Source organism: Nansenia antarctica, assembly GCF_963989245.1.
Source record: "Nansenia antarctica genome assembly, chromosome: 3".
In the NCBI taxonomy this organism is placed as follows: Eukaryota; Metazoa; Chordata; class Actinopteri; order Argentiniformes; family Microstomatidae; genus Nansenia; species Nansenia antarctica.
Genome location: NC_137688.1, coordinates 30,652,999 through 30,778,771, shown reverse-complemented (window position 1 = coordinate 30,778,771; position 125,773 = coordinate 30,652,999). Strand labels below are relative to the sequence as shown.

The 125,773-nt window shown below is 45.2% G+C and overlaps 3 protein-coding genes across 3 annotated transcripts in view; all 3 read right to left on the bottom strand.

Moving 5' to 3' along the window:
* Window positions 1-22,464: 22,464 nt before the first annotated feature.
* On the bottom strand, window positions 22,465-74,174 carry LOC308153979 (uncharacterized protein). Its single transcript, XM_080527160.1, has 25 exons — window positions 74,119-74,174; window positions 60,117-60,251; window positions 59,894-59,968; window positions 59,036-59,172; window positions 57,750-57,984; window positions 56,856-56,942; window positions 54,061-54,138; window positions 53,771-53,904; window positions 52,289-52,433; window positions 51,954-52,013; window positions 51,364-51,849; window positions 47,178-47,252; window positions 46,942-47,010; window positions 45,734-45,808; window positions 45,522-45,590; window positions 44,541-44,674; window positions 40,301-40,429; window positions 40,081-40,138; window positions 36,645-36,725; window positions 36,481-36,552; window positions 35,604-35,687; window positions 33,029-35,198; window positions 31,777-31,851; window positions 30,707-30,819; window positions 22,465-22,971 (listed from the first exon to the last, which is right to left on the bottom strand). The coding sequence occupies exons 2-24, from the start codon at window positions 60,226-60,228 to the stop codon at window positions 30,708-30,710; spliced, it is 4,752 nt and encodes a 1,583-aa protein (XP_080383286.1). The 5' UTR covers window positions 60,229-60,251; window positions 74,119-74,174; the 3' UTR covers window positions 22,465-22,971; window position 30,707.
* Window positions 74,175-82,331: 8,157 nt separating this feature from the next.
* Window positions 82,332-116,603, bottom strand: LOC308153978 (uncharacterized protein; the record flags this gene model as incomplete). The annotated part of the gene is made up of 31 exons (XM_080527159.1): window positions 82,332-82,364; window positions 82,756-82,857; window positions 83,947-84,039; window positions 86,236-86,378; window positions 91,565-91,813; window positions 92,014-92,094; window positions 93,052-93,100; window positions 93,222-93,341; window positions 98,884-99,020; window positions 99,356-99,418; window positions 99,703-99,760; window positions 99,924-100,040; window positions 100,332-100,471; window positions 100,568-100,633; window positions 100,740-100,757; window positions 100,868-100,892; window positions 101,012-101,080; window positions 101,188-101,237; window positions 103,445-103,525; window positions 103,617-103,674; window positions 108,808-108,966; window positions 109,104-109,246; window positions 109,916-109,984; window positions 110,617-110,674; window positions 111,816-111,932; window positions 112,046-112,188; window positions 112,846-112,902; window positions 113,774-113,791; window positions 113,908-113,932; window positions 114,377-114,445; window positions 116,577-116,603. The coding sequence occupies 31 exons, from the start codon at window positions 116,601-116,603 to the stop codon at window positions 82,332-82,334; spliced, it is 2,637 nt and encodes an 878-aa protein (XP_080383285.1).
* A 3,958-nt stretch (window positions 116,604-120,561) lies between these two features.
* fkbp9 (FKBP prolyl isomerase 9) overlaps window positions 120,562-125,773 on the bottom strand; it is a 16,612-nt gene continuing 11,400 nt past the window's right edge. The window contains exons 7-10 of the mRNA XM_080526096.1: window positions 123,892-124,081; window positions 123,006-123,151; window positions 122,683-122,846; window positions 120,562-120,751 (exon numbers count right to left, since the gene is read on the bottom strand). Of these exons, the coding sequence (XP_080382222.1) occupies window positions 120,575-120,751; window positions 122,683-122,846; window positions 123,006-123,151; window positions 123,892-124,081 (677 nt within the window). The 3' untranslated portion in view covers window positions 120,562-120,574. The remainder of the gene's footprint in view (window positions 120,752-122,682; window positions 122,847-123,005; window positions 123,152-123,891; window positions 124,082-125,773) is intronic.

Here is a 125,773-nt window from a genome sequence, read left to right as displayed (position 1 = left end):
GAGACCCCCCCCACCGCCGCTGCTCGTAAAAAAAAAGAAGCAGAGGCCCAGACATCTTTTTTTGTCATCTTTTACGGCCATTTTAAGCGTGTCATACAAGCCGGGTCAAGTGGTTTGACCCCCAAAAGGTCAGGCGATTGTTGTAGGCCACTTAAGATGGAGTGCCGGAGCGTACATGGGAGGACCGGCTGTGTCTCGGCCTCCCCTGGAGTTGCACTTTGGTACTTTGCAACAGGTCGCCAACCAACGGAACCTTTCAGACTTTTATTCGGAAAAATGTCAATATATGTCAGCGTCTTTGAAAACCAATGACACACATCCATTGCGTTGTTGCAATGTTTTGGCTTGGCTAGCGAGTATGTCATTGATTTTCAACGACGTTGAGATTTATTTAAAAGTTTCCGAATGAAAGTCAGAACATTTTGATTGGTTTGCTTGTTCCCGGTTTCACCAGCTGCTGTCATATTTGCGTGGCATACTGTATCACATTCCATCCATTCCAAGGCTTAACGTGCTTGACATCATCTGTGTGTCTGGTGGGAAAGTCCCCAAGTAGGGCAAGGTCATTTTTCAGTTTTTCAGTTTTTCATTTTTCTTTTTTACAGATTATGAAAGCCTTCAAATGATGTGTCATGCAATCTGAAAATTGTTTAAGAAGATGTGTTTATTTGAATGTTGGTCCACCTCAGACCAAATACCGGAGAAACTCACGTTTGACAGACGCATTTGCTACCATCGCATTGGTAGCTAGCTAGCAGCTAAGAAGGAGCATCGCTATGAACATATAACTGCATGTTTAGCACATGACAGCACGCTGATAGAACATCAACATGCTAAAAACACATAACTACACATACCGGTAATTAGATGATCGCACAGTCCAGTGCATGCGGAAGCTTACCAGCTGGAGGAAATCCACAAAGACAGAGAGGGTATGTCTTGATCAAATATGTGACAGGGTTTGATTAATAGGTCCCCATCTCGGCAATTGTGAAACCTCACAATCGAGCCAAACATGTCTTGTTGTGAAAAAAATAGTTTTCCGGTTTTTGGCATAGGACGACAAACGAAGCGATGAAGAGCCCACTCGATATCATATCCAACAGTTTTACATTCACTAAATACCTACATTTAGTTAGCAAAGTCGGGTGGGGGGTATTATTCGTATTAGTGTGGCAGTGTGTGTAGCCACGCCCACCCCAGCTCTATGTAAGGAGCCACGTGTGTGCGTCTGGACCTGTTGACAAATTTACAAGATGGAGCTGAACAGGGTTCGAGTTATGTGGGAGCCAATGGGAGCTGAGCTCCCATAGAGATGGTCTGAGGCTCTCTGAGCTCCCATGAAGGCAGTAAAATCAAAAATCTGTGGGGGTCGCTAATAATACATTACCACAACTATTATTTGATCAAAATGTCAATGTAATGAATATTATTTAATTTATATTATAAATATTGTAAAATAAACACGTTTTTCAAAAGAACTACGCGCACCATTAATCTCCTGTGAATGACAGTATGCCTTTGACTGCCTGCACTTCACCACCAAGACACCATGGGGCGCAGTAGAATATTGTGCAACAGCAAAAGGTTGATTAATCAGCTGTGCGGTAAACCGTTGGAACACACAGTGCACAGCTGATTAATCAATTAAACCAATAGAGTGAGACACCAGTTGCCTTTCAGGAAGTAGTGAGATCGTGCACCTAGCCTATTATTGAGAAGCAAACATTCATTAATTAGCTATACAGGAGTATATACATACAGTAGCTACCATGCCGCCCCAAAAAAGGCCACTGCTGCCGACCGGGTCATCAAGCCTAGAAAATGTCGGGTTTTTATCAAAGAAACCTGCTATGACACCTAACGTTAGCCCTGCTGCTACTACTGTTACTACTACTGCTGCTACTACTGAGGACTCTGCTACCTACTGAAAACAGACCACTCAGCCTACTGAAAACAGACCACTCAGCCTACTGAAAACAGACCACTCAGCCTACTGAAAACAGACCACTCAGCCTACTGAAAACAGACCACTCAGCCTACTGAAAACAGACCACTCAGCCTACTGAAAACAGACCACTCAGCCTACTGAAAACAGACCACTTTGGTCTATCTTGTCTCCGTAAAGGTAAGGTGGCTTTTACTTTTTACTAACCTAGTGTACTAACCTGTACCATGTATTTTTCGCTCCTTCTGTATAGCAAAAATAACAAAATTATTGGCCGAGATACATGTGTGACTATCGCTTTTATAGCTGTTGTTTCATGTGGGGCTGTTGATGTGGTGAAATGAGTAGCCTGCAGCTGTAGCGTCAGGATATGTTGGGATTTGAGGATGAGGATGATGTTTCTGTACCGGTACCGTTTTTAAAGTATCGATTTGTCACCGGTATCGAATAAAACCCAAACTGTACCCAACCCTAACTATATGTTTACATGCCAACTAATTAGCTAATTCATTTCTTTCATTTAGACCTGAGGGGAGCAACAGAGAGACGGACAACAGGACAGCAACAGAGAGACAGACAACAGGACAGTAACAGAGAGACAACGGGAGAGGAGAGCAATAGAGACAGAACTGAATGCACTGAACCTTTTTTTTATTCTTTGCATTATTAACACTGTTGTGTTATTGTGTTATTAAAGTGTTTAAGTGTTTTATGGTAAATAGTCCTTGGGCCAAACCATTTTTCATTACCAAATTCTGGGCAAATCCTAGATGTGATTTTCTTATTCCTATACATCCCTAGATTATGTTTTGATATGATAGACCTTTTGGATTGGCAGCTTATTAGTAGTTATCACCTCGTAAAGGTACGGAGTGCTTTTTTCAAAACCGGAGTTTTGCCTAGAAAAGTCCCCTGCCATATCCTGCTCCCCTTCGCATGATTCGCGCCTAGCCAGGGGCGGACTGGGATCAAAAAACAGCCCTGGCATTTGCGACACAACAGCCCTATTTCCAAACCCAACACGCAACACGGATTGTTAACATAAAGCTTGAGATAATCAGACTGACTAGAATCCAATGTAGACATTTGGAACACAAATGTAACACACACACGCACACGCAACTGACACACTACAATCGCTGATGAATTCAGAGTGCCGACAACAATCCACAGTGACTGACTTAACCTGAACTGTGGCATCTATCTTAGCCAAAAGGACCTTGAGGCCCAGTTAAGCCTAATAGCTTACGTTAATATAGACTCGGTGTAGCTAAATGAAGCTGCTCGGACACGGAATACAATAACATTAGCAAAAAAAAGCTACAGTTACATGAACCATGACATGTATGAGCCTAAACAATACACCAGCCACAGTGCATATTACATTTAGCTTCACCAAAGCAGAAAAAGAGCACTGCACAGCCACAGTGTAATAAATGTGTCTTACCTTCATGTAATTAGCAGACTACTAAGTAGCATACCTGTCAACATTGGGATTTGAAAATAAGGGATATTTTCCCAAAAATAAGGGAAAATAAGGGATATCCCCCCTGCGCACCCCCGGGTCATCCTCTCCCCCCCCCCCCCCCACCATCCACAAACCATACCCCTTACATTTAGACAAGGGTACACACAGTCAATCCTAACATCACCACTAGACAACCATAGGATACCCCTTACATTTAGACTGTACACACAGTCAATCCTAACATCACCACTAGACAACCATAGGATACCCCTTACATTTAGACAAGGGTACACACAGTCAGTCCTAACATCACCACTAGACAACCATAGGATACCCCTTACATTTAAACAAGGGTACACACAGTCAATCCTAACATCACCACTAGACAACCATAGGATACCCCTTACATTTAGACAACGGTACACACAGTCAATCCTAACATCACCACTAGACAACCATAGGATACCTCTTACATTTAGACAAGGGTACACAGTCAGTCCTAACATCACCACTAGACAACCATAGGATACCTCTTACATTTAGACCAGGGTACACAGTCAGTCCTAACATCACCACTAGGCAACCATAGGATACCCCTTACATTTAGACAAGGGTACACACAGTCAATCCTAACATCACCACTAGACAACCATAGGATACCCCTTACATTTAGACAAGGGGACACAGTCAATCAACCACCTGCTTCAGTGCAACAAGAATTAAGTAGTTCCTACATTAAGTAAGTGACTACAGGTGGTCAGAATCAGATACCTGGTTGAAAGTAAAATACTTTGAACATCCCTGCATATATATACACATGAAAACACAAAAGGGCATATAAATTCAGCACATTTATTTATACATTACTTGACACCATGATGTCAATGGGAAAAGAGCGGCGCAATGCTACCAGCAATCATATCAAAACGGAGATAACCGAGGCTGCGTTCGTAAACACGCTCTGGAAATCTGATCAACACTCATGGAATGCCTCTTGTCCAATCAAATTACTTGGTCCCTTTATGACGTTGCACCTAGTGTGCGTTCCGGAACTCTCAGAGCAAAATTACGAACGCAGCCCTGCGCGGGGGCCGATATCAAATTACAAATATATATATATATATATATATATATATTTTTTTTTTTAATATAATACATTCTGAGCGGCCCAGAGTCTCGCGGCCCTCCTGGCATTTGCCAGGCTTGCCCGGTGGCCAGTCCGCCACTGCGCCTAGCTGTGCTGTGATTGTGATAGAGACATGAGCCCTTTCATGTTCTTTATGCGCCTGAGTCTCCTAAACACGTAGAGAACAACCCCGAGTCGATCAATGATTCCTACGATGAGCTATGGTAACTTTACCGCACCTACCCCCTACCGATGAATGCCTAATTTTTGCGGTTTTCCGGAGGTATTGTGCGGTAGGTGCGGGAAAGTTACCATAGCTCAGCGTAGGAAGCTCTGATCGACTCGGGGTTGGTCTCTACTTGTTCAGGAGACCCAGGCGCATAAAGCTAACCTGGCTCATGTCTCTATCACAAGCACAGCCCGAGCTATGCGCGACTGACGCGAAGGGGAGCAGAATATGGCCGGGGACTTTTTGATGGGTAAAACATTTTACCTAATAGATATCACCATGAAACTTCCCCAGTTGATTACTTACATTGAGACAATAATTTTTTGTATTACAAGTTTTCAGAAATGTTCTGTTTAAATATGCAAATGATGTATTATCTACTTAAAATATGAGTTAATTTGCATATCTTTAAAGAACATTTGGACCACAGATTGGATAAAGACAGTAATTAATTACTATACATCCCTAGATTATTATTTGATGTGATAGACCTTGTTGGACCTTGTTGTTAGTAGTTTAATACCTTATCCCCTCTTAAAGTATGGACTGCTGTCATTTAAAATGTGTGTTAGCCTACGTTCTGTACGGGAGTGGACCCGAATGCAGGACACTGAGGCGGAGGCAGATGAACAGTTACATTTATTTAGCCCACAAGGCAGTGAAAGCTATAGGTGTATGGAGTCCGGTGGTAGGTGTGGTCCAAAATTGGGAGATGTTTTCTGATTTCTGCCGCCCTCAACAAAGTTCTCCATAAGTCCAGGTTTTGGGGTGACACCAGGTTTGAGTTGGAGTCATCATCAGAGCAGTGGATGATGCTGTCCATCATCAGAGCAGTGGATGATGCTGTCCATGATCAGAGCAGTGGGTGATGCTGTCCATGATCAGAGCAGTGGGTGATGCTGTCCATGATCAGAGCAGTGGATGATGCTGTCCATGACAGAGCAGTGGATGATGCTGTCCCTCATCAGAGCAGTGGATGATGCTGTCCATGATCAGAGCAGTGGATGATGCTGTCCATGACAGAGCAGTGGATGATGCTGTCCATGATCAGAGCAGTGGATGATGCTGTCCATCATCAGAGCAGTGGATGATGCTGTCCATGATCAGAGCAGTGGATGATGCTGTCCATGATCAGAGCAGTGGATGATGCTGTCCATCATCAGAGCAGTGGATGATGCTGTCCATGCCGCTTTCTTGGCAGGTTGCTGCTGCATTCACCTGAAGTTGGATCCATCATTAGACTTACACTTACTGCTGATGATGTGGGTCTCTGAAATAGAGGAATACATCTAGTTTGACATTAAATTACCAACCTTATTCTAAACTAAAATATTGTCAGGGTGCAGTAATTGGGGCAGATCTCATTACAACTTAGAGGGGCTACAAACAAGGAATCTTCTGTAAATTTAATGTAAATTAAGTTACATTAATATTACTACAATATAAAACCCTGTCTCGAGCCTGGGTACACAACAGGCTACTTTGCTAGTTTAGCTAGCTAACTAAAGTGTTATTAACTATAAATAATAATAATGCATTTTATTTGTATTGCACTTTTCATTCAAAAGAATCTCAGAGTGCTACAGAGTAAAAAAAACTAAAACATAATAAGTTAAAAACATAGTAAAACAACTCAAAATAAATCACAAAAATGAACACAGTTCAACAGTCAAAGGCCTGTCTTAAAAGAGTCCAGGCTCTGTACTGCCCATAGCTGGCTAGGAAGGCTGTTCCACAGGCTCTGTACTGCCCGTAGCTGGCTAGGAAGGCTGTTGCACAGGCTCTGTACTGCCCTTAGCTGGCTAGGAAGGCTGTTCCACAGGCTCTGTACTGCCCTTAGCTGGCTAGGAAGGCTGTTCCACAGGCTCTGTACTGCCCTTAGCTGGCTAGGAAGGCTGTTGCACAGGCTCTGTACTGCCCTTAGCTGGCTAGGAAGGCTGTTGCACAGGCTCTGTACTGCCCTTAGCTGGCTAGGAAGGCTGTTCCACAGGCACGGCGGAGCCGAACAGAAGGCTCGGTCCCCCATGGTGCGGAGCCTGGTATTGGGGACCTGGAGGAGCAAACTGTTTGAAGACCTGAGGGTGCGGGTGGAGGTTTGTGGAGTGATGAGTTCTTGTAGATAGGGAGGTGCGTGTCCGTTGATGCATTTGTGGGTGAGAAGAAGGACTTTGTAGTCAACCCTGAATGAGACAGGGAGCCAGTGTAGTGAGTGTAGAACAGGGGTTATGTGCTTGTATTTGTGGACTCTCATCAGGATCCTGGCAGCGCTGTTCTGGATGTATGGCAGCTTCTGTATGCTTTTGCCAGGAATCCCGATGAAGAGCGGATTGCAGTAGTCAAAGGCATGGACAAGTTCTCTGCATCTGACAGGGTTAGAGTGGGACGGAGTTTGGAAATATTTCTGAGATGATAGAAGGAGGTTTTGCACAGGTGTTTTATATGGTCACTGAAGGTCAGGTGAGGGTCAAACCTAACCCCCAGATTTGAAACTGAGGAGGAGAAGAGGATGACTTGACCCTCGAAGGTGAGCTGTGATATGGGCGAAGACTGAACCTGGTGTGGGGTGCCAACAAGACGAGCTTCGGATTTGTTACTGTTTAACTGAAGGAAGTTGTTGTTCATCCATGCCTTTATCTCCTCAAGACAGGTGGTGAGACATGACATGGCTGCAGAGGGGCTTGGGGTAGTTTTAATGTAGAGCTGTGTGTCATCAGCATAACAATGGAAAGACATCCCATATCTGGTGATGACACGACCGAGGGGGAGCATGTAGGTGATGAAGAGGATGGGGCCGAGAACCGACCCCTGTGGAACACCACAGGTAACAGGGAGAAGTCTGGACTTGCATCCTCCCAGTGAGACGTATTCAGTCCTGCCAGAGAGATAGGACTGAAACCACTTCAGTGCAGAGTCTGAGAGTCCAATGGTGGTGTGGAGGCGCTCTAGGAGGATAGTGTGATCCACCATGTCAAATGCTGCTGTCAGCAGTGGCGAAGCTACCACGGTGGCAAAGGGTGGCAGCTGCCACCCTTGAAAAAAGTCCTGCCACCCTACTTGCCACCCCAGTTACACAGACCAACTGATATAATTTGTTGTATTATTATTATTATTGGATCTTTATTTTTATTTTTTAATTAGAATTCAGTGTAAAATCCCCAAATTCTCAAGCTTGACAAATAAACTCAGTGTTCCACTCCTCCGTCCCGAATGGTTGCACCCTCACACGGGGAGATTTGAGTTTGCCTGCTGAGCTGTATCTTGTGCTGTGCCGTGTGGAGCCTGTTGTTCAGGTAATGTTAAATGTGGTTTTAACTAATTATGTTATTACGTTTAGAATTCATTACCTAATGGATATGTTTAGTAAATGAATTAATGTTTTGTTCATCAGTGTAACGTTATTTGTTGAGTTATGAAGCGAAGACGTTTTTGCAGTTCAGCTGTTTACCACTTAGCTAGCTAGCTCTCGTTAGCTACACAGATACAGCTTTTACTTACTGTTTAGCTAACATTAGAATTATTATAGTTAACTTATGTCATTGTAACAAGATTTTCATGTATGTTGAAAATATGTTGCAGGAAGGGTACGTAAGAAGTCTTTAACTGGGTTGAAGAAGCAAACTACTATATTGGTTGTTGGTTATAATTGTATATTGGTTGATGTAATGTTTAGACCACCTACTGCCACCTGGTGGTAGACTAGATACACTGTCAAGAGTCAAGACCCGGTCATGCGCAGTCTGGAGTCAGTCAATGCATATGCTGTAATGCGAGCACGTCGAATAACTAAAGAGTCCAATTGATATCCAGCGTGTGTCTCATCATTTATACATTATATTCTTGCTACACGTCAGAATATCACAATGGCGACGAGGATTCAAAGTGGAAACGCCACCAGTGTCGATTTTTGAAGGAGGAAGAAGAAGAATCCGTCCGGAAAAGTCGAAGTGAGTAGTTAGCTAAGCTACCCAGGCTAACGATAGCATCATGCAGTCGGCATTTTCGGGCCACATGGCCATACAGCCATTCGACACAGAAACCGATCCCAGTTCGCTTGGAACGCGATGGAACAAATGGATCAACCGATTTGAAAATTACACCGTAGCCACAAACATCACTCAAGAAATAAGGAAGAGGGCACTGCTGCTTCACTTAGCTGGAGAGAGAGTCCATGATATCTACGACACGCTGGCTGACGACAGTGATGACTATGAAAACACAAAAACGAAGCTCCACGGATATTTCTCACCGAAAAAGAACACACAATACCTTGTGTACAAGTTCAGACAAGCCATACAGCTTCCCGGTGAGTCTTTAGACACATTTCATACCAGACTTAGGATGCTAGCTAAAGATTGTGAATTTGCAGATGCAGACAGAGAAATAGTCGCGCAAATAATACAGAGCTGTACCTCAACACGGCTGCGCAGGAGAGCGCTCAGAGAGCCAAACATGACTTTGACTAATATGTTAGACCTAGGAAGAATGTTAGAGATCTCTGAACAACAGGCAGAAAGCATAGAAGAGAAGGCTGTCACCGCAATTAATGCACTGCATCTCAAGGGCGCCAAACAGCAACATGCAGCATACAGGCGCAAAGAGAAGAGCTTGCAATGTAGAAACTGTGGAGGAAATTATCCACACGAGGGTGACTGTCCAGCCAGAGGGAAGGACTGCAGGGCCTGTGGAAAGCCTAACCACTATGCCAAACACTGCCGTGGTCAGAAATTAGCACATCAAAGCCAAGAGGAAGACACAGCTCACTACAAGCAGCGGAGCACTAAGAAAGTGAACCAGGTGACAGCATGCTCCGAGACCAAATCAAGAGACTCATCAAGTGGAGACGAAAGGTATGTGTATGTAATCAACAGCACAAGTATACAGCAACCCCAGACCAACATCAAGCTGAATGGTGTCAGTGTTAAAATACTGATTGATTCAGGAGCAGCTGTCAACATAATTAATGAAGATGTGTTAAACACACTTGACCCAAAGCCTATGCTCAGCACAGCCATGATCAAAATATTTCCATATGGGTCCAACAACGCTCTACCTATCATTGGTAAATTTGCATGCAAAGTACAGGCTACTAACAAGCGGACAGAGAGTGTGTTCTACGTTCTCAGAGGCGACGCCGGACAATCTCTGCTCAGCTACGCAACTGCCAGTGAACTAGGGCTGATCCAGATCATCAATATGGTGAACACGCCGCCAGTGATGCCACCCAGTGGGCGTACTGTCGCAGATGAACTCGTGCAGAGCTACCCAGAGCTTTTCACCGGAATCGGAAAGCTGAAAGACTTCCAGGTGAAACTGCATATAGACCCCGACATCCAACCGACGTGCCAGCCGCACAGACGGGTCCCTTTCCATGTCCGTCAGAAGGTCGAGGCGGAGCTTCAGAAGCTGGAGAACGACGGTATCATTGAAACTATATCTGGACCAACACCCTGGGTTTCCCCGATCGTCACACCACCGAAGCCAAAAGACCCTGATAAAGTCCGAATCTGCGTTGATATGCGTCAGGCGAACACAGCAATTCAGCGAGAACGACATATCACCCCAACAATGGACGATGTAATACACGAGCTGAACGGTGCCAAGGTATTCTCGAAGTTGGACCTCACAGCAGGCTACCACCAGCTCGAGCTGCATCCAGAGAGTCGTTACATCACAACGTTCACAACACACCTCGGGCTAAGAAGATACAAACGCCTGAACTTCGGTATATCATCCGCCGCTGAAGTGTTCCAGAACGCCATCTGCCAGACGCTGCAAGGTATACCGGGCGTGAAGAACCTCAGCGATGACATCATCATCTATGGCGTCTCTCAGGAAGCACACGACGACACTCTGAGAGCAGTGTTTAAAAGACTGAAAGACAGTGGTTTCACACTCAATCGCAACAAATGCGAATTCAACAAGCAGCGCCTTGAATTCTTTGGGTTCATTTTTTCTGCCGACGGGATTTCTGCAGATCCAAAGAAGGTGTCAGCCATTCACGACGCCAGCGACCCCAAAGATCCAGGTGAGATCAGAAGTCTTCTGGGCATGGCCAACTACTGCGCCAGGTTCATAAAGGACTACTCAACCATCACTGCACCGCTCCGTGGGCTCACGAAGAAGGACGCTCCGTGGCAGTGGGGCAGTGATCAAGCTACGGCACTCCAGACGCTCAAGGACAGCCTGACGAGCGACACAACAATGTCATATTTCGATCCCAGGAAGGAGACGGAGCTCATTGTTGATGGAAGTCCGGTGGGGCTAGGCGCCATCCTCTGTCAGAAAGGAGGAGGGGGAGAGAAGCGCATCATAGCCTACGCCAGCCGCGCACTCAGCGATGTAGAAACGAGATACTCGCAAACAGAACGTGAGGCCCTAGCCATCATCTGGAGCTGCGAACATTTTCACCTGTATCTGTATGGACATCCATTCACCATGGTAACCGACCACAAACCATTGGAGATGATATGGAATAACCCGAGATCAAAACAACCTGCACGGATCGAGAGATGGGGCCTCAGACTACAGCCGTACAACTTCAGAGTGGAATATAGAAAAGGAGCTGACAATCCAGCTGACTACATGTCTAGACACCCCCTCCCGGTACAGTCGTCACAGAACACAAGAGCATCCAAGGTTGCAGAGGAGTACGTTAAATTCGTAGCACTTCAAGCAACACCCAAGGCGATGACACTACAAGAGATACAGCGAGAGACATTGAAAGACACAATCCTGCAACAGGTCAGTGCACACATCATAAATGACTCATGGCGTTTCATCACAGACCGCTCACCAGGTGCTGCTGCACTGAAACCATACAAGCTCGTCAGTGATGAACTCACAGTGTCCACAGGTAACGACATCATACTGCGAGGCACCAGGATTGTCATACCTGCAGCTCTACAGCAGAGGGCGCTGCAGATTGCTCATGAAAGCCACCAGGGCGTAGCTAAGACAAAGGCCCTACTCAGAGAAAAGGTATGGTTCCCTACCATAGACCAACAGGTAGAGACCATCACCAAGACCTGCCTCCCATGTCAAGTGAACACTCCAGTCACCCAGACCGAACCACTCAAAATGTCTGAGCTGCCAGACGCACCATGGCACAGTGTTAGTGCTGACTTTTATGGCCCACTCCCATCGGGAGAATATCTGTTAGTTATAGTCGATGACTACACACGATACCCAATTGTTGAGGCTATTCGATCTACCTCAGCAAACACAGTCATACCAGTCATGGACAAAGTCTTCTCCATGTTTGGAATCCCAAGAGTTGTTAAGACTGACAACGGACCTCCTTTCAACAGCAACCAGTTCGCTGAGTTTGCCAACTACCTAGGGTTCAAGCACAGGAAGATAACACCTCTATGGCCACAAGCTTATGCCACAGCTGAGAGATTCATGCGCACCGTCGGGAAAGTAATCAGAATCGCCCAGATGCAGAGGATGCCATGGAAACAACAGCTGCACGTCTTCCTGCGTGAGTACAGGTCCACTCCCCACAGCACGACGAACACGTCACCTGCCGAGTTACTATTCCAACGGAAGATGACCACCAAGCTACCCTCAGCAGACACAATCACCATCCCTGCTGACGAAGAGATACGCAGAATCGACAGAGAGGCCAAGGCAAAGATGAAAGCTCTTTCAGATGCTCGACGACACGCTACGCCTTCTAACATCAAGCCAGGAGACACCGTCCTGTGTCGTCAACCAAAACAGAACAAGCTTACTACGCCTTACAACGCAGAGCCGCTCACAGTCATCGATGTCAAAGGTTCCATGATAACAGCTGGAAGAAGTGGTTACACCACCACTAGGAACAGTTCATTCTTTAAGAAGATTGTCCGAGACAACCCAGACACTCTAATGGACTTAAGTTCAGAGGTCAGTGAGGAAGTAGGCCCAGCTACGCCTCCACCCGCACCTCCGCCGAGGTATCCAGTTAGGGAGAACAGACAACCTCCCGAATACCTGCGTGACTTCGATTAAAGAGCAGGAGTACCAAAGGACTGTTAACATGTTCTTCTGAGTTAACAATGTTCCAAGTTAATGGACTGTTTGAATGTTATACATCTATATAAATCTGAGAACAATAGACTGATTAAAGTAACACAAAGAATGTATTTTGATTTGCTACTTTGTTGAGAGCCATGTTTTAGTTCAGGAACCAGTGTATGTGCTAAATGTTATGCACTTTATCATTTATTAAAAAAAAGGAGTGATGTAATGTTTAGACCACCTACTGCCACCTGGTGGTAGACTAGATACACTGTCAAGAGTCAAGACCCGGTCATGCGCAGTCTGGAGTCAGTCAATGCATATGCTGTAATGCGAGCACGTCGAATAACTAAAGAGTCCAATTGATATCCAGCGTGTGTCTCATCATTTATACATTATATTCTTGCTACACGTCAGAATATCACAGTTGTATTCTGGCGTTGTTTTCTTGTTTTGCTCTGTTTGTAGTCTACTTGATGTCTTTTTATCATCAGTTAAATCACCACAGCGGTTAATCCACTAATAGAGAAGATACCAGATTGAAAATGCACGTAGCCAACTACTCTATAGCTCGTGCCTGGTCGCAGCTATTGCGAATTGTGAATCACCACAGGTGCTTGAAGCTTGTTGCAGAAATGGATGACGAACGGCTGATACTTGAGGTGGAAAAATCTATATTTTTATATACGACAAATGACGGTGGAGCAGGTACAACGTCAAGTTAATGCAACGCCGATGGCGAGGTGACGCAACGCTGGTAGTGGAGCCAGCCTGTAATATTCTACAGTAGCTAGCTATCAAGATAACAATGACTGATGCCTTCTTCTGTTTACACGAACACAGCCCATTGTCATATATGCATTCTTATCATTTCAATTGATAGGAGACATGCTGAAAATAAGGTATTGTCTTGTTTTACTTCTGTCTACAACTACTATTTCCTGCAACGACAACATGTAGGCTACAATTTCCTCAATCTCACGTAAGTCATGTATTATGTCATCACAATATGGCCTCTACCTCTACCTCTAGTAGCGGCACCATTAATTGGGACCTATGCTGTCTCTGCCAATGAGATGCTGATGAAACATTGCAAAGACCCAAGATACAACGACTTGTATCACTAGAAAGGGAAAAAAAGATTTCTTAGCTATTGCTAATGTTCTTCCTTCTTCTGTTAATGTTACAATTGATCAGTTGAATGACAGTTCGGGTATTGCAGCAACGCTTAAAACACATAATGCTATGTATCACAAACGCTGTAGAAGCTACTGTAGTAGTTGTCGTGTCAAAAGGGCTCCTCCTTAGTAGTGAGTCCTAAAAAGCTTCGATAATGTCAACCCAAAGCCTGTGGCATTCATTGTGTCATATGTGAGGGGGAGATATGGATGACCTTCACAAGGCAGTAACAGATAATGTTGATTCCAATCTGAAAAGCTGGGCAGAATCCTGTAAACATTTTTAGCTTCTTGGTAGATTAGTTACACAAGCTTCCGATGTGCACGCAGCAGGTGTGTACTACATGCCAAATGTTATCTCATGTTGCGAAAACGGCAAGCATCTCATGACACTGCCAGGCCAGGGTGTCAGAAGGGGAAGCATCTACCAGTGAGTGGGGGACAACCTTTGACCATCTAACTATTGCACAAATTGTTGCCCTGGTTGAGGTTTCAGATCCTCCTTCACAATCTCCTATTACGGCAACTCTACAGGAACCTTATGAAAGAACGCAGGTGTTTCAAGCAACATCTCCTCAGCTATCTGCCTGAATAGAGTGAACACCAGAAGGGGAAGGAAACCTACATCGCAAACAAGGAACAAGTGGCTAAGAGGAACTCTCGCTCAGGATGAGGCAATTCTGTTGATGACTGTCTCAACATCCAACTGTCTCACAACATCTGTTGCTGAACCCTTACGAGTGTTCAATGATATCGTCCTCCATGGTCCAGAGTTCCTCAAACCCTGCGCAGCTAATACAGAAGATGCCAACCTGCAACCGAGAATGTCAATGTCAGAAGTACAATGCATTTGGCGCCACCCATCACACCTGCAAGACCGACGCAATACGTCACAGCAAGGAAATTGACATTTGCCAATCAACCTGACCCAAAAGCCAAACAAAACCAAAAAAATGCATTATGCAAATTAGGGGTCCAGACACACCCAATCATGAATATAAGCATTCTAATGTGTTTCTAATAGTCAAAAAACATAAAACAGACACCAGGCTTGTATTTCTAGTTCATTTGGTTCAAAAGTTATAGCCGAAACCTTTTTCAGAGGGCGGCCATATTGATTTGGCCGCCATGGCGACCCTGGTGGTCGTTGGCTCGGGCGCCCTGGCTAAATCATTAGAGCATACTCTGAGCTACATCTGGGCCAAATTTGGTGCTTTTACACACATTTGCACAAAAATATCCCTTAAGGCCCCCAACTAATTCTTATTATGTTTGTTCTGACGATCAAGTTCAGCGCGCCCACACTCCGTCGCGCATTGTTCATGTTCCTTGTTTATTGTCTCTGAATGAAAGAGATAATAAAATGTTTTTTTTCTACCACAAACCTATGTCTTTGTAATAATTTACTGGATAAGAGAGAAACCTGTACACATACACACTGGTGTGCACACACTAGTTCTATACTGTATGTAGAACAGGCAATAAGGGATGATAAATATACATATATTAATCACATATTAAGATGGCCACAAATTATGGCCACACTAAAATATCTGCTTGCCACCCCTTTGCCACCCCATGTATAAATCTCTAGAATCGCCACTGGCTGTCAGGTCCAGGAGGATGTCATTAGCAGTTCATTCGTCACCCTTAGCATAGCCGTTTCTGTACTGTGGGCTGAGCGAAAGCCTGACTGAAATCTTTCAAACAGGTTGTTGTGTTTGAGGTGATCCTGGAGTTGGGAAGCAACTTCCTTCACTAGCACCTTGGACAGGAAGGCAAGGTTGGTGTATGACTTGAGCAGAGCAGTGGGAATGGGGTCCAGGGCGCAAGTGCATGATTTCATTCCTCTAAGGATTTCCATAATGTGGCTCTGTTGAACCTCTGTGAAACATGGGAGAGATGGCAAACTCCCAGGCGAGGGGTTGGTAGCAGAGGGAGACAGAGAGGAAGAGCTGGGCATCAGAGAGCGAATGTTGTTGACCTTGGATCTGAAAAAGTCAATGAAGCTGTTACATCGCTGCTCTGTAGCCTCAGTAGTGGGAGATGGTTGTGGCTTCAGGAGATGATTTATGGTAGAAAAAACTAGCTAGCTAGTTATAATAATAATAATAATAATAACTTGCATTTATATAGCACCTTTCAGGGAACCCAAGGTCGCTTCGTTATCTAACCAGTAACCAGCTATACATTACCACTAACTCTAAACTAGCTTGCTAACTTACCTCTAAATATGGATCTGGCTGGGGCTAAGTTAATTTATTTGAGGAGGTAAACACACACTTTATTTGTTTTAAGCACTTTGTTTTAGATTTTTATTCTGGAAAACTATGTAAATTAACGCATATTTTAAGTAGATAATGTATCATTTGTATATTTAAACATACAAATTCAGAAAACAATAAATGTACCCATCCATGGGTTTGACCTTTCATCTGACTCAGGGTCCTGCATTCGGGTCCACAAGTCCCCTGCCATATTTTGCTCCCCTTCACGTCAGTCGCGCATAGCTCGGGCTGTGCTTGCGATAGAGACATGAGCCAGGTTAGCTTTATGCGCCTGGGTCTCCTGAACACGTAGAGACCAACCCCGAGTCGATCAGAGCTTCCTACGCTGAGCTATGGTAACTTTCCCGCACCTACCGCACAATACCTCCGGAAAACCGCAAAAATTAGGCATTCATCGGTAGGGGGTAGGTGCGGTAAAGTTACCATAGCTCATCGTAGGAATCATTGATCGACTCGGGGTTGGTCTCTACGTGTTTAGGAGACTCAGGCGCATAAAGAACATGAAAAGCCTCTTGTCTCTATTGTTAGGGATTTGTATTAAATACTGTGTGTTCATTTAAATAACATGTGACTGAGATCAGTTGAAGGCTCCCAGAACCATAAAAGAGAGGTTCTGCTTTTGAGCGACGTGGGGGGAAGGGGCTCCTGACTGGGAGAAAAGTATTGTGGTTCAAACCGCCTGTAGATTGCTTATTTTTACCTATGTACTAACAACCATTTTGTACCTGCTGTTATGATATCCTATTTTCCTATACTCATTTTATACTATCATAACTAATGATTAATGATAAGTCTATTCTTCAATATTGTATTTTAAACTTGTTAATCGAATCCCAAGCCATGGGAATCTGTGGGCCTGGCAACAGTGATGTTTACACAAGCGATCCTGATAAGGACATAGGACCATATAGACCTGGTCATGGAAGGAATGTGTTTGAAGATTAAATAACTGGCCAATTTCCTTAAAAAAACATTAGAATGTGTGTGTGTCTAAGGTCGTGCTAGGCTGTGCAAGTACCGTTGCAGACAGAGTGTCCAAACACTCCCACCATGACAAACGACTGGGGGGTCAGAAGAAGAAGATAACACACTCGCACGGACACAAGGAGTCGAACGCCACATTCAGACATAAAACAGACGTTTACCATAAAACCTACAGAGGGACAGCCCATCCCAAAATGTTAAAGAAAAATTGATATAGACTGTGGACCGAGGGAAAACGTGGCTCTTCTCTGGTGAAGCTTCTGCAGCTAACCAGCTAATCCTGGCCTGTGGAGGTGAAGCTAGATAAAGACCCCTTTCCATGGAATGAAATGCTATTGTATGCTGATATTATTGTTTGCAGATGTGCTCGAATAAATATTCTCTTAAAGAACAGTTCAGTAGTGGTGCCGAATATTTGATTGGATCATTTTATCTTAGAAGTTATATCAAGGACGTCTCGTTGAGAATAAACGGACTCGCTTGTAAGTGACGACTCAATTAAATCAATTCTGGAGAAGTTGACCACCTTACAAAATCAAAACCACACCACAGCTAGGCGCAAATCATACGAAGGGGAGCAAGATATGGCAGGGGACTTTTCTAGGCAAAACTCCGGTTTTGAAAAAAGCACTCCGTACCTTTACGAGGTGATAACTACTAATAAGCTGCCAATCCAAAAGGTCTATCATATCAAAACATAATCTAGGGATGTATAGGAATAAGAAAATCACATCTAGGATTTGCCCAGAATTTGGTAATGAAATTTTCAATTTGGGGGTTTGGCCCAAGGACTAAAAGCATTATGAGTGGTGTGTGTGTGCAGGGTGCTCGTGAGTTGTATATTTTGGGGAGGGGGGAGGCTTGTGTATGGGGGCGGGGGGTCCTCACACAAAGGAGTAGCCTAGGGCCACTGACCACCTTAATCCGCTACTGCCTATAGCTAATTAAAACTTGTAGACCCCTACGGTCTAGTGGCACGGAACTTTTAATAGTGCCAGAGGCTAGGACAAAGAGATTTGGAGGATCAGCTTTTAGCATATATGCTCCTAGATTGTGGAACACCCTACCTGAGGGCCTGAGGTTGTCTAAAACTCAGGACATTTTTAAGCGTGACCTCAAAACCTACTTATTCAATGTCGCCTTTTGATACTAAGGGAGACATTGGACATTATAGAACTAGGATCACTAGGCCATTACACCATACTCGTGTTTTTGAGATTTGTGTTGACAGGAAAATGGACCCGGGTGCTGATGAGGCACTGTCAGCTCCAAATAGCACCTAGAGCAGTACTGGAACCGGTACAAGGGTGTACCAGGACCACCATCAGGTTGTATTGCTGTCATCTTTATTGTCTCTATTGTGTTGTTGCATCATAACTGTGCTTAAGTTTCTCTTTTGGCAGGACCTGTGACCATACTGGATGCAGAACGATGCAAATACAACACAAAATGTATGGACAGTGTGTACGCCGATAATATGCAAGGAATTTTTCCTGGATACATGGTGTACAGGTTTTTGCCCTTGCTTGCTTGCTTTGTGCCGGTGGTCCTGGCCTCCCCTGGGGGACCGCTGGGTACTGGTAAGCAAACTGGCTAGTAGTCGCTCTATTGGTAGAGGGCTGCAAGGGAATTTTTCCTGGTTACATAGTATACAGGTTTTTTACTTTTGCCTGCTCGCGGCTCTGTCAGTATTGATTGATTGATTGACTGATTGACTGAACATTTTCATTGTGTGAAGCGCATTGAGTTGCATCTTGTAAGAAATGCGCTATACAAATAAAATTTGATTTGATTTTGATTTGTAAGTCCCATCGCTGTGTGGGCATGATTCGCGCGTGCATGAGAACATTTCGCACTGTTATTTTGGAGACCCCCACAGAGTTCAGCTTATAACTCGAACCCTGGAGCTGAACCTCTCGCTAACGCTATCAACATAATTTCAAAAGCAGGCAGAAATATTGACAGTGGGCAATTAATGAACTCCTTCATACTGGACTATACATAACGGGAACTCCGAACTCCGAATCTGACGATGACAGATGACAACGGAATTTCAGACATTGATCTCCACATCAGTTCACCATTCTTGGGACAGTCGTCTGCAGACAGAACTTCTGCTGTGTTCTTGGGTAAGTTTTAGTGAGTTACATGTGTTGTTTACTAGGATTTTGTGTTGTTTACTTAGGATGGCCAAACAGTTATTTGTTGTTTTGTGAGTAAGGTAGATAGCCCCGTTGTTAGCATCAGTTATCAGACCACTGAAACTGCTCACCACAATTATGCCACCCCTCTACAAAACGAATAGGAGATGGTGGGAGGTAGAAATAGGTTGTCAAAGATAAAACATAATGAATAAATACATTTGTTGGAGACCTACTAAACATGCAACATACTGTACAGTATGTTTCATGCACCATTTTAGTGTGTTTGTGTGTACCAGCTAGCCAAACAAGTGTTAGCTTGTTAGCTAGCTAGCTAGCTTTGTAATAGATTATAGAAAAAGTTAATGCTTTTGTAATGAACTATGTGTGGAATCAAAAATAATGATTAATTCATTGATATGTAGATTTGCTGTAGAATAATACTGTGAATTTAAAATATTTCACTAGCCTACTTCAGTACAACTTGTACAAGTACAGTACACTGAGTCTATGGGAAACCTACACTAGCAGTGTGTCCACACCTCTGACCTGAAATTTGTGTTACAGAATGAGGAGGTGAGAGGTTCTCAGGGATGACACCTTGATGAGAGTCACCAGCACTTCAGGTATTTGTCATTGTCATTGTATAAGTAATTCTATTTTATGAAGATAGTAGTAGGCTATTTCGTTAAAAGTGGTGTTGGTAACAGTGGGCAATCATTTTAAATGTACTGTCTTCTTTTTTTATTACAGCTTTGATGCCCAGATGGGATGGGAAGGAACTACACCGAAGTCCCACTAGATGCTTTATGGACTATAATGATAAATGCATGTGCACACGGACACAACATTATTATTTTTTACCATTCTATTGTATTGCTCAATTGTATCTTGCCTAATTTTTTCCATTGCCATGAATTTTACTCTCTTGTAATTGTAATGGAATGTAATAAACTTTTGGCAGACATGGCAATAAGAAATCATGAATCTTGAATTATTATTATTATTGTTTAGCTATTTAAACGTGTCAGCCCTGAAACAACCCCACTGACAGATGACAGGTAGATAATGACAGGTAGTGTAATGGGGGAGTGGTTGTCTTGAGGGTGTGGTTGTCTTGAGGGAGTGATTAGGGTGGAGTTAACCAGCTATTGTTCCCACCCATTACCTCTGTGAAAAATGTCTCTGAAGACTTATCTCAGTACGGTGGTTCAGGGGGTATCAACATTCAAATATCCATGACTTCTTCAACTTGTTTCAGATTTCAATGTATGACACATAATTTTAAAGCTTACAATCTACCCTTTCATAATCTGGAAAAAAAAGAATAATGATTTTGCCCTAGTTGCGGACTTTTTAACCATGCCCTGTCACATATGTCAGTGCATTATGTTTGACGAAATCAGCTGTCATGTTTCTTCATCATTAGGTGTGGACATCAGACATTATGTGGTTCAGTAGTGGTGTCAGGGTGAATGATAACTGTCTAGACATCGTATTGGCCTAAACTAATCCGGAGTCCTTATTTTCATTGCGAGTGGGATAGATTGTTACCAGAGCCGTTGGTTTCATCCTTCAGGCCGTTACTGAAACTTACTGAGGAAGTTGCGGCAATTTAGCTGCCAACATGCTAACGATGTCGGCCCTTCTCACAGGAAACACGACACGTGACTTATCACTGTGGAGATTCATGTGTCTTTTCCCTGTGAACCACCACTGGCTTGTCTTCCTCTTTAACATCCTTTCAACCCCGTGTCAAGGGGTTCCGTCACTCTTAAAAACCATCGCTTTATTACTTAATCAATGTAGGGTTACTTATTATTATTATTGTGTTTTTTTTTATCTGAATGCTGCAATGTTGATGTTGAGGGACCAAAGCATCTTGTGTACTTGTACAGTAAGATGGAATAAAAGTGATTCTGATTGTTGTGAAGAGTGTAGTCAGCAGCAGCATAGGACTGCGACGTCCTCCCCATGCTGTCATAGGTTTATATGTAAAATGACCATTAACTTATATATTAACTCATAGGCTACTATATTGCATCATATTCCATTTCCATATTGTACCCTGTACAGCATTTTGCACTGCTGTTTCTACTGCAGTACGACTGGTCCCGCTGTAGTACGACTACCATCACTTTATCACTTTATTATAACTTACTTTACTTATTGTACTTTATTCTGTTATTGTTGAGTTTGTATCTTGCTGCAATGCCAATGTTGAAGAACCGAAGCTGAAGGTTTTGACTCTTGTGTACCTGTACGTTGGATGTAATAAAAGCGATTCTGATTCAGATTCTGATGACAGTGTCTCCTCGCTGCAGACACCACCCTGAACAAGGCTGCTCACTCACTTACACACACACTCACACACAAACAAACACACATTAACTATGTGTCCTCTCTGCAGACGCCACTCTGAACGAGGCAGCTCAGATCCTGCGTCTGCTCCACATAGAGGAGCTGAGGGACCTGCAGACCAGGATCAACCAGGCCATCGTAGCCGTGCAGGCCATCATCGCTGACCCCAGGACAGACCACCGCCTGGGCAAGGTCAGCAGATGACCTGCCCCTCCCCCCCAGCCAGCTTGACCCCCCAAAACTCCAGCTTGATGACCCCCCACCCCACCCAAAAAAGAAAAGGAAACCACACACATGGTCTTCGTCCACACAGATCATTAACAAAGTCACAGTCGACCAAACTATGAACATACAGCGGCCTAAATACCCTGTCTTTATTTTATTTTATCCCCCCCCCCCCCCAACGACCATGAAGAAGCCTTTGTTGGATTGTTTGTTTTCTGAAGGATTGGGGGAAAGATTTGAGTGAAATGGACGTCTTTTTGTTTTATTAACAACAAAGCCTTTTCCTTAATGTATGGAAGGAGTTGGGGATGGTGTGTTTGTAAGAAGTGGGTTTCAAACAAGAAGTGTGTGGTTGGTTTGTGTTTGTAAGAGATGGAAGTGGTTATCTGATGGTTCTTTGAAATGAAGCTTGAGTAGGAGGATGGGTTGAGTAGGAGCCAAACCAAAGATTGAGTAAGACAGAGTATATACATATATATATACAAGTCCTGAATCACATTTTATTGTTATAAATATCACATCTTACAAAAAGATACAAAAGGATAAAAAAAATAACTGGTAAAAACAAGTATTTGGCAAAACGTCAATGCAATTTCATATATGAAATACAAATTCTTATTAGTGCACAACATACTCAAATACTGCATTGCTGTGTGTTCATTCATACACATTAACAGTTACAACAGGACTTGTGGCTCAATTATAGTATTTTTTATTTTTTTGGCTTTCTATATAAAAAAATCTAAAACAAAAAAACAACTCACATACAAAAATACAGTAGAAGAAATGAGGTATAAAACAAATTTACAAAACTTTTATTTGGAAGGGGAAATAGTCACGGTTGGGCATTTGTAAATTTGCTCTTGTGGTCGTCGTGGTTGCGGGAACCCTTGTTCCTCTTAAGTTGAGTGTCCTTCTCTCCGTCTCCGTAGCAGTCTGTGAAAGGGTTCTCACACGGCAAGCACTTCAAGACTCGCCCAGAAATAGCACCAAGAGACCTGGTCTCTGTCATTAGAGTCTCCCTGTAACAGATAATAACCACATTAGGTCACCGGCCTCCTCCGAAACCTCACAGGAACACTCCCAGAAACACCTCACATCCTCAACACCTCCACTCCCGTTGACAGCAGACAGCCACAGAACAAACATTACATCCAAACTTGTCATTTTTTTTACCACCCATAACAGTAAAATACCCCTCTTTTTAAAAAAGATCTGGGAGTGTAGTTTCCACAAACACAGACTGTGATCTTCTCCAGGCTGTTGCCTCAGGTTTGCACACACACACACACCAGGGTTTCCGTTAGAAAAAATTGCCGCCGGACACTGTGACCGGGAAGATTTCGATTTACCGGACAAACGTGATATATTCCGGTCATCATATTAAAATATAATATAGCTGTTTGTCGCGGTGATTACTGTTGTGTAGCGGCCTATATACAGGGCTTAAAGTGGGAAAAAATCCTGTGCCTGAAACTTTTTCTTGGGGAGGGGGGTCACAGTTTGAGATATTGGGAGAGCGGGTACAGAAGACAGCTTCTTGTCTCAATGTTTAAATGCATTAATACTATTTAATAGTCAATACAACATATATGTCTAGGGATGCACGATATGCATTTTTTTCCAACTGATACCGATACCGATGTTTACCCGCTTCTCGTGGCCGATAACCGATATGAGAACAGATATAATTTCACAGTTGATAACCTGTAGTTCATGCACACCTGAAGGTAAGAAAGGCTATGTAGTGAGCAAAGATTGATGATTTAATATTCCATAGTGATCTCACCAAATCTCACTATTGTTAACACAACAAAGAGAACACTTCTGACTCTTCAAATGTTCATTTATTATTTCCTCTAACAAACAGAATCTGTTATAGACAGTGCACATAAATGCTTTTTTTAGAGTGTCAAAAATAAAGTGCATCTTGTCTATCTATTTTTGTATTGACTATGCACTTTATTTATTTATTTTTTGATATGTTATTTATGCATTTTCAATTTACAGGGATAGACAAGATGCACTTTATTTTTGACACTCTAAAAAAACCATTTATGTGCACTGTCTATAACAGATTGTGCATGAGGATGAGGTAGGTTGTGATAAAGCCCATCAAATGTTTTGCATAAGAATTCGAAATAAATTGCACTGACATGGGAAAACAAAAAGTGCATGTTTTCCTTGTAAACAACAAATCTCACTATAACAATACAGAGTGCATGTTTTCCTTGTAAACAACAAATCTCACTATAACAATACAGAATAAAATATATACATGTCTTTAAAAGAACAAACTGATTACTTAAGCCACTATCACTTATAATCTCCTTCTTTTTGGGTCATAAACAAAGCCCTGCAATTTCTCAGAGACACTCCTTTTCAAGGCATTAAGTGTTCCAGGGGAGACAGAGGACGCTTTGAGTGGTGCAGTGGAGGCAGTGGGTGGTGCAGTGGAGGCAGTGGGTGGTGCAGTGGAGGGTTTGAGTGCTTTGGGTGGTCCAGTGAAGGCTTTAGGTGGTGCAGTGGAGGATTTTAGTGCTTTGGGTGGTCCAAAGAAAGCTTTAGGTGGTGCAGTGGAGGATTTGAGTGCTTTGGGTGGTCCAGTGAAGGCTTTGGGCTTTTCTATATCATAATAGATGTCATTGCAGAATCCTTCCACCTCAGAGGTAAATGGGCTCATCATGGCCTTGGCGGCATTGTTCACCATGTGAACTGTATCTCCACATATGTCGAGCAGGTTAGGGTTCTCCTTCCTTGCTTGTGTCTCCAGTCCAGTCTTCTTTCCTCTCATCACTGCACAGTTGTCAAGCAGAATACTGATGACAAGTGACAAGTCAACACCATTGGACTCCAGGATATCTTTGAGCTCCTGCATGAGGGCTGAGGAGTTGGCGATGTTTAGTTTCCTGCTGGCTAGGTGTTGTGTCGTTACCTTGCCCAGATCATCATCAAAAAAACGAACAAGGACATTGAGGATTTTGTCCATGTTGAGATTTGTAGCTTCGTCGATATTCATCGAAAATGTAGCTTTTTTTAGCTTTTCACATAGCCGTTTTTTAAATTCCAGGGCAAGGCCATGTGTGTTTAAATAGCTGGCGTGCTGGTTGGAAATGGACAGCTTTGACAGTGCATTTTTATCTTGTGATAGCGTCTTACACAAATCGACGAGTGGCTGAGCCACTGTAAAAGACAGATCATATTCGGCTATAAACGCACACACTCGGATCTTTTGCTCGCAAACACGGTCGGTCATTGAAGATAAAATGGTACCTGTAGCCGTCGCTCCCGGCAAGGTTGTTGTGTGAGCGAGTGCTCGAACCGATGCTTGGTGACCGGGATCTGAGGCGTGTCGAGCGATCACCTTCTTCCCACTACTGCCGTAGAGGAGTCTCTTCGAGCACGGCGTACAGAAACAAGCACCCGGCTCCCTCAGTTTGAGGCACCACGTCCCATAAGGCTTCCCGTCACCACTACTCTCCTCTATCCATGCCCAGCGCCATTTATTTTTTACTCCTCGTTCTAATATAGCTGTGTCTTCGCCAGTTTTGAGAAACTTTGCTTCCATTTTAATAGACAAAAGTTAGCGAGACAGCGGGCTGCTAAAAGCGAACGTCTCTACAAGCTCACAATACACTCAAACTTCTTAAGGCCCGCCCCCACTACTCTGCCTCCGATTGGCTAGAAGTCGTTGGTTGGCTTGAGCAATACCATTGGTAGGCGGAACTGTCTCTTTGCTGAAGATGACTCTTTAAATTACGATGTAAACCAATAGCGTGTGATATATATATATATATATATTTTTTATTCCCCCACGCCGGAAATCCGGCACTGTGCCGGAGTACTTTAAGCCCTGTATATATGCCATTTAATGTCTATTTCTCATCCGATACGATTAGATGCGAGCTATATAATATATAATAATATAACATGATTCGCATGCGCGCTATGCCATTATGTCCAGCGCTGAACGGGCGCCTCACTGGGAACTGAACAGACAGCATCGATCAATGAACGGACTCCACATTACGTTAACTGAAGTTTGTTAAATTGTTTGGGATTAATGTGTGTTTTCTATTTTCTCTTTCCAGTTTTACCCTTTTTTTTATCAATAAAACAATGTCATTTCTATAACCAGGGGGGTGTTCCATCAACGTCGCTAAAGGAAAATCTAGGCTTATTTCGTTAAGTCTCGCGAGACTCTTAAAAAGATCCAGGCATATCTTGATAGATCTCGCGAGACTTGTCAAAATAAGCCTAGATTTTCCTTTAGCGACGTTGATGGAATACCCCCCAGGTCTCGCTGGTTGGGAAGGCATTTCGTTTAGCTGCCTGTCAAATCATACTTAATCGGACTCGGGAGTATGACAATGAGGAGAAACAATTGATAGGCAGGCTGGGATACGTATATAAAGAAATACCACAATGTCTAGATCAGGGGTCACCAACACGGTGCCCGCGGGCACCAGGTCGCCCCCAAAGACCACTTGAGTCGCCCGCAGGCCTGTTCTAAAAATAGCACAACTGACTAGTGAGCTGCGTCTAAAATGTATATATTATTTATTCTATAATATATATTTTATTCTGTTGCTTTTCTTTTTTAATCACACTTGCATTCATATAGATTTAAAAATGACAATATCTTAAAAATATGTTTATTATACATACGTTTAGATAAGTTTAGGTGAACTCTGACCTACTCTAGTTCTAACGTCAGTATTGTGCACGTGACAAGTGGAGAGTAAGTTGGCGGGCGCAGCGAAGATGGGCGCTTAATGCAGTTTATTACCCCAAAAACATGGCAGAAAAAAGAAAGAAAACGTATCACTTTCACATCGAATGGGAGGAGTTCTTTTTTACGACTGTGAAAGAAACCTGCGTGTGTCTCATTTGCGGGGCGACTGTGGCCACGGCAAAGCGGCACAATGTGGAGAGACACTTCACTACCTGTCACAAAAGCTACCATGCTAACTACCCACCAGGGAGCGCACTACGGGCAGAAAAAGCCCGCGAGCTAAAGGCAGCTTTGGGTAAGCAACAGTCTTTTTTCACGAGGCCGGCGAAAAAGTCACAAAAAGCAACCGAAGCCTCGTTTAGAGCTACCCATTTTCTGATCAAGAAGAAGAAGGCATTTTCAGACGGAGAAGTTGTCAAAGAAGCGATGCTTATAATTGATAACACTGTACTAAAAGACGAGAAAAATGGAACCGATCTAATCTCCACTCTCTCCGACGTCCAACTGGGGGCATCTACGATGGCTAGACGAGTGTCAGCTATGTCTGGTAACGAGTCCGTGGACAGCAGCAGTACAGCGCAGCTGTTGGTTTTCATCCGGATGGTGTTTGAAGATTTCTCCACAAGAGAAGAACTCCTGACACTACTGCCCTTAAAGACAACTACGAGGGGAGTTGACATTTATAACACGGTGAAGAAAAGGTACCGTTGGAAAAGCTGGTAGCGGTGACTACAGACGGGGCTCCTGCTATCATCGGCCGACATACAGGTTTCATCGCTCACTGTAAAGGTGACCCAGACTTCCCAAAATGTCGGCATTACCACTGCATTATTCACCAGCAGGCGTTATGTGCAAAGGTGATCGGCTTTGGGCACGTGATGACTCCCGTTGTGAAAATCATAAACAACATCCGCTCCAAAGCAAAACAGCACAGGATTTTCAAGGTGCTATTGGAGGAGATGTCAGCTGAATATGGTGACCTGCTGCTACACACAGAAATCCGATGGCTCAGCAGAGGACGAGTTTTACTTCGTTTTTTGTCACTTTTGGGTGAAATCAAAGAGTTCATGCAGTCCAAAGGCGAAGATGTCTCACTGCTAGAGGACACAGAGTGGACACTTGACCTTGCATTTTTGACGGACATTACTGGGAAACTAAACAACTTGAACTGCGAGCTGCAAGGCAAAAGTAAGACTGTTGTTGATATGATGAATGCATTTAAAGCCAAGATGAACATTTTTTCTGTGGATATACAGAGAAAAAAGGTGCTGCACTTTCCCTCTGTGCAGTTGGTGCTGAAAGACAATGCATCTGAGACATTTGACAAATTTGCAGAAAAGTACTGTGAAGTCATAAACAGACTTGGGCAAGAGTTTGAGAATAGGTTTTGTGACCTTCATCAGCTTGAGCCATGTGTGTCATTCATTTCCAATCCTTTCATGAATGTGGACACAACATGCTGTGCTGAGAAACTAAGTGCAACGTTCAACTTGGATGCTGGACAGGTGGAGATTGAAATCATAACATTGCAAAATGACCTCCACCTCAAAGCCTACCAGGCTGCACCAAACGTTTGGTGCCTTGTTGATACAGAGAAGTACAGTGGTGTATGCACAGCAGCTATGAAGGTTGCCAGCCTGTTTGGTTCAACCTATCTCTGTGAATCAGAGTTTTCTGACATGAACTTCATCAAGAACAAACACAGAACACGCCTCACTGACGCATATCTGAAAGACTCACTCACAGTTGCAGTGTCAAGTTACACACCAGATTACAATAATATATATATTATACTGGTGAACAGCATGCAATGCCAGTCTTCCCACTAACAAAGAAACAGATACCAGATGTTGTCAGTGGCAACATGGCAAAGTTGAATTAAAATATTGAAGAATTGTGTTCAATTTAAAAGTGTGTTCATGACATGTAACAGTTATAATTTGTTAAAAATGCAGCAGATTTGGTCATTAGTTCAAAATGTGACAAGATGTATTTAAAAATATGTAAGTTGATTTTTCTTTAACATTACATAATTGATAACTTTTTGAAACATGGTGCAACATAGTAACATGATTTCTTAAAAGGGTTTGTCAGTGGCTAGTGAAAATGGGTAAATTTTCCTATGAAATGTAGTGATGTTTTCTTAAAAGTGTTTGTCAGTGGCTAGTGAAAATGGGACATTTTTCCTATGAAATGTATTGATGTTTTCTTAAATGTGTTTGTCAGTGGCTAGTGAAAATGGTAAATTTTTCGTATGAAATGTAGTGATGTTTTCTTAAAAGGGTTTGTCAGTGGCTAGTGAAAATGGGTAATTTTTCCTATGAAATGTAGTGATGTTTTCTTAAAAGGGTTTGTCAGAGGCTAGTGAAAATGGGAATTTTTTCCTATGAAATGAAGTGATGTAAGTGATCATCTGAAAATGTAACAATTACTGAGATTAATAGAGATAAAGTGCAGAATATTGATATCTGTTTCCCACCTTGTTGTCATTTTTGAGAATTATTGTGAGAAATCATTAACGTGATCAGTGTCTTCACATAGATGAGTATCATTGATCATTATTAATAATATATAACTAAAGGCAAACTGAGCAAATTTGTTATTTCAGAAGAGCGTATCAAACTGGTAGCCCTTTGTATGACTCAGTACCGATGAAGTAGCTCTCAGTTTAAAAAAGGTTGGTGACCCCTGGTCTAGATGTATAACATTTTATTGAACAGTGCAAGCATGTAGGCTTCTGGCGTGACACGGCTAGCCTAATTTCCGTTCATATGCCTTTTATCAGATAAAATAAAATAGAATAAAACTCTTTGAAAATAAATAGGCTTTAAATTAACTTGCAATGCGTATAGGCTAATTTCCGTTCGATGTTACAGCCGGCCTATGCCTTTTCTCAGATAGATAGGGGATAGCCCTGTAAGCTCATACGGGTCTGTATGTCGTCCTGAAGACCGGCTGTTAGATCATATCGCTGAAGTTTGTCTCCATCTTAGTGTAAATGTTGTCCGTTTCGTTTGTTATCCTTGTTATTGTGCGATAAAGTTAAGGCGCTCCGCTTCGGGCCACCATTTTCAGCTGAGCACCAAACACACAAACACTCATACACACACAACACTGCCCGAGAGAGAAGGACCCGCCCCCTTTAGTATAGGCTAACTAAAGGGGGCGGGTCCTTCTCTCTCGGGCAGTGTTGTGTGTGTATGAGTGTGTGTGTGTTTGGTGCTCAGCTGAAAATGGTGGCCCGAAGCCAATTTGAATACAAAATGTGAACTTTAGCGAATTGTATTCAAATTGTGCTTAGAGGGAATTATTTTCACCGGACATTATGTCCGACGAGTTTTCAATTTGTCGGACTTCAACAAATTTTACCGGACAAAGACCGGTAATTACCGGTTAACGGAAACCCTGACACACACACACACACACACACACACACACAGGTTCTTTGAAGTGCTTTGAAGTACCCTGCGATGACCGGTCACATTTCGTCACCGGGGTCTGAAGTACTGTGATTTGGCAGCAGGTGCCTTCTACTTTTTTCCAGCGAGAGAGCTTCCTAGTTGGCTGGTTTCTGTGTGCGGAGGCCTTTGTGTGTCATGTCTGTCATTTGGCTCCTAGGTTTCTTTCTCTTGCAGGTGTCAAGTCAGCTCAGATATATAGTACTGGAACACTAAAACTAAGTATGGGCCCAGGACCCAGTTGTTCCAAACGTTTAATCTGGATCAGAATCATCCTGGATCCGTTTTTTTGCTATCCAGGATCAGATCTATCTGGCTGATTTTGAGTCGTATAGGGGGGAAATCAGCCAGCCCGATCTTGATCTGGATCGGAGAAAAGAATCGTGATCCATTCTGATCCAGATTAAAGGTTTTTGAACAACTGGGCCCTGGGTATTAGATCTGCCCATCTCTGTTCCCGCCAGAGGGGATCCAATAGAGCTCTGACACACCTTGTATGAAAAGGCAAAAAACAGTGAACGACATTACCTCACAACGTGAGGTAGGTAAGATGTTTGGCGTTACCTTATAGGCAGTGGGCAGTTGCTATGGTGATGCCGTACAGGTGAGACCTCTGTTCAGGTAGGTACTCGTCCGTAAACAGGCTGCTCTCCCGACTCAGAGCGATGACTCCGTCCCTACAAACACCACCGCAGGAGACACGTCAATCAACTGCAACAGACTCTTCATACAATAACTACATAGATATTTTCCAATAACAATCTACAACCTGAATGAACAAAACTGTACTGATACTGCCGCGTGGGGATGAGTAAAGTTGTATAGAATGGAACTGAATTTAATAGTATAAACTCAACTATTGCAGTCTTGTCTGTCTTTGAGACAATAACTGATCTGAACTCGAGGACGAAATCTCCCTGAGGCAAAAAAAAAAGCCCAAACCGCAGTTCTTGTGACGTATGAGGCTGTCACATGTTATTTATGCGCCTGTTGTTCCTCTGAGAGTGGGGGTGGGGGGAGAGAGTTGTGAGAGGAGTGAATAAACTACGCATTTTGTGCTTTTCACCGAAAAACAAATCTCAGATTCCTTTGTTCCTTTCGACTCTACTACCATTGGAGTACAAGAACAAAGACAACGACACTCATTTGGCATCTAGCCAAAAGCCATAAAGATATATGTACAGTGAGAAATGTATAGTAAGATATATGCAGTAGATATGTACAGAGCAAGCTCTATTTATACATCTGTACATACCATAATGTACATACCTTAACTGTACATAGTTCATAACTGTATATACCTCTAACTACTGTACTTGCCATACTGTACCTATCACCATTTATTTATGGTAGAAATGGAGGTAAGGACATAACAAATGGCGTCAATATTGCAGAACTCATCATTACTCTAAGAAGAACATCGCTTCAGTTTGCTTCTCCGCCCGCCCACCAAACCCCCGGAAGTAATCACTGATTTAGCATAGTTGGATAGGTGTGAGCAAAGGTTCCATTACAGGGCTTTCACCTATCCAGCCATGTGAGATCAGTGATTGCATCTCAAGGAAGGGAGGAGGGATAGATGCATCTGAAGAGTATTGGAACATGGTCCTAGCCATCTCCTCTTGCTTTCTTACAAGTGTCCAGATTCCCCTGCAGTGAATCTTTGAGCGACTGGGCCTGCTTCACTTCCTGCTCCAGCATCCTCTTTCCTGAGAACACACACACACACACACACACACACACACACACACACACACACACACACACACACACACACACACACACACACTGTTTTACTTGTGTTGGTTACTGGGGAAGTATTTGTTATTATTCAGGAGTACCTGAAGCCCAGGTATCAGTATCGGTAGTGAGACAAATCATTCAGAGCATGAGCATTTCCACAGGAATGTTATTATGTTTAATCGACCCCCCCCTGGTCGATTAAACATCCGTCTATCGAAAACTTGTGTGTGTGTGTGGGGGGGGGGGCACATTAGAAATCTTGCTTAGATTTTAGATTGTTTTCCTCAAAAGTCCTAGGACCGGCCCTGGTTAGGAGCCCTTTTAGCATCTAAACAGATATTAAGCCAAACATGAGTCAGTCAGGGGTGACAAGGAGTAACAGAGGTTTGGGTTACCATACAGAATGACGTTATAGATATCTTGAATACAAATTTAGACTAGTAAAAATCGAATTACGACTAGTCCTGTCCTGTTCCTGTAAGCACTCAAGGTCTCCTTGATTAATACTTGGAGACGGTCCAACCAGAACAAGATATTGTCCAACTAGGGATCAGAAACTGCTGGACGACAAGGGCCGTGTAACGCTGGGAACCATCTGACCCTGCTGCCTGAAACATCTGAAAAGAACGTATGAGCAGAACTAAACTATATGTTAAGACCACCCAAGCTGGTGGGCCTGAGGCAGGTGGGGGTCTCTTGTCTCTGTCCTAATATGGCCGAACAGCAGGCGTCACCACAGGACCACTCCTCCTAGCGGCCACGGTCGCCGTGCCGACGGCAGCGAGCGGAGCAGAAGAGTTGGTGAAGGCAGTGGAGACACTCTGGGAGGAGTTAGCGCTCCCGCTAGCAGCGTTCTCCAGAGCGTAGGGGAGATGGGCTGTAGTAGGAGAGGTGTTAGTCATCAGGGAGGGGTTAGCGTAAGGCGTGGAGAGTAGAGAGTGCGTCAGGGGGGGGTTAGAGGGGAGTGAGAGCGTGGAGAGTAGAGAGTGCATCAGGGGGTGGTTAGAGGGGAGTGAGGGCCTGAAGAGTAGAGAGTGCGTCAGGGGGTGGTTAGAGGGGAGTGAGAGCGGGGAGGCGGTATTCGGGGTCTGGATCATCCAGTGGATGCCCAGTGGCTGCATGTGACCGTGGTTCCACTGGTACCTGCAAGTCCTTAAGTCGGTGTCCAGGGTCCCGGTAGCCCAGGCCTGGTATCCCTGCTGCAAACCCGTCGACGCCACCAGCGACGGATGGTTGGTCATCCATTCGGGTCGCGGTCCCGGGAGATGCGGGTGGTTCGCTGGAGGCGTCAGAACCGTGGGTTGAGCTGGAGGGTAGAGCCAGCCCCCTTCTCCTGGCACCACCGCTGACCCCGGTCCTGCCCCAGGGTAGGCCTGCCCCGGGTAGCCCATCCCTGGGTAAACACCTTCAAGATACCCCCCCCCCACTCCCTGGAAAACACCTCCATAAGAGAAAGCTTCAGCATAGGCTGCTCCGGCGTAGCCCCCATAGAACTGCAGGTGACTGGGGTTCTGGTGAAGGTCTGAGGAGGGGTTGGGGTTGGGGATGACCATGTCCTCCGCATGGTAGCCCGTTCCTTGGTTTCCCCCAGCTGGTTGTGTACCGGTGCAGAGCTGAGAGTCGGCGGAGTCGGGGTTGGGAATGAACTGTCGGCTCTCGTAGCTCCAGGGGTCCTGGCCTCCCTCAGGTAACCACTTCCTCTTGAGAGGGTTGGCAAAGCTAGGGGTCTGCACTGTGGCGATATCCCGTCCCCTGGTCGCTTCTCCCCCGGTTCTCTTACCCTCACCCCGACTCCCGCTCCTCATGCCCCCCGTCATCGTGCTGAAAGACCCAGAGGTATGCCCTGGTGTCCTGGTCTGAGCCCCAGGTCCCACTCCTCTCTCTGGGCTAGCCAGGACGGGAGGCTGGGGAATCACGGAGCTCTCCCCTTTCAATATAGCAACAAGGTGGTCCTCTAACCAGTCCAGTGGTAATCCATGGAGGCTGGTGGGGATATGGGCAGAGGGAGAGGTGGATTGCGTTTGGAGAGGTCTCGCTGGGGCTGGGGGAGCAGCGAGGGTGGTGGTCAGGGCTGGGGCTCCAGAAACTCTGATGGGGTGAGAGGAGGCTGAGGCTGGGCTAGGCCGGACAGGGGGGGTCCTGGCTGGGGTGAGGGTGGGGCTGGGGTGGGCCGTGGGCTTCCTAGTTGGGGCTGAGCTGAGGTGGACTGGGGGGGTCCTGGCTGAGCTGGGGTGGACTGAGAGCTTCGTAGCTGGGGCTGAGCTGAGGAGGACTGAGAGCTTCGTAGCTGGGGCTGAGCTGAGGAGGACTGAGGGCTTTGTAGCTGGGGCTGAGCTGAGGAGGACTGAGGGCTTCGTAGCTGGGGCTGGGGTTAGGGCGAGGCTGGAGAGGACTGAGGGCTTCGTAGCTGGGGCTGGGGTTAGGGCGAGGCTGGGGTGGACTGAGAGCTTCGTAGCTGGGGCTGAGCTGAGGAGGACTGAGGGCTTCGTAGCTGGGGCTGGGGTTAGGGCAAGGCTGGAGAGGACTGAGGGCTTCGTAGCTGGGGCTGGGGTTAGGGCGAGGCTGGGGTGGACTGAGGGCTTCGTAGCTGGGGCTGGGGTTAGGGCGAGGCTGGGGTGGACTGAGAGCTTCGTAGCTGGGGCTGAGCTGAGGAGGACTGAGGGCTTCGTAGCTGGGGCTGAGCTGAGGAGGACTGAGGGCTTCGTAGCTGGGGCTGGGGTTAGGGCGAGGCTGGGGTGGACTGAGGGCTTCGTAGCTGGGGCTGGGGTTAGGGCGAGGCTGGGGTGGACTGAGGGCTTCGTAGCTGGGGCTGGGGTTAGGGCGAGGCTGGGGTGGACTGAGAGCTTCGTAGCTGGGGCTGAGCTGAGGAGGACTGAGGGCTTCGTAGCTGGGGCTGGGGTTAGGGCGAGGCTGGAGAGGACTGAGGGCTTCGTAGCTGGGGCTGGGGTTAGGGCGAGGCTGGGGTGGACTGAGGGCTTCGTAGCTGGGGCTGGGGTTAGGGCGAGGCTGGGGTGGACTGAGAGCTTCGTAGCTGGGGCTGAGCTGGGGAGGACTGGGGGGGTCCTGGCTGGCGATGCGGGGGCAGGGACAGGCGTCTTGGTGAGGCATTTATCTCTTGACAAGGTTTGACTGGGTTGTGGGTGTGTGTCTGAGGGTGGGTGTTTGGTGTGAGAGCTGGCTTGCGCCTGTTTCGGCTGAGTGTCAGAGTCCAAAATGCGATCCTCAGGGGGGCTGGAGACCCTCCGCCGTTTGACTGGGTCCTGAGCTTTAACCGCTGGCCCCGGAGAATGACGCTTCACAGCTGGTCTGACACCTGGAGGGAGAGAGAGGGGGCATCTGTTCATCATTATGTTCAGTATGTGGTCAACTTAGAACAGCTACTGTATTGATTCCATTTAACACAGCCACTTCAACTCAGGTTTCTCTCATAAGGAGTCTTAAGCTAGGGGATGATTGGGGATTGGTCATTTGAGCAGAGTTTCACCTTTAACTCTCTCTGGTTTCACCTACCTTTAACTCTCTCTGGTTTCACCTACCTTTAACTCTCTCTGGTTTCACCTACCTTTAACTCTCTCTGGTTTCACCTACCTTTAACTCTCTCTGGTTTCACCTACCTTTAACTCTCTCTGGTTTCACCTACCTTTAACTCTCTCTGGTTTCACCTACCTTTAACTCTCTCTGGTTTCACCTACCTTTAACTCTCTCTGGTGTCACCTACCTTTAACTCTCTCTGGTGGCTCGGAGTGTCCAGGGGCATGCTGGGAAGTCTCTTGCCACCCCAAATCCTCCTGCTTAACCACCACTGAAAACACAAGACCACACACGGTCAGGAACACAGACCACACACGGTCAGGAACACAGACCACACACGGTCAGGAACACAGACCACACGGTCAGGAACACAGAAGACACAGAAACAACAAGCAACAGATAACTTGAGCACATAGAACACAGAGTTAACGAACAGGCAGAGGGAACAATTAACACAGCAATGTCCAGGGGGGGAGGGGGGTGGCAGGGTTAGGGGAGATGGTTAGGGGTAGGTTGTATGCATGGGAGAACAGGTAGGTTTTGAGGTGGGATTTAAAAGTGGAGAGTGAGGATGAGTCTCTAAGTGGTTGAGGGAGAGAGTTCCAGAGACAGGGTGCAGCTCGTGAAAAAGCACAGTCTCCGAAAAACTTTGAGTTTCGAGGGTGGGACAGTGAGGGGAACAGTGGATGAGGATCGGAGGGTACGGGTAGGGCGATGGGGGAGAAGGAGGTCAGTTAGGTAAGGGTCTGATACGCTCTTTGATGGGGAGCCAGTGGAGAGAGGGGAGGACAGGAGTGATGTGGTCGCGGGACCGGGTGTTTGAGAGCAGGCGGGCGGCTGAGTTTTGAACCATCTGAAGTCTATGGAGGGAGCGGGAGGTGATGCCAGTGAGTAGGGAGTTGCAATAGTCAAGGCGGGAGGAGATGAAGGTGTGGATGAGGGATTCAGCAGGAGAGTCAGTGTCTAATTTTGGCGATGTTTCAGAGGTGGAAGTAGGAGGTCTTGACGATGGAGCTGACGTGGGGTTCAAATGAGAGGGTGGGGTCCAGGAAGATTTCACCTACCGTTACCTCTCTCTGGTGGCTCGGAGTGTCCAGGTGCATTTTGCCACCCCAAATCCTCCTGCTTAACCACCACTGAGAACACAAGACCACACACGGTCAGGAACGCAGACCACAGACTTGATAAACCTCCTGTGTAGTGTGTGTGCAGCTTAACAGAACCCCACCTGGTCTTGGTTTGCTGGTCAGGGAGGTGAGAGGTTCTCTCTGGTTCTGCTGTCTGCAGAGCTCCTTCAGCCTGGACACAGCTGGGGGAAGAGGGGGGAGAGGTAGAGGAGGGATGGGGGGGAGAGGTAGAGGAGGGATGGGGGAGAGGTAGAGGAGGGATGGGGGGGAGAGGTAGAGGAGGGATGGGGGGGAGAGGGAGGGATGGGGGGGAGAGGTAGAGGAGGGATGGGGGGGAGAGGGAGGGATGGGGGGAGGGGTTGAGGGAGGGATGGGGGAGAGGGTTGAGGGAGGGATGGGGGAGAGGTAGAGGGAGGGATGGGGGAGAGGTAGAGGAGGGAGGGGGGAGAGGGAGGGATGGGGGAGAGGTAGAGGAGGGATGGGGGGGGAGAGGTAGAGGAGGGATGGGGGAGAGGGAGGGATGGGGGAGAGGTAGAGGAGGGATGGGGGGGGAGAGGTAGAGGAGGGATGGGGGAGAGGTAGAGGGAGGGATGGGGGAGAGGTAGAGGGAGGGATGGGGGAGAGGTAGAGGAGGGAGAGGGGAGAGGTAGAGGGGGGAGGGGGGCAGGGAACATAAGAGAGGGAAAAGGGTGTTGAGAGAGAGGGAGGTAAATCTTCCCATCCTCACTCAGCTTGACTTTTCACACAAACCTTCCATTAACTTTGTAATGGCTCAATACGCATCTGTACATGAACATCTGCTTGTGTCCTGAGTAGACTGATGAAACAGGGAAGTACAAGTATTGGGTGTGGTTCGTAAATACGCTCTGAGAGTGCCGGCGCGCACCCAGGGTGCTCTCTGACCGTTCAGACTAAGCAACTAATTTCCAGTTGAAACCAGAGCGCTCTGAGTGCTCAGAGCGTGTTTACAGTATGTCCTTCCTAATGCTTATGAACTGTGCTCAAGGCCAGACGTGTGGAGGTGTGAGAAAGACGGAACACCACCTGTACGTTTCACAGGACCCAAGGCTGCCGAGATATGTCAGGTCGAGTGTGCTCATAGATAGATAGATTTAGTCAGGACAGTGCACATTAATGAACAGTCACTTATACAGAGTATGGTATCAGTAAATAAGCCGTATTTAGCTGTGAGCTCATTTGCATCCGTAGTCCTCATGACATAACATCGTAAAAAACAAGAATAATGGACAACATCACAACAGAATACAATAGGACATAAAACAATGAGTATGTGACCATAGGGACATACATTGGTGCAGTTGAAAATAAAGTGCATAGGTTAAAAGTGAAAAATAAGACAGAAAATAAGGTAGTGCGATGGTACTGAGGGAGAGGTAAATAAGGTAGTGTGATGGTACTGAGGGAGAGGTAAATAAGGTAGTGCGATGGTACTGAGGGAGAGGTAAATAAGGTAGTGTGATGTAGGGCTGCAACTAACGATTATTTTGATAATCGATTAATCTGCCGATTCTTTTTTCGATTAATCGGATTTTTAAAAAAAACGTTTTTTTCCCCTTTTTTGAATTATTTAATTATTATTATGGTTACAGAGAGTTATGGTGGTTATGGTTACAGAGAGAGTTATGGTGGTTATGGTTACAGAGAGAGTTATGGGTGGTTATGGTTACAGAGAGTTATGGTGGTTATGGTTACAGAGAGAGTTATGGTTGTTATGGTTACAGAGGGAGTTATGGGTGGTTATGGTTACAGAGAGAGTTATGGGTGGTTATGGTTACAGAGAGAGTTATGGTGGTTATGGTTACAGAGAGAGTTATGGGTGGTTATGGTTACAGAGAGAGTTATGGTGGTTATGGTTACAGAGAGAGTTATGGGTGGTTATGGTTACAGAGAGAGTTATGGGTGGTTATGGTTACAGAGAGAGTTATGGTGGTTATGGTTACAGAGAGTTATGGTGGTTATGGTTACAGAGAGAGTTATGGTTGTTATGGTTACAGAGAGAGTTATGGGTGGTTATGGTTACAGAGAGAGTTATGGTGGTTATGGTAACAGAGAGAGTATAGTGGTTATGGTTACAGAGAGAGTTATGGTGGTTATGGTAACAGAGAGAGTTATGGTGGTTATGGTTACAGAGAGAGTTATGGGTGGTTATGGTTACAGAGAGTTATGGTGGTTATGGTTACAGAGAGAGTTATGGTTGTTATGGTTACAGAGAGAGTTATGGTGGTTATGGTTACAGAGAGAGTTATGGTGGTTATGGTTACCGAGAGAGTTATGGTGGTTATGGTTACAGAGAGAGTTATGGTGGTTATGGTTACAGAGAGTTATGGGTGGTTATGGTTACAGAGAGAGTTATGGTGGTTATGGTTACAGAGAGAGTTATGGGTGGTTATGGTTACAGAGAGAGTTATGGTGGTTATGGTTACAGAGAGAGTTATGGTGGTTATGGTTACAGAGAGAGTTATGGGTGGTTATGGTTACAGAGAGAGTTATGGTGGTTATGGTTACAGTATTGGTTTGTTTTTAGCCATTTCTTAAGATTTGCTTTAAAGGTTGGATATGTGGGGCGTTCCCTTATTGTAACTGGGAGACTATTCCAGATGTTCCCACCAGCGACAGATATGACATTCTCCTGGCAGCCCTGGTGGTCCTGCCTTCCACAGCTCTCTGCTAACTGAGCACTATGGGAAATTGGGTGGGTTTCGAGACTCTGTTTGTTAGAAGCTCTGTTTGTTAGAAGCTCTGTTTGTTAGAAGCTCTGTTTGTTAGAAGCTCTGTTTGTTAGAAGCACACTGCCATGCTTGCAACCATTAAAAGAAGTAAATAGAACATATATTGTGTACGTGCCTTTGTCTAGTTGGTGTGAGTCTCACCAAATACTGAGTAGTAACCCTAGATTCCACCACAACATCGATGCATTATCCAAAAGAGATATTGAGCTGCTGTACATTTCTCACAACCAGCTCAGTGACCTTGAGGTTAGAGTGTCCGCCCTGAGATCGTGAGTTCGATCTCCGGCTGAGTCATACCAAAGACTATAAAAAAGGTACCTGATGCCTCCCTGCTTGGCACTCAGCATTATGGGTTGGACCCCCAGTAAGACCCTGCGACATACCAGCGTCATGTCCAGGGGGTGGACATCAAGTATTTGTACATCAAGCTGCCTCACACTACAGAAACAGGAGATAGGCTCCTGCCCTATGGGCCATTAGGCTCCAGAACCATCGGTTCTCAAGGCTACTTACTTTACTTTACTCACAACCTGCACTCGACTGGACACACCCAACAACTCTGCCGCAACCTGACAAATGATTATGTCATCATCTGTAAAACCCGAACCAGACCAGCGACGTCCTTTTGATTCGGGGGAACCGCGGACACCCGACCAGCCGCAGGACCCTCTCTCTCTCAGGTCAGCTTATAGAGTAAAGCACAGAGTGAAGTAGAACTGGGCTCTCCTGGGTGAAACCATCCAGCTCAGATTGCTAGACAGATGGATAGGTTTTAATGACCTTGTACCTTCGTGAAACGGCATCCCTTTGACCTCTTCGAAGTCTGCTGGCTCCAGATGTACTTCCTGTTGGACACAGACCAGAGAGAGATCGTCAGACTCCTTAATACTGACACAAAGCAGGGTCACTCCTATTTTTGGCATATTATGCCATTAAGCAGACGCTTTTATCACTGAGGGGGGTGTAGTGGTGCTGAGGGGGGTGTAGTGGTGCTGAGGGGGGTGTACCTGTAGTGTGCCCGGTTCGTCATGGTTCTCCTCCTCCACCTGTTTGGCGATGTCCATCCACATTATAGACCGCTCTGCTGCACCAGGATGGTCCGACAACCCCTCACAACACCAGGGGTAACGCTCAGTCTGAGAGAGAGAGAGGGAGAAGGGGAGAGGAGGAGGAGAGAGATGGATAAAGAGAGAGAGGAGAAGAGAGAGAGAGAGAGATGGATAAAGAGAGAGAGAAGGAGGAGAGAGGTAGATAGATAGAGAGAGGGAGAGAGAGAAGGGGAGAGGAGGAGAGAGAGATGGATAAAGAGAGAGAGAGAAGGAGGAGAGAGGTAGATAGAGATAGAGAGAGAGAGAAGGGGAGAGAGAGAGAGAAGGAGAAGAGAGAGAGGTAGATAGAGATAGAGAGGGAGAGAGAGAAGGGGAGAGGAGGAGGAGAGAGAGATGGATAAAGAGAGAGAGAGAGAAGGGGTGAGGAGGATAGAGAGAGGTAGATAGAGAAATAGAGATAGTAAGAGAGCGAGAAGGAGGAGAGAGAGAGGTAGATAGAGATAGAGAGAGAGGGAGAGAGAGAAGGGGAGAGGAGGAGGAGAGAGAGAGATGGAGAGTGAGGAAAGAGAGAGAAAGAGAGTGTGAAAGAGAGAGAGAAATATTGAATTGTTTGGTTGTGCAGTTCGGTTCGGTTCCGACCCAATCAACAGGCCAGACTCAAGAGACGTTTAAGATGAGTTTATTCCCCTAACAGGAGATTTCACTTGTGGGAATTTGGAAAACTTTTGATCATCATGAACCTAATGATGGGTAATGGCTGAAAGTTAAGCTATGTATTTTATCTAGTTTTAGTTTTGTTTTATTTCATTAAACACTGAATAGTGTATTTAGTATAATGAGTAGTCGAGACATAAGTCACTAAGTGGTTTCACATGTTCACTCTCCCTACAAAGTTGATAATCTTTATTTATGTGTTGAACTGTGGTTGGACTTCTTCTTGGGGTCCTCTATCATCTGTTGTTAGTTAGAGCCCTAAGACAGACCATGACTTTACTAGATAGTTACGACCACTTTAAGGTGAGCTTTGACTTAAAGTGTCTCAGTGTCCAGTTTCTGTGTTACCTAACGGCCTCGAACCATACTGCTTAATATTCATATAAGATGCTTATGTAATTGAACGTGTACAAATCCTATAGGCTGAATAACAGTTATTTGTCTCTGAAAACTATATAAACTCATGTATGTGGACTTTGAAGACTGTACTACTACTACGCTAGTTATAGTGCACACTTCAGCCTAGTTATAGTGCACACTTCAGCCTAGTTATAGTGCACACTTCAGCCTAGTTATAGTGCTCACTTCAGCCTAGTTAGAGTGCTCACTTCAGCCTAGTTAGAGTGCTCACTTCAGCCTAGTTATAGTGCTCACTTCAGCCTAGTTATAGTGCACACTTCAGCCTAGTTAGAGTGCTCACTTCAGCCTAGTTAGAGTGCTCACTTCAGCCTAGTTATAGTGCACACTTCAGCCTAGTTATAGTGCACACTTCAGCCTAGTTAGAGTGCACACTTCAGCCTAGTTATAGTGCTCACTTCATGAGACTTTCTACTGTGGGTACACATCAGTTTAACTCCCTTATCCTGTATACTTTTGGCTTTCAATAGTCAGTATTTTCCCCTCCCTTTATTCAAATACTGCCCAGGTCATCCTGACCTTCTGTTCATTATAGACGGCGTGGAAACCCCCCATATTCCTGCCTCTGACCAGGCTTCCTCCGTCACCCTGGGTTTGACTGTTTCATGTCCCTTATGCAATTCATCCAACCTTGAACCTTGATAAGTAAAGTAATAAAGTATGCTTGGTTATATCAATGCTCTGCCAAGATGATGTCTGCAGCCCACACTACCAGACATCAAAACATTACAAGTTCCAATGACCACCGTTAGGTAGCAGTGACAGGTAGGTGTTTCCTTAAGCCGAGTGCACACTAGACGATTTGAACCCCGATTTAGCTGTCGCCGACCGCAAAAACTGGTCGGCGACAGCTAAATCCTCCAGTCGTTGCAAACCCGGGGACGCGCCGTCTCCGACGCTCGTTTAGTGTGACAGGCTCAGAGACGCAATCGGAGGACCGCCGATCCCGTCGGAGGGGCCGTCGCAGGGCTCCAGATCTTTTCAAACATGTTTCATTTTATCGGCCGACGGAATCTACATTCTGCTAGTCTGAGATGGGCAACGACCCGTGTGGACAGCACAGCCAATGAGAGGTCGAGGAAATGCAGCGCGAAGGAGGCGTGAAAGAAGGGATGGCTCTGAAGAAAAAAGTTGTCAGCGCTCGGTGGAGTGAACAGATGGAAGGAAGGCTTTTCTGAGCAAATAAATGCACATGCAACAAGTGCAGCTAATTGTTGTTGCATGTGTATTGCATTGCAGCAATTGCATGTGCATTGCATGTGCATTGTGCAATTGCATGTGCATTGCATTGTTGTTGCGTGTCGAGCTCCATCTTTTTGCATGTGCAAAATGCATGTGCATTGCATTGTTGTTGCGTGTCGAGCTCCATCTTTTTTTGACAGCTGTCAACGTCTCGTCATCATGTGCTGATATCGCGACACTACAGCTTGGCGAATCGTCCTGACCAAGTGAAGAATCATGTAGTCTGTGAGCCCCCGTCGTTGCCACATCCTGTAGTGTGCGCTGTGCTGCGCAGTCTGCGCGCCGCTGAGACGCGGACACCAGCACGACGGTCGTTTAGTGTGAGAGGCTCAGCGATGTTACAACTTGAAAAGTCGTCTAGTGTGTAGCCGCCTTTAGGTAGCAGTGACAGGTAGGTGTTTCCTTAGGTATCAGAGACAGGTAGGTGTTTCCTTAGGTAGCAGAGACAGGGAGGTGTTTCCTTAGGTAGCAGAGACAGGTAGGTGTTTCCTTAGGTAGCAGAGACAGGGAGGTGTTTCCTGTTGTTTCAGCATAGTTGCACTTACGCGTCTTCCTCAACAGCTGTTTTGATGAGGTAGACAAGTGTTGTAGTTTTATATCATTTTATACTGAGAATTGAAGTCTCTCTACATTTTGCTGCTGGATTGAAAATCAAGTGTAGTGCTGAGGCACAAATGTGTACATTTCAAGCCTGCAAACTGCGACACTTTAAATGAATGTGCAATAACACTATGTGCAATATGACAACCCTAGGGTACATAAGGTTGCAGAGAATAGGAAATGTTAGAATAGGTATAGCATAGCATAGAGTACAGCACAGTGTTTTATTTGTACAGTATAGTGGATAGTGTACATAGCCTTTATTTATGTAAACCAGCTCCTTTCCCTTCTTTTTTTTTCTTTTTCTTTTTTTTTCTTTCCTAGCACCAGGGGAGCCCCCCCTCCCAAATTTCGTTGTCTGGTACCTGTACTATATCAATGACAATAAAGACCATTCATCATTTTGGCAAATCTAGCACTCAAGGAAGGCCCATTTCCTTCCTGTAAGGGACGGGCCAAGATCTGTGGCCCAGTGAACTGTGGACAGGGCCCAGAAATCACAGATTTGTATAATATGATTGGTTCCCAAGAATAGTGACCTCATGAGCAAGGACAGTTCTATAAATATGAGTCCTGCCCAATGTTGGGGGGGTTTTGGTCTGCTATTTTCTCTCTGCGCTCATGTGACTTTGCTTAATAAAAGGCCTCATTGGAGACAATTGATTTAAGCTCTTTGTGCTTTATAAGGGTTACTCAATCTATTAAGAATCAATTAAATCCACGACACAAGCATGACTCCAGACAACTATTCTACTGACACATAACATAAGGTATAACAGTCGTTATCAGCACTCACAGATCTCTTCCATGCTAATGTTAGATGATAATGTTGCAACAGTGTGCCTTCAGAAACAGAATGTGGGTCGCACATTTAATAATAATAATAATTTTGCCATTTAGCAGACGCTTTTATCCAAAGCGACTTACAATTACGAATTACAGGGACATTCCCCCTGGAGTAACTGAGGGCTAAGTGCCTTACCCAAGGGCAAACTAGTAGTGGTGTGGCTTCAGGCGGGATTTGAACTCACAACCTTCCGTTCACAAGTCCAACTCACTATCCACTAGACCACCACTACCCCTACCACCACCACTACATTTGTGTGTGTGTGACTGTGTGTGTGTGTGTGTGTGTGTGTGTGTGTGTGTGTGTGTGTGTGTGTGTGTGTGTGTGTGTGTGTGTGTGTGTGTGTGTGTGTGTGTGTGTTGTGTGTGTGTTGCTTACCAGGTAGTTCTCTCTGTGTCGGTATTTGAGCATGTGGGTGATGATGAGTTTCCGGCTGAGGCTGCGGCTGCACGAGACACACAGGTAGAACAGAACCTGGCCCTTACTGCAGACCTCCACCACTGCACTGAGACCTGCACACACACACACACACACACACACAGTCACACACACACAGTCACACACACGCACACACAATGAGAGCCCTCAGAATGTACTGTACATTATGTTCCCTAGAAGAATGTCGTGTTTCGGTGAGGTGCTGCAGGTCATATTCTAACACCCCATAAAAGATTTTTAAAAAAAAACTATCTCAATCCCCAGTGTTTGACATGGAAGACTTCCCATTCGAGGTGCGTTTGAGGTTTGTACTGTACGACAGAAGGATACTGTCCTGGATAAATGTCCACTGTGGTAGAAGCCTAGGGGAACCGCATGTTTAAAGCTCTTTGGAGGTGAGATTCACTATGTTTAAAGCTCTTTGGAGGTGAGATTCACTATGTTTAAAGCTCTTTGGAGGTGAGATTCAAGACAAAGTCTTGTAAAGCCGAAATATGAGTTGAGCATTTATTATGAAATGTTCGTAAGCATGAGGCGTGCACAGAACGTCAGGTCAGTGACAGTCTGAAGACGCGGGGGGGGGGGGCAAAACCACAACATAGTTTGAGACAGATCTAGATGAGAATTTATATAATAAGAACTATCCGCTCACAGACAACAATTAAAAAGAGAGGCTTTTGAATGTAGAGGCTTGAACACTAGGTCTCTTGCCTTCTCTACCACAGCGCAGCAAAACAATATATTGATATTGTGAAACATGTGTAAAGTTACTGTGTTAAATTAAGCAATGTGACTTATCTACTATAATTACATAAAAGAGAGAGAGAGAGGGGGGGGGGAGAGATTCAAGCACGTTCAATGACCCATGTCTATTTTCAAAAACTTTTAAGGTCTTGATTTTCTTTTCTCAAATTCACTGACCGACCACTGCCTCTCTGCGTTTGTTCTTCACATAGTCTCTCAGGTCGTTGGTGAGGCGGAGGGAGGTTTCTGTTGGTGCAACAAGACAACACTGTTTAGAGCTCAATAACAACCACTCAGTCCTCTCTAACCAGGACACACACACAGGCCCCAATTGTGCATAGGTGGAATGAAAATGACTCTAGCCAAGCTGTAGAGTCAGTGTGTCTCACCTGTGGCCCCACCTGACGGTGTCGCCTCGTGGCTGGCTCCTACGACGGTCCCCTGGTACACCACTTCACACACATCTGAGAGAAGAACCAGAGGGGCACACACACACACACACACACACACACGTGATTTCAAGGCCAAGTAAACAGCTTCTATCGTGGAGGAAAAACCCTCTCTAGGTTCTAAGTCCCCATTACTACACTGCATGGCCAAAAGTATGTGGACACCCGAACATCACACCCATATGTGCTTGTTGAACGTTCCAAAACCATGTAATGGGCATTCATATGGAGTTGGTCCCAATGTTGCTGCTGTAACAGCATGGGAAGGCCTTCTACTAGATGTTGGAACACGGCTGTTGGCCTTGGTCAGAGTTCCAAAGGTGTTGGATGGGGTTGAGGTCAGGATGGGGTTGAGGTCAGGGCGCGGTCAAGAAACAGGAAAGGGAAACAGGAAAGGGCTGAGAGAGCTGTGTTGTAGAATTTCTCTATTGTTTTTTGTTCACCCCATAAAAGATTTTAAAAAAAAACTATCTCAATCCCCAGTGTTTGACATGGAAGACTTCCCATTCGAGGTGCGTTTGAGGTTTGTACTGTACGACAGAAGGATACTGTCCTGGATAAATGTCCACTGTGGTAGAAGCCTAGGGGAACCGCATGTTTAAAGCTCTTTGGAGGTGAGATTCACTATGTTTAAAGCTCTTTGGAGGTGAGATTCACTATGTTTAAAGCTCTTTGGAGGTGAGATTCAAGACAAAGTCTTGTAAAGCCGAAATATGAGTTGAGCATTTATTATGAAATGTTCGTAAGCATGAGGCGTGCACAGAACGTCAGGTCAGTGACAGTCTGAAGACGCGGGGGGGGGGGGGGGGGCAAAACCACAACATAGTTTGAGACAGATCTAGATGAGAATTTATATAATAAGAACTATCCGCTCACAGACAACAATTAAAAAGAGAGGCTTTTGAATGTAGAGGCTTGAACACTAGGTCTCTTGCCTTCTCTACCACAGCGCAGCAAAACAATATATTGATATTGTGAAACATGTGTAAAGTTACTGTGTTAAATTAAGCAATGTGACTTATCTACTATAATTACATAAAGAGAGAGAGAGAGGGGGGGGGGGGGGAGAGATTCAAGCACGTTCAATGACCCATGTCTATTTTCAAAAACTTTTAAGGTCTTGATTTTCTTTTCTCAAATTCACTGACCGACCACTGCCTCTCTGCGTTTGTTCTTCACATAGTCTCTCAGGTCGTTGGTGAGGCGGAGGGAGGTTTCTGTTGGTGCAACAAGACAACACTGTTTAGAGCTCAATAACAACCACTCAGTCCTCTCTAACCAGGACACACACACACACACACACACACACACACACACAGGCCCCAATTGTGCATAGGTGGAATGAAAATGACTCTAGCCAAGCTGTAGAGTCAGTGTGTCTCACCTGTGGCCCCACCTGACGGTGTCGCCTCGTGGCTGGCTCCTACGACGGTCCCCTGGTACACCACTTCACACACATCTGAGAGAAGAACCAGAGGGGCACACACACACACACACACACACACACACACACACACGTGATTTCAAGGCCAAGTAAACAGCTTCTATCGTGGAGGAAAAACCCTCTCTAGGTTCTAAGTCCCCATTACTACACTGCATGGCCAAAAGTATGTGGACACCCGAACATCACACCCATATGTGCTTGTTGAACGTTCCAAAACCATGTAATGGGCATTCATATGGAGTTGGTCCCAATGTTGCTGCTGTAACAGCATGGGAAGGCCTTCTACTAGATGTTGGAACACGGCTGTTGGCGTTGGTCAGAGTTCCAAAGGTGTTGGATGGGGTTGAGGTCAGGATGGGGTTGAGGTCAGGGCGCGGTCAAGAAACAGGAAAGGGAAACAGGAAAGGGCTGAGAGAGCTGTGTTGTAGAATTTCTCTATTGTTTTTTGTTCAGCTATGGATATATATTGTAAATATTTTATGCATTTTGGTGTTTCCTATCTCATGAACACTTGTGTATGTGTTTTCTGTAGTCCACTGAGACTACAACTCCCTTGATGCCTAGCCACTACGATTACGCATTATGATTTACGAGATTCACAAGTGTTGGTGAACTGGTTGAGCGGGGGGGGGGGGGGGGGTAACTGAGGAAACAGCCTCGGAGGGAGATAGTGGGCCCTATTATGCACTTCTTAACTTGCCGTCTTAATTAAGACGCACCGCCAGGTTAAGACCTACCGCCACCCTTATTATGCGCTTCATACGCGCTACTGTGTCGCTAGGCGCCCACACATAAGACGGAAGACTCCCGTGCATATATTACTCATTGTGGGAGTGTTCATATGTTAATGAAGTGCGCTAGGCGCCCCTGCTATTATGCGATCTGACTTTGCGCCTAGCGCTAAGAAGTGGTTTGAAAAGTTCTTAGGCGCTAGACGTCATGCACGTTTTGAAACACGAGCGCGCCTCCGCGGTTTGCGCATGCGCGCCGACCGACTTCTTAAGAAGTGGGTCAGCGCGCATGCGCAAACCGCGGAGGCGCGCTCGTGTTTCAAAACGTGCATGAAGTCTAGCGCCTATGAACTGCATAATAGCATAGCGCTTATGACTTAACGCAGCCGGTTCTTAAAGGGAATGGCACCTGGCACGCTGATTGGGTTGATTGAGAAGACGCCCAAAACACACCCATGACTAATTTCTGGGCTTAGCGCCGGGTCTTAGGCGCCCACTACCGCACGCATAATAGCAAAGTGGCCTTGACCACGCCTCCACGTCTTAAGTTTAGATCTACCGCCTCGTCTTTTCTCTCTAGAACATACTCTCTCCCTAGAACATACTATCTCGGTTTGCCATATCTGGTTATCCTCCATATGTATATGTCCAGACAACCTCTAGTCCAGGGGTGGCCAACCAGTCGGAGACTAAGAGCCACAAAAAAATATTGGGGTACCACAAAGAGCCACATCATACATGCGGGCTCACAAAAGCACTCCCTCTTACACACACACACACACACACACACACACACACACACACACACACACACAATAATAAATTTCCAATAGGCTACTTTGCAGACAGATTTATTTATTTTTCTTTCTCACACACATGACTGAATATGCATGAATGAAATTAAAGCAGGTGGGAAAGCTGCTAAATATCAGCTCTTCTCTGCCTCGGAGATCTGAAACGAGAGAGAGGGAGGAAGCAGCTTCTGTTATTTCTTGTCAAGGTTAGCATGCACACACAGTCTTTCCCTCTCTCATACTCTCTCCACACACAGAAATATAACAATTTACAATAGCCTACCTCACAATAACAGTGTATGTGACAAATATTGTTGTCTTACCTGTTGCTCCTTTGACTCAGTGGGACTTCTGGCAGTCCTTGCTTGCCACAATCCTCTTCAAATCTGGTTCGTATTCTGTTGTGGCCACTCGAAGCAGTTCCTTCACATGTGTGTCAGTCAGAACAGATCTGTGCTTGGATTTCACCATCCTCCATGAACAGCCTCACAGCATCCAACAGCTCAAGGAAGCAAGACAGCACTTTGCCTTTAGAAAGCCACCTCACAGTGCAGTGAAGTGGCAGGTCTCTGGGAAGGTCTTGGTCAAGTTCAGCAATCAGATATTCACAATTTTGAAGATCAGAATGTAATTCTGTTTCAATGGCACTGTTTATGTCCGATATTCTGTGTTCAATGGTGTGGCGTGACAGTTGGATGTCTGAGGCCATCTTTTTCAGTGTTTCATTTGGAGAAAATATTTCCATCACATCAGTGATGCATTTCTTAATAAACTCTCCTTCATTGTATGGCTTTTTAGCACGTGCAATGTTCCAGGCCACTTGATAGGACGCAAGTGTCACTGTCTCTGATTGCTTAACAAATCTTTGGAACAACTTGGTCTGTGTTTGTGTCTGGCTTTTCAAGCTGTTTAATTTACCATTGCGAAGTTCGGTGCCTTTTGGAAACTCCTGGTCAATGTTAGCATGCGTTGTGCTGAAATGGCGCTGGAGATTGGAAGCGTAATGTGCCAACGATGTTTGGCATATCAGGCAGAATGGCTTTCCATTGCGCTCCACAAAGAAATATTCACTCTCCCACTCGGCTAAAAACTTCCTTTGCTCATCTCCATACTTGCGTTTAGCTGTACATTTCTTCCCTGACATTTTTATTTTGTTGTTGTTATCCGTAATTTGTCAATAAATGAACTGTCAAAAAGCCGTGTTACGTGACAGCTTCTCCTCAGAACGGACAATTAGGGAACAGTGTTGCCTGATATGGCCGATTCCAGCCCAATCGGGCTACTTATGATCACTCTGGGTGGGTTTTTAGACTCTGGTTGGGCTGAAAAATGAATCCAATCTGGCAACACTGTTAGTGACGCGAGTGATCCTTGAAAAAAGAGTATCGGGTTACAGCAGCGTGCAGCAAGACAGAGGCCGCGTTCGTAAATTCGCTCTGAGAACGTTGGTGCCTCCACGTCTCTTGTCCAATCAAATTACTTGGTTCCATTATGACGTTAAACCCAGTGTGCGCTCCGGCGAATTTACGAACGCGGCCTGTCAGAGAGAGCGCTACACCAACACTTTTAATGAATGGATTGAAGAGCCGCACACAGACAGCCAAAGAGCCGCATGCGGCTCGCGAGCCGCGGGTTGGCCACCCCTGCTCTAGTCTAACAGATAATCGGACCTTTGTATAACCTGTCGAGTGTTGCAATGATGTCTGGTGTGTTGCAATGTCTCTGCATCCCTTTAAGAGAGGTGAGGGGAGCTGCTGCCCCACATTGGACTCTGTGTCTGACCTTGGTATTGCATCTGTCTCTGCCTGCAAGCATATTAAATGATCATATAACCTGTATCGTGGTGTACAAGATTTGATGACTTGTTTCTCATCTCTGAAGAGCTATTGGCAAATATTCATTGACTGTTGTGGCTAAACCCTAAACTTCCACCACAGTTTCCAATGCTCCAGAGTCCAGTGGAGGTGTGCTTAACCCCCCACCCTGTAACCCCAGGCCTGCAGTAGGGCAGACATTTGATGAACAATCGTGTTGGAGGGCCGCTTAGGTGGCGTAGTGGACTAAGTGTCGACCATGTAACCGCAGGGTCCCTGGTTCGATTCCATCCGGGGACATATCCTGCATGTCATCCCTTCTCTCTCTCTCACCTATCCTTCCTGTCATATCTCTACTGTCTCTGTCACAATAAAAAGAAACATAATATGTTATGAGTGGGACTGCCCCACTCAGAAAAAAAAAAACATAAAAATAAAAAACATCGTGTTGCCACGTTGAAAGTCACTGAGCTCTTCGATACGACCCTTTCGACTGCCAATCTTTGTCTGTTGAGATTGCATGGCTGTATGCTTGTTTTTATGTCCCTGTTGGCAATGGGTGTGGCTGAAATAGATATGTCCACATACTTTTGGGCGATGTCTTGTGTCACCATCAACAATCTGACTCTGAATGTAAATAGTGACACAATTAACAACTGCACAACACTCATATCCATAAATAGTGTGAGCCAGTTGAATGACTGATTGGGTGTGGGGACGACAGAGTGTCTAACACTCGTTTAAAGATCAAAGTTTTATTTATTTTTTCATGTGCCCACCCCCTCACCTGTTGAGTCTGGGTACAGTCCATGTGGTTTTGGAGAGTCCAGTGGGGTCTGGGTTCTGACGGGCTCAGTCTCCTCCTCTCGTCCCTCTGAACTCTGACTGGGCTGCGGCTGATCTCCGGTCAGTTTGACTGCCTTTCCGTCTGCTTTCTGGTGGCTGTAGCCCCTCTCAGACTGGTCCTGGGTCAGATCTACCACGTCTTTGTCGTGCTGGTCAAAGATCTGATCTCCGGTCAGTTTGACTGCCTGAGCGTCTGCTGCCTGGTCAATGTAGCCCCTCTCAGACTGGTCCTGGGTCAGATCCACCACGTCTTTGTCATGCTGGTCAAAAACCTGATCTCCGGCCAGTGTGACTGCACCTCTGTCTGCTGCCTGGTGACCCTGATCCCTCTCAGACTGGTCTGGGATCAGTTCTTCCATCTCTCTGTGGTTCTGCTCAGAGATAGACTGGCGTTCTTCCGGGTTCCGCTGGTGCTCCCAACGGGTCACTAGAGCCCACAGAACACACGCCAGTCAGTCAGAAAACTTGTGTGTGTGTGTGTGTGGGGGGTGTGTGTGTGTGTGTGTGTGTGTGTGTGTGTGTGAGACTCACTCAGCAGGCGCAGGGGCCTCTGGTTCTTCTCCTCCCGGATGATCTGCAGCATGTTCAAGGCTGCAAGGCAACACACACACACACACACACACACACACACACACACACACAATCTATTAACTCACACCAGTGGCGGCGGCAGACGGAATCCTGTACGCACTATGCATATTTTTTTTAAAAGGTTTTTCTTTTTTCTGTAATAAACGTGCTTAACGCAACTCTTTCACGTAGCGTTCAGCCAATCACTCAACCCGTTAGTTTGAAACATTACATATGTTTCAAAGTACCTAAACACACATACACACCACTAAATACAAACACCAGCACACGCATACCTCGACAGAACGGAGCCGACCGCACGCACTCGTACCACGCCTGGTTCAGCAGCGTCACCTGGGCGTCTAGCCCCGCCTCCTGGGCTGCCAGTTGCCAGGCGACGTCCTGGAGGTGGCAGGGCTCCAGAGGCTGCTGCAGGTCTCTCTCCCAGGCAGAGAGGACATGGCCATACATCGCACACTGAGACACGCACACACACACACACACACACACACACACACACACACACACACACACACACACACACACACAGCACACAGCACACAGGACACAGGACACAGGACACACACACACACAGTAGAAACATACCCTCAGTTCAGTGTAAATACCCTGACAGATGTCCATTGTGTCACCCCCATGGGGGTCATAGGAGGGGGTGGAGGAGTTCTAGGCCCAGATACTGGGGGTCATAGGAGGGGGTGGAGGAGTTCTAGGCCCAGATACTGGGGGTCATAGGAGGGGGTGGAGGAGTTCTAGGCCCAGATACTGGGGGTCATAGGAGGGGGTGGAGGAGTTCTAGGCCCAGACTGATGTTTCTATCTTACAGGAATCTACACTCTCTTCTCTCCCCATTTAAAATGTGGTGGAAAATCCCTAATAATCGTAAATGTTTTCATGAACAATAACACTTTAAGACACACTGTGTCTCGTATGTTAATGTGACACCTTGTGTGAATCGGCACTTTAGTGGAGCCTTGTGTAAATTAATATTGGGTAACAACTTGTTATTGAAAATAATTAATTAATAATGTTGCCATTTAGCAGAAGCTTTTAATCCAAAGCGACTTACAATTATGAATTACAGAGACATTCCCCCGGAGTAACTGAGGGCTAAGTGCCTTACTCAAGGGCACACTAGTAGTGGTGTGGTTTCAGGCGGGATTTGAACTCACAACCTTCCGATCACAAGTCCAACTCACTATCCACTAGACCACCAATATCCCCTGAAAAGATAACACACTCTCCTCGGCCTAGAATGTTTCTAAAGTCCAGTCTGGGGAGCATTTGGATCATGTGTATTTGTATCATCGTATTTGTATCATGTGTATTGCAGGGGTCAAAAAAGAGACTGGTCTCAAAACTAGAACAACACTCAGAGAGAGCCATCAATCAGACCCTGTAACCCCCCACCATGCCCCCCCACCCTGTAACCCCCACCCTTGAGGTCATTACATTATTCATTTGAAATAGTAGCCAAATGAATAATCCCAAGTAATTAATGATTACCAGTTATCAGACTCACCATGTAGTGGTGGTGGTGGAGGGTTCTGACTCACCATGTAGTGGTGCTGGTGGAGGGATCTGACTCACCATGTAGTGGTGGTGGTGGAGGGTTCTGACTCACCATGTAGTGGTGGTGGTGGAGGGTTCTGACTCACCATGTAGTGGTGCTGGTGGAGGGATCTGACTCACCATGTAGTGGTGGTGGTGGAGGGTTCTGACTCGCCATGTAGTGGTGGTGGTGGAGGGTTCTGACTCACCATGTAGTGGTGCTGGTGCAGCGTGCTGACCATGTGTTGACAGATGAGAGTGCTGGGGAGCGTCTCAGCGCAGGTCACACACATGAAGAACGTAGGCTGAGAGATCCCTCTGCACTCCACCACACCCGCCAGACCTGCAACACAGTTTGGATAGCAATTCGGTTAAGCATCACATTAGGGGGACAGATCATCCACAACGCACAAACACACCCTGAGATATCTCTTTGTGCACGCACACACACACACACACACACACACACACACACACACACACAGTGTGTACTACTGACCTATGATTGGTTCGGTGTCGTACAGCCCCTTCACTCTGAGGAACTTAGACAGGTGGCTGGAGCCGTAGGCTCTCTCTGCTGTGAGCCACACAACAGACAACCAATCAACACAAAGACTTCACATCAGCCACAGAGACTGACAATCCAATCCACCAATCCAGCACAAGGAACTCACCTGTGGCCGTGTTTGGAAGCAGACACACCTGTGAGACACTTGAAGAGGGGTACTGTGTGTGGATGTAGGAAGAGGTAGAGAGAGTGTTAGGGGGAGCGGTAGAGGGAGGGATGCAGGTAGATGTAGAGGGAGGGATGGAGGGAGAGGTAGAGGGAGAAGCAGAGGGAGGGATGGGGGGAGAATAGGTAAAGGGAGAGATATGGGGAGAGGAAGAGGGAGGGATGGGGGGAGAGGAAGAGGGAGGGGTGGGGGGAGAGGTAGAGGGAGGGATGGGGGGAGAGGAAGAGGGAGGGATGTGGGGAGAGGAAGAGGGAGGGATGTGGGGAGAGGAACAGGGAGAGATGGGGCGAGAGGAAGAGGGAGGGATGGGGGGAGAGGTAGAGGGAGGGATGTGGGGAGAGGTAGACGGAGGGATGGGGAGAGAGGTAGAGGGAGGGATATGGGGAGAGGAAGAGGGAGGGATGGGGGGAGAGGAAGAGGGAGGGATGTGGGGAGAGATGGGATAATAGATAAAGGGAGAGATATGGGGAGAGGTAAAGGGAGAGATGGGAGAATAGGTAGAGGGAGGGCTATGGGGAGGGTCAGCGAGGGAGATAGAGAGAACGGGGGTGGGAAAGGGGAAGGATGAAGGAGTAACTGAAGAGCAGCGGAGCAGCAAGGGCTGTTCCTCCAGGGAGGGGGGCTGTCCTTCCAGGGAGGGGGGCTGTTCCTCCAGGGAGGGGGGCGGGGCTTGGAGAGCTTCCTGGTCACTTCCCAACAACACTGGAGAGAAAGGAGAGTTTATAAACATGTGTGTTCTATAAACATTTTAGTGTGTGTTCTATAAACGTTCTAGTGTGTGTTCTATAAATGTTCTAGTGTGTGTTCTATAAATGTTCTAGTGTGTGTTCTATAAATGTTCTAGTGTGTGTTCTATAAACGTTCTAGTGTGTGTTCTATAAATGTTCTAGTGTGTGTTCTACAAATGTTCTAGTGTGTGTTCTATAAATGTTCTAGTGTGTGTTCTATAAACGTTCTAGTGTGTGTTCTATAAATGTTCTAGTGTGTGTTCTATAAATGTTCTAGTGTGTTCTATAAACGTTCTAGTGTGTGTTCTATAAACAGATAGAACAGCTGTGCTGAAAGCCAGATGTGTGGATGTGTTGTTGCCAATCAACATGTGGACACACATCAACATGTCTAGCTAAGATTACCCAACTGTATAAGATTACCCAACTGTTTAATATTACCCAACTGTATAATATTACCCAACTGTTTAATATTACCCAACTGTTTAATATTACCCAACTGTATAATATTACCCAACTGTATAATATTACCCATGATTGCTGTTTGTTAGAAGCAGACTGCCATGCTTGCAACCATTAAAAGAAGTAAATAGAACATATATTATGTATATATATGTGCAGGGGTGCAGATAACTGGTGCGCCAGTGCGCATGCGTCGCCAAAATGCATGCTGCGCGGCAGATCAGCCGCATGAAGGCGCTCTTGCGCACCAACAGCTGGAACCGCTGGGAGAGGAATTTACTTCCTCAAAATCCAACTGCTGACTGCTGACTGCTGCATCACTGTAAGCCCCACTAAGTAACTATTTGCCGTCCCCTCAGCCGAAGGCCCTGTTGTAATCCATCACAACAGTCGACCGACGACGACCACGGCGACTCCCCTCACGAAAACATTCGGAAAGTATCGTAACTCGTACTTTCATTCCGCGTATCGCGTATCGCACGGTTATCACACCGCCACGTGAAAATTCAGTCCCGAACGACTCGTCGCAAAAAGGAAAAACAACACCAAGGGACACGTTTCTTTTCTCTGAAGCTTTCAAACGTTCAGACGTTTGTTTTATAGCTTCATTATCGCACCTCGACCCCTGACCCAGGGAATATGGTTGGGAATTCTATTAGAAAAAGAAAAAAAAAAGACTTTGTTGCACAATCAAAATAATGAGCTATTTAAAGTGATAGCCTACAACATCCTCCACCATGGTTGAAATTGAGGACAGTGATAACAGCAGTCAAGAGAGCAGTGATGATGATGATGATTAAGCTTGTAGCATAAATAAATGCTTAGGCTGTAACTTTTTGTTGAAAAGTTGATTTCAGTGTTTACAGAACAGAGCAGTGCTTAAAGAGATGTCCGTTTATTTCAGTGTGTTTAAAGAACAGACATTCAGTTAGTGCTTAAAGAGATGTCAGTTGATTTCATTGTGTTTAAAGGAGTCTGACAGACTTTCATGCTTAAAGAGCAGTCATTTGATTTTGCATTTGTTTCTTTTGTTTTGCACACAATCATTTGTTCGTTCATCTTTATTTATGAATAAATGTCGTTTTGCTAATATAAGTTATCCATGCATCCCTTTTTTATCCATTCTGTGGGACGGGTCGTGACTCGCGAGCTCGGGGAGCACCAAGCAGCATCCCTAGGTGCTCCTCTGAGCGCTGGCCCCAAAAAGTTATGTGCACCCCTGTATATGTGCCTATTTGTGCAGAGTGTCACCGAATACCAAGTGGTCACCCTAGACTTTCCACAACAGCGTACGGTACAGTACTGCTCTGTCACGCGGCCTGTCCAATACGGCTCTGTCCCGCGGCCGGGGAGGGGCTGGTTATATTTACCAGCAGCTTCAGCAGCTTCAGCCGTCAGTCTCAGCCCGTCAGTTACTTCCTGCTGTTTTTGGATGATGGACACCAGTCTACTGAGGTCTGGGGAACACAACCACAAGCACATATTAACCATAGGGAATGTTATGGAAAACTATAATGTTCCAAGATAAAACTGTTCAGAAGAATATATGGTGATAAGCTAGAAGTGTTCCCACACATTTAAAGGACATGCTCTAGAGAATTTAGATGTTTCCACATCTAACGGGGTCACAGCTGAATATGTATATCACTGCCACATAACAACCATAGGGAACACGCTTCTCTCACATTTGCTGTGAGATATTGTAGGTGTGTGGTTGATATTTAGGCGTGAGAGGAACTCACATGTGTGTGTGTCTGTACACTCCGACTGCTGGCTGGATGACGACACAGCTGTGTCTGTGTTCTGGGATGAGGATACAGGTGTGTGTGTGTTGCGAGTGTGTGTTTTGTCAGGTGTGTGTGTGTTCTCAATAGGCATCCCAGGTAGAGGAGGTGTGGGAGGCTTGTGTGTGAGGGTCTGGGTGTGTGTGACAGGTGTGTGTGTGAGGGTCTGGGTGTGTGTGACAGGTGTGTGTGTGAGGGTCTGGGTGTGTGTGACAGGTGTGTGTGTGAGGTTCTGGGCAGGCTCAAGGCTGCTGGAGGTGACTCTCCTAGTTGGTGTCCTATTCACCACCTGAAGAAGAAAGGGGAAGAGAGGAGAGACAGAAGAGAGGAGAAAGAGATGAGAGAGGATTGACTGATGTAGGATACAGCACAACTCGACAGGCTGACCAATCACATTATGGATTTCATTTATACTCTTTCTGTCCTTCCGCCATTGAAGGACTGCAGGAATGCACTTTGAAACTTGTAAAAACTCAGAACGCATGGATGTAAACTTCAGGGCGGAGTTGAGGTCGTGCTCTCTGAGGCGTCCCACCACAGTAAGAGCCCGGAGGCTTCCCATTGGTTCAGGGGTTACCGTGAGCGACCCGCAGCCCTCCTGCTGCTCCAGCTCGGCCGTGCGCGCTCTCAGCTCCCTGCGGAGAGGCGCCGCCTCCTTCGCCAGCAGCTCTGGGTCCGCCGGCCAATCGCGTGCCAGCTCTGGGTGCGCCAGTTTCTACGGCAACAGGAAAACACGCAAAAACACACACAAGTTATGGCGTTGTGACCTGGTTTGGCCAACTGAAATTAGAAATAAACGCCTTCAGTCACTGTGAGTGAAAGAACGAATGGATGGAGACATGGGTGAATGAGTGGCTGAAGTGGGCCTACGAGTGTGTGTACATGACTCACTACGTTAGTCAGCAGGCCTACGAGTGTGTGTACATGACTCACTACGTTAGTCAGCAGGCATGTGGGTATGTGTGTATAACCCCTTTCACACATACGAGCCGTCCCTCCATGGAATTTCCCTGGTAGGGGGAATTCCATGGAATTTCCCTGGTAGGGTGTATGTGTGAACGCAACTGACCAGGGAAAATAGTCTCAGGCAATTACCCTGGTCGGTACCTTGTATAATTCCATGGAATTTACAGGGAAGGCTTGTGTGAACAGAAGCCTGAACATCCCCTGGTCCGGCACGCAAAGGGTTACGCATGTCTGACGCAAGACATTTTCACATGGAACAAGTTAACCAATCACAGCGAGGAGTTTCTCACTTGGTACTTTTGGTTCGCTCCGTACTTGTTAACCCACATCACATCAGCCAAAGTAGTGATAAATATAATTCTAGTATCATACAACTGGATACTACCGTACTTTGTTTCCAATCATAGTTAGCTAGATTACTTAGCTAGCTTACTTATCAAATGTACATTTTGTGATGGACGCATTACGGAGCAGTGCACCCACACCTTCCACAGCTGTCCTGCATCGCGCAGTCAGCAGGGAGAGAGCCCGCAGCGGAGAGCGCATAAGAACTGCCCCAGACCCTGAATATCGCATCCAGTTGAATGCGTGATTCAAGTAGCTTGCGCAGACCCAGGACATGTGTGAAAAGGAGCAACACGGCAATTGTCGGCCATTTAGCCCGACATGTGTGAACGGTGAAAATTACTGGCGGTCCCGGGTTGGGATTCCATGTAATTTACAGGGAACTATGTGTGAAAGTGGCTTATGTTTGCTTGTTTGTGTGTGTGTGTGTGTGTGTGTGTGTGTGTGTAACCCACTATGTAGTGGAAGCGGTGTCGGGAGGAGATGAGGTGTTTGCTCATGGAGCGGATGGTCATCCTGATGGAACAACAACCACACTGGAAGTAGTCCTTCTCTCTGTAGGCTGAACGGAACTCTGTCAACATCCTCACGCCTGGGGGGAGGGAGGGGGAGAGGGGGAGGGAGGGAGGGAGAGAGAGAGAGAGGGAGAGAGAGAGAGACCCTCAAAACTAGATTTCCTTTCAGTTCCTGGAATCTGCCTGGCTGAGTGAGGCAGTTGTCAGTCAAGATGTTCTTTGGACCATATCTCAAAATAAACACCCATTTGTGAAGAAGCTTTCTGAGGAAGGAACACTGTGACATGTCTACAGTTCCCATCATGAGACACAGTGGTAGGTGAGGGAGAAATGGGGAGAGATGGAGAGAGGGATGGGGGAGTAGACAGGGAGGGATGGACGGATGAAGGGGGAGACAGGGAGGGAGAGTTAGGAAGACAGGGAGGGATGGAGGGAGAGAGAGAGAGACAGGAAGGGATAGCGGGGGAAACAGAGAGACAGTAAGTAGGAGGTGTGGAGAGGGAGGGAAGAATGGATGGAGGGGGTGGAGAGAGGGATGGAGCGGGAGGGAGGGATGGAAGGGGATTTAGGACGACAGGGAGGGATGGAGGGGACGACAAGGAAGGATGGTTGGATGCGGGGGAGGGAGACAGGGAGGCAAGGTTGGAGGGGGAGGAATGGAGTGAGAAAGAAGGAGTTGAGAGGAAGCCAACACAGGTGAACAAACTCCCTCCTCCTCCCTCCCTCCTCCTCCCTCGCTCCTCCCCCCTCCCCCGCATAAAGACCAGAAGGGGCAGAGACCACAGTGAAGTTACTGACCAATGACAGGCTGCCGACATGGTTGTATCAGGAAGTTCCACAGTTCCACACAGCTCTTATTGGGGCCACTGTCTGCTGAGATATCACACACACACACACACCACTGAGTGAGGAGAGATAACCTGTATACTGTAGAGGTAGATTCAGATTGACTTTGACACACACACACACACACACACACACACACACACACACACACAGGAGGGAGCGAGTCCTGACTGACCGATGACAGGCTGTGTTGTGGTGAGGTCATCTGTGTTGAGGTCAGCAGACTCCAGGGGGGGCTTGGGTGGGGGGGCGAGGGTCGGCACTGAATCCCTGTTCTGTGCTTCCATCACCTTCTTCACCTCCCTCAGGGCTAGAGAGAGAGACGACCCAACACAGAGAGAGCAGCTCAGTCAACCCCACACCCACACCCACACCCACACCCACACCTACACCTACACCTACACCTACACCTACACCTACACCCACACCCACACAGTGCTGTGGCGCAGGAGGTAGAGCCAGTGTCTAATGATCACAAGGTTGGCAGATCGTGCGTGTCCTTGGGCAAGACACTGAACCCCAAATTGCTCACGACGAGCAGGCCGGCGCCTTGCGTGGTAGCTTGCCGCCATTGGTGTGTGAATGTGTGTGTGAATGGGCGAATGAGACGCCATTGTAAAATGCTTTGGAATAAGGCACTATATAAGTCAGTCCATTACACACACACACAAAAGCAGCTTGGTCATTTAGGACCGGTAGGTTTTGCTGACCATGTGACCTGACCTTGACACACTCTGGGCCTTGTAACGGTGGGACAGGCGGAGGTGGAACCTGGGTCTCCTACACGGAAGACCCAAGCTTTTACCATTAAGCCAAGAGGACGTCCTGGAGGTCAGAAGGCGACACTTGACTTTCCAGGGCTCAGGCAGAGACTCAGGCAACTACTTTGTTGTAGTTTTATATCAAATATACTGAGAATTAAAGTCTGTATCTCTACATTCTGGAAAATCGTAGCTAACAATTCAGTCTGCCTGGGGACAGTGCCAATGACTGGTTGCACAATAACTCTCTGTGTCGTACTTACTAAAGTGTAGCGTTTCCTGTCACCACATTTGTTCGCCAAGATTAGTGATCTCATAAAGGGTGTCAACTTTGTATATAAGGGGTGTGCTCTGAGGGGGTTCTGGATTTTGCAAACTCCAGACTGCTGTCATGTAACTTTATCAATAAAAGGCTTCAAGCTAATTTGATCAATCTCCTTGTCTTCAATATTCAATATCAACAGAGAAGAAACCAGATTAAACAACTACAACTCTTTATAGCGGTACACAGAGAGATCAGCTGTGGGTCTGACAACAGCTCCATAATGCTTGGTGCCACACAGGGCCTGTCCTCCTATCACAGCATGCCAACAGAAGGACCCTCCTTAACTGACCACTTGGACGTCATACTACGTATGTATCAGTATCACTCAGGATCTATAATGGGCTGGCCACATGGACGTCATACTACGTATGTATCAGCATCACTCAGGATCTATAATGGGCTGGCCACATGGACGTCATACTACGTATGTATCAGTGTCACTCAGGATCTATAATGGGCTGGCCACATGGACGTCATACTACGTATGTATCAGTGTCACTCAGGATCTATAATGGGCTGGCCACATGGACGTCATACTACGTATGTATCACTGTAACTCAGGATCTATAATGGGCTGGCCACATGCCAGGAAGGTGTAGCATGTCAGGCGAGCGGGATATGAGCTGCTTGAGTTCTTCCTGCTGACATGGAGAAACTCTTTATATGACCACCTCTGCACAACTGGAGATGAACCCAGCTGGCCACATGTATGTATCAGTGTCACTCAGGATCTATAATGGGCCATACTACGTATGTATCAGTGTCACTCAGGATCTATAATGGGCTGGCCACATGCCAGGAAGGTGTAGCATGTCAGGCGAGCGGTATATGAGCTGCTTGAGTTCTTCCTGCTGACATGGAGAAACTCTTTATATGACCACCTCTGGACAACTGGAGATGAACCCAGCTGGCTCCTTACCAAGGAGAGGCCATGGTACCGCCATGGTACCGTCAGCACAAGCAGCCATGGAACCGTCAGCACAACCAGCCATGGAACCGTCAGCACAAGCAAGGAGAGGTACCAGCCATGGAACCGTCAGCACAACCAGCCATGGTACCGTCAGCACAAGCAGCCATGGAACCGTCAGCACAACCAGCTCTACGCCTGAGAACACCCAGGAGGGGTGTTGGACTCGTGCCTTGGAATCTGATCAATTCTGTAAATATCGACAACAATCGCTTTCTTCCTCCTTGAACTATTGGCATTGCAATGTTTCTCCGAAACATTACAATTATTTTCAGTGTTGCAAATTCCTTGTGTGTTTTAAAAAAATAAAATTCTATCTTTATAAAGAAGTGTTGTTTCTCTTGCTTTGACAAATGCTGGCTCTATGAACAATTAAATAGCCCTGACGTAGGGCCAATCCCAATTCACCCCTACGGCTTCGTTTTCACCCCTATGGCTTGATTTGCGCGTTCACGTTTAGGGGGAGGGCTATCCCAATTCATATTTCATCGAGCCATGGCTTCATTTCGAGGGCTAACTATGACTTCATTTCGAGCGATTTCAGGACCAGACTAGCTTCGAAGCCATAGGGGTACGCTACCCCTTGATTCCAGGATGCATTGCGAATCATCTACAGAAATGTTATGTCGCTCTATTCAATGCGGAAATGTCATTTTACTTTCTCTGTAATTACTTATTAATAAAGATTTGAAAAATTATGATAACCATCTTATTAGCTTAGTTTAATGTCATTACAATGCATTATAGACCTTTTATTTATAACAAGCATAACCCCAAAAAAATCGCTTTTATGTCGGTGCTGTGTCTAACGTTACAGTAACGCAACGCTGCATGACAGTCGAGCATTTCAGAGATGTACAATCATAAATCAATTATTACCTGTGGCGTTTGACAGTGGATGATGGTACACATATGTAAAGTTATCTGTCAAACGTTCGGCTGACTTGTACATGATGCACATTTTTACCTATTACCATGTAGCGGCACCCACAATCTAATCTGAGCAGTTGTTATTATGTAATATTATTAATGGGTTGTATCATTCATTTAAATGCATTATAGACCTTTTCTTTATAACAAGCACAACAACAACAAAACATTATTATGCCGATGTGCTGTGTGTCTAACGTTACAGGCTGCATGACAGTCAAGCATTTCAGAGATGTACAATCATAAATCAATTATTACTTGTGGGGGGCGCTATCAAACCGTGAACGTAGATGGCAGCGTAATTGAGGAGCTCCGCACAGCCGCGCACTAAATACTTTAAAAACCCCTATATGACAAAGCCAACTGGATTGTAAAGATGCCACATAAGGACCCAACCAAATCCCATGACATTTTTACTCAGAACCGCGCTTCCCAAGCACCAAAAACCGCCTCTACAGCAGAGCAAGAAAAAGTAGCTAGCATTAGCCCCGCGACCGTTAACGATAGTCGATGGCGGACTTTTGGCGGACTTTTCACCTGTACTAGCTGAACTGAAACTTCTCTGCAATGAGTTCGGAACCAAACTGGATAATATAGCTGTACGTATGGAAATGATGGCCAACTCTGTCATGGCATTGGAAACGGACATGTCACAAGTGACTTCTAAAGTCACAGCCAACACCGCTCGCCTGGACGAAGCTGAACACAGAATAGAGGCGGCAGAACGACACGTTTCCAGGGCCCAGTCTGATATGTCTGCCGCATTAAAACGGATCGATTACCTGGAAAATAAAACAGAGGACATGGAAAATCGTAGCCGGAGAAAAAACCTACGTCTATTCGGCCTCAAGGAAGGCGCCGAAGGTACCCGACAAATGCTTGACTACATTAACGACAAGCTACCGACCTGGCTCGGGATGGATACCGACGCTGGCGAAACGTCACCTGCAAGACAAGACAATTCACCCTGGAGAGAGCCCACCGGACCTTGGCCCCGCCGAGACACAACCAGAACCGAGCAGTCATCATCCGGTTCCATAAATTCCAGGATCGGGAGTTTGTGTATCAGTCCAGTAAACAGGCTACCATCACACATGACGGAAGCAAGCTCATCTTCGTCCAGGATCTCTCAGCTGAAACCATGCGTCGGCGCCGTGAGTTTGACGAGATCAGGGGCGATTTCACCGCATACCGCGGCTTCCAGCTAAATCCATGCAAGATGAGAGTCCTATACAATGGGAGGATACACCTGTTGAAAACACCAACGGAGGCGAAGGAGTTTTTGGCTAAAAACATCCGGGAAAGCGTGAGTCCTTCTAAAGGGGCCGGTCAGGTTGGTCCAGTTTAACGACGAAATCTTTGTTTACTTTACTGTGCGTGAATCAGCTGTTCCTGTTTGATTTTTAGGCTGTGATGTCACCTGTATCGGTGTTCCGTTTTTCTCATCGCTGTTGTTGATAGAGGACACCACAGATACTACGGACAACTTTTTTTTCATGAAACAGCTGATTCTGACTGCCTAATATACTGTATAAGCTAAACCGATACTGGTGTCTTTTTTCTATTTATTTTTATTACAAAAAAAAAGAAAAACATTATTATAGTTATTTTATCATCTTCAGACACGATGGACATGAATGGACACCATATTAGGTTATACTGGGAATACAATTCAGTGGCTACATTTTATTTTAACCCCTTTTTTTTTACCCTTTTCAAAGGGGTTGGTTTATTTAGTTATCAAGTTCGATAGTGCCGCGGCTGACGGACACCAATCGTTGCCTGAGTCAGGTTTGTATAGTTTAGCTTGTTCCCCCTTAGAGTGGAACAGCACAAGCCCCACACCTCGGAGTTGAATAGGGGGTGGGTAGGGGTAGGGAGAAGTTCTAAGTGTTCAATGTGTTTATATGTAATTGTATATGTGTTTTTTTCTTTGTGTATGGAACTGTGTCTGTGTATGTGTGTGCACTTGCATCATTTTTATTTATATTTGTTTTCTATAATTTCACAACTTTACATTATGCTGGGATAATCATTTATGGAGGGAACAAAACAGAAAAATAGTCTGGATATTGAAATTGCAAGGAATGAGGAAACTGGCCAAACTGAAACAAGTATTAGACAGGATAAAATATCTAAAATCTAAAATAGTCTTCCTACAGGAATCCCATTTGATTGCTTCAGACATGCACTATTTAAATAGAAGATGGCCAGGCCAAATGTTTCATGCTTGCTATAATACTTATGCAAGGGGAGTAGTTATCCTGATACACAAATCAATACCATTTCAAGTCACAAAAACTACCCAAGATCCATATGGAAGATATATTATTGTTCAATGTAACATCTTGTCACAAAAAATGTATCTTATAAATATCTATGGCCCTAATGAGGACAACCCATTATTTTTCCAAAGAATATTTCTAACCGTATCTGCCTTGGAGGGACTTCATATTATCGGAGGGGATTTTAACTGTGCCCTCGATCCACAGATGGATAGATCCACCCAAATTGATGCAACTCATGTACAAACTAGAAAGACTCTGACTACCTATATGAATGATCTAAGTTTAATTGAAGTATGGAGGATGCAGACTCCAAATAAAAGGGAATACTCTTGTTACTCAAGTTCATATAAAACTCACTCACGCATTGATTATTTTTTTATTTCTATGGAACTACTGTCAAAAACTGCTGGTACAATAGTATAGTAATTAGTGACCATGCAACAGTATCTATGGAGATACATTTAGGTCGGATTGAACATTGCTCAAGATGGAGGTTACAGGTTTATTTGCTACAGGATCCAGTCTTTGTTAAATTTGTGGAAAGTTGCATTGATAAATATTTTTAACTAAATACAGACGAAACTACGGCCAGCATCAGATGGTAAGCATTTAAAGCCTATATAAGGGGTGAAATGATCAGTTACACAAGTTCTAAAACCAAACGTCACAACCAAGAATTACGAACGTTAGAAAACCAAATTAAGAAAGCTGAGATCGAAATTTACAATAACAATGACCCTGAAAAATTACATAATATATCTGTAATGAGAGCTAGCTATGATAAATTAACAACTGACAGAGTAGCTAAAAGCCTAATGTGGACTAAACAAACATACTATGACCAGGGGGGAAAAGCTGGTAAACTATTGGCCTGGAGGATAAAGAAAATGCAAACTGAAAGAACAATCGCTAGTGTCAAATCTATGTCTGGCAACTTAACCAGGGACCCATTAGAGATTAATAATAACTTTAGGGATTTTTATAAATTGACATACAAATCAGAATATACAGAAAATGGAGAAGCTCAGAATATATTTCTTGACCAGTTGCAATTTCGGACAATATCAGAGGAAGAAAAAATAATACTAGATAGTCAATTAACAATAACAGACCTTTGTGAAGCTATAGGCGAAATTAATAGCGGTAAAGCACCCGGACCGGATGGGCTACCAATAGAATTTTACACAACATTTAAAAAGCAACTTGTAAAGCCACTAATGGACATGTATGAATAATCATTTAATGAAGGAACCCTCCCAGATTCACTAAGATTAGCTATAATAACCTTAATATTGAAACCAAAAAAGCCCCCAACGGAATGCTCGTCTTACAGAGGAATTAGTTTAATGGGAAGTGACACAAAAATACTTTGTAAAACACTTTCTAGAAGATTGGATAAATGTCTCCCTCAGTTGATTATCGATGATCAACAAGGTTTTGTACAAAAAAGACAAGGATATCACAATATTAGAAGGGTCTTAAATATTCTTCATGAGAGACATAATGCAAAAGACACAGCAATGCTATCAGTAGATGCATGCCAAGCATTCGATAGGATAGAATGGGGTTACCTTTTTGAAATACTACCAAGATTTGGACTTGGTGAAACTTTTCTCAGATGGATTCAGCTACTATACACAAATCCAAACGCTGAGATCCTGACTAATGGTAACATCTCCAAACCCTTTAGTTTACAGCGATCCACCCGACAGGGCTGCCCCTTGTCTCCACAATTATTCACGCTAGCAATTGAACCGCTAGCAATGGCCGTAAGGACACATACAGGACTATCAGGCATTACAATTGGGGGAATAGATCATCGCATTTCGTTATATGCAGATGACATAATATTTTTTCGGACACATTTAAAAGATAGTATTCCCAATTTGGTGAGGTTAATTGAAAACTTTGGGGGGTTCTCTGGATATAAAATTAATAATTCAAAATCAGTACTTATGTTTCTTAATAAAGAAGAAAGACATAATCCCATAGTGCATACTCCATTTATGACAACCACTGAAGGTTTTAGGTACTTAGGTGTTAAAATCACTCCTGATCTGAAGGAAATAATCCCAGCAAATTATGACCCCCTGGTAGAGGGGGTAACTGAAACACTGAATCGCTGGTCCACTTTGCCTATATCTATGATCGGACGAATAAATATAATAAAATGACTATATTACCCACATTTTTATATAATTAATGCATCTTCATGCATGACAATGCACGATGTCATGCTGCAAAGAATACCTCTGTGTCATTGGCTGCTATAGGCATAAAAGGAGAGAAACTCATGGTGTGGCCCCCATCTTCCCTTGACCTCAACCCTATTGAGAACCTTTGGAGCATCCTCAAGCAAAATATATATGAGGGTGGGAGGCAGTTCACATCAAAACAGCAGCTTTGGGAGGCTATTCTGGCATCCTGCAAAGAAATTCAAGCAGAAACTGTCCAAAAACTCACAAGTTCAATGGATGCAAGAATTGTGAAGGTGATATCAAAGAAGGGGTCCTATGTTAACATGTAACTTGACCTGTTAAGATGTTTTTGTTTGAAATAGGGGTAGTAGGTGGTCTAGTGGATAGTGAGTTGGACTTGTGATCGGAAGGTTGTGAGTTCGAATCCCGCCTGAAGCCACACCACTACTAGTGTGCCCTTGAGTAAGGCACTTAGCCCTCAGTTACTCCAGGGGGAATGTCCCTGTAATTCGTAATTGTAAGTCGCTTTGGATAAAGGCGTCTGCTAAATGGCAAAATTAATTAATTATTTAAATAGCTTTTGATTTCAGTAAATATGACCTCCTAACCCTAAATTCATCAAATTACCATTTGTAGTTCTTTACAACCTATAAAATGTTTTGAAACTCTGTTGTGCATAATAATTTGGAACAGTGGATTTTGAGTTTTTTATAAAAATAAAAAAAAAGACTGTTATCATTGGGAGGTTTGTTCAATAAAATTTGAATTATACTCTAACGGTTGATGACTTGAAAATTATACTGATTGTCATTTGCATCGACTATTTAGGAAATTCTGAGAAAAATATCATTTGCATAATAATTTGGAACGGGCTGTACAAGAAGACATTGACGAGACTGATTGGAATGCTGCTTGTTTAAAAGCGCAAACACACACGATAAATACAAGGTTTAAACTACTTCAACATAAATGGTTAATGAGAACGTACATAACTCCTGTCAAGCTCCACCATATGTCTGCTAACATCCCAGACGTGTGTGTTAAGTGTGTAGATGACAAAGGTACTCTATTTCACTGTCTATGGGAGTGCCCGAAGATCCCAAATTTCTGGAAAGATGTAATAAAATGTTTGTCTGAGAAATGTAATGCCAAAATACCGTTAAATGTAAAACTCTGTGTGCTTGGAATATATCCGGAGGACTTCACACAGACATCAAAACAGACCAAACTTTGGACTCCTTCAAGCCAGGAGAGCCATAGCACTATGCTGGAAGAGTATGGACGCTCCAACATTGAGAATGTGGAAGAGGGGGCTCTTGGAATCTATTGGTCTGGAAAGATTAACCTATATTATTAAAGGCAAGCGGAAAGACTTTGACAAGCTGTGGGAACCATACATGAAGAACATGTAGGATAGAATACTTTATACAAAGTGGAGGAAAGTTTGGTTTTTGTATTGTTTTTTCATTCAATCCAAAATTGATGCAAGTTGTGTGTGTCTATGTTTGTGAATTTTGTTATTGTATGTTTCTCTTTTTTTGTCTTTTGTTGTCTCGTCTTTGATGTTGGTATATAAGAATGATAATAAAAATATTGTGAAAAATGTTTTATTACCTGTGGCGTTTGACAGCGGATAATGGTACACATATGTAAAGTTATCTATCAAACGTTAGTTTAATGTCATTACAATGCATTATAGACCTTTTCTTTATAACAAGCATAACAAAAAAATCGCTGTTATGCCTGATCACTTCCATTAGACTGAGCACTCATATCTGCGCGTTTGTCACAGGCTGACAGTCACCCTGTTCCTCTGCCCCGGCAACTGAACTTACCCATAGAAATGTGCGCGATTAACATTTCAGAGATGTACAATCATGAAATAAATTGTGGTGTTTGACAGCGGATGATGGTAGACATATTTAATGTAAAGTTATCTATCTAAAGTTTTCTTCTATCCACAGGCTGATATGTGCATGATAGGCGCGAATTCCCCCCCCCCCCCCCCCCCCCCTTGGTGGTATAAATTGTATTGCGGCATACCAAAACAACTTGCAATCTAATCCGAGCAGTTGTTATTATGTAATATTATTGATGGATGTGATATTTTTGATGGAGGGCAGTGAGTGGGAGACTCATCAAGGACATGTAGTTAATTAATGCAGTGGACAGCGGCTGTTTCTCCAGCGTTCCTGTCACTTCGGATTTCGGAATGTCATAAAATTAAATATGTAAGTCATGCATTTTTCCATGTTTCCCATTGATGGTATATGACGGCGTAAATTTAACTAAAGTTCAGCCGCAAAGTTGTTGCACTGTTGTCCTAAATCAGTGCAGACTGGCAGGGTAGGAGCACAGGTTTCATACAGGTTAGAGCGCCGTTATTCTGTCATGGTCTGATAATGAAGCATTGTTCTTTTTTATTTGATGACTTGTTTGATCGATTGATAGCGTAAAAGTGAAGTTGTGAATGAGTCGCGAGCGTCAATGCTTTTCTACGATACTCCTGATGACGTATCAGTCTTGAAGGGTTGTCCCATTTCATAGGGGTAGATTTCAACCCATTCGGCTTGTGGCTCTGTTCGAAGGCCTTGGCTCGAAATCGAGTCACACTCGAAAACGAGCCATAGGGGTAGAAAAGGGAATCGGGATTGGGCCATAGTCCTCCCTATAAGCCCCTTCTTAGTCCTCCTTATAAGCCCCTTCTTAGTCCTCCTTATAAGCCCCTTCATAATCCTCCTTATAAGCCCCTTCATAGTCCTCCTTATAAGCCCCTTCTTAGTCCTCCTTATAAGCCCCTTCATAGTCGTCCTTATAAGCCCCTTCATAGTCCTCCTTATAAGCCCCTTCTTAGTCCTCCTTATAAGCCCCTTCATAGTCCTCCTTATAAGCCCCTTCATAGTCCTCCTTATAAGCCCCTTCATAGTCGTCCTTATAAGCCCCTTCATAGTCCTCCTTATAAGCCCCTTCATAGTCCTCCTTATAAGCCCCTTCATAGTCCTCCTTATAAGCTCCTTCTTAGTCCTCCTTATAAGCCCCTTCATAGTCCTCCTTATAAGCCCCTTCATAGTCCTCCTTATAAGCCCCTTCATAGTCCTCCTTATAAGCCCCTTCCTAGTCGTCCTTATAAGCCCCTTCATAGTCCTCCTTATAAGCCCCTTCATAATCCTCCTTATAAGCCCCTTCATAGTCCTCCTTATAAGCTCCTTCTTAGTCCTCCTTATAAGCCCCTTCATAGTCCTCCTTATAAGCCCCTTCATAATCCTCCTTATAAGCCCCTTAATAGTCCTCCTTATAAGCCCCTTCATAGTCCTCCTTATAAGCCCCTTCATAGTCCTCCTTATAAGCCCCTTCATAGTCGTCCTTATAAGCCCCTTCATAGTCCTCCTTATAAGCCCCTTCATAATCCTCCTTATAAGCCCCTTCATAGTCCTCCTTATAAGCTCCTTCTTAGTCCTCCTTATAAGCCCCTTCATAGTCCTCCTTATAAGCCCCTTCATAGTCCTCCTTATAAGCCCCTTCATAGTCCTCCTTATAAGCCCCTTCATAGTCCTCCTTATAAGCCCCTTCATAGTCCTCCTTATAAGCCCCTTCATAGTCCTCCTTATAAGCCCCTTCCTAGTCCTCCTTATAAGCCTCTTCATAGTCCTCCTTATAAGCCCCTTCTTAGTCCTCCTTATAAGCCCCTTCATAGTCCTCCTTATAAGCCCCTTCATAGTCCTCCTTATAAGCCCCTTCATAGTCCTCCTTATAAGCCCCTTCTTAGTCCTCCTTATAAGCCCCTTCTTAGTCCTCCTTATAAGCATCTTCATAGTCCTCCTTATAAGCCCCTTCATAGTCCTCCTTATAAGCCCCTTCATAGTCCTCCTTATAAGCCCATTCATAGTCCTCCTTATAAGCCCCTTCTTAGTCCTCCTTATAAGCCCCTTCATAATCCTCCTTATAAGCCCCTTCATAGTCCTCCTTATAAGCCCCTTCATAGTCCTCCTTATAAGCCCCTTCATAGTCCTCCTTATAAGCCCCTTCATAGTCCTCCTTATAATCCCCTTCATAGTCCTCCTTATAAGCCCCTTCATAGTCCTCCTTATAAGCCCCTTCATAGTCCTCCTTATAAGCCCCTTCTTAGTCCTCCTTATAAGCCCCTTCATAATCCTCCTTATAAGCCCCTTCATAATCCTCCTTATAAGCCCCTTCATAGTCCTCCTTATAAGCCCCTTCATAGTCCTCCTTATAAGCCCCTTCATAGTCCTCCTTATAAGCCCCTTCATAGTCCTCCTTATAAGCCTTCTTATAAGCTTCTTACAGCCCCAACCTGCACAATATCTGTTGGCTTTTCTCAGCTTATCTTTGTTGGGTTTTTTAAAAGTGCAAATCGATTCAAAACAAAACAAATCAATATCTCATCTCCAATCTTAATAACTAATAACTTAATAACTAATAAATTAATAACTTAATAAATATTTCCCCAGTATAGTCCACAACAACAGTTGGCTATTAAAGACTGCCAGCCTTTATTCAAGCAACAAAAACAGTACTCTGCAGTACTCAGTGACCAACTGGTTTAAAGTTAAAACAATCAGCATTCAGAATAGTAGAAAAAAAGAGTTACTGTCTGATGTTCTAGTTTTAGTGCCTTCAGGTTTTTATTCTATTTATCTTCTCTTACAAATGGCAAATGATTTATAGGACCCTTTTAAAAGTGTAGCCTAGTGACGCCCGCTGGTGAGACCAGAAACCAGTCGCAGAATCGAAGGGGTGTCAACAATATCTGTTTTTCGTTTTTTTTCATAACAGGCAACTTGAAGTTTTAAAGTACCCAGTCAATATAATATACAACAGTTTAACGATCACTAGCTAAATACTTATAATCTGTGCATTGGATTCTAAGGGATAATGACTTGTAAACATACCTTCGTTTTAGGACGTGTTCAAAAGCAAGGACTGTGTGTTCATCTAGTTATGTGTAGTTATGTATTTTTAGCGTGTCCATGTTCTCTCAGCATGTTGTTATGATATAAAAACGCAGTTAGATGTTCCTAGCGATGTACCACTGTTAGCCGCTAGCTGTTAGCAGCGTTTGTTGTTGTTTGCAGGGGTGCACATAACTGGTGCGCCAGTGCGCATGCGTCGCCAAAATGCATGCTGCGCGGCAGATCAGCGGCATGAAGGCGCTCTTGCGCACCAACAGCTGGAACCGCTGGGAGAGGAATTGACTTCCTCAAAATCCAACTGCTGACTGCTGCATCACTGCAAGCCCCACTAAGTAACTATTTGCCGTCCCCTCAGCCGAAGGCCCGACGAGTAATCCATCACAACAGTCGACCGACGACGACCACGGCGACTCCCCTCACGAAAACATTCGGAAAGTATCGTAACTCGTACTTTCATTCCGCGTATCGCACGGTTATCACGCCGCCACGTGAAAATTCAGTCCCGAACGACTTATCGCTAAAAGGAAAAACAACACCACGGGACACGTTTCTTTTCCCTGAAGCTTTCAAACGTTCAGACGTTTGTTTTACAGCTTCATTATCGCACCTCGACCCCTGACCCAGGGAATATGGTTGGGAATTATATATATAAAAAATTTACAAAAACTTTGTTGCACAATCAAAATAATGAGCTATTTAAAGTGATAGCCTACAACATCCTCTACCATGGTTGAAATTGAGGACAGTGATAACAGCAGTCAAGAAAGCAGTGATGATGATGATTAAGCTTGTAGCATAAATAAATGCTTAGGCTGTAACTTTTTGTTGAAAAGTTGATTTCAGTGTTTACAGAACAGAGCAGTGCTTAAAGAGATGTCTGTTTATTTCAGTGTGTTTAAAGAACAGACATTCAGTTAGTGCTTAAAGAGATGTCAGTTGATTTCATTGTGTTTAAAGGAGTCTGACAGACTTTCATGCTTAAAGAGCAGTCATTTGATTTTGCATTTGTTTCTTTTGTTTTGCACACAATCATTTGTTCGTTCATCTTTATTTATGAATAAATGTCGTTTTGCTAATATAAGTTATCCATGTATCCCTTTTTTATCCATCCTGTGGGACGGGTCTCGACTCGCGAGCTCGGGGAGCACCAAGCAGCATCCCTAGGTGCTCCTCTGAGCACTGGACCCAAAAAGTTATGTGCACCCCTGGTTGTTTGATCAGTCACTTTTCTCCTGTCGCATTCTCATTCGGTGCACCAACATTCAAATACTCGTGTCGTCTTGAATTTTTTTCCGATTTCAATGTATGACACATCATTTGAAAGCTTACCATCTGTAGTTTCAGACTAAAATAAAATAGATAACCGAAAAATTACTTAAGCAAATGGTTTATGATTTAACCAGCTGGCATCATGACATTGTCAGACTCATTACACACAGGTAGCTACTAGCCAACTCTCATGCATGTGACCACTGACTACTACTGTTGTCATCACGTGAGTGACACGCCAGATCGCGAGCCCCAGATCGCTGCCTATGTCTTCTGGTGCAATCTGCGATCCAGCATTCAGGACCAATATCACAGCGATATCCGATATCAATATCGGATCGGGACATTCCAATAGGGAAGTATTTGACAGTACAGTACAATGAAATTCTTACTAGCAAGCTCACTCAAGAACACTATTGTGTCACTTAATACACCAGTAACACATTAATAAAATAACATGACCTTACACAATAATACAATAGCAGCAGTGACTCTACATAATACTCACCCACTTTGAAGGAGCTTTTGGACACAGAGCTGTACTGACTGGCATCCAAGTCCACTGCCTGCACACAAGCCTGCACACACACACACACACACACACACACACACACACACACACACACACACACACACGTAGAGTTTTTAGTATTGATATTCACAGGTAAAGACAGACAGGTAAAGACAGACAGACTCAACAAAATTATCAACTTAATATTTGGTAGCACACCCTTTGGGATTTTGGATCACTCTTCTTTTACCAACTGCTCCAGGACTCTCACATTTGAAGGGTGCCTTTTCCCAACTGCTGTTTTGAGATCGCTCCACAGGTGTTCTATGGGATTTAGATCTGGACTCATTGCTGGCCACTCTAGCGCTTTGTCTTAAACCACTTCTGGATGCTTTTTGAAGTATGCTTTGGGTCCTCCATTGTCCTGCTGGAAGACCCATGACCTCTGACAGAGACCCAGCTTTCTGACACTGGGCCCTACATTGCGCCCTCAAATTATTTGGTTGTCTTCAGATTTCATGATGACATGACATTTTAGCCTGGGAATATGTGTATCACATAGACAGTTCATTAATCTCTGAGACCACCAGTGATAGGGTGGAGTTACTTGTCCCTTCATGGCTTATACTGAGCTGAGTACAGCATTGTCTATTTAGAAGATTTGCACAAATCTCTCTAATGAGATCCTAAGGTCTCACTCATTTGTAAGGGTCAGCTGCTGTGGCCCTGAACTTGTAAGCTTCCCATACGTTTGTCAATTGCCATCGGTATCCATCATTCATGCAGGCCTTATCATAGGTTTACCATATGTTCCACATGACAACACTGTACCTCAGTGAATATAAATTAAGAGTATTAAGCAAAGTTAATAGTACACAAATGATGGTGGTATCGTTACTACAAAGGAAAACTATATAGTGTATGTATGTGAATATATACACTGCTCAAAGAAATTAAAAGAACACCCCACATGCCTCCTCAGACCATGACTGACCCACCGCCAAACCGGTTATGCTGGAAGATGTTGCAGGCAGCTAAATGCTCGCCATGGCATCCATCTCCAGACTCTGTCACGTCTGTCACATGTGCTCAGTGTGAACCTGCTCTCATCTGGGAAGAGAACGGGGCACCAATGGCGAACCTGCCAATTCTGGTGTTCTCTGGCAAATGCCAATCGAGCTGCACTGTGCCGGGCTGTGATCTCAAGTCCCACTAGAGGACGTCGGCCCTCATGGAGTCTGTTTCTGACAGTTTGGTCACGAGTAGCCCGCTGGAGGTAAAAACATTTAGGGCTTTGGCAGTGCTCCTCCTGTTCCTCCGCGCACAAAGGCGCAGATAGCGGTCCTGCTGCTGGGTTTCTGCCCTTCGACACACTCTTCTTCTGCTGCTCAAGGACGGTAGACGTGTTTCTTGCTTGCTCCTCCACTCTGATTTCTTTTCTTTAGTTTAGCTTTCCACACATTTTTTATTCCCTACTTTTATGTCTCACTGAATAGAAAACAGTGATTCCTCCCTACTAATAGCTTTACCTACCTACAGTCTTCCTGACCCTAACCCTACACAGAGACGCTGATTCTAACCCTAACCCTACACAGAGACGCTGATTCCAGATAGATTCTGCAAAAAATCGTCCAGTTGCTATACATGTTCTAACTGTGTGGGCCTTTCGCAGAGAATCAATTTATTGGAAAAGAGCAAAACACAAAAGACATGTTGCCCTGGAAAATCATTGCGCTAGCGGGTCTAAAGAAAGCTTGATATACACTACGATATACACTACGATATACACTTTCCAAAACGAATGAGAACACAGCCAGAATCTCCAAAATACAATGGACAGTTAAATTATGCATCGTACTCTAGATGAAATCATGACACATCTTAAACCATCCACCTGTGCCTTTGATGTCCTGCCAACAAGCTTTTTAAAAAACACATTTAGCTGCTTGGCAAGCAAACAAATACAAATAATCAACACTTACCTTTCATTTTTCCTGAAACCCTGAAAACTGCAGTTATCAAGCCTTTACTAAAAAAGAGCAGCCTAGACCCATTTGTAATGAACAACTACAGACTCATATCAAACGTACCCTGTATAGGAAACATTATTGAAATGGTTGTCCACAAACAATGTAGCAAAAAATACCCTAAATTATCTCTTTGATGACTTTCAATCAGGCTTTCGCCCACTACCTAGCACTAAAACAACCCATATTAAGGTCCTTAATAACATTAGTGTAAATACCGATTCCGAAAAAATCTCAGTTTTAGTATTACTAGATCTTAGTGCTGCCTTTGACACTGTCGACCACAACATTCTAACAGAAAAACTTGGGTAGGACTTTCAGGCACTGTCCTAAACTGGTTTAGATCCTACCTACAGGACAGAAACTACTATGTCTCCATTGGCAACTTTGTGTCCGACCAAATTAAAATGACATGTGGAGTTCCCCACGGATCATTCCTTGGCCCCCTCTACATGCTTCCATTGGGACACAAGGTTCTTTAGCCCTCTTCCCCTCTACAGACTTTTACCACAATGTGTTTTCTCCCTATCCCTGTTCTTCTGACACTCAGGAGGACACCTAGATGCTACATCCCCCCTCGCAACCCTTCCAATCTCATCTATCCACCTTTTTCTACTGACCATGACTTTATCGCCGCAGGCGGTCTCTGGAATTGCCAGTCGGCGGTCCGGAAAGCTGACGCTATCTCAGCTTATGCATCTCTTATGGCCCTCAATTTCCTTGCTCTCACTGAAACCTGGATCACACCAGAAAACACAGCAACACCGGCAGCCCTCTCTGCCGCCTACTCCTTTTCTCATTCCCCTAGACCCTCTGGTCGAGGGGGAGGCACAGGACTCCTCATCTCGCCCAAGTGGTCACATACTGTCCTTCCCCTGGCACACTTGTCTATATCCTCCTTTGAATTTCATGCCGCTTTTGTCTCCTCCCCGGTCAAACTCCACATTGTTGTCATCTATCGCCCCCCAGGCCAGCTCGGTGACTTCCTAGGCGAGATGGATGGCCTTCTCAGCTCTTTCCCTGATGATGGCACTCCGCTCGTACTACTAGGTGACTTCAATTTCCAATCTGAGAAGCTTCTCTCTTCTGGAGTACTTGACCTTCTCCTCTCCTTCGGCCTTACCCTGTCCCCCTCTCCTCCGACTCATAAGGCAGGCAATCAGCTCGACCTTGTCTTCACCAGATCTTCCCACACTTCCAACCTTACCGTTACCCCTCTTCCAGTTTCTGATCACCACTTTATATCCTTCTCCCTTCCCCTCAAAACTTCCTCTTCCCTCTCAGCCTCTAACCACTTAAGACCCTCTCGTCGTAACCTACGTACCCTGTCCCCCATCGCCCTCTCTTCTTCTGTCCTATCCTCACTACCCTCTGTTGAATCCTTCTCCCTTCTATCCACTGATGCGGCATCCTCAACCCTCCTGTCCGCTCTCACCTCATCCTTCGACACCCTCTGTCCACTAACCTTGAAGCCAGCTCGATCCTCTCCTCGAGCTCCCTGGCTCTCTGAAACGCTACATGCTTGTAGACTAGAGCTCAGAGCAGCTGAGAGGAAATGGAGAAAAACTGGCCTTTCTGATGACCTTAACCACTATCACCCTCTCCTTGCCAACTACGCCTCCTCTGCATCAGCTGCTAAAGCATCCTACTATCATTCCAAAACACATTCTTCTGCCTCTAATCCTAGAAAACTGTTCTCCACTTTCTCTTCACTCCTTAATCCACCTCCTCCCCCTCCTCCTTCCTCCCTGTCCACCGATGACTTTGTCACCTACTTTGAAAAAAAGGTGGACGACATCAGCAGCACCTTTTCCCCCCCACCTCTCCCTCCTCCCACTAACAATGCTAACACCCCCTCCAAACTCTCTCCTCGACACTCGGTCTCTGGATTGGCAACCACATGCCCTCTTGATCCCATCCCCTCCCCCCTTCTCCAATCCATTTCCGCCGACATCCTTCCTTACCTTAACACCCTAATCAACTCCTCCCTATCCACAGGATCTGTCCCAGCGGCCTTCAAAATAGCCAGAGTCAAGCCTCTCCTCAAGAAACCTACCCTTGACCCATCATCTGTCCACAATTACAGACCTGTATCCCTTCTCTCCTTCCCTTCCAAAACCCTTGAACGCGCGGCATCTAAACAACTGACTGACTATCTCCGGAAGATGGATCACTTAGACCCCCACCAATCCGGCTTCAAGGCTGGGCATTCCACTGAGACTGCGCTCCTTGCTGTCACGGAAGCCCTCCACTCTGCCCAAGCAGAGCACTCTGCCTCCCTCTCCTCTGTTCTCATTCTCCTTGACCTGTCTGCTGCCTTCGACACAGTCAATCACCAGATCCTTCTCTCCATCCTCTCAGACCTGGGCATCTCTGGCACCGCACACTCCTGGTTTTCTTCCTACCTGGCGGGCCGCTCCTACCAGGTGACCAGGAGAGAATCGCTATCTTCTCCACGAACCCTCTCCACTGGGGTACCCCAGGGTTCTGTCCTAGGGCCCCTACTTTTCTCCCTCTACACCAAGTCTCTTGGCTCGGTAATCTCTTCACATGGGCTCTCCTACCACAGCTACGCAGACGACACTCAACTCTTCCTGTCCTTCCCCCCGTCTGATGTACACGTGGCAACCCGTATCTCAGCATGTCTCGCTGACATTTCAACTTGGATGGCTGACCACCATCTCAAGCTCAATCTTAACAAGACCGAGCTCCTCTTCATCCCCGGGAAAGCCTGCCCTCTCCAAGACTTCTCCATCACAGTGGAGAACTCTACTGTAACCCCCTCCCTGACAGCCAAGAACCTTGGAGTGATCCTGGATAACCGACTATCCTGTGCGGAGAACATTGCAGCAACGGCTCGCTCCTGCAGATTCTTCCTCTACAACATCAGAAGGATACGACCATTCCTTACCAGAGAGGCAGCGCAACTCTTGACCCAGGCACTGGTCATCTCCCGCCTGGACTACTGCAATGTACTCCTGGCTGGGCTCCCCGCTTCAGCCATTAGACCTCTGCAGCTCATCCAGAATGCTGCTGCCCGGCTGGTATTCAACCTCCCCAAATACTCGCATGTCACCCCTCTCCTTCGCACCCTGCACTGGCTCCCGATAGCAGCTCGCATCAGATTCAAGACCCTGGTGCTTGCATACCAGGCAGCTAAAGGGACAGCCCCTGCCTACCTGAAGGAAATGGTAACCCCCCAAACCCCTGCCCGCTCACTCCGCTCCTCCACCTCGGCTGGCCGACTGGCCCCACCTCCTCTACACAGCAGTCGGGCTGCCCGATCACGTCTCTTCACAACACTGGCTCCCCGCTGGTGGAATGAGCTCCCCACGGCTGTCAGAACGGCACTACCCATCTTCCGTCGTAGACTGAAGACCTATCTCTTCAGGTTACATCTTAACTGCTCCTCCTGAGACATCTTCTGACCCTCACCACTACGTCTCCTAAAGACACCCGCTTTCCTCTCTACTGTGTCCCTAAGAACTTCTATTGCCCCCCTTGTACTGTTTCTCAGTTTCTCCAGTAAAAAAAAAAAAAAAAAAATGTGGTAGAAGGCGATAGGGAGAAGGTTTTTCCTTCTATCAGTGGCCCCGGGCCCGAGCTAGATTACTCTTCCTGCAACGAATGGTGGATTGCTGATTCACATGCTTGGTATTCAAATGTATTGATTGTAAGTCGCTTTGGAATAAGGCGTCTGCTAAATGCCAAAAATGTAAATGTAAATGTAAATGACACATCCTAAAGAACAAAATTGCCTGGTCAATTGCCGGTCAACCACCAGCTGTAGCGCAGGTTATAGGAATGTATATGTTTAACCATCCACCATATGACTAAAATCTGCAACACAGTGAAACAACAAACACACAATGCTGCCAACCCCAATCCCACGCGCTCAGATCTTACATTAACAGTTGTTGGAAAATATCCTTTTATGTGTATATTCTTCATGAATGTTTTAATAACAACAAGTAATAATCAACATAACTATACTTGTTGGGGATTTGTATTAACATAACTAAAAGTGATAAATCATGTACTATGTGCTCATTTAAATAATATGTGACTGAGGTCAGTTGAGAGAAAATGGGAAGGTCACGCAAAGCCAAAAGAGAGGTTCTGCTTTTGAGCGACATGAAGAAGAAAAGCTCCTGACTAAAAGAAAGCTGTGTGTGTTGTTGAGACCGTTGGGAGAGAGAGCTCCGGTGAACTAAGAAAGTTGTGTATGAGATAGTTTACAGTTAAACGCACAGATTACATGAGAGAAGCTATCTGTCATTATTTCAACCACTGTCCAAGTGGGGACGTTACAATAATTTCGTTTTAGCACGAAACGTTAGCCGCTAGCAGCGTTTTTAGCAGTCACCATTCTTGAGCAAAACATTGATACAAACAAACATTCAAATACTCGTGTCGTCTTGAATTTTTTTCCGATTTCAATGTATGACGCATCATTTGAAAGCTTACCATCTGTAGTTTCAGACTATGTAAACAAACGAGAAATTACGTAAGCAAATGGTTTATGATTTCACCAGCTAGCATCATGACATTGTCAGACTCCTTACACACAGGTAGCTACTAGCCAACTCTCATGCATGTGACCACTGACTACTATTGTTGTCATCACGTGAGTGACACGCCGGATCGCGAGCCCCAGATCGCTGCCTATTTTTTTCTGGTGCGATCTGCGATCCAGCATTCAGGACCAATATCGAGGCGATATGCGATATCAATATCGGATCGGGACATCCCTAATAACATCCACAAGAAATTTCAGACTTCGCGCCATAGCACTGAAACGTCCTAAGGTTGCCATTAGGGCTGCACGATTTGGGGAAAAAATCGAATTGCGATTATTTGGACAGATATCGCGATTGCGATTAATTTGCGATTTTTTTTTTTTAAATAGCAAAAAAAAAAAAAAAAAAAAAGGAAGTTTTTGTAAAGTGTGGCCATATCTCCGGCTAGGAAGGTCGTATCAACGTGCAGTTTGTTTGTACGTCTTCAGGGGACTTAGAGGCTCCCTCCTCTAGCACCTCCACAGCCCGAGCTACGAGTGAAAGAACTAAACTTACATTGGGTTGCTTTAAAGTTGGGTTGCTTTAAAATCAAGCTTCAGATTAAAACATGTGATGGAGCATTACTAACCTGACTCAGGTAGTTTGTTTCACACAACCATCTAGGAAAGCTTAATTGGAAGCTGTTTGGAAAAGGGCAGGTACTTTCAAAAAATACTTGGCAGGTGATTGGATGAATCTATCTATCACCTATTTTCATTGACGTTCACGTTCATTGTTGACGTTCATTTTTGACGTTCATTGACGTTGACGTTCATTGACGTTGAATCCGACGCGCTGTATGACGTATCCGATACGGGTAGTGGTGGTCTAGTGAGTTGGACTTGTGATCGGAAGGTTGTGTGAGTTCAAATCCCGCCTGAAACCACACCACTACTAGTGTGCCCTTGAGTAAGGCACTTAGCCCTCAGTTACTCCAGGGGGAATGTCCCTGTAATTCGTAATTGTAAATCGCTTTGGATTAAAAGCGTCTGCTAAATAGTAAAAAAAAAAAAAAAAAAAAAAAAAAAAATCGCAGGCAAATCGCAGGCTTTGCGATTAGCTAATCGCATCATTTCAAATCGCGATTTCGATTTAAAATCGATTAATCGTGCAGCCCTAGTTGCCATTGCTCAACTGCCTGACTGACATCAAAGCATGGTTGAGTGCAAACTTCCTCAATCTAAATGAGAGCAAGACTGAGATAATTATATTTGCCAACACTTCTCTAGGCCCTTCTGTCGATGCCCTAGGTCCCCTTGGCTCAAACATCTGCTCCTCAGTCAGAACTCTTGGAGTGATTTTTTTCACCTCAGACTCCTCGCTAAAACAAGGGCCTATCTTCCGCAGAAGGACCTAGAGAAGGTGATCCATGCCTTCATAACAACCCGGCTGGATTACTGCAACTCATTGTACCAGCTGCAGCTGGTCCAAAATATTGCTGCTCGACTACTCACCGGCACTAAGAAGCGTGACCACATAACCCCAATCCTGGCTTCACTCCACAGGCTCCCCGTCTGCTTCCGTATCGATTTTAAATTACTTTTGATTGTTTTTAAAGCACTTAACGGGCAGGCACCCCCATACTTGGCTGACCTATTGCGCCACCATACTCCATCCAGAGCCCTTAGGTCAGCTGACCAACTGCTGCTGGAGGTCCCTAGGACCAGACTCAAAACGAGAGGGGATAGAGCCTTCTCTAAGGCCGCCCCTAGGCTCTGGAACAGCCTCCCCCTCCACGTCTGATCGGCCCAGTGTCGAGGCATTTAAAACATTTGCTAAAACACACCTTTTCTCCCTGGCCTTTGACCTGAGGTGAGCCTGCCTCCCAACACTGCACTTTTTGTACTTTTATTTCTGCATTATATGATATTTCAAAACGGGTTTGACCTGCTTTCTGTAGTATCTCTCGGTAACCTCTTCTGAGGGATTCCATTCAATTTACAGACAGACAGGCAGGAAGACAGAGACAGACAGAGACAGTGGCAGAGACAGGCAGGCAGGCAGGCAGGCAGAGACAGACAGACAGGTGAGCAGCAGCCAGTCCTCACCTGAGCCTCTTCGTAGCCCATTTTCACTTCAGACTTGATGGCAGCGTTTCTAACCTTGTTTGTGGCTTTCTTTCCATTAGGGAGGGGCTTTTTTAGGAAACTCTGTCATGGGAAGGGTTAGTGTTAGTCAGACAGACACAAAGTCATTAGTTAGCCCACACATTCTTGTACACAAGCTTATTTTGTATTATTTATTCATTGTTTAACACAAGCCATGCATGTCACCCATCTCATCATCTTTCGTCTTTCATCTTTTTTGCATTACATTATTTTATTTGCTCCATATATATTAACGAAAATTTAGATTTAGCCTACTGGTGATAGTTGTTATCTATGACAACTGTAGCAAAGAAACCTGTCTCTGGCTGAGGTACTGTACAGGGAGGCATGGCTGCAGTGGAATGGGCCCTGTAGCCTATATTGATGGATTTGTGTTAAATCACATTTGTATTCATTTTAGAGCCTCAGGTATTCAGATTCCCACCCCGGATGTGAGCTGGTGACTGGAGAGCAAGTCACTTGAACAAAGCACTATATTTATGATACGTTATTGTGATCGTTTTACGATTTACAAACAAAGGCGTGGTAATGTATCCAGCATGCTCTCCACCTTCAATCGGTCCCTCAAAAAGTATATACAAAATAAATGCACCATTAACACTGTGTTGCTGGGGAGGTTTGCACCCTACTATAACTGTAGGCTATTTTTCTGCCTAGTCTCAATCTCACTGAAACCCATCATGCTTACATACATACGACTCGTGTTTATTCATGTTAGACTGCGCTAAAACATTTCCTTGTTTTTCTGGGCCGAGAGCGTGATCTGCAATTCATGAGCTGGTATAATGAACTTGATTTTGCCAATCTGATAAGGCAAACCATCCTCTTTTCATCGTCCTTCACAGCTCTTCTCACCAGCTTGTGGTGGCTTCTGGCAGCCCTTCACACCGTGTGCACACTGCGCTGCTGCAGCAGTGTTACGGCCCTGTCCTTTCCCTCTAGAAGGCTGTATTCCATCACCAAGCATGAGTCATGACTACAGTTCACTCTAACTCAACGTTCACGTCATTTTGATCTTGTATTGGGTTACTCACAGTGGTCGACTGCTTCTTCTTCTTCTTGGTTTGAGGATACTTGAGGATGCATGTACAGTATATTTGTAGCTGTTGATGCTATGGTGGCAAACCTAACCTCAGCCTCCGCAACTAGACTGATGAGCTGCACCTGCACCCATACCTGCACCTGCACCCATACCTGCACCCATACCTGCACCTGCACCCATACCTGCACCTGCACCCGCTCAGACTCTGTTGAGACTCTGGGGAAACCAATAAATAGACAGAGCCAGGAGCTGAGCGGGTCTCGAGCGGAGCGGCGGAACTATACGGACCTTGCTGAAAGTCCTGCACATACTGGGGGGTGGGTGCCGTTCGCAGTCATTTAGGGCTGCCGGCGGCAAAGATAGTGAGCGAGGGGGAGATCTTTCGTAGGCCGGTAGGATAAGAATAGTGCTAGGGATCTGGGAACTAGGTGCAATCCAGCCACTCTTAGGGCTTTCACACCGGCAGTTCCGAACGCCGGTTCGCGTTCGGAGACCTCCGAACGTTGGCGCTGTCTGGCAAACGAGCCCGCGTTCATACCAGTGTATCGTTCGCCAGACAGCGCCAACGTTCGGAGGTTTCCGAACACGAACGCGAACCGGCGTTCGGAACTGCCGGTGTGAAAGCCCTATCTGTGACTCCAGTTCGGGGCGCTCCTAACAGCTGGGGAGCGTCCCACGTGTAAGCACTGTATTGATGGGTTCCCCGGCGGCTCCGTCACTACAAGCCGAGTTGACACGGTGCCACAACGCGCAGACCCCAGGGGAGGGTCTTGCCACCTGGGCAAGTTAAGTGCCTTATAGGTTAATGTGAACCTATATGTTGTGTATTGTTATTGTCCGTGTCTGGGTTTGGGGGGTGGGGGATTGTTAGATTTTTATAGGTTTTTAAATAGTCTAAAGCAGGGGGTTAATTGGTGGGGTCTGAGGCTGGGGGAAGTTAGCTGTCGGTGTGGTCAAAGGCAGTCTGGTCGTACCTGTTAATCGAAGCGCCCTAATAACGTGTGTCTAGTGAGAGGGTGAAATCATGTGTGCCGAGTGAGAGGCTGAAATCATGCATGCCTATTGAGAGGGGGAAATCATATGTGTCTATTGAGAGGGTGAAATCATGTGTGCCTATTGAGAGGGTGAAATCATGCATGCCTATTGAGAGGGGGAAATCATGTGTGCCTATTGAGAGGGGGAAATCATGTGTGTCTAGTGAGAGGGTGAAATCATGTGTCTAGTGAGAGGGTGAAATCATGTGTGCCTAGGGGGAGGGTGAAATCATGTGTGCCTATTGAGAGGGTGAAATCATGTGTGTCTAGTGAGAGGGTGAAATCATGTGTCTAGTGAGAGGGTGAAATCATGTGTCTAGTGAGAGGGTGAAATCATGTGTGTCTAGTGAGAGGGTGAAATCATGTGTGTCTAGTGAGAGGGTGAAATCATGTCTAGTGAGAGGGTGAAATCATGCATGCCTATTGAGAGGGTGAAATCATGCATGCCTATTGAGAGGGTGAAATCATGCATGCCTATTGAGAGGGTGAAATCATGCATGCCTATTGAGGGTGAAATCATGCATGCCTATTGAGAGGGTGAAATCATGTGTGCCTAGTGAGAGGGTGAAATCATGTGTGCCTATTGAGCGGGTGAAATCATGTGTGCCTATTGAGAGGGTGAAATCATGTGTGCCTATATTATAGGGTGAAATTATTCGATATGATAGCTGGTTATCCAGGGGAGTGAACTGCACGTAAGTGCCTTATGCGCTGGTTAACTTGGGATTGACTGCTTGAGGGGGTTAGGTCGACCAACTAATAAAGGCTTATGAATTGTCAAAGTTGATTAATAAAGTATTTCTACTGATTTTGCTAACTCTGTGTCGTGTGGTGGTGTGCTCCGACCTCTGTCCCCAGACCTTTCCGGTACAAAAAAGGTGGTGGCAGTGCTACCCGCTAGTAGGACCCAGTGATCGGTTCCCCTTTGTCAAGGGGGGTTCTGGTTTATTTCACTATGATCCACAGCAGGTGGAAAACATAAAAACACAAAAAAAGGATATGTCGCAACAACCCAAAACAAAAAGAAGACCTTTCTAAAGAGACCTTAATTTCCTTTTCAAACTAAATGAAACAATTTAAAGCAAAGCTTCATTAAAACAAATGTGGCTTGGCGTGCTACAGGTACCCGTGCACCCGTCATCACCTCGCGAATGCTGATGGCATCATCCAGGGCCTAGCTTAAACCACTAGGGGAACACAAACTGATATCTTACACTTTGAGAAATATATATATTGGCTCCTCCAAATGGTGTGCGGGTGTTAAAACCCCTGCCAACTGTACAGACCTGCTGCTCCACACACACAACCACCCACCCACCCACCCACACACTACTGCTTACTCACCATATAGCAGCTCCTGTGGTGCTCTCCAGTCAGATGTGTGATGATCTGGCTGTCTGGTCGTAGTGGTATCTTCTGCTCACACACCTTACACAGGTAGAGTGAGGCTCGGCCCTCACAGGAGCACTCAATGAGCTCATTCAAACCTACAGGAGGAGGGGAGGGACACACTGTGTCACTGACCATGAGTCCTTTGCCTAGATTTGATAGGTTACATCTGAGATGCCACTGCCTTGATTCACAATTGGTTTTGCAAGAGACAGGGAGGATCACCCCATCGACCATGTAACCGCAGGGTTCCTGGTTCGATTCCGGCCATATCCTGCATGTCATCCCTTCTCTCTCTCTCACCCACCCTTCCTGTCTATATTTCTACTATCTCTATCAATAAAAATAAAAATATGAGTGGGACTGCCCCCCCCCAAAATTACTTAAATTGTTTTTTTAATAGCATTGCACTATTGGCCTGATACACTGGCAGAGCCCAGTAACAATGGCTCAAGAAGTTACATTGAAATTCAAGACATCCAATTCACACGACACTTATCATCAAACAATAATATCATCAGTAATATTCTCTAGAAGACTCAAGAATTCCAGCACCATTGACAGTGAGATTGACATTTCTCTCTCTCTCTCACACCCACACCCATACCCACACACACACCCACACACACACACGAGAGAGCTCAGTCACGTGTCTCAAGGGGGTTAAATAGAAATTAAACCACACAAACTAAAGGTGAGATGGCATGTTGGAGATATTTTTCCCCCTCCATCTTCCCAGTTTTCTCATTCTTCTCCATTTCCTCTACTTTCATTCTTCCTTCCTCCTCTCTGCGCCGGTCTCCAGACAGCTTTATGTTGAGGTAGTCTTGTTGACTGGTTCTGCGGCTCCTCACTGCTTCTTCTGCCTGTTATAGATAGCGGTGTACGACTCCAGGAGTCGACCCAGACTTCTAAATGACTAAAACTGCAATGTCAGGGGTGTGCATAGGGGAGTGCCTCTCAACCTCAACTCAGACACTTTACAGAAGAAAAACAAAATAAAAGAGAAGCAGGACAATAAACAAAAAACACAACAAAAGCATAAAGCTACAGAAGATAAAATCGTATTCAAAAGGAAAAAAGGTGTAAGAACTCAGGGAGCTATGGCATACCCATGCCATGCTGTACGATGGCGACTCTGAAGAGATGCGTCAAGTTTGGTCTTGAATGTATTGAGAGTATCAGCGCATCGGAAGGCTGGTGGAAGGGTGTTCCACAGCTTGGGCGCAGCAACAGAAAAGACACGGTCGCCAAGTGTGAGGTATGACGAGGAGATCAGCATCGGAGGATCGGAGACCACGTGCAGGGGTGTAGGGGTGGAGTAGGTCAGTTAGGCAGGCAGGAGCCAGGCCATGGAATGCCTTGGTGAGGAGGAGGATCTTGAAGGAGATTCTATGTTTGATGGGGAGCCAGTGAAGTTGTTGCAGAGTGGGGGTGATGTGCTCCCAGAGTTTAATGTGGGTGAGGATCCTGGCAGCTGAGTTTTGGACATATTGCAGCCGATTCAGGGCCTTGCTGGAAACAAGAAGGACTCCGCAGAGGTATTAGAGTGAAGGTCAGAGACAGGAGATGATTTTGAGGAGGAGCATAAGGAACAACTGTTGTTGGTGAGGATGAGGTTACTGATCTTTTGAAGGAGGGTCTTGGGCGCAACAACCATGAGTTCCGTTTTATTGCTGTTGAGTTTGAGAAGATTGGTGGTCTTCCATTATTTTATTCATGGAGGCAGGAGATGAGGGAGGGCGAGGGTTTGGTGTGGAGGTAGAGCTGGGTGTCTTCAGCATGTGTGTGGAATTTGAGGCTGTGTTTCCGAATGATTTCACCAAGTGGGAGGAGGTAGATTATGAACAGTAGCAGGCCAAGAACGGAACCCAGGGGGACACCTTGTTTCACTGGTTCTAGGGCGGATCTGGACCCCACTAGGAGCACGTACTGCCACCTGTTGGACAGGTATGATTTGAACTAAGCCAGGGGTGTTCCAGTGATGCAGAGTGATCTCAAGTCGGTCCAGGTGGATGCTGTGGGTGATAGTATCAAAAGCCGGAAAGGTCAAGGACAATGAGTATATTGATATTGCCATTAGCAGCAGCCAAGAGGAGATCATTGACCACCATGACCAGAGCTGTTTCAGTGCTGTACTTGGCCCTGAATCCGGATTGTAGTGGTTCAAACAGTTGGTAGTGTGATATATGGTTCTGGAATTGAGAAGCAAACAAAAGAAAACAACCACTATGACAAAGCGTGTCGTCTCATAGAAAACAATGAAAAGCAACGCTCAAGCACTTCCACTAACAATGCTACATTTCACAAGTTCAGCATCATTGACCTGATACACTGACAGAGTAACAATGGCTACAATAACAAATATCAAACAATAAAATCATCAGTAGAATGAGTCTCAGGGGGTTGAATAGAAATGTTATTACACAAACTAAAGGTTTGCATCAGATAAACTCAAGCTGAGTTGATACTAGGAATAGATATTTTTTCCCCCCTCCATCTTCCCATTCATCAGTTTTCTCATTCTTCTCCATTTCCTCTGCTTTCATTCTCCTTCCTCCTCTCTGCGCCGGTCTCCAGATAGCTACACGACACGTTGAGGTAGTCTTGATGACTGGTTCTTCTTGATTGGCTGGTTCTGTGGCTCCTCACTGCTTCTTCTACCTGTTATAGCTGTTATGATCCCAGGAATCGACCCAGATTCTGACTGACTTAAAAATTACTAAAACTGCAAAGTCAGGGGTGTGCATTCTATATCATACATCTCTTTCTACTGTACATCTGCATCTTTTTCACATCCAACACTAACAAGGAAATCTAACGATTCTTACATTCATATTCAGCTTCAGCATGAGACCATTATGAGTATCTGTACAATAGTTCTGGTCTCTGGGTCTCAGCTACAGTTCATCAAGCATCTTCATCACATCTACATTGAAATAAGCCTTTTCTCAATTGTTAGCAACACAACGCATGCACATGCTCGCGTCCTATTGTAAATAGAGGAGATCTAGGTTGCTTCCTTTACAGTACATACAGTGGGGGAAATACGTATTCAACACATCATTAATTCAACATATTTTCAATGCAGCTATTCACATGAAATTTAGACCAGTCATTGGTAGTAATTCAATAAAACTACACACTAACTTAAATGTATTTAATACTTGGTGGAGAAGTCTTTGTTTCAAATGACAGCTTGTTTCAAATGACAGCTCTCGCAGTGATCAGGAGAGATTTTGGCCCATTCTTCAACACAGACAGTCATTTAATCTGGAAGATTCCGGGGGGGCCCCCTGGTGAAACTTGATCTTCAGGTCCTTCCACAAATGTTCTATTGGATTTAAGTCTGGCGGTTGACTAGGCCAGACCAACACCTTCATTTTCTTGGACCAATGGAGAGTCTCCTTTGCAGTATGTTTTGGAACGTTGTCCTGCTGGAACATCTTCCTCATCATCCTGGTGGATGGCAACAGATTCTTCCAAGAATGTCCTGGTACATGTCCATTGTACCTGCATCTCCATTCATCTTCCCTTCGATAATTTGGATTCCACTAGTACCCTGTGAAGAGAAGCGGCCCAATACCATGTGGCTTCCACCTTCAAACGTCACTGTAGGTATGGTATTTTTAGGATCATATGCAGAGCCATTTCTCCTCCAAACATGGCGCGCCCTATTGTTGCTGAAAAGTTTACATTTACATTTTGTTTACATTCTCCCAGTAATCTACAGGATTCTCCAAATGTTCTGTAGCAACGGATTTCACGTCGATCAATTGCTGTGCGATTGTACTGTGTGTACAGTGCTGTACCGGTCAAATGACAACACACAATGTTTCTACACACTTCAGTGATATGAAAACCCGAAAGGAAAAGTTGCTAACCCAACATGTTTACATCATTCTGGTGTGAGTGGAGTTTTTGTCCTGCCCTCCCACTGTATTGAAAATAAGTGCCCAAAGATGCATCTCCAAGATGGCGGGGAGTGAACTGGCTTTTTTAAACTAGGCTTTGAGATGAGGCTTTGGTGTAATATACGCATAGAACCAATACTGACCAATAACAACCTTCCTGATGCTCTTCTTCAGGTAACTCTGCAGCACCGTGGGCGGTGGAGAAGTGGTGGGAGGAGTCCCTGGAAGAGAAGCATGATTCAAATACTACAGACTGTCACACACACACACACACACACACACACTCTCACGTTCACATTTCGACACACATATGCGCAGGTACAAACCTTTCTTTTTCTCCTCTACAGTCTGACGGTTGGTGTTTTTTTCAGGTGTTTTATACGTCACTGAGCTAGACCTGCCCGTCTCTTCTCCAGTTTCTCTTTCTCTCTCTACTTCAGTCTTTATCAGAGCATCATTGCTAATCTCTATTTTTTCAGGTGTTTTACAAGTCTGTGAGCCAGACCTTCTCTCCTTCTTTTGTTCAGTCTCTTCCCTGGTCTGTCTCTCCATTTCTTTGCTAGTCTGTCTTGGTCTCTCTTTGTCGGTCTTTCTCCCTGCATCTTGTCTGGTCTCTCTCTTTTCAGGTGTCGCAGAGCTATCTCTGCTCTTTCTCTTTATGCTAGTCTCTCCCCTGGTCTCCCTGTTAGTGTCTCCCCTGGTTTCCCTGCTAGTCTCTCCACTGGTCTCCCTGTTAGTCTCTCCCCTGGTTTCCCTGCTAGTCTCTCCCTTGGTCTCTCTGCTAGTCTTCCATGCATCTTGGTCCATTTGTCCACTCGTCTCCTCTGTACTTTCTTCACCAGGTTCCCTTTTAATCACTTTTTCTTTAGTTTCTTTACTGGTTTCTCTCCCTATCTCCTCACCAGAGTTGCTGCTGCTCTGGGTACTGGTCTTACTGGGGGTCTGTTTGCCAATAACCCTGCCGGTGTTTGTCCCTGCAGTCTCTTGAGTGTTTTTGCTGGTTTCTTGGTTGTCAGTCTTCCTCCCTGCATCTTGGCTGGTGTCTCTCTTTTCTTCAGGTGTCTCAGAGCTAGCTCTACCCTTTGTCTTTATGCTAGTCTCTCCCCTGGTCTCTCTGCTAGGCCCTGCACTGGTCTCTCTGCTAGGCCCTTCACTGGTCTTCCTGCTAGTCTCTCCCCTGGTCTCGCTGCTAGGCCCTGCACTGGTCTCTCTGCTGGGCCCTCCCCTGGTCTCTCTGCTAGTCTTCCATGCATCTTGTTCAGTTTGTCCACTCGTCTCGTCTCTACTTTCTTCACCAGTTTCCCTTTTAATCACTTTTTCTTCAGTTTCTTTACTGGTTTCTTTACTGGTTTCTCTCCCTATCTCTTCACCAGAGTTGCTGCTGCTCTGGGTACTGGTCTTACTGGGGGTCTGTTTGCCAATAACCCTGCCGGTGTTTGTCCCTGCAGTCTCTTGAGTGTTTTTGCTGTTTTTTTGGTTGGTTTCTGCATCAGTAGCTGTCCTCATGTCTTTGTTGGTATTTTTCATGGTCTCCCCTCTTCCAGTCTCTCTGTCTTCTTTCACGGTGAGCTGGAGAGTGGAACCAGGAGTGGGGTTCAGATCCTGGTGTCTAGAGGGGACTGGAGAGAGAGAGAGAGACAGACAGAGAGACAGAGAGAGAGACAGAGAGGGAGAGAGACAGAGAGAGAGAGAGAGAGAGAGAGAGAGAGAGAGAGAGAGAGAGAGAGAGAGACAGAGACAATTCAAATGCACTTTTTCCAAGAACTCTATTGCAATTTTGAAGGACCTTACAATACAACACACACGTGCATACACTCACCCAGTTTTGTGCCAGAATGTAGTATGGGTACCAGATCTCCCTTCCCCTTATTCCGGTTAACAGATCTGAGGAGCTGCACCACTACGGAAATGAATTAATAAACAAATACATTTATGAAATCATTATAATTTGTGTGTTCTGACCCATCTCATTTTCTTTCTTTCTTATAAATCAAATTACAGCACAGGACTGTACATAGGCAGGATGTAGATACAGACTGTACATAGGCAGGATGTAGATACAGACTAGGATGTAGATACAGACTGTACATAGACAGGATGTAGATACAGACTGTACATAGACAGGATGTAGATACAGACTGTACATAGACAGGATGTAGATACAGACTGTACATAGACAGGATGTAGATACAGACTGTACATAGACAGGATGTAGATACAGACTGTACATAGGCAGGATGTAGATACAGACTAGGATGTAGATACAGACTGTACATAGACAGGATGTAGATACAGACTGTACATAGACAGGATGTAGATACAGACTGTACATAGACAGGATGTAGATACAGACTGTACATAGACAGGATGTAGATACAGACTGTACATAGACAGGATGTAGATAGACTGTACATAGACAGGATGTAGATACAGACTGTACATAGACAGGATGTAGATACAGACTGTACATAGACAGGATGTAGATACAGACTGTACATAGACAGGATGTAGATACAGACTGTACATAGGCAGGATGTAGATACAGACTAGGATGTAGATACAGACTGTACATAGGCAGGATGTAGATACAGACTAGGATGTAGATACAGACTGTACATAGACAGGATGTAGATACAGACTGTACATAGGCAGGATGTAGATACAGACTAGGATGTAGATACAGACTGTACATAGACAGGATGTAGATACAGACTGTACATAGACAGGATGTAGATACAGACTGTACATAGACAGGATGTAGATACAGACTGTACATAGACAGGATGTAGATACAGACTAGGATGTAGATACAGACTCACTAACATCATTAAACATGTAAATAACACCAGACACATACCTCTATCATAAGAGTCTCTGTCCTCGATAAAGCTGCTCTGCTTAAACTCCTGAGAGAAGAGAGAGAGGGGGGAGGGGATACGTCACTTCAGGGTAGAAAGACCTTAAACAGCAGTAGTTGTTTAAGAATATGGACGTGTGTGTGTGTGTGTGTGTGTGTGTGTGTGTTACCTGCATGGTTCCAGTGGAGTGTATGATCTTTGCTTGTGTGGCCAAATCCAGGAGCATCTCTACCATCATCATGTCATCATACTCCCCCCCTCCTTCCAAAGACCCTGGGTGGGCATGCTCCTACACAGGGTTAGGGTTATCAGAAGAATGTGATGGAGACATTGTATATAAATACTGCTGAATTGCTTATAACAATGCACTAGCCTTTGCCATTATGGTAAGGCAGGTTGTGAGGATTTACCGAGTATTGTTGCTAGGCAAGACGAGTTTGAAGGTTGGAAATAGACTGCAGGGGCCTCATTTATAAAGCTTGCGTACGCACACTAAGGTGCGTAAGCAAATTTTCCCGCAATTTTGGGATTTATAAAAACTGTGCGCACCTCTAGGCTACGCACACTGTGATCCATGCGTACGCATTGAAACTCCATGCGTACGCATAGAAACTCGAGAAATGTCAACACAGCAGGCATCATCAAGAAGGCACAACAGCGGCTCTTCTTCCTGAGAGTCCTCAGGAAAGACCACATCAGACAGGAGATGCTGGTGGCCTTCTACCGCTGCGCAGTGGAGAGCATCCTCACCTACTGCATCTGCAACTGGTTCTCCAGCTGCACAGCCGCAGAGAGGAATGCGCTACAGAGAGTCGTGAGAACGGCCCAGAAGATCACCGGCGCCCCCCCTCCCCTCTCTGGAAGAGCTGTACAACACACGCTGCCTCAGGAAGGCCTCCAAGATCTCCAGAGACCCATCCCACCCTGGGTACGAACACTTTGCTCGGCTGCCCTCGAACAGGCGGTACAGGACCATGTTCGCAAGGACAAACAGACTGAAGCTCAGCTTCTACCCCAGGGCCATCCAGGCCCTGAACACAGCAAAGACCTAGGTTCTTGGCCCTGGACAGTCTGGACGGATTGATGGCAGCTGCTGGATTGAAAATCAGGTGTAGTGCTGAGGCACAAATGTGTACATTTCAAGCCTGCAAACTGCGACACTTTAAATGAATGTGCAATAACACTATGTGCAATATGACAACCCTAGGGTACATAAGGTTGCAGAGAATAAGAAATGTTAGAATAGGTATAGCATAGAGTACAGCACAGTGTTTTATTTGTACAGTATAGTGGATAGTGTACATAGCCTTTATTTATGTAAACCAGCTCCTTTCCCTTCTTGTTTTTTTTAGTTTTTTTTTTCTTTCCTAGCACCAGGGGAGCCCCCCACTCCCAAATTTCGTTGTTTGGTACCTGTACTATATCAATGACAATAAAGACCATTCATCATTCATTCATTCATTCAAATGTCAACTGCGACTCCGCTGGCAGAAGGATGAAACAGGAGAAACGCTTTGAAATGGATACAATTTCCACCAACATAAATCGAAATATTACCTCACATATTATGTGAGTGCACACAAAGAATATACGTGCACACTGCACATATCTTATTCTCCCTTGTCCTGTACCCATCACAATGTAACCTACATATATCTTTGTTCGTATATAGATATTCATGCAAATATATTAACTTTTTATATTCATATTCATTGCACATAGCGCGAGGCTGGACAAGTTGAGCACCGTTCCTGATTCACTGTTCCTGAGTGCTCAGTGGGTAACGTCCCGATAAGTCCAATGATCGCAATATCCATACATTGAAGAACATGAACAAGCCCACTAGACAATTGACTATCATCCCCAAGCACACCCCATCTATACGGACTACGAACATTTTAAGCGCACAGACACTTTATTACTGAGCTATCTATTATTACTAATTGCACCACCAGTGTATCTTGTCTTACTTAATCTGTAATTATTAAACAATACTTGGATGTTATGACATGTATTATCATGAATAGTAAGGTGAACAGTAGGACGAATCACGTTTAAACTGACTCCGTTGTTGAAGCAGTCTGGAACATAGATATTATATAGACAAGAGAAGAGAGTTTCGTCGTACGCAAAGCAAGAACATTTGGATTCTGATTTATAAAAGGCGCACCGCACACGCACGCAAGTGGAATTTGCGGGCCACTCTTCCCACACCTGCTTCCCTTTATCCCAATCAACCCTAATTAAATGTTGCGCACGGGAACGAGCGTCTCGCCCCACCCTTTTTAACACCCATGCTTTGCCTATTATTGGTCAGTGAAATGCCCGTCTGAAGGCGAAAAAAAATTCGCCCACTCAATTTCTGCGCAGTAGTTCCGCTTATGAATGAATGAATGAATGGTCTTTATTGTCATTGCTATAGTACAGGTACCAAACAACGAAATTTGGGAGGGGTGGCTCCCCTGGTGCTAGGAAAGAAAAAACAAAACTAAAAAAACAAGAAGGGAAAGGAGCTGGTTTACATAAATAAAGGCTATGTACACTATCCACTATACTATACTGTACAGATAAGACGACTAGGGTTGTCATATTGCACATAGTGTTATTGCACATTCATTTAAAGTGTCGCAGTTCGCAGGCTTGAAATGTACACATTTGTGCCTCAGCACTACACCTGATTCAATCCAGCAGCTGCCATCAATCCGTCCAGACTGTCCAGGGCCCAGAACCTAGGTCTTTGCTGTGTTCAGGGCCTGGATGGCCCTGGGGTAGAAGCTGAGCTTCAGTCTGTTTGTCCTTGCGGCCATGGTCCCGTACCGCCTTTTCGAGGGCAGCCGGGCAAAGTGTTCGTACCCAGGGTGGGTTGGGTCTCTGGAGATCTTGGAGGCCTTCCTGAGGCAGCGTGTGTTGTACAGCTCTTCCAGAGAGGGGAGGGGGGCGCCGGTGATCTTCTGGGCTGTTCTCACGACTCTCTGTAGCGCATTTCTCTCTGCGGTTGTGCAGCTGGAGAACCAGTTGCAGATGCAGTAGGTGAGGATGCTCTCCACTGCGCCGCGGTAGAAGGCCACCAGTATCTCCTGCTTGTTGTGTTCCTTCCTGAGGACTCTCAGGAAGTAGAGCCGCTGTTGTGCCTTCTTGATGGTGGCTGCTGTGTTGTTCTTCCAGGACAGGTCATCCTGTATGTGCACCCCCAGGAATCGGAGGGTTGAGACTCTCTCCACGCTCTCTCCGTCGATGAGCAGGGGCTGGACCTCAGATTTTTTCCTCCTGAAGTCCACGATGATTTTCTGGGTCTTTGACTGGTTCAGCAGCAGGTTGTTAACCTTGCACAGCTTGCTCAGCTGCTCTACCTCATCCCTGTACGCCGCCTCGTCCCCCCCCGAGATGCAGCCCACCACGGTGGTGTCGTCTGCAAACTTTACGATGGAGTTGCTGGGGTGGACAGGGGTGAAGTCGTAGGTGTAGAGGTTGTAGAGGATGGGGCTTAGCACGCAGCCCTGGGGGGACCCAGTGCTGAGTCTGAGGGCTGTGGAGGTGTGGGAGCCCACCCGCACCCTCTGGGGGCGGTCGGACAGGAAGTCCTTGATCCATGCACATATAGAGTGTGATAGTCCCAGGTCTAGTAGTTTGGTCACTAGCCTGTCTGGAAGGATGGTGTTGAAGGCAGAGCTGAAGTCCACAAAGAGCAGTCTCGCGTAGCTGTTTCCCCTCTCCAGGTGGGATAGAGTGGCGTGGAGAGTCGTCGCGATGGCGTCCTCTGTGGACCTGTGGGCTCTGTAGGCGAACTGGTATGGATCCAGGTTGGGCGGGAGGCGTGTGAGTATGTGGGCCCGGACTAGTTTCTCGAAGCACTTCATGATGATTGGTGTGAGTGCCACCGGGCGGTAGTCGTTTAGGCAGCTCACCGTGCTTTTCTTCGGGACTGGGATGATAGTTGAGGTTTTCAGGCAGGGTGGGATGGTGGCCTGGGACAGGGACTGGTTGAAGATGTTGGTGAAAACCCCGGCCAGCTGGTCGGCGCAGTCCCTCAGCACCCGTCCCAGGACGCCATCCGGCCCAGAGGCTTTCCTGGGGTCCACCGCCTTCAGCACGCGTCTCACTTCATGCTCTGTGAGGGTGAGGCTGCTGAGAGCTGGAGAGAGTGGTGTTTGTGTTGTGGTTACCTCCGTTCGCCCCTCGTCGAACCGGCGTAGAAGGAGTTCAGCTTTTCCGCCAGCAGGGGGTCGTCCTCTGCGGCTGTGAGCCTGTTGGCTCTGAAGTTTGTCATGTGCTGAACCCCCTGCCACATCCGCCTGGAGTCGTTGCTCAGGAAGCATTCCTCAATCTTCTCTCTGTGGTCTGCCTTGGCCTCCCGGATGCCGCGCTTTAGGTTAGCCCTGGTGGTGCTGTACAGCAGTGTGCCCTTCCCTGCGAAGAAGGCGTTGTCCCTCTCATTGATCAGTTTTTGGACCTTCCCAGTCATCCATGGCTTCGTGTTGGGGTAGACCCGGACCCGTTTGTCCACGGTGACTAAGTTGGTGCAGTTCACTATGTGGTTCAGAACCGACGACGTGAACTGTTCCAGGTCCTCATGCTCATATTCCTGCCATGAGGTGTCATTTAGGCAGATCTGCAGTGGAGCGGACCCTTCTGGCCAGGTTCTGACAGTCTTAGTGGTGATGGGAACACTTTTCCTCATGGTAGTGTAGGCTGGGATCAGGAGGATTGACACATGGTCAGACATGCCTAGATGAGCTAGCGGTCTAGCCTTGTAAGCACGCTTGATGTTGGTGTATACCTTACCCAGGGCCGGTTTCACAGACAAGGCTTAAGCCTAGTCCTAGACTAAAAAACATCTTCAATGGAGATTTTACATTGAAAGTGTGATTTAGTCCAGGACTAGGCTTAAGCCTTGTCTCTGAAACCGGCCCCCAGTGTTTTTTCTCCTCTTGTTGCACATTTAACATGCTGATAGAACTTGGGTAGTACTACCTTCAGGTCGGCATGATTAAAGTCTCCGGCGATAATATGGACTGCCTGTGGGTCCGCGCTCTGTTCACCACTGATGACGTCATATAGCCGCGCCAATGCTAAGCTACCATCTGCGTTTGGTGCAATGTAAACACTTGTAATTAGGGATGCACCGAACATTCGGCCACCGAATGTATTCGGCCGAATATCGCAAAATAAAGCACATTCGGTATTCATCCGAATGTGTGAAAACACCGAATGTTTACCACCGAATAGTGGGCGTGTTTTGATGAAGTTGCAGCGCCATCTAGTGGCGAAGATAATACCTATACTGATCCGATCTGGATCTCTCATAAACTGAACACGGACATTTCATTGAGTTAGATTCGTTCATTATTATTATTATTCATTTATAAATGAGGCCCAGGTGAAGTAGACTTGTGTAAGCACAACTCACAAAAACCACAAGACCGACTTCCAGTTGGGTACGAGGGCGTAGACACGTTACTTTTATTCGTTTAACTTTTCAAACGTTCTTTTTGTCTTCAGCACTATAATATGTTCCAACCACCAACACCTGCTTCTGTGCCCTGGTTACACTGTCTCCCTTAAAAAGGGAGGAGGTTGCTGAGCTTCAGAGATATCACTGAAACCTGTCTGGTCTGTCTCTCTGCTTATAACTTAAGTATAAGAAAAGACTTATATTGTGACTCAAGACCCTTAACTTTTAGTCCCACCCTTGCCTGAAGTAACTACTGTGGAGATTTCTCCACAATAAGAATCAGTCTTCATACTTCCATAAAAGTATTCTACAACTAGACAGATTAAGACTCAATTGAAACGTGTGTGTGTGTGTGTGTGTGTACTGCGCCCATGCTCACTAGGAAGGTGGTCACGTGTTCGTGGTTGAGAGTATGAGCGACGGTTTCTCCCTCCGCCAGCTTCCTCTTACACAGCAGGCACAAGTACCCCCAGAATGGAGCTTCCTTAATGCAGTACCGAACCAGGAACTGTAACCCTGAGACACCAGGAGAGAGATGCGGAGGAGAGAGATGGAGGACAGAGAGAAAGAAAGATGTGGAGGACAGAGAGAGGTGGTGGGCAGAGAGAGAAAGGTGGAGGACAGAGAGAAAGAGAGAGAGAGAGAGATGGAGGACAGAGAGAGATATAAAAGGGGAGAGAGAGATAGATAGTTAGATGGAGGAAAGAGACACACACAACACGTGTCCATGACGCAATACATATATTTATGGAGCTATTCAAACATCATATCCTGATGTTTCCGGAATTAGACAAGACGTGAAAAAGTGCTGGAATCGTCATGGCAACTGGCAGAGAATGCACTGTACTCACCTAGCAGAGGATAGCGCCAACTCTTCAGCTTGACCACAGACGTCAAACTAATCGGGATCTCAACTACACACAGACACAGACACACAGACACCTTTAGGGGCCATGACATCTTATCCGAGGGAGACCAGAGATGAGAGAAAAACATGGACAAAGAATTGTATTTCCATTGAAGAAAAAATTGAAACTTTATGACTGACCTCTAAGATGGCGATCATAGTCTTTCAGTGTCTCCATGGCTTGAGGGTGAAGTCAAACAGACAAGGTTCATAAGAGTTTGGGGGAACCATGATGTTGGTATGAATGTTTTTGCAATGTATCAAAGATGTGTGTGCGTGTGTGTGACTTACTCAAGACATAGTCGGGTGTCATCAAGTTGGAGAAGACACTGGATGGAATGTCCAACACCTGAGAGAGAGAGAGAGAGAGAGAGAGAGAGAGAGAGAGAGAGAGAGAGAGAGAGAGAGAGAGAGAGAGAGACCATGACAGAGGTCAACTCTACAGACGATCAGCACTGAACACCTCTCAGGCCCAGGGTTAACCCTGTCCCCTTCCCTCCATCCCTCCTTACCTTGATCAGCATGCCCTTCAGCCCCATGACGCTCTCCTCTTCCCAGGCTAACGCCCTCAGCGTTTTCTGATCCAGTGTCTTCCAGCCATACGGCAGACGGTCAGGCCGCTGGTGCATCTGACACACACACACACATTTTAGTATCTTTATTTGCGTTCACATTTTACAATAAAATTCTTGAACACAAACATTAGTAGCTGCATCAGCACGGTTGCTCAATGTGTTTCAGTCTGAGTCTAAGGGTACAGGTAACACCTTCTCCTCCATATGTGCCGGCTGCCAATTATTGCAGATATTGAGCAGAATTTTGCCAGGGCCTTCGCTTTAGGCTCAGGAATTCCTGCTGTCTGCAAACCCCTGACAACTAGTCTGTGGACACTTCCATTGCGGACCTTTAGCGTGGCTCACCAGAGTGTTTAGGCGGTGCAATGGGGAAGTCAGGTGATCCCGGGCAGACAGGGCAGAACATCTGCTCTTGCACACGTGGCACAGGTAGAAATATGACTGGAACCGCTCTGTGTTGATGCACATGATCATCAGATGGACACCTGGGAAATGGAGTCCTTAGTCAAAGTGGCGTCTCTGTATAGTGGACAATATTGACCGAAACAGTTGGTTTAGAAAAGAAAAGAAACTCCCCTCACCTATCATTGGTTCGGCCCGTTTGTCGTTTTTGAGGTACTTGTACAGAACGATGTCAAAGACGTGCACTACCAATTACAGAGAGGGTGGGGGGGGGCAGTATTTAGAGAATGATCTCTATAATAATGAGAACTGGGTAGGACAATAAACACAACTAGAGACTGAAGGACTTACCTTTACTCGCAGGATTCCCTTTATGAGTGAGAGAGGGAGAGAGAGCAGTTAGAAGGGAAACCTGGTGTCACAATATTATCAACATTATTGTCTACAGACTAATAGTCAGTCTACAGAGTCTGTACTACCTTTTCCAAAGGTGTGCTCCAGTGCCTGTTAAGAAGGTACACACACACACACACACACACACACACACCATTACACCATTACAACCATTGCATTGATCAATTTAATTGGAATGTGCAAAAACTTGACAAAAACATATGCCAGACCTGCTTGTGTCCAAAACTTCGCAAGTGCTTTTTATAATCCTTAACAGACTTAAACACTGCACAACAGTTCTGCAGGGGACACACAAACATTTGATTTTCAATTCTGAAAGTGTTAGATTTGAGTGAATAAAAAAGGCTGTCTACAGGAAGCAGAGAGGGACATCATTGTTCCTCACCTGACAGCGCAGGATGCAGGTCCCAAACCAAAGGGAGGAGGACGCATGTGCTGTGCATAAAGAAAAGCATACACAGGCTTAAATGGAGACACACAAACACACACACACACACCTTGAGGCTGGCAAAACAGTAGCATTATCAGTAGGGGTGTACCGGTACATAAAGATATATATATATATCACGATTCGGTATGTTTTTTTCTCACCATTATTATTAAACAGTGGTTTACTGAACACCGCTGAACACCGCCCCCCCAACGGAACCACCCGCCCCCCTAAGAAAGAGGAATTATTACGGATGTAAACACCAAACATCTGACAAGCAGGCTAAAATATCTGCGTTTTTTAAACGCACCCAACCCGAATCTGGCGAGTGGCAAGCCCATGGGCTCGTTGGTAACATTAGTCCGCCAGTAGTCTCGCATAGTCAAACCTATCTCCACACTTCGTTTCGCACTGTTCCGCGCTGGAGAATAATACAAGATTGTGCGCGAGACGAGTGTGCGCGCGGCGCGAGAGAGTTTTTGCCGGGTGAGATGTCTGCAGATGAAAGTAAGCAAGTTGAAACGTTAGCAAATATACTTGCTGAGTGTTCTGACAGAGAACGTTGGTTAAAATTGGTCGTTATTATCGTGACTAGAAAGTGTCTGACTATAATTCCATGGTGTAAATAGTCAAAGAACTAGCAAGCTAGCTAGCTAGCTCAGAGGTGATGAGATGAGCTAGTCTGCTGCACATTTGCCAGCTAAAGAGCTAACTGGATGCACTTGACTTTATTATTTTAGTTAAAGTAGATATACAATCTTTCTTATTCTGCTAGAATTGGGCTTCATGGTAATACCATAATGGCATATTTACAGTACATGGACAGTGGATTGAAGCATTGGAAATGTCTGTTTTTTTATAGTTGGACATGATCTCTTTTCAGGTGAGAGAGTAATGTCAAAATGACATTATCTGACTGCATTGCCCACAGCAATCCAAAATCAATTATAATTATGTTATAAATTGATATGGATCAATTTATACCTCTTATTAGATTAGAAATACTCTGGTTGTTATGTTTGCCTTTTGGTTGACAGCAAAAGAGGGAGAGGAGGATAGAGAGATAGAGAGGGAGAGAAGGAGAGAGAGCAGGATGGTGTCAGCACACCAGAGAGAGAGACAGCAAGAACCAGGTGAGAAAGTGGACAGGTAGTCAAGACCACATAAGTAGCCTTGTGAACCGATGGTTCTGGAGCCTAACGGCCCATAGGGCAAGAGCCTATCTCCTGTTTCCGTAGCGTGAGGCGGCTTGATGTACAAGTACACCCCCTGGACATGACGCTGGTATTTCGCAGGGTCTTACCCCCTGGGGGGGGGGGGGGTCCATGCCACGGTCCATGCCACCCCCCCAAGGCAGCAAACCTAGGGGAAACACTGTAGCATACAATGGACTTAACCTCATAGGAGCCAACGGACCCCCATGGGCATCCGAAGTGATATAAAGAGTTTACCTCGATCAATTCTCTTCATCGATATCACATTTTTTTCACAACTTTGCATGCTATACGATGCCACCATTTTTTCCCCGAGACGGTAAACACGGCCTAAGTCACATCCAGTTTTCTCCAACTGGAGAATGTGTCATGTCCGGTTTCAACGCCGAATTTCCATACCATTGGTCGGCCAACCCAAAAAAATCCCCCCCCCCCCCAAAAATAAATAAATAATCTGATACATGAGAAAGGTCAAAGGTCAAAGATGGTGCCAAAATATCTCCAAATGGCCTAAACATATACTGTAGGTGTCCGCCTAAACATACCTGTACTAAAACAGGTACAAAGTTGCATTTGCTCACATTACTAGCATCGACTTTGGCACAAGTACTAATAAGACCCTGGAGTACTGATTCCTAGATGATTTGGGCTTCGTTATCAGGTTTCCAAGGTGATATTCACTGTAAAAGCTGTTGTTTTTTTAGGCAGAGACTGAATTTGAGATGTTCTATAATGTTCTAGCTCTATTTGCTCTGACACAGTAACATAGATTTTGATTCTGACACTTCTACAGCCACCCCACAGGTGTTAGCTTTCATTTGATAACAATATCATTATGAAGGCCCTTGTGATTGTGGAGATATTCTATATTCACTGTGGGCATGTCATTTCGAGCAGAAAACCAGAAAAATTAGGTGGATAATTAACAAGACCTTAATGACTTGGAAGCTTTTGGTGAACTCCCCCAAATCCCTAGACAGTGTGACACCAGTACATACCCAGTTTGTCTCCTGGAATGGTGACGGTCTTTAAGCTGCACTCCTTGCGTTCCCTCCTGATGGTCTCCAGCTTCTCATAGGCTACACACAACCAGAAAACACATCAAGGTTTTAATGTTCACATACATTTGAGAATGAAAGTGTGTGTGTGTGTGTGTGTGTGTCCACTCACCCTCTGAATAGCCAGAGAACTCCACTGATGTGAACATCGCTTGCTCCAACTCCACTCTCTATAACAAGACAAGCCACACAACCAATCAGATCACGTTAGCCTGTATGTAAGACAACCCAGATGAAACGGGTTTGACCTGCCTACGAACAGTCTTGTTAGTTGATTTCGGTGCTCCTTGCAGCCAACGTAAAGTAAGTGTACCAGGAAAAAACATATTACTATGTCTAAAAGAATCATTGGCAGTACATACTTTCGTGTCTTTGTCTCTCTTATGAGGACAAGGTCACGGGGAGGAGGAGGAGGGGGGGGGGGGAGGACGGTTGATATAAATGGAATGTTAGGGAGATAGGGTTGGGGGTTGCTTGCTAGGCTTTGCTAAATAACCTGTACTGTGCGAGTGTTTGAATAAAGCAGAGACGTATCAACTTGTCCACTTTTCTCCTGTGCTCTATCCAATTATATAGCTATATGGTAATCAATTAATTTCTACAACGTAAGTCAAGGCTCAGACATAGAAGGAAGGCCGTAGCCATTCTGACTCTGGTGGGTTTTAATACTATCGCTTTCGCTCGCGACAATGTAGTGAACTTTTGATGACAGAACACAGTCTCTTTGTGTGTGAGTGGGTGATGACGTATGCAGATGTCCAGCATGGGGAACAGTTTAATAATGTTATCATCTGGTGGGACCTGGACAGTTATGGTCTCATCTGGTGGGACCTGGACAGTTATGTTCTCATCTGGTGGCAGGGCTTGACATTAAGCTTTGTCAGGTAGTGAACTTATCTTTTACTTGTCCTAGAGCTCAAGTTACTTGTCCAAATCCAAAGATTTTGAAAAAGCAATAATATGAATAATAATATATTATACTCTCACCGGCCACTTCATTAGGTACACCTTTTCAACTGCTTGTTAACGCAAATACCTAATCAGCCAATCATGTGGCAGCAACTCAATGCATTTAGGCATGTAGACATGGTCAAGACGATCTGCTGAAGTTCAAACCAGCATCAGAATGGGAAATAAAGGTGATTTAAGTGACTTTGAACCTGGCATGGTTGTTGGTGCCAGACGGGCTGTTGCGTGATATTATAGTGTCAATATGGACCAAAATCTCTGAGGAATGTTTCCAGCACCTTGTTGAATCTATGCCACGAAGAATTAAGGCAGTTCTGAAGGCAAAAGAGGGGGTCCAACCCCAAAATATGCCTAATGAAGTGGCCAGTGAGTGTATGTGCATGCAAATAACACATTTGACTACTATTGATTTGATAATGATGTATCCTTAATTTTCAAATGTATTCATTAAACAATATTTTGTAATTATTTAAAAACGTAGGGGTAATCAGTGATTACCCTAACCCTAACCCTTTTAGATTAAGATTGGCCACAAAAGGGATGAATATCTAGGAATATTTACAAAAACAATGTGTAACTACAGTCCCTCCCCAATGGAAGCAATCTTATTTGCTAGCTTTTGGATAGTATCCTATATTCAAATTGAGAAATCTATCATTAGTGTCATTCTGAAGTTCGTATTGCGATGTGCTGGTCTTAAAACTTCAAACCTAAAATATACGATCGCATCGAACTACATGAAAATAAGCGGCATTGAGAAGAAGCGAATATGCGCATGTTCACGTGAATGGCACTAGTGACAGGAGACCCACAACACTATGGCTGCGTTCGTAAACTCGCTCTGGAATCTGATCAGCACTCATGGAATGCCTTTTGTCCAATCAAATTACTTGGTCTCTTTATGACGTTGAACGCAGTGTGCGCTCTGGCGCTCTGAGCGAATTTACGAACTATGACGATAACGAACTACGAGAGACTGAAATAGCGAGAATGAGGCGCGGCATCGCTTTGCTTGCTATTTTTTTTTACTATTCAGATCGGAAGGAGGAATTAATGTTTGCAGATATTAATACATATTGATTTCTTTTTTTGTTTTGACTTGTCCATCGGACAACTGCAGGAGGAAGTCCACTTGTCCAAACATAAAATGTACTTGTCCCGGACAAGCGGACAAGCCTTAATGTCGAGCCCTGGGTGGGACCTGGACAATTATGTTCTCATCTGGTGGGACATTGCGCTGGAGAGCCAAAGGGCAGAGGGCATAGAAGAAGCTCTACTGAGCTGTTTGGACATTGCAGGCTTCAGTGAAGAGTGGCTTCAAAAGAACTGGGTCTCATTTATTTCTGATGGAGCAAGTGTCATGTTAGGCAAGAAGTCTGGTGTGGCAACCAGGCTGACTGCAAGGTACCCTAACCTCTTCACATGGCACTGCATGAACCACAGTTTGGAACTGGCTGTATCTGATGCTGTGGATGAGGTTCAGGCAATCAACCACTTCAAAGCGTTCATGGAGAAGATCCACAATCTCTACAGTCAGTCTAATAAAAATTCACGGGAGCTTCTGGAAGCAGCACAAGAAGTGGGCTCACAAGTCCTGAAAAGTTTTAAGTACACGATGGGTGGCCAGCAGCTTCCGTTCTGTACAGGCTGTGTGGAGGTCGTATGAAGCACTCAGGCACTTTGAAAATGCTGCAGAAGACCAAACAAGAAACAGCAAAGAGAGACAAACTTACAGAGGCCTGGCACGTCGTATGCAAAGCAAGGAATTCCTGTGTGACCTTGGACTCATGTATGATGCACTGTCTGAACTTGCAACCCTATCTCAGCAACTCCAGGCCCATTCAACCACACTCTTGAGAGCAAACCAGCTTCTGAAGCGCACCATCAGAGTGCTGGCAACATTCAAAGACACCCCAGGAGAGAAAACAGAGGAGGCACTGACAGCACTGGGTTTGGGACATTTGGGATCAGTTCCCCTGGAGTCAAATGCAAAGCTCACACCAATCAATGCAAAGCAGTTCCTCCAAAGTCTGATCAACAACATGGAGAAGCGCCTCTCATTTAAAGGTGAAATGCTTCTTGATCTCAATGTTCTGGATACAGGAAACTGCCATCAACACCTGGCATACGGCATGGTGAGACACAGGTAAAGCGACTGTGCAGGCGGTTCAATCTTTGTGAAGCGCAAGCAGTTAATGGTATGAGAGATTTCCTTGAGCACCCAGACAGTGAGCCTGAAAGCCTAAAGCCACTCATACGATGCATGCAGACCATCCCTTGCAGCACTGCCGAATGTGAAAGGGGCTTCAGTCTCATGAACAATATATGCACGGACAAGAGATCTACACTGTTGTTGTCCAATGTCAGTCATTTGATGATGATCAGCATCAATGGGCCCCCTGTAATACTTTTTGAGCCAAGGAAGTACATCACAACATGGTTGAGAAGCCATCGTTCTGCCACACAAGCAAGGAGGCAATGCAAACCTCAGATGGCCGAGTACAAGCATATTTGGAAAGCTTTGTAGACTACCAGGCTGTTTGTTTTGTTCTTATTTGAAGCGTTTGACTTGTAGCAGTTCTTGTAGCAGTTCTTGTGGCAGTTCTTGTAGCAGTTCTTGTAACAGTTCTTTCTTTCTTGCATTTAAGCTGAGTGTACATAGTGATGGTGATTAACACTAAACAGTAGAAAATCAGTCCACCCCCCTGCTGTAAATGCCATTGGTTGTTAAAGTCTTGTTTTGTTTATAATAAATTGAAATGTTTGTAAACACATAACCAGTCGTTCAGAATGCTCTCATATGTGTAGATGCATACTGTATGCATAAGTGAGTATGGTGGTGCTTATGGGGTGTCGCTACGGGACGGGTGTCGCTCCAGGACACGTCGCTCTGGGACGGGTGAGCATGAAGCTGGGAGGGAAAAATCACAGTATACCCACTAGAAAAAACTAGACTACACCACTGCTTATAATAATAATAATAATTAATAATACATTTTCTAGACACTAAAAGACACTTTACAAACTGAAAAGATCGGGTAGTAATAATAAAAAGAAACAAAAAATAAATAAGTATTGGGGTATAGGGGTTTAATAAATGTTTTGATTACTACCGTATTTTCCGGACTATAAGTCGCGGTTTTTTTCATAGTTTTACATTGCCGTCTACAGCCGCCAGAGGGCGCTCTGGGCTTGTCACAACTATATGCTGCTCCTATACCACTGAAGAATTAGCTGAAACATTAACGGTAGCTTGGTGAACTTGTTTACTGGTAACTTGCTTGTTGGCTAGCTGGTTTGTTATGTTAATTTAGCCTATTCAGCCTCCCAGGTACGGTATGTTCTTTATGCTATTGTGTAGCTGAATAACTGTTAATGTGGCTTGTTATGTTAATTTAGCCTATTCAGCCTGTTGTTCTGTGTGGTATTGTGTAGTTGAATAACTTGCTTTTCCAGATTAAATGTCTGTTCTTGGTCTTGGATTTTGTGAAATACATTTCTAAATAAATGCGACTTATAGTCCAGTGCGATTTATATGTGTTTTTTTCTTCATGACGCATTTCTTAGTGGTGCGATTTATACTCCGGTGCGATTTATAGTCCGGAAAATACTCTAAATCTAAATCTAAGTGTCTTTGCAGTATACAGAGTAGATTGTCCTACAATCACACCTAGATTTCGGGCGGAGAAGCGGAGAACATGCAACGCCAGCGTCCTCTCTCTCAACCGGCATAAAAAAAAAAAATCTCTAATATGTAACACTTATACGTCACATACTACTAACATACTGATTATCTGATTATCATACCTCATCGGATTATTGTATTGTTTTGGCCTAAGTTATCATTATTAAATTCTTAATTCTATATCGTTTATATGGTGTGTGTCTCCCTTTTTGTTATGGCCCAGAGCCAGGTCGTAACATTGGTTGCGGTCTTGTCTGCTCTTTTTGCGCCTGTCTTGCCAAGAAAAACATGATCTTATACTCTAAAGACCCACCGTCTGACGCTTCATTATCAATCACTTCCATCGGAACTGGAATTCTCTAATTAAATCAGACTGAAATGTAGCATTATATTTCTCCTACTGTTCCTGTTTCCCATCTAAGCTGGATATTTGTACTTGATTCATTGATACTGTTTTATATATTTTATTCCCGTCCGTCCGTCCCCATGCTCACTCACCTCCTTTTACAGGAAATTAAATAAATTAAACAACTATTGTCCTATGTGTCCATTTTCTTCTATTGTAACTATTGAACTTGGAATGGCTAATTTCCCCCCCTCCCTTGACTTCCCAAGCCCTCCGACACACCCATTTACTGCCTACCCTTACCTCGTCACAAGATTCTGCCCAAATCACCTGTATCTCAATGTTGGCGACTCCACTGATCTCTTGCGCCTGATTGGCTAGATCCAGGATCATGGATATGAATTGGCTGGTGTAGTTCTTGTAGGTATCCTTGCCCAGTAGAGTGGAGGGGTGTATCACTTTCTACACACACACACACACACGCACACACGCACACAAACACACAATAAACGATCCCGTCTAAACATTTCTGTGGAAGGGTCATCGGTCTTTATCTATCTACAGCACGCACACGCACGCAAGCACGCTGTGATACTTACAAAATACCAGTAGATGTGGTCGAAGCTGAGGATGTGTTTGATGATTCTGTGGGCGGGGACAGCCAGGCGACAGAGTATGCACATGTAGCCCCGCCTCTGACCCCGGCCCTCACAGCTGTAGTACTCCACCAGCTGCAGCAGACCTGCAGGGGTCAGGGGGTCAAAGGTCACTGAGAGACTACAAGATTAAAGTGGGTCAGGGTTAAGGTCAGTTTCAGGTTTGACCGAGGTGGGCTGTGAATGGGATGCTGGTCAGAACCCAGTAAGACGGTGACGGGGTGTGGTGGAAAAACTTAGTACCACTTGTCTTATTTCAGCAAAGGTGAGATTCAAGAATTAGTCTTGTAACAGCCACATCATTCGTTTTTATTACACTTCTAAGCAGACGCACACCAAACAGAGCTCAGGGCAACATCTAAGGCCTCAGAGCCTGTTCCTTTATAAGAGACAAGCATACGCAGAGTTCACATACAGGAACAAGGCTGGTTTGAACACAATAAAGCTGTCAAACAGCGAGGGGGATTTCTAAAGAGCAGGGATTATCTGCCCAAGAGAGAGAGAAAGAGAGGGGAAGAGAGAGAGGATTTCCACCCAGGAGGGTTTTGTGGTGGTGACCAGTTGTGCTTGGGCAATCTGCTCGCACCTTCACATTTATCTCCATCCGTCTGCGTGGCAAACGTGCTTGGTACTTTCCCGCCACTTGTCCTCACCTAGTTAGGCCTAGTTATTGACTACAAGCATAACAGCAGGACTCATGGAACACAGTCACTCATTCCAGAAGTATGGCAGGCTGCGGTAGCGGACATACTGACCCAGCAAGGGGTGTTTCCTCTTGGGGTCTTTGTGGTACTCCTGGATGGTCCTCCTCTCTGGTGTGTCAGCTGAGAGAGATGACATCATGTTGGGGTTCAGAGTTAAGACACTTTGGTACCGGCACAGATACTCTAACCAATGGGAGACCCAGGAGGGTGAAGGTTATTACTGACCTCTCAAACACTCAGCCAGAGGGTCAGCACGACTGAGAGTCTGCATCACTGAGAGAGAGAGAGAGAGAGAGAGAGAGAGAGAGAGAGAGAGAGTGAGAGAGAGAGAGAGAGAGAGAGTGAGAGAGAGAGAGAGAGAGAAAAAGAGAGAGGGGGAGAGAAAGACAGACACAGAGAGAGAGGGAGAGAAATGGAGAGAGAGAGAGAATGAGTCTCTCAGGGTCCATGACTGCTATGAGCTTAGTTATTCTGATAGGATGAGTACATGCATGGTTGAAGAAGCCTTGGCCCTGCATGCAGTGAAATACTCTAGACTGGGTTATCTTTCATCTAACCCTTCTTAATGCATGGAATCAAACATGGTCCCATTCCTTTTCAGATTCAGATTCAGATTCATACGTGTATGACTGCCAAGAAAATGATTCTTACTATAATAATAATATTAATAAATGGCTTCTCTCCTGACAGGACACTGTAGATTGTTTTAAGAACAGAATAGCTAGCATGGCTAGCATGGCTAGCAGCTGTACCTTTAGAATAGGAGCTCCACTTCAGCTGGACGCACAGCTCCACAGGCATGTCCAATACCTGCAACCAGACCAAACAGAAGCTCTTTGGTTGTTTTTTTACATTATTATTATTTATTTTTTTATTGGACAGATGTAGTGAAGACAGACAGGAAAGTAAGGAGAAGAAGGGAGAGAGGGTATGTCAGCAGGGCATGCCGACATGGGCATATGTGTGCACTGTAGACCGCGGTGCTAGACCACACTGGACCACCCCAGGCCACTGACCAAACAGAAGCTCTTAACCACCATCAACTGCATTACATGTAAAGACCCGGACCAGGCACACATACATACTGCACACACACACTCGTACAGCTGTCTTGCCTAGTTTACCCTATACTAGATTTTGGCCATGTTTGGCGCGCACACACACACACACACACACACACACACACACACACACACACACACACACCTTGCCTAGTTTACCCTATACTAGATTTTATCCCCTGTTTCACCCTGTTTCCCCTTAGTGGTTGTTTTAAACTCCAGCCCATCGTTGTTAATCCAGCAGTAATGAAGACTTGAGCCGTGAGAGAAACAACAACAACAGCTTTGTGGGTGTGAATGTTCTGCCGTGTCATCGCCATTCCTATCTATACAATGTGTTTATGATTAAATCGTTTGCTGGTGCACAAAATTCTTCATAGACCGAGTCTCTTAAGGTTGCTCTCAAAGTGCACCAGATGGATGCATTTAACCTTAAAAATGTACAAAATGTTCTACTGGGGGACCATGACCCCGGACCCCCTAGTGGGTCCACGGTCCACCCACCACAGTCTCACAAACTCTTGTGGGAAACACTACTGATCAGGTTTGAGTGTCCTTGGTCCAGTGGTTCCAGGCGCCTCTACTGTTCATCTTTAGATCAAGACTGTCCTCTGGTTCCTTCACTCTTAATATCCTTTTCTTGCTGTGGCGTCAACCGTGTGTCTTTTGACAGTTTATTTTGGCACCTTGCTTCTGACGGATTCCAGGATCAGGCGTGTCATTCCAGGATCAGGTGTGTCATTCCAGGATCAGGCGTGTCATTCTAGGATCAGGCGTGTCATTCCAGGATCAGGAGTGTCATTCCTCAGGAGTCAAGCCAACTCCACGATTCACAACACTGTGCGCGCACACACACACACACACACACACACACACACACACACACTAACCTGTAGCTCCCCGCGGCCGTTCTTCTTCATCTCCTTGAGGGCGAGGGGCTTCAGGCAGGCCATGGTGTCCATGGTGGGCATCCAGGAGAAACTCAACACATCAGGGTCTGTGTAGCTCTGACACACACACACACACACACACACTCAATTAATTAATTAAACGGTTCAAATGTCCAGTAGCTGGAAAACAGTGTGGTGTGTGTGTGTGTGTGCGCACGTCAGACACTTACGAAGAAGTTGCTGTAGTGGTCAGCAGAGGTGAGGTGGTCTAGGATCTGGCCTGCTGTACACTTCTCCTCACACGCGTGGCAGAGGTAGTACAGGCACGTCTCCCTCCACTCCGGATTGATGCACAATGTCACCAGATCCACCCCTACACACACACACACACAAATAGCAAAAAAAAGCAACAAAAACGCACTCCCTCTGTAATGATTATTTCTGATGACGAAGTATCAAATGCAAATGGGTGAGGAAAAATTATGATGCTCAAGAGGAAAAAGTTGAATTAAGACAATTTATTCAGTTCTGGGCTCAAACAAAAACCTGCACACACATCTGTGGTCAAACATCGAATGGGCAATGACCCAAGGAACGTTACTGTCTGTAATATAGAAGGAACGTTACTGTCTGTAATATAGAATGAACGTTACTGTCTGTAATATAGATGGCTGTCACCTGTTGGCCATACATCTCTTGCACGCAAGGGTCTTGGCCTAGGACCAGGAGGTCTAGGACCAGGAGGCCTAGGACCAGGAGGTCTAGGACCAGGAGGTCTAAGACCAGGAGGTCTAGGAGGTCTAAGACCAGGAGGTCTAGGACCAGGAGGCCTAGGACCAGGAGGCCTAGGACCAGGAGGTCTAAGACCAGGAGGTCTAGGAGGTCTAAGACCAGGAGGTCTAGGACCCATGTCAATTTCCTTGGGAACCCACCCGGTTCAGATAAACAGGACACAATAAATAACTCATTAGAAAGAACGAATTTACACCCTAACACACTCACAAAGTTGAGTCTCCTTTCTCTCACTCACCTATAATCGGGTAGTTGTTGGGGGGTGTGGTCAGAACCACGAAGGGAGGGAAGAAGACTACAGAACACAGAGAGAAAGAGAGGATGAGACAAATTTCCCCCAAGCTCCATCCCCTAACCACTTGACTGCTCAATTCCTTTAAAATCTCACAGACGTGAGAGGAGCAGATAGGCATGTGTGGCACAGTGGGAAATCCAACCCTGGTCTCCTGCATGGGAACCCAAGAGTCTTCCCATCGGACGTCGGGATAGCGCCGCGGGGCTACCATCATCACACACTGTGACTCCAAACCACATCCGCTACATGAGCAGAAGGATGATGACAACTGCCTTCCATTTTTTATCACCATAATTTAATTACCGGTAATGTAAATCCATAATAATAATAACTTTATTTGTATAGCGCTTTTCCTGCAAACGTTGCAGCTCAAAGTGCTTTAATCATTATATAATCTTAATTTAATTATTTTGTAATTTAAATGCAATATTAAAAGGATGGGTAATCTTAATTTAATTATTTAGTCATTTGGATGTTTGCTTATTGGATGTTCGCCACCGATATGTTTCACCTTGTTTCACTATCTTGTCACAGTCGGGTCTCTCCGCCGTCTCCCAGACCTCTGGGTGGAAAACACCTCATGCTCACTCTCTTACCAACAAGCATAGGAATGTACTGGACCCCTCAGCACCGCTCTCTTACCTACCATCACCCAGCTCTTCTGCATGCAATTGGTTTTTGCATCAACATTATCGCTGAGCCCATAGCTGTTTTAACCTTTATATCAATGTTGTTTGTGTTGCTATGAATGTTTACTATAACATACTCAAATTAAATCCGAGGGCTACCTCATCAGGAGAGCGTGATTACAAACCGCCTCCGCTACAACACTCTGTGGCAACAACTGAATAAACAAAAAAAGGGAACTGACCTTGTCCACGGTACTCATCTGAAACGACAGGGGGGAGAGAGGTGTACAAATGAGAAATCAATTCCAACCAAGTATACTACTAGTTTGAAACACACACACACACACACACACACACACAAACACAAACACACTACCTGTTTGGAAGAGCTCTGCCACTTTCTGTAGTTGCAAAGTAGGGGCCACAGACACAGGAAGGGAAGAGAAAAAGATATGGTGATGACCTTGACAAGAGCGTTTTATGGCAGTTAACAAGACTTTACCAAGAGCGTTTTATGGCAGTTAACAAGACCTAACCAAGAGCGTTTTATGGCAGTTGATAACAACAATGATAACAATGATAACAACACCTTATATTGCCACACAACCCAGGCTGGTGGAAGGTGTTTTACAGTACAGAATAGTGAGGAGCTCTACATTCCCTGACATGCAGCAATGATACAAGACAGTCAGTACAACGCAACATTATGTACAATAAGTGTGCGAGCTGCAGTAAGACAAAACAGAATGCATCCTTTGCGACTTTGTGTATGAGGAATGTGACTCCGCTGATGTTCCCAGGCTGTGCCTTCGGTGGCAGTCATAACAGTCCAGTCTTCTCCTCACCTTCTGATGAGCCCTCCCACGCACGTGATTCTTAAACTTCTTTATCGCTCCAAACTTGTCTCCGCAGTCCTTACAACACAACAGCAGAGACCAATAAGAAATATAGAACAAAACAAAAGTATGACACTTTGGCAAACTGTGACAAATGTTATTGATGGGTAATGGCTGAAAGATAAGCTATGTATCGTCTGTAGTTTTGAGATAGATTATTTCATTAAGCACTGAATAGTGTATCTTGTAGGTATCGGTATCTTGTATAATGAGTAGTTAAAGGAGACCTATTGGGGTCCCCAAAACATGTCACTCAAGTTTTTTGCTGAAAGCACTCAGATTTGAATCTAAAGGCATTCTAGCATGCCTCTGTTTGTCCTTTTCTCAACAGGTGTGGGAATTTGGAAAGCTTTTTGATCATCATCAGAACACTTAAGTAGTAGCTATATTCAACATATTCATACACATCCCATAAATCATTTACACTTAGTCTGAAACATGCATATTTCATATACATCATATGTACCCTCACTCATGTTATTAATAATAATAATAATAATAATAATAATAATAATAATAATAATAACGTTTACTTGTATAGCACTTCTCCTGAAAACGTTGCAGCTTTAATCAAAAGTGCTTTAACCATTATATAATCATAATTTAATTATTTAGTCATTTTAAGGCAATATTAAAAAGATGGGTTTTTAGCCTTCCTGAGGGAATAGTATTAAAAACCAAATTTCCCAGGTCTACTGGCGCTGGGGGTCAGAGACCCCCCCCCCCCAACCCGGAGGGTCTCTGACCCCCAGCGCCAGTAGACCAACGGCAGACAGACGAGGGGAAACGCCGCCCTGCCCTGTTGTTTATTAACCCAAACAGTTTCTTCCCCAATGCCACAGCCCTCCTCAATAACTCCTGATCATTGCACCTGCACTTTACATGTTTTTGCACTAAGTTGTACAGTATATTTATTCACTCATATTGGTACTGTATATATATTGTGTTGAGTATTGTTGTATTGTCGTCTTGCTGTTGTATGTACTGTAGTTCTTCAGCATGGAGAATACCACGTCACCTAGTGCACTGCACATGGCGAATAAAGTTGAATTGAATGGAATGAGGAATGGTATCAAACGTGTGTTTGATACAGAAGGGGGAGACATTCATGAGATTCTTTCATCCCTTTCTGAGATTCTTTCATCCCTGGTTATGTGTTTTTGTGATGCAAAAGCAGAGGCTGTGAGCATTGCTGACTTATTTATTTGATTATTATTTTTCTCATTTGATAGGTATGTTGAATCTTCTCCTTTGTTATACGTCTTGTTATGTATGCTGATGTCATTCATCAGGTTACATCTTAACTGCTCCTCCTGAGACATCTTCTGACCCTCACCACTACGTCTCCTAAGACACCCGCTTTCCCCTCTACTGTGTCCCTAAGAACTTCTATTGCCCCCCTTGTACTGTTTCTCAGTTTCTCCAGAAAAAAAAAAAGAAAAAAAAAAGTTTTAGTAGAAGGTGATAGGGAGAAGGTTTTTCCTTCTATCAGTGGCCCCGGGCCGAGCTAGATTACTCTTCCTGCAACGAATGGTGGATTGCTGATTCACATGCTTAGTATTCAAATGTATTGATTGTAAGTCGCTTTGGAATAAGGCGTCTGCTAAATGCCAAAAATGTAAAATGTAAATGTAAATCTTTGCTATATGTTTTGTGTGGACCACAGGAAGAGTAATCTTTGCATAAGATAATGAGTATTACAGTATTATTAAAACCTAATTTTATGTATTCTAAGTAACTTGACTAATATTGCACCTAATCAACACAACCTCAACCATTCTTAGCACATGGTGTTAATTGACTTGGGAGTCAGATTATTAATATTAATATATGGTTTGCCATTACCAATACATAGTCAAATTCCCTTACCTACCCTTCGTATTGTAACTTCCAAGCTGTACTGGACAAGACCTACAATACGATTCTTAAATCCGTTCCTTCCATGCATCACAACCAGCCAGTCCTCCGAGTTCTGCCTCCAGCAGCCTCCACTGCCACACCTCACTTGGCAGGGTGAGTTAGCACCATTCATTAGCACCATGAATTTAATATGTTGGTAAATCCTAATGCAAATATCATTGTTGGCCTAGATTAAGAGATAAGGTATTCACCAAAATAAAACAGATTCCCACACTCCATCACTGCTCACCTGACAGGAGAGCCTTGGAGGCTCCATTCTTGAGGGAGTTCCGTTTTCTTCGCCAGAATCCGTCCAAATTGCGTCTTTCTACTGAAACTAGATATCTATGAAAAGGTGTATGGAGGTGTAGTCCGTGTCCGTGGTCTAGGGAAGCCAGGTAGGTCTAGTTTATATGGACTGCTGCATCTGGAAACGGAACAATTATTTGTAGGCTATCAGGAAAACTTTCGCTTTCTGTCAGGGACTTCGCATCCAACTCGATGGACTTCGCATCCAACACGATGAATAGCCTACATGTTCTTCCAGATTCTGCAGTTATTGTGTTAGTTTTGATAGTAGTATGCCAACAGCCAAGTCAGAAATAGGCTAGCTTAGACTGTCCAGTTACCTACATCAAGCGAACAGCAAACGACAAAAGTTCTGACGCGGTTAAACTTCAGAGCTTATTCGAACTGGAGGCCGTTTCTCCGCGCGGGGGAGGAGTCAGTTCTTAAATGCACTTTACTACAGAATGAGTCGACTCTGACTCAGAGACTTCAAAATGTCGAGAGTTGACTCTTTTGGGGTCGACTCTCCACCACTACTTTACAGTTGGTTGTGTATGATTTTTGCAGTCGACTCTTTTGTGGTCGACTCCCCGCCAATACTTTTCAGTAGGTTGTGCTTTTCACATCGAATTAACCAGTCCCACCAATGAATGACAAAGCAATTAGCTCATGTGCCATGCGTGTGTGGTTCAGGTGTTAGGTGTTAGATATCAGTTAGGATGACTTCCTGTGAATCTGCCCTGACCTTTAACCTGGAACAACATTAGGCCAGAGTGACATATGTGAGTGCCCCTCTTTCACACCTGAAGCAGCTCTGCAGTGAATGTGATAGGGCCATTGTTTGGAACTGTATTTACATATTGTTGTTGATTAAAAAATTACAATTAAAAAATTAAATTAATTAATTAAAAATTAAAATTAATTGTTGATAAATAGACCTGATCACCACAGCTCCTGACCACCAACAAACAGCATCATTCAACTTGTAACTCTGTCTTTTGTTTAAATAAATAGTCTTAAAACTCAGAAGTATATTCTTGATTAATATCCAACAAGCAACTTAAGAAGACACAACACTATCTCTATCAATCCAGTAGTTGTTAGTGATGGGGGAAACAAAGCTTTCGACGCATTGGGGCGGCTGTGGCGCAGGAGGTAGAGCCGCTGTCTAATGATCGCAAGGTTGGCAGATCGGCGGTTCGAGCCCCGGCTGGCCACATGTCGAAGTGTCCTTGAGCAAGACACTGAACCCCAAAATTGCTCCCAGTGAGTGGGCTGGCGCCTTGCATGCCATTGGTGTGCGAATGTGTGTGAATGGGTGAATGAGAGGCCGTTGTAAAGCGCTTTGGATAAAGGCGCTATTTAAGTGCAGTCCATTTACCATTGACACATTCAACACAATTGTGTCTGAAAAAGTGGCGATCTATCTATCGATGCAGTCGATACAGCAGCTCCATAATGTCATCTGCTGGTCAGGTCATGGTATGGCGGCTGTGTCCACTGATTCACAAGTCAGGAATTTGGGGCAAAATACAATAAGCCCACCGTCATCTGTGATGTCTTGTCTAAAGGTCCCCAAGGTAGAGTATTAGGACAGAGCACAATTCTGGCAAAAGAATATTGTTGCAGGCAACCTATCCCCCCCCGAAGACAACAATGATTAAGTGAGTAAGTTAGATGAGATCCGATCAGAAATTCCTGCATACACACTTAAGCAAAGTAATACTTTGTTGTATCTGTTATGAAGGGTCATGACCAGGGAAGGCTGGTGGAGGTAGAAATGGGAGGACAGCCTATTGTAATGCATGGAATAGAATGAGCAATAATATCAACTGTATAAGATCCAGAAAAAAACAACAACAAACACTTAATATATCAAATGCATGTAGAAATGTAACTTATTTATGAACCAAACCTCAAAACCGTCTGATTAAGAGGACCCAGGAGACGCCATACTTGAATTTGTGCGCGCAGTTAATATCTACACATGTGACACTTAAATCTAACGCCATAATCTACCATCTAAACACTCAGGAGGATGGTTCAAGCCTGAGCTCCGGTCCAACTCAGCCCCCATCCAGAAAAGTACAGCCAGGTCTCAGTGAGTAAAAGGTTGGAAATGTGCATTTATTTGATTGACTTTTAAATTCACACATTTACAGTATCACATCATTATGAACCATCTCTCACACAAAACAGAGGCACAAAAAGATATAAAACAAACTCATTGGTAACCCACACACACTCACGCATGCCGACACACACACACACACACACGCACACACACACAAACACACAAACACGTGCGCACACACACCTCAGCGAAGCCATAACAGGAGTCATGTGTGGCCTACAGAGCAGTGGGGGGGAGGAGGAGGTGAGGGGTGACAGAGCTAACAAACACATAATAACACCAAGGATCTGTGGCCCTACGGTGTCATGTTGCTTCAGTGTAGCGTAAGGGCAGTAGAATGACTGTGATTGGCTAGTGTAAGGGCAGTAGAATGACTGTGATTGGCTATTGGTGTAAGTGTTAAGGAGGTGGAAACCTCAAGTGGAGCGAACCGGTACTCTCTAGAGACTAGACCTAAAATTAGACCTCGGGCTAGAGGCCAAGGGCTGCCCATCCACTTCACAAAGGGGTCATCACCAAAATGACCCTGAAGACTATCAGGAACCTTACAGGCCCCAGAGGGAGCCTGGAGGTCACCCTGGAGCTCACAGCCAGGGACCCTTCGTAGGGAACCAGACTCCTGTTTATCCTTCAGTACAGGGCCTCCTATACAACCCCCCCCTCCCTCGGATACGACCGGAGGCAGGTGAACCCCCCCCCCTCCCTCACACACGACCGGAGGCAGGTGAACGGTGGCAGTTGGCAGTGAAGCAAAACCGAGGCGTAAGCAGAAGCCCGTCATGTCCACCGTCATGGGACCTGCAGACCAGAGCGGGGACTTTCCAGTTGGATGGGGAGGGGGGGGGGGGGGGGGGGGGATGGGGTCGTGTGATGTAGTGACAAAGCATGAACTGACAAAGTAACAACCAATGTATAACGAATGTATCGAAACAAGCAACAGAAATACACCACCTGGAGCAACACTCCATCGACCTTTGTGTTCAAACACAAATAATTCAGCCGAATAATACTGCCATACCACACTCTGGTCATCCAGGATAATAGCGTTTTATTCTAAAAAAAATAAATAGACTAAAGACACATTGACTGATTGTTGGTGTGTACGTTGACATGTGACGTCACTGTATTGTTTCAGACAAACGCGTTCTCTCTCTCTCTCTCTCTCTCTCTCTCTCTCTCTCTCTCTCTCTCTCTCTCTCTCTCCCCGGACTCCATAGTGATTACTGAAGACACAAAATGGACACGAAGAATAACCAAACGAAAAAACTAAAGTTAGACCAATAAAAAACGAGAGAAAAACAACAGTTCGGTTACTCTTTCTCTCTCTGTCTCTTGCGCTTGAAATCAGGAGGGACAGAAGATGCATGGAGAGGCACCTGTTCTCTTAGACATGAGAGGCTGGTGTCGTAAAGGCACATAAAGTAACACCCATCAAAACAAACTTCATTACAAAACAATAAAAGCACTCAGTGATGCCAGAGGTAAACAAAGGTACATTAGCATTATTATCATCATCATCATCATCATCATCATCATCATCACCGTAACAACAGAGGGGACACTTCCCTGTCCTCTCTAACTTTGGCCTCTTCTCATAACAGAAATGTGGGGCTTCGTCCCAACGCTCAAACGCGGCTTCCTCTCCTTTCCCACCTCACCTGACCGTCGAATTCTTAACTCTATACATCTGACCCCCATGACTATCCTTCCCCCACCTCCGTCCTTTCTGACCTCCCTCCCTCCCCTCCCCTCCTCCCCCCCCCCCCCCCCCCCCCACCCCATCACCCTCCCACCCACACCGGACTCCACCCTTTCGACTTCCCCACTTATAGCTCATCATGGACGGCCTCGTCAGCCTTTAGTTTGAACTCAGCTTCGGTGATCTTGCCGTCCCCGTTGCGGTCCTGGTTGGAGAACATGTTCTCGATGATGCGGTTGGGGTCAAAGCCCGGGGCCAGGCGACCTTTGCCCTCGTTGACCTGCCGCAGGATGTAGTCAGAGAACTACAGAGAGTGGGGGTGGGAGAGGAAATTAGTTTTTTTTATCTTCCACTTGCTTTAGTAATAATGAATTACTAAATAAAGGTTGTTCGGTTGTAATAGGGTTAAATGCTATATTCTGGTCAGCCTGTTTGTAAAGCAGGCCATGCTAACCCATCGCTAGTTCAAACAGACCGTAGTAGACTTTAAACAACAAAGAGACACGGAATTCATCATGATTATTATTTTCTTGCAAGGAGAATGAATGCGAAGTCTCCCCTAGAGACTCCGGATTCAGACTAATCTTTTCTCCCGTGAGCAGGTCTTTTATTCTCAAAACAGAAATGGAAAAGGAGGAGACAGTTTTTCATGAGGAAGTGCAGCGTTAGTAAAAACACTTTTCATGGGAAAGTTATCATAAGCAGTTTCTCTGCTGGGCGACTCAGACAACACAATGACAGGAACACACATGTTCAGGAGGAGGGGGTTTCATGGACATTTACGACAGGGCCCCTCTGACAACACAATGTCAGGAAGGGGAGACTACCCAGGCTGGGATAGAAGATAAGGTTTTGTAGAATGATGAGCTTGTAAGTTTGTGCGGCAGCAAACTGCACAAGGTCGGAGCTGGGGAACTCACAGAAATAGAACAGAAATTTACAGAGTACATGCACTCTTCAAAATGTACTCCTCAACAAACATCCACAACATCATGAAAACACAATTCAAACCTATCAAAGGTACAGTTTTTAATGCGAATACAACTGAAGAACAAGATGCATTATTGAGATTGTCTTATTGTTAGGGTTAAGACGATGTTTTCATAAATGTTAAATGATAGAGTTGGACGATGTTTTCATAAAAGATATAAATGTTGGAAAGAGGATACTCTGTATAATTCTGTATCACTGTGTGAGCTTTGTGCACCCTGTGCGCTGGGCTGTGTATTCTCTTGCTCATCTTTCCACTCCTTATAGGGCCTCCGCTTCCTGGCGTTGTGTTATCCAGGAGCCCAGCGGTGGAACTGTTTATATTGGGCTGGGCATTCCATGGAACTGTTTATATTTAAGCTGTACATTTCCATGAGAATGTTTGTGTTGGGCTGAGCATTCTATGGAACTATTTATGTTAAGGTACATTTCCATGGGAATGTTTGTGTTGGGCTGAGCATTCCATGGAACTGTTTATATTAAGCTGTACATTTCCATGAGAATGTATATGTTAAGCTGAACATTCCAATCAAACTGTTTATGTTAAGGTGCTTTCCCATGAAACTGCTTTGCCTGCCCCTTTTCCATTCGTGTTACAATAAAGGCTGACTTGGAAGAGCGAAAGAGCAGATCGACTTTGACTGACCCTTAACATGGTCTCTCTGAATCGCTCTCCTTGCGCAAGAAAACTGAGCTCTTTTGACTCTGTGTCACTTTGTGTCTGAAGTCTACTACGGTCTGTTGAACTAGCGCTGGGTTAGCATTACCTGCCTTACAACCAGGCTGAATCCGAATATAGCATTTAACAGTAGCTAACACTTATTATGGTAGTTCGTGGTGGTAGTTCGTAGTGCAGGGAAGAAGGAGACAACAGCTCTTCATATAATTACTTATGGTTGGAAGACGGGTATAAAAACAGAATGTTGAGGAACATCCTTCTCTTGGTTTGCTCAGTAGTATTCAGGCCTCTCTCTCTTTCTCTCTCTCGTTCTCTCTGTCTGTCTCTCTCTGTCTCTCTCTGTCTCTCTCTCTCTGTCCCTGTCTCTCTCTCTCATTTACCAGGAGTGTAGCATGTAACATTCCTCTATGATGTATTAGTCTAGTAATAATTTGATGTTTACATTATTATTAAAGCCTCATTTGATTTATTCTCCCATGACACCTTCTCTAATCAACACAAACTCAACAGTTCTTTGCCCATAGTGTTGATGAAATGACTTGGGAGTCAGATGAGGTGATGCGTACCTCAGAGGGCTCCACCTGCAGGTCCTTGTTCATGTCCATCTCAGTGAAGAGGTCAGCTGCTACGTCGCCGTTCCAGATGAACATGTAGCCGTCAGGAAGTCCCTCCTCCATGTCCATCATCTCAATGTCAAACACTAGGACGGCACTGCCCGGCACCTCCCCGTCTATACACACACACACACACACACACACACACACACATATCATATGAATATACACACTTAGCGACATGGAGTCAGTGTGTGTGTGTGTGTGTGTGTGTGTGTGTGTGTATGTGTGTGTGTGTGTGTGTGTGTGTGTGTGTGTGTGTGTGTGAGACTCACCCACTCCTCTCTCTCCATAGGCCAGGTGTGGAGGAACGACCAGGTGTCTCTTCTCTCCGACACACATTCCCTTTAGCCCCTCCTCCATCCCAGGAACTACCTGGTTGGACCCCAGGACTATGTTGTATGTCTTCCCATAGTTGTACCTGAGAGAGAGAGAGGGAGAGAGAGGGAGAGAGAGGGAGAGAAATAGAGAGGGAGAGAGAGAGACAGAGAGAGAGAGAGAGACAGAAAGACAGAGACAGGGAGAGAAAGAGAAGTAAGGAATTTCCCTCTTTGAGTGTGTGCGTGTGTGTGTGTGTGTATATATATATATATATATATATATACTGTATATATATACTGTATATACAGTGGGGGAAATAAGTATTTGATCCCCTGCTGATTTTGTAAGTTTATCCTCTCACAAAAAATTCACGGTCTATCATTTTAATGGTAGGTTTATTTTAACAATGAGAGACTGAATATCAACCAAAAAAGGTATAAATTGATTTGCATTTGATCGAGGGAAATACGTATTTGATCCCCTAGCAAAACATGACTTAGAACTTGGAGGAGAAACCCTTGTTGGCAAGCACAGGTCAGAGGTCAGACGTTTCTTGTAGTTGGTCACCAGGTTTGTTCACATCTCAGGAGGGATTTTGGTCCAGTCCTCTTTGCAGAACCTCTCCAAATCCTTATGGTTTGGAGGTTGTCGCTTGGCAACTCGAAGCTTCAGCTCCCTCCACATATTTTCTATAGGATTAAGGTCCGGAGACTGACTAGGCCACCCCATGACCTTAATGTGCTTCTTCTTCAGCCACTCTTTTGTTGCATTGGCTGTATGTTGTGCGGTCATTGTTGGATCAGATACTTATTTGCCCCACTGTAGCCGATGTGTACTCACGTGGAGTCGATGTGTGAGCCGTCCATCAGTGAGGCGTTGTAGTGATATTTGACGAAGTCCCCTTTCTTAGTGAGCGTCTCACAGGCCTCCGGCTTGAAGGTGGTGATGAGCTCTACCGAGTCCGAAGGGTTGTGGAAGTCTACAATGACAATGTCAAACACTAACACTGCCGAACCTGGGATCTTTGTACCTGAGAGAGAGAGGGAGAGATGGGAGGGAGGGAGAGAGAGAGGGAGGGAAGGAGAGAGAGGGGGGGGAGGGAGGTGGAATGAAAGGGAGGTGGGCAAAGAAAGGGTAGATGAGAGAGTCAGAGAAATAATATTGATATGAGGAACTTCCTGACATGGCTAGGGTTGGGTACCGAAAATCGGTACCGGTAGGTACCGGTTACTTTACATTCGGTATGTACCCGTACCGAATCGCAAAGGAGATTTCGGTGCCTCATTTCGGTACTTTTCTATCTCGCGACGTCACATCGCCTGTTAAATTTCCACTCAGTGAAAGCAGCGAGTACGGAAGGATAACGAGAAGGTTGCTAATAGCAACTTCCGCTAGCGGGTTGGCGTAACGCGACGCTCGACTTATGGGTGCGTTCAGTAAACTCGTTCTGGAATTCTGATCACCACTCGTGGAATGCCTTCTGTCCAATCAAATGACTTGCTCCCCTTATGACGTCGGGCCCAGTGTGCGCTGCGACGCTCTCAGAGCGAGTTTACGAACGCAAGCCTTTGATTGGACAGTGCACTCCAGGATTCGACGCGTCTGTTGATGACGTTGTGCGGATGTGTGGCTGCGTCTCTGCGAGGAGGACAACATGATCGGGGATCTCTTGATATTCGGGTACTGTCCTTATCCTACTACTGTGTCTGAAAAATCAATCGTCATGTATCATGGACCAGAGAGGGGGAGGGGAGTAGTAGTAGCTGAGCGGCAACAGAGTTTGGATTTTGACGAGGTGGAGGGCTCCAGTTTATCAGAGTTATATTTCCTCTTGGTTCTGGGGGCTATGCAGGCCTCTTCACTAGATCCCTTTTCTAAGAATATTCTGATGTCCTTGAGGGGCTGCCGAACAAGTGTGTACTCGTATTCGACATCAGTACCAACGATAGGCACCCCCAGCTTAATGGAGTCCCCAAGACTCAGGAGTTTTATTTTCATTTATTTTAATTTGAGTGTATATTTAACTAATATATATATTGTGCCTCAGCAATACAAAAGTGAAAAGCTGTTTAATGTTGTCGACCGTGTTATTATTATATATGTATATATATATATATATATATATATGTCATTTAAAAAAATCAAAAGTACCGAATTAAGTACCGTTTTGGTACCGGTACCGTTTTTAAAGTATCGGTTAGGTACCGGTACCGGATAAAACCCAAACGGTACCCAACCCTAGACATGGCAACTGGCCACTTTTGGTCCTCTGGGCCCAGTTGTTCAAAAAGTTTAATGTGGATCAGAATGATCCAGGATCAGATCTATCTGGCTGATTTGGAGTTGTATAGGGGAAACCAGCCAGTTTGATCTGATCCTTGATCAGAGAAAAGAATCGGGATCATTCTGATCCAGATGAATAGTTTTGAACAACTGGGGCAAAGTAACCAAATAAGTAATGTATTTACTTTAGTCATGTATTTACTTAAGTCATGTATTTCTTACTAACTTCTACTGACTTCTACTGGCCCCACTACTGTTTCTCTGTTCTACAGTGTCTATATATTTAAAAAATATATATATAATAATAGAGACTGCCAATGGCCCCGGGCCTGAGCTAGATTACTCTTCCTCCTATGACTGGTGGATTGATGATTCACTTGCTTAGTCAAATGTATATTGATTGTAAGTTGCTTTGGAAGTTGCTGCTAAATGCCAAAAA

Excerpts from the sequence above, each read along its gene's own strand:
- LOC308153979 (XM_080527160.1), bottom strand. The coding sequence starts at position 60,228 with ATGGAAGCACAGAACAGGGATTCAGTGCCGACCCTCGCCCCCCCACCC. Across the intron at positions 44,675-45,521 it reads ACGCAGAGAGGCAGTGGTCG|GTCTCAGTGCAGTGGTGGAG; the intron begins GTCAGTGAATTT and ends GTGTGTGTGCAG. Across the intron at positions 40,430-44,540 it reads GACACAGAGAGAACTACCTG|ACTGAGCGTTACCCCTGGTG; the intron begins GTAAGCAACACA and ends TCTCTCTCTCAG.